This window comes from Callionymus lyra, chromosome 2 (assembly GCF_982586985.1).
Source record: "Callionymus lyra chromosome 2, fCalLyr1.hap1.1, whole genome shotgun sequence".
NCBI classification, from domain to species: domain Eukaryota; kingdom Metazoa; phylum Chordata; class Actinopteri; order Syngnathiformes; family Callionymidae; genus Callionymus; species Callionymus lyra.
In genome coordinates, this window is record NC_141819.1 from 21,567,051 (window position 1) to 21,699,527 (window position 132,477).

The window sequence follows — 132,477 nt, forward strand, 5'->3', positions numbered from 1 at the left end:
TTTAGCAAACACGGCCCAACATGACGCACACCCACGCATGCTGACCCTTCACCGTCGCCACCCACCGCTTTCTCCAGCGCAGGGACATGCAATGGATCAGCACTGTGTTTTCTCTTTATACCGCAAGAGAAAGCTGTTAATCCCCGGCCCAGTCTGAACAAATATCCACACCAGGCACGCTCTCGGCACAGTCAACACAGTCCACCCAGTCACACTTTCAATCTCAGGTTCGCTTTATCTGTCATCTCAAAGTCACAACTTCAAAGTAACAGGTCCTGTGTGGCCACGCTGAAGGAGGAGAGCTTTGTTTTTTTGACGTCCAGCCACTCGAGAGCCCAAATCAAATATTTACCAATGTTTTTTTTCTCAACTCAAAAATTCTTTATTGTGATACTGTTTATAGTGTAGATTTATTTAGACACATTAATTGATTTAGTATTGTTGATAGCTTTCTGTTCATTTTGAATTAGATTTATAATATTATAGTTTTTATGTATCTTAAAGCCAACTTTAAAGCCTAATTTTGGCAAATAAACAGTTTATTTTTGGGTGTTTCAAATATTTAATGAGACAAAAGAACAAAAGGTTTTATCTGTGCACTAGTGTTTTTAACACTATACATGACATGGTTCAGTACAGTTACTCTGTGCTAAACAAAACAATAACAACAAATGACAAAGAATGACTAAGCTCTATTCTCATGCCATTTTTTCTTTGTTTCTCTTCTTCCTTTCTTTCCATTTTTAACAGCTACTAAACACTGCAAACTGGAAGAGCCTCTTCATTAGCTGCATCTTTTTACCCTGTCAGAGATCTAACTGGTATAAGGCAGTCGTACAGATTCGTCGTCTCATTCGTGTGATTCTCGGACTCATAATTCTGACTAGACAGAAAGTTTGCAACTTATCCCATTACAAATGAACTCAGGCCTGGGAATTGAAAAAAGGAACAAACGCTTTCATATTCCACAGTTAAATCAGCTTTAAAAATCTTTTTAAGGAAACAACAGTAATGTTTTAATGTATGATGTGGTTCTAAAAAGCTCCAGACTCTTTGATCCGTCCCTTCTTTATCCGTCCACCCGTAAATAAGTTATAAAGATCGTCTGCGGTAGTTTGTTTCCGGGCGTGTGTTAGGACTTTTCTGGGTTTCACAGGTTTTTCTTTTAAAACGTGCAGACACGACTTTTAATGAGCTGACGCTGTTCAAAGCGTGATAATGGAAGCTGACACCTGATTAAAAATCAGACTTTGCTCAACTTTTCCTCATCTGTGAAAGAAAAATGTTAAACGTGGTCAGTCCTGGACATTGTAACACTTTGACCAGACCTAGTCGTGAAACCTCATCAGGTCCGACCAAAAAAACACCACAACCTGAACATACATTTGTTTGTTTTGAGTCAGAAATCTCAAGTCAATGTGTTTTGTATTTGAGTCTTTATTGGCTTGAATATAAAGATAAGTTGTTTAGATTTCTGTGGGTTAAAAAAAAACGAAATACGTGAATTCAAACATTTGTTACGAAGAGGAAGGAGTGCGGTCCCAGACGAGGAGTTGATAGAGTTGTTTGAAGTTGTTCAGATAAATTAGCAGCGCCGCGACGAACAAATGGCCTTGAATAAATCATCACACACTTATTTCCATTCAGTGAACAGCCGCTGTTTGCCTTATGAATAAATGAGCGGCCGTGTTTACTCGCCACTCGTTACAAACGCGAACAAACACACAGAGTCGGTGTTGCGATCTCAACTTCTACTCAACAACTGTCACTCTCACAAACAGAAAAAAACCCCCACTAATAATCTATCAAAGCACAGTCTATGTCGGTGTTCTGAGACGCCTTAAACACACACAAAGTACTCGGAAACAACACAAACACACAATCAAAAAAAAAAGCCCTGGTTAATATTTGATAGTGACGGAGTGGCCTGGTGAAGCAACGACACACAAACACCACGGAGGAGGAGAGTAATTATTTATCACCCGAGGTCACTTCTGAGAAATGTGACTGCAGGGAGAGAAGAACTCCTGAGCAAGTCAACATGGCCTCGGGTTTCAAACCCATGACTGAAAATATGAGATGCCGGAAGAAGATAATCATCATTTACGCCTGCTGTGGGTTAAATTGGTCGTAAACACACAATGATGGAGACTTTGTGAGGTCATTAAGCATCACCTCTTCACGCTTCACTCCAGAGTTCAGAAGCTACTTTTAGCAAAAAGTTTATCTTGCTCTGACACAATGAACGTGTCTTTGTATCGTCCGCTCTCCCCTTCTGAAAGAAAAACAACGAGGCTCTTGAGTTGATGAATATGACAGAGGTTGTTCTGGGGTGTAATCGTGTGATGGATTCCTTTCAGGGGAATGAGGGAGGTGATATCCAGGATCATTTACATGTGCTGTCAGATCCAAACAGCCACGAGGTAGGAGGCGTGTGAGGTATGGCCGACAATATGTCGTAGGTATTGAAGTTCTCATCTGGTATTTAAAGAGTTTAAATTATTTTTAATGATGATTATTAGTATTATTTTGTCGTCTCTAAACATCCAATAAAAATATTTGAACGTCTTAGAATCACTGGTAGTCTTTTTAAATTCACTTCATGTTCAGCTTTTTTAATAAATGTAATTGTTTTAAAACAGCAAAGCTTCCTCAAGATTCAACATCACTGTTGGCTTCATACTTTGCTCCACTCACTTTTTTTCTCGTCAGTTTCACACTGTAATTTAAATATTCTTAATTTGCTCTGACCTGTTTTTACTCCTTTATAGTCTTACTTAAACTGTAAAGGGTCTTGAGATTACATTGTTATCATTTGACCCTTTAAATACAATTCTAATTCATCAAAAATCCGTCAAAGCCTTTATAATAATTTTCCCAACATGTAATAGTTTAAACTTCATAATGATAATAATAACTATAATAATAGTTAATTATCTTGTGTTTTTCTATTATTGAGATTAGAGAGGATTAAACTCATCCCAGCTTCCTACAGCATAAACATCACGGTCCAAAACAGGTCCTCAGATAAACAACCAGCTTAGCCTCAAGGCCAGTTACAGACCATTGAGAGTCGATTCATCTCCGTACGTTTGTGGACTGTGGTAGGAAACCAGAGTGGCCGAAGGAAACCACAGGAGCACGGGGAGAACATTCAAACTCCACGCCGGGCTGCAACACCAGGTATTAGAAAGTCAAGTCAACGAGGAAGCGAAAAAAAGCCCCAGTGTCCACTTGAGGCCGGCAGTAGGAAGACCGGAAGTCACGTACACAAGACTTTAACGTCATTTACAGCCTGATTCAAAACGTGCTTCGGATCTTAAACATCACACACCGTATGGGTGGTGAATTACTTTCATATTATTTTTCTTGAATTAGGATAATAAGGGTGCAAGAGCATTAGCTACCGTAGCTTTAACTAATTGGGCGAAGTTTCATTAGCCAATCAGAAGACTACATTTCCAAGATGGTTGCAACTGCGATTTGGCCTTAAAACCGATGTCTACTAACGCAGTTAAAGTCATAAATACTATACATCCATATTGTATACAGCCTATGCTCGAGACACATTTTTATATGACCCAACATATGTTTAAAATATCAGCAGAAAAAAATCATATTGAATCTCAAAAACAACATCATACTCATCAACAATCTCACTTCCAACTTATATTGGTTCAACATGTGGAAGATCTCTTCTTCGTTGTCCAGGTGACGTATTAGTTTCTATCGATTCTCCTGACACCTGACAAATGCTCGTGACCACTGGCAGCTACAAGCGAGCACCTGCAGCCCTGCGCTGGTATTTCAGTGAGTGTCAGGTAAGTGATCCAGGTGGATGGTCACATAGTAGCTCCAGTGTCTCGTTTCAGGCGGCAGCTGGCGAGCGAACCCTGGCCGAGGTGACCCTCTGGGTCCCAACCCCCTTGTCACCAGCGCCCGGGCTCCGAGCCACGTCGGCCATGTCGCCGAGATCCGATCCGAGCACGGTAACAGCAGCTCGGTCACATTACAATGGCGCTCCTTTAATTATCAGGGTCAGCGGTCTCGCTCGAGCGACGACGGCTAAAATGTATTTGTCATGTGACAGGCGGGCCAAGTATCCAGGCGTGGAGGCCGAGGCGCGCTGATAATTGATCACCCTGTACAAAGTACAAAGGCCACGGAGGTAAGTGGTGATACTTTCAGCTCGGATTAACACGCGATGGACGCATCATGTAGCCTGAGTATTTATCCAACATCAAATATTAAAACTATGTTGACAGGCGAGCTCTAGTGAAGACATCTCTGTCTATTCTAATCCTCTCCTGCGTCCATGATGGGAGTTTGGAAATAGAAAACTGACGTATTAAGTCATATCATGATTAAATAGAAATAGATCTAAAGACGTGTGGAAATGATTAGATCATATGTTTTTTTTTGTCAGTTCAATGTTGTAGCTTTTATGTAAGCACTATATTCTTAATAAAACATAGGAAATGTCTAGGTATCAGTTCTTAAATTAAACTATTATGAACTCGTTTTCTTCTTATCATCCCATTTGTACAAAAACAACACAGCTTTAGTTGGACCCAACATCTAAATTAATAATTTTAAACTCGACTATATACTCGTTTTTGGTCTTCGAAAAGATCTATGTCTCAGAAAAGGAAAAGCTTTCATTGTCTTATTGAGTATTTAATTCAACTAAAATATAGATGGTGGTTAAAACGAGGATGATAAATCTGCATTTGTCGAATAGTCATTAAGAGAACAAGTGTTTGCTGTTACAACTACAAAAATGTCATCCTCAGGAACTTGAAGGAATTAGAATAGTAAATGAAATAAGATACAAAAGCACAATATAGAAAACAAATATAGTTAATATAGTGCAAAGAAGAACCAGTGAAAAAACAGAATGAAAGTGGAGATAGTGGCAGGTGACAAATTTATAATAGTACTCAATAAAATACCCAGCATTGCCCGTGTAAGTTAAATATGTAGGTTTGCTTCAGCAAATGTCTGAAGAAGAGGAGAAGAAAAATAATGTAATTGACAAGGGGTTAAAAAAAATATGCATTTGAGATCCGAATAACCCAAAGGAGTAAATTACAGAGTAGATTAAGACTATGAATCTTACTGCTGGTGAAAGGAGCAGAAATTATTGATCCTTATTGACACTCCCCCCTGCTACATGCTAATGTTCAATGATGTCGAGTGGTTTACGAGTCTACACACACATACACAACATTCTTGTCAAGATGAACTACAGGATAACTGCATAAACTTATTTCATATTGATCCCACTGTTATGATGAATGTTCTAAATTCAAAATTATTAAGTTGGAGATTCAAAGAATTGAAACAATTTCCCGAAGGAGACCTCCTGAGGGATCGATAAAGTTTTACCTTACCTTACCTTACCTTAATAGATCGTATTTCTAATCTATTATTCTATCTCTATTATTTCTGTTAACTAGCTTACTAAACCAGTGAGTGCAAATCTCCACAGGAATAAACACCTGTAATGTAATAAAAAACTTCACTGCCAAGAAGAGAAAATACATTTATATTAAAACGTACAGGAACTGGCTTGAATTTGACGTTGCCTTCAGTAAGGGTTTGAGTCATTCCATCAGTTGTCTATGATGCGACCTAAAGAAACAACGTCTTTGTAATAGCCAAGCATTTGTTACAGCGTTATATGTCTAAATCGACGTTTTAATTTCTGTAAAATGATGACACATGAATGTTTATAACAATTGTAAGCACAGTCTAGTATCAATTATAATTAATTAGAATAAGAATAAATACATTTGTGTTAAAATTAATTCTGAATGAAGATGTGTGTTCTTAGTAAAAATGACTAAAGAGTGTAGTGACAGCTTATCATTAATAACAAGAGTGAAGCTAACATTATGTTAAACACAACATTTTTGTACAATGACCCCTGAGGGGCCGACATGTCGCGACAGTAGTGAGTCGTCCACAAAGAAGAGGAAGATTCATTTGTTAGCCTTCGCTTTCTGAAGCCGCTTACACATCTGACTAACAAAGCAAGATGAAGAGTGTTGTTTTCGAAGCTACGAGGGGTCAACGTTTGGTGAAAAAAAACATTTCCTAGTGTCTGAGTCTCAGCACACGCCGTCAAGTCTGCCCAGAGTCCACGACTCTATTACAGTAAGAGGCACAAATTAAAGCCTCTTTATGCTCCGGCTTTTTAAAGTGCGGCCTCTTCAGCTCACCAGGGAAATTGAGTTTGGGACCGAAAAAATGCACTTTTCCTCTCTCTTAACCCCCCCGACCGGCCGTCACAGACACACAAACTTTCTCTTTGAAGGCTAAACAGGCAGAAACCAGGGAGGATTGGCTGTTCTGGGGAGTTATGGAAGCCTGATCCTATTACGTGCCCCCCTGAATAATGTGTCTGCAGTCCCTGGGAGCTTTTAACCTTTCGCTGCTCTGCGCTGTGATTCATGGCAGTGCTGGTGGTTGTGTGAGCGCTGGTTTTACTACTCTCCGTTATTTGTGCTGGACAATAAAAAATATGGAGCAGGTAAAGTTTTTACATTCGGAGATGAGGAATATTTTGACTTCATGATGCCAATTTTATCGTCCAGGATTTGTCACAAGATTCAAACGGCTTTGGGTGCAAATAACATAATAACATCAATGATGTGCGACCATGTGTCTTGACTGTGTGTGTGTGTGTGTGTGTGTGTGTGTGTGTGTGTGTGTGTGTGTGTGTGTGTGTGTGTGTGTGTGTGTGTGTGTGTGTGTGTGTGTGTGTGTGTGTGTGTGTGTGTGTGTGTGTGTGTGTGTGTGTGTGTGTGTGTGTGTGTGTGTGTGTGTGTGCTAAAGCCATTGTGTACCAGCTGGGACGTGTGGCGTGAGTGAGCACTCAGGTATTTTACAGTTTGGAAAGTGTTACACTAATAAAAGTCGAAGTCTGTACAGGAAGAATAAATTCATCAATCCTAGCAGCGGTTTTTATGTGACGAGTGCTTCTGAACAAACACGTTTTTTTTAAGAAAAAAAAAATCGTGGGGTTTAAACTCTCAGACGCGCCGGGTAAACGAGTTCGGCGGAGAAGCAGACAGAAACAACGTGAGGTCTCAGGACAGAGGACGCTCCGAGACTCCCGTCACACGGAGAGACGCAGACAGATGCATGTTTTTTTGATAAGTTTCTAAAAGGTTAATTTAGTTCCTGCAGTCTCAGGACGAAGGGAGGATGAAACGTTTCCAAACAAGAGACACGCAAGAGCGGACATCAAATCTTTTGTTTGTTTATTCAGGCGACAACCGCTTCAGAAGATGCACAGCAATGTAAAGGGGATACATTTAATTGTATTTAATTGATATTTGTCTTGTTTACGAACAAAATATGTGACTTAGGTTGAAGGACAAACTCTTGTTGCCGTTGATATCTACTTGTGTGGTGATTCTTAACTTGCGCCGACCTCGGCTAACGTGTGGGCTCGAATACCACAGATCAGCTCTGAAAACAGGCGTCTAATTCCCTGGAGTGGCTGTATGCTTAGCGTGCTCTCAAAGGTATCCGAGCGGTTCGTGAGGCCGAAGTAGCTTCTGATCAAAGACTCCAGGCGAGCCGAAAACAAGGGACCTCCAGGCCGAGTCCTCTTTCAGGCACAAGGGACTTGTACGTTCGGCGTCCCTAAAGACGGGAATCTTTCATAAACAAATTTGAAACTAAGATCAAGAGCAAGAAAAAGTGAACTATAGAAACAGATTCAACTCACAAAACCCGGCACTTGTAACAACACTTGTTACACAAATTAAAACAGTTCCTTCCTAAAATAATCTAGAAAAAATGCAATATAATAGTGAGTAGTTCTTAGTCCTGAGTTCACACAAAAATAAGGGGATTAATGGGTGAGTTGCTGGTTCTGCCATCTTGGACCAGAGGTCAGACTTTATGAAGGACACCCTCATCTTCCTGCACATCCCTTGAAAAGCTTTCAGTCATTGAAGTGGAGGACCTTCTATCTGAGGTGGTTTTGAGTCTTCTGAGCTCCCCATTACCAACACCATTACACTCATCTTTGCTTTTTAGGAGAGATACTTCGGATTTCACGCTCCACTGCAAAACAAGGCATCTTTAGGGGTCTGTTGTCCCAAACACCAGAGTCCAGAAAAAGGGGTCACTGACATCGAGATAATGAAGCAGTAGCCCTTGAACGTATTTGAGGAATAAATTGTATCATCTATAATTGTTTACAAGTTATTTCAAAAGTGTGTAACAAACTGATGGTATCCCTTCATGTCACACGGTGCTCCTGGAGTAGCTGACTGAAGCAGATGCAAAAGAAGAAGAGGCTCAAGAGATTTCTCAAGAAAGCCGACTGTGTACAGCAGAATCCCGAAGACAAAGTGGAGTGTTAAGTAGAGTGATTTAATAGGAAGGAAACAGGACTCAGTGGAGGAGTTTAGAAAGTGATAAAAATGATAGCGTTGTCTTTAGCAGATGGAGAGAACCTTTAGCCTTTAGTCTCATGACTCCCATGATCAGGCCTGAACATCTGACACTTCTTTGCGCCAACAGCGCTGTTTTTCAACTCTGTATTATGTTCATGTCATGGATTCTGTCATTTCTTGTGATTAATTCTGACGCACTTCCTGTTTGTTCTACTTGTTTGAGTTGTGTTAAGAACCTCAGCGCCTGTTGCTGCAGATTTTAATCCACGCTACATGTCTTCCTTAGTTTGTTCTCCGCCCTGTTTGTGGTGCACTTTACGTTATCTTGGACTGTGATATGGACACGATTCTAGACAATTCTCTGTGGATCCGTCATTTATTTTGGTAAAGTTGTTCTCTGAATAAACATGTGTTTAAACTCCAATTATGCCTGTTGATTGGTGATTCCAATCCTCATTTGAGTCCCCCTCATTCCCGGACACAACAGAATTGTCCTCATTCTATGTCATGAAGATGCTTCTACTGCACCATCAACTCATTGTATATATAATAATTCAAATGCTAAAAGAGGCTTAATAAAATAAATGTTGAGTTAAAAAAAAGTTACTGTGTGGGTATAAACAAGTGGCTTAGTTTACACACTAGCATTTGTATTATTATTCATTTAAAATACTACTGCCACTCGTACTACAAGTCCCATGATGCACTGCACATCTTGTATCAGCAATAGCAGCTGAAGGTTCAGATTTTGAACAGATTTTTTTCAGCAATGTATTATTTGAAAGAATCAAATGTTCAATATTTCAAACACAGACTGAAAGATTGTTACTGTTGCAAATAAAGCTTGCATCACTTTAACCTGACGGGCGTCGTGCTTAGACCTGACCAACACACACAGTTGAGATTGTGTTCACACTTGACCTCAGTCCGACTCCCGCTGACCCCTGACCCTCCCCACTGACCCATCAACACTTTCTAATTTCTCGACAGTGACCCTCAACACTGCAGACGAGCCGCGCGAAGAGTCACACGAGCGCCAAGGAAGCGCAACTGGTAACTTGACGGAGCTTTGAGCTCCATTGTGCTTCGATCTATTAATCCTCGTGGACTCCTCTCAGTGTGGTTTATGAAACTTTCCCAAAAAGTAGTTAAAAGATGGATTAAGTGCAGATGAGTGAGAGCATGTAGGGATTTCCATAAATCAGGATTAAACCTTGCTGAAGGATTCAGGACACATGAGTCATTAAAGGGGAAGTTATAACATTTATAACCATTTATACGACATGAAACCCTCTGATAGAATGAACAGATTTCAACTATTAAATAATATATCATGAGGCGGCTTCAGACAATTTCTCATACCCGTTCGACTCACAACATATTACGATAAGTAAGAGGGACACACACTGAAAAGTTGCTTTTTTTTCTCTGCAAGTTCCCAGTAGCTAGTAAATGCTAAATGTGTTCTGGATTGTGTAAAAATAGGCAATTTAAATGATCATGAATGTGCATATATATATATTTTTTGTTTGTTTTTTGTTTTTTTTTAGATATCCAGCAAACCGAAAAAAAATCCTCAATGTATTGTCACAAGTTTTTGTTTCTGCTTAGAAATAATAAGATTGGAAGGTTTTCTTCTACTATCAGGGAGCAAATGGAGGAAATTATGATTGAAGTGTATCAATGTTCAACATGTCCCAGTAATAACTATGTCATAGACAGTAGCCGCTGTTAATAAACATTCAGAAAAGTCTTGATGTCCTCGTTTGCCGACACATATTTTCTTTCCTGGGAATGTGACTAACTATACATTTCAATTTCAAACCATCTGTGGAACCTTCTCGTAAATGTGTGAAAACATTTCAGCGGTTTTTGGCAGGTTCTTTTATTTTTGTTTATGCTCTTTGTGATGGCAACCCAGCTGTAGATGTTCTGTGTTGGTCCCCCAACCTTTTTCCCAAGATAAAATAGTTTAATGTCGACATTTTCACGGATTGACATTCCAATAAAAACGGCAAAAACAAAATAGTATGACATAAAAAATACAAATATAATAGAAAATAGAAGAAAAATGCATGGAAAATACTTTATACTATAAAGTGACAGTTCACCCAATATTCCTTCTTCACTCCTTTTCTACTCAGCCGCATGTCGACTAAGGGTTGGGATTCTTTTCAGAGTAATCCGTTCTTTTTGGATTTATAGACAAAAATGTATGTTAATGTATTTTAATGTAGCAAATGGATCTTAGGTATATCTTCACTTAAAAAATCCAAATACCTCCATACTGCTCGTGTGTAACGTCCATCTTGAGCTAAAGCCTTGACGAGAAGAATTGTTCCCAAGAGAAATTAAATAAATCTATAATTTACGCTTGAGTGCACACAGTCTATTGTCGACATTGGAAGCTCTCGCGATATTACTCGGAGAAATTCTGGTTTATGTTAAGTGCTCCTGTCCAAATGTCTGCCACTATGGATAGTAAACTATAGACTTCGGAACAGCTTCAATACAAGATGGAAAGACGAGCTGTTTGGATGTATTTGGATGTTTTTCCAGTCGCTACATTAAAATGAACATACATTTTTGTCTATAACTAGGATATACAGTATATATATATATATATATATATATATATACCTGTATATATATATATACATATTCTGGACTGTGTCTGTGCAACAAGTTAGTCCCACATAAAGTTAAAGTTTCACTTATTTTCACGAGTTTAAAGGCTTTTTGTTGATAACTTGACTGTAAAAACTTACAAATGTGTCTTTTAAGGTATTAATCGATATGACAAATGTAATAAATTGTGTTTTCTATACAGGTATGTGGGGCCCAATAATAAATGTCTCGCATGCCGGTACCAGGCTCAGACCCGGTGGTCGGGTACCACTGCTTTAAGTGTTAAGAGACATGACATGAAAAAGTAAATCAGTTTTACTAAGTAGAAAGTGCGAAACATTAAAGACACACTATTCAACATTTCAACCAAAAACGCATTTTTATTTAAGTGTACCAACTTTTTAGATAAAACAACAACACCGGAAGAAATTACAACGTTATGTAGATAAATCACTTTTAAACTTGGCTGACCAATGGATTAGCGCACTATTAGAAAAATTATTCCAAACATCGTTTCAAATACTGAAACGACTGCAAATTCGATTTATTGATTTGAAGAAACACGGGCTGCTGATGCGACAAACTCTTTAAAGTTGCTATAAACAATCATTCAGTTGCTTTTTCTACCTTCCACAATCTTCTCCGCTCTGCATGTTTGTTTTGTCTTATCGCATTTGTGCACATTTCTCTCTGCAGCTTTGTCAGTTTTGAAACACCGCCTTTGTTAGATGGAGCTTGAAAAGACAGAGCGAGAGGAACTAGGCCTCTGAGAATCAAAGTACCATCAGCGTTAATGCAGGCGCTCTCCATCTGCTGTCAAAACGCTGCCATGCATGCCAAGGAGTGTGTGCTCGTGCGTGAGTGTGTGTGTGTGTGTGTTGTTGGAATTTCAGCCAACACAGACACAAATTAAGTCCACAGAACCTTTCTACTGTTTAATGTGCAATTCTTCTAACATCCTGGCGACCATTTTGATGATTTCAATGTTTAGCAAAAGTTTAATAGTCTATTATAAAGTTTATTAATCTCTTCCCATAAACACACATGCATGACTGCGAAACATTTCTGGGGTGATTTGAGAGTTGTGTTCAGTTGTACACCAACAGTTCAATTCAATTGTCCTCTCCTGGCTGGTCAAAGGATGATAAACGCTATAATTCACATCAATATTTTAGACTAAACATAAACTTTGACTACATTGATGAACTAATTCAACTTGCACTGAGGCATACATTATGTCTGAAACTCAAACATACTCGTACTGATTTTAAACTGAATTGTTGGTGAAATATGATATGTATTGTACAGTCTTTGACAGTGATTGTTGGATGAAGTTGGCACCACAGGCCTCCGTTTGTCAGGCTTCCTTCAAGCATGCATTGAAAATGCATTTTTTAATATCCATTGTAACCAACACATGTATTTACACTCACACCACACATGTTTCTTGATTGACCACTTGGTTATTAAATATGCATATGATCGCCATCTTTGTTGTCAAGAAAACCTGGAACTGACTGTAAATTTCCAACGAGGAACAAAAAGCTTTGCAGACAGGTAGGAAATACACAACACAAAACCGATGAAGAACTTTGATTTAGAAAAGTAAAAAAAAACGTATAGAGAATATTAGGAGAAAAACAAGGTAGGAAACATAAAGCGTGTAGGGGATTAAAATCTCACTCAAGGGAAATACTAGACAAGATTAAAACAAGGGAGAAAATAGAAAAAAAAACAAAAACAAAAGAGACATCAACCTGACTAGTATAGAAATGAGGACGATCTGAAACCAGGAACCAAGAAGCTCAGTTAGCAGCTGCAGGAGAGATGATTGCAGATTTGCTTCAGCTGGTTGTCATTAAAACTTAAACTAAAATAAAAGCACAGATAACATTTAACACACAAAAAAATGACAACTTTTTTTCAAAGATGCAGCCAAGAGATGTTTAAAAATTGCCCAAAAGCTTTGTATTATTTGATAAAAAGTAAAAACACCACTAATGTTCTATGAGTGACAGGTTCAGAGTTTCTACTGCAGAACACCAGGTGCTGTTTCTCTTCCATTGGACGGCAACTATTCTTTCCAACAGCAGTATCTACAATTTGCACAATTGTTCTTGTTTGCAGACTTTCCTTTAAAATCCATAAATAATCCTGTAAACTCGGTTACCAGGTGCGAACCTAATCTCCAGTCTGGGTCCCCAGCAGGTCCAGCATGTGTGAACAAACATGAAACTGTGTTTTTCTTCAGGAGGAAGAGCGCATTCTTGGGAGTGGAGGAGAAGAGTGGATGGCAAGACTTAAATAACAATCACTAATGTTTTCTCTTCTTCTATCTCTCTACAGATATATCATGAGGTAGAGCTTGAGTAAAGAAAAGGTTGAGTAAAGCATTTCTACAGCTAATTCTAGTGGTAGTGACAGAACACTGACGGGTAACAGATTGAAACAAAAGTTTTAAAAGTGCTTCTATGTTTATAATATGTAGGCGGCAACAAAGGTGAAACTAGAACAACTGACGTGGACAACTGTAAACAACTGAAAACAAATGTTTATTGTTTTGTGTGTCACGGTATCAGCACTGGAGAATGTCGAGACCAAGAGAGGCCGATTCATGATAACATTTTTTGCAAATCCAGACCAAGACTGAGAAGAAGACCAGAAAAAGCAAAAGTACATTCATAATTCAAACACTGTATTGCTCAGGTGGACACGTTGCACAATTATAACCACTTTTACAACCAAAGACAGACCAGGACCATTGACAAAACGGAGACAATGATTAAAGGGCAACAAACCCAACTCTCCTTACTCACATGTTTCAAATGTTGAAGTCTTTCTCTCCAAGATGGAACAACACAATGCTCAGTGATAAACATCTGGGGAATTTACATTTTTCACTTTTCCAAATACTATAACAATGTTCCTTAAAGGAAAATATTTTTTTCCCAAACTCATCTGCATATATGAGTTTATAGTACATCTATAACTAAACCATTAATTCATCTATGAAACAACAATAAACTCACCTGTTTGTGTTATAATTCAACATATCTACATTTGCAACTTTTGTTGACATTTGTCATTTACGAATGATGTATTCAAGGTCATAGGATTCTCATTTTTGAATCCACACGTAGGATTTAAAAATAAGAAAACACACTAAAACTTGATGGTTTTCCAATAAACCATAATATACTGTATATATATATATAGGATGTATAACAACTACACATAAAAACACATCAAAAACCCTGTGGCATTTCAAAAATATTAAGGAAAAAATGTAATTGACAAGGGGTTCACCTTAAAAAAGGCATTGTGAAAGCCCACTAAGAGCTTCTTAAGGAGCTTCTTTGGCTTGATCTTAAGGTTCTCCTAAGAAGTCGGTTGAGATCCTGTATAGAAAACACCTGTATCTTAGCTCTCCTTCTTACCGAACCCTTCTTAGCCTTCTGATGTCCTTAAGAACAAGTGCATGTAGGAAACCCGGCCTTTATTGGTCGAGTTCTCGTTGTATTACATCACACGGTAAAGAATGGGTTGGACTGCGGCCAGTGTCAGAGGTTTGTACAATGTGTCTCAATTAGAAGTCTATTAAAGTAGCTCTCGAAACACAAACATTGACAATAGTTTGTCGAAATAATTGGTGCTGTTTGAAGCCAATTCTCGTCTAAAGTCTGTTGTCATGTAGATTAAGTAGTTAGAAGACAAATTGCTATAGTTTATCAAATGCAGCTTCTAGCACATCCCCCCAAAAACAGCACCCGGTAATGAAAATGTTCTCTTCTTTTTTTTTAAATTTAAATCACCAGTAAAAATCGAGACGAAGACTCCACAGGTCCAAATTCTAAGAGCGTTTTTGAAGGAGCAGCCGGCTGCTGGAGAGTTGAAGGGGGCTGGAAATCTCACCTCTGGCAGCGGCTTGTGATCCATTTGTTCACACTGCTGACGTTAATGGCCGAGCAGCTACGAGCCAAAAAACATAAGGAAGCCCTTTAATCAAAACCTGAATGACTTATCTCCGACGAAGAGAGGTGGCCAGGAGGTGAGCAGAAGGAGGCAGGGACTCTGGAAGTGTTGCTCTAGTGTGGCGAAGGAGCCAAACTGCTCGTGACACTCGAGCCAAAACCGTTTCGTTTAAAATCGCTTCCTAAAAGTCGCCTTGTTGTCACAAAGATGATTAAATTAGGAGTCGATTAATTTGGAGGTGGGGTTGTGTGTGGTGGTATTGGGGTTGCTAGAGGTGGAAGGTATTTGTTACTACGGCTCTGTGGGTAAAGATATTCTAGTGTTGTATTTCTTTTTGTTTTTTATGAAAAGTTACTGAATTATTGTAAATTAATACAAAGATTACAACTAGATTACAATTAGGAATATAAAGTCATGAATTAGGTACCACACAGTTAACTGTTTTAATAAGAGTAATTATGTTAATTTAGCTGTAATGATGGCATCATATACAATTTAAAAACATGTCATTATCGACTAAGGCCAACTTTAAGCTTCTATTCTATGACTGTCAATCATGTTTAGAGGGCTGAAAATGTGGCTTTAGTGGCTGTTCCATGACAGGAAAAAAATGAGTGATCAGTCATTGAGCATTTTATAAAAAGATGAATCTTCTCTGATGTCAAAACTCAACTCTCCTGACTCACTCACATGTTTCAAATGTTGGAGTGTTTCTCTCCAAGATGCAGTAAGTCCCTCATCATGACCATGTTTTGAACTAGAATTTCAGCAAACAAGAGGTTACGAGAGGGATGCCCCTTTGCGGTAATAATGGGTAATCTAAATATTTCAATGAAAAGAGAGTTTTGTACAAACAGACACGTAAAGATGAGTACAATAGAGAACCAACATCTATTTAAGACACAATTAAATCAACACATTTGTTGATCTTTCAATGATACTAATATACCAGAGGTGATACACAAAAGGCCAAAATATCAGTCCAAGACAAGGGCTGACCAAATGTATATCTACCAAACCGCCTCCAGTACAAAGATTGATTCTTTTTGCAATACTGTATTGTTTTTGTGTCTCAATCTTTGTTCATTATCTCCAAGTGCTGTAGGAATAAGTCAGAACCGGTACTTGGTCACCTCCGGTGTTCCAACGATGAATTAACACAGAGTCTTTAGCTTGTATCGTTGCTTAACAAAAGTTCAAAAGTGCAGCTTAAACCGGCCGCTGATGCGAAGCGTAATGTTCATTTGATTCATCTCACATTTATTACCGAGCACCATCATAACGGAGGACATTTAATCAAGACTTGCATGAATTACCTCTGCGCTTTAATGTTTGCGGAATGGCCGCCGCGAGGGGAGAGCCAAAGTAGGGCTTGAAGGATGATGGGGTGAGACTCTTGAAATAACTCAAGGAGGCGGGGGGGGGGGGGGGGTCCTAACAACCACATGTGGGGGGTTATAAGCAGCACGTTTGAACACAGAGGTGGGATTAGAACAGTCAATAGACTCAGTGTGGTTGTCAAATGCAGAGCTCACGGGTTAAATAGCAGGAAATCTGCCTCACACACACACACACACGGACTCTGAGCTGTGTGGGCTGCAGCTGAATTCCTCTGATGAGGTGTCTTAGCTGATTAATACCACGCACAACATTGCCGGTCATTTCCAAGACTTTAATTAGACCGAGCACTAACCAAATCACACTCACACAATTCAGTGGAGTGTCTTCAATTAGGCTTAGCCGAGGACCAAGTAACCTGATTACTGTGTTTACGCGGGTAACGGCCCCGGGATTTAGAGGTCAAAGTATAACATCGGAATATCAGTTACCTACTGTAGAACCGGACAAATGGAAAGTTATGCCGGGTCTTCCATTTTTTAACTGCGGCAGTAGTTTTGGACGTAAAGGCCGGTGCCCGCTCAAATCAGGTTAACAAGGCAATTGGAAGTCCTGGACATAGAAGCTGATCCCATTACAGCGGCGACCCCTGAGGAAGTGGGGTTTTATGGACCTTAATTAATTGAAGGTCTTACCTCCCGAACCAGCACATCTGTGACAAGTTTCCTTATTTGTTGATTCAGTACGTTTTCCTGTTTGCAGAGCTTTGTTTCATTAGCGGTGACATCACAGACGAGAGGGGGGACAGGTTCGGGTCGCCTCGAGCCCGGACTGAAGGAGGCGAGGAGAACAGATGGCTGTTGTTGTTTTTCCTTCTTGTAGAACAGGATTTGTAAACAAACAAAAGGAGTTTGGATTGGTTGACCACTGTAAGTCTTGCTTCACTCACAGGTCTGTGAATGACTCGTTTTCTGACAAAATATAAAACGCGATAGGGTGTGTTGTCAAGAGTTCTAAACCAAAATATTTGAACAGTTTTTAGGGATAAAGTTGTGGCTAAGCCAGTCGCCCACTTCCACCTACGTCTACACTCCAGGTACTGAAGTATGTTCTTCTCTTCTAACTGCTAATAGTGCATTTTCTTTCCGTTAAATCTAAAATATGTGTGTGGTTGTGGGTCTACATGTTTGGTGGTGACATTCCTCAAGCGTTTCCCACCCCATGAATTTCCCCTGAATCAGAGAACGACAAAAGAAGATGAAGGAATGAATGTGAGATTTGTTTATTGACATTCGTGCCTTTTCATTCATTGTCTACAAATTAGGACCGACCACGATGGATTGGGTCTATCTAAGCTCCTTAGGGTAAGAGGTCGGGGACACCCTGAACATTTCGCCACAGAGACAAACAACCACTAATACCTACCGAATTTTAAGGTAAGGTAAGGTAAGGTAAAACTTTATTGATCCCTCAGGAGGTCTCCTTTGGGAAATTGTTTAAAGGTTAAAGGTACTATGTAAAAGTCTGTATGGTTTTGGACGGTGGGAGGAAACCAGAATGCACACACATGTAAAGGAAGAACACGTGACCTGGACAAAGAAAGGATGTGGGTTTGCTCAAGCTTGAAGTGAACTTTCCAGCTGTGAGGTGGTAGTGCCAACCAGGACGCCACCATGTGCCTTGCTTAAGAATCTGGTTTGTTCAGAATAATGTTCTTCTGAAGGATCTCTTTATGTTCTTCCATTCAATATTGTCCACGTGTTGTTCCTGTTCTTGAGATGTTCTCCGAACCATCCATTGCTTGATGACACACTCCACAGTAGAACTGCTCTGTGGAATCCACGGCACGGACCTAAACTCCCTGACGACTGCTTCTGTTGATGTCAGCACACGGATGAGCAGCACACGGGTTGGAACCATGCGGGTGATGAACTTGGCCCACGCTCTCCCGGTACCGCCCTCTCTCCTCGTCCCACTCGGCCGAGTTCATCAAGTTCCATGGAAGCCATACGTGGTCAGGACCAGCATGTTTTCCTTCCCGCTTTTATGAGCGACCGCAACAAATTTCCTGCGTCTAATCCCTCCAGTCGTCTCTTAATTTCTCCGCTTCATTCCTGTCTTCGGCGAATCCTCCTCGAGGGTTTCTCAGCAATTATCCCTCTTCTGCTTCAAATCTCCAGATAAACACGGACCCCTCCTCAGGTGAGGACGATGGTGCTGACGGCTGAGAGAGGTGAGCTGCAGCAACACATTCGTCTGCTCACCGGGGACGCTTCATCTCGGTCAGGAGAGAGCATTTCATAACTCTTTAATTCAACTGAGAGAATGTGGAAAAAGGAATGTTTCTCGACCGACGCAGAGGTGGGCGGGCTGTGATGGATAGATCTGAGGAAGAAATAAATGCTTTACAACTTGAAAGAATTTATCCAAAACTGCAGGCAGCCAGAAGCTAATGCATGAGAATGAAGAAGAGATTTCTCTCTGAGGACGATCAGTGACAGCCAGACTTGCAAAGTTTATGTAACTTTGCTGGAGTATGTCATCGGCTGTCACCCCTCTATAAGAGGGCTGTGGCTTTACTCAGTGTCTCTGATTGATGACAGAGCTTCGATCGCCGTTAAAGCTTTTAAACCCAGAAGAAGAAAATTCTGCGTGCATTTCATTCCATTGTCTTTTCATAAGGAGCCCCCAAACAAAAACCCTGAAAGGTAATGAGAGTCTAGTGGACACTATGACCTCAAATTTACTGTGGTTGAGCCTCATCTCAGTCAGTTGCTCAACTATCCAAACAAGATTAGAACAAGATTTAATATCTTCCAGAAAATGTATACAAGTACAAACTTCACTCATTTTCTACTCGCCCTGATGCCGACTAATAGTTTGGATTATTTTCAGAATAATCTGTTCCTTTGTAGAATGACATGCAAAATGTAAATCCATTTAAATAATCCAAAGTCCAAAATGACACAGTTAAAAACAAATATCTCTGTGCTGCTTGTGTGTCTTGTATTAGAGCCTTGACAAGAGGAATTCTAAAGAACAAAACTTAAACAAGTCTATATTTTAAGATTGTTTTTAGCGGATGCTGCTCGGTTAGCTGTTAGGCCAACATTCAACAGGAAGTACTCCAGGTAGAATAATTGTGAGCGCTGTATAGTCATCAGACTGGAAGCACTCGCGATTTTATCCCGGAGTACTTCCTGTTAGTGTAGGCTGATGGCCCAGCAGGGTCTGTTGAAACAAGCTTAAAATACAGAATTGTTTAAGTTTTTACTAAGAAGACTGCTCACACCAAAGTGCCCTGATGAAGGTGAAGGACAAAGTGTCGTTATATTCCCACCCTGCTCACAATTCAGCTTAACAGCCGTGTCCTTGTCCTGCTCTTGTTTTCCAGCCGACTTCTCGGAATTCCCATAAAACTCATCACATTTCTTCTTTCCCGTCTGTGTTTCAGTAACTTGTGGACCAGGAGCCCGCTGAGATCTCCCTCAATAACAGATGGGAACGTGCGGGTCCATTAGCCGGAGTGTTACGCTCGAGCTGGTTCGCCACGGAATCCTATCGATTCTCCGCTGAAAACTAAATTACCATGCCGACATGTAGTTTACAACTCTTAGAAGGAAAATGGAAATCCGGGGTTTATGTCAGAGAGAGTTGCTGAGAAGTTCTTGAGGATTTTCCTGACATATAGAGTTTAAAATGATGGACGAGCATTAGTCAAACGTGCTTCCCCAAAAACAGAATACTAATGGCTGACACATTAACACGCAGACGAGCACATTTCAATGGGAAAGCTCTCTGTGGTTTGAGGATCGTCATTCAATTTTGACATCGCAGACAACCTCAAAAATACTGGTCCGCCCAGTGATTGTCTCTGAGCCTTTATGAGCTCCAACACAAGCATGCATTACAAAACTATTTGGGGAAAAAAGGGCTTTATGTGCACTGTCTGGAATTAATGCACATGGATTTCAGAGAAACAGTTCAAAAAACACTACAATACAAAACAGTCATGTGTTGATGACTCATATCTGAGGATATTCAACCAGAAAAATGTTGTTCGAGAGACCAGGTGTTCCCAAAGGAAAACAGATATTTATGTTCACTTTAAGAGGCATGATTTAAAATATCTCTCGCACATATGACAAACTATCTGCTGAGAATCGTTTCCTGGATTAAAGGGGTTTGGTAAAAAGACCACTGAAGTATCGTCGCTGTCTTCAGGAAAGACAAAGAATATCCCTCTTTTTCAGAGGAAACTGCACTTAAGACGTTTTTATTAGCAGTTATCAATAATCCCTAGCATGAGTTATGCATGTTTGACATCCTGGTGTCAGGAAAACTATCACAGGTAAGGTCAAAGGAAGTGTTTTAACAACTCTATACATTGTTAAGAACCGAGAGAAATGATAACGACAGTGTCACGATGGCAGAGTTACTAACTGATATATTAAGATAATTAAAAGAGCACTGAGACTCATATTTTTACTTCAGCTCATCCTTTAGTCTTTATTTTTGATGAGGTGAGTTATTATTATATTTCAATCTTTTGTTGTTTTCAAACAGAAGTTTTAGGAACCACCTCCAGACACTGAACATTAACTCCCAGAAAGACAATAGAACGTCCTAATCCGGGAGTTGCTCGGTTCGACCTTTCGTCCTGTGGACGCCATTAAGAGCTCAAGACGCTTTGATAATCAACATGTTGTGACAACATTCGAGTAAAAACAGGCTGCAGAGTCAAGGATCCAGAGACTCGGCACGACGGTCCGGTCTCAGGGAAAATGATGGTTATCTGTTCACCCTTGAGACTCTGATATTAGCCTGGAGACTAGCGGATGGACTTGATGATAAGCCTGGGAGCAGCTCAAGGGCTGTAATCATCCAGGGTGTGGGCCGTGGTGAGGAGGTCAGCTCAGGGGAAGTCATCACTGCTGCCATGATACTTGCTTTGGAGTCGGAATTAGAAATATTCTTAAATTAACAGAGCCTGTGTGATGGTTTTCCTCGTTTATTGATTTGTTGTTTAACTTATCTATGCTGAGCCGTCATGTCTTTGTCATACATATGAAAGCAATCTGAGCACAACATAGGTCGAGATATGAAGGTGTAATTACTACTTGTCCACGAGGCCTAAGATTGTTACTGTTTTAAGTTTTAAGGTGAACTTTAAAGTGAAGGAGAATTCAAACAGAATGCTTGAGAATGTTATTTTCCCATCACCCTTTGTGCCTTTTGAAGATTAGAATTTTATATATCAGGAAGAGATTGAATGTTTTTAAAATGAGATGGAAAAGTGGATCTAGTCATTTAGAGGGTAATTAGGATTATTTTTCATACTATAAAAAACAATTACATCTGGTGTCCTGTTATGATCTCCTATGCTTTTAATTTGTAAATCTACTTCCTGTGTTCAAGAATTTCGTTATTGTCATTCGAATTAAAAGAGATGTATCACATTAAATGTGTTGTTCCTTTAAATTGTGTTATCTTCTCCTCCAAGTAGTGATAAGTATTTGTTTGTATTTTATAATTCATTTTTGGATTTTCTTTCTATAATATGTATTTGTTTGTTTTAATAGACTCTTGATCACTTTTGATGATTTGTTCCCAGATTCAGGGATTATTCAGTTCGATTCATGTTAAAGTATGATGAGGAATGTTCATGGTTGGATAGACTTGTTTAGTTTCTGTGTGATATTGTCTACAGAGGATCTCTGTTCATTTCAACAACTAGAGTTTACAGACCAGGAAGTCCACACCTTCTCAAGTGTTTAACAAGATGGCGAAAAACAGCTTTATTAGATCGTTTACGCAGCTCAATGACTTTATTTAAGTAAGTAAGTAAGTAATGGTTATTTGTAAAGCGTCTTTCTAGACCAGGGTCACAAACATATTAACAATCAAAAACAATACACAGTTAAAATATATACTATAAAAGGTCAAGACACATGAGACAAACACAGGAGTCCCATAAAATCAGGGAAAAGCACAAATAAAAATATCTTAAGATGTTTCTTGAAGGAGTCAGTAGATCATCAAACACAGAGGGAGAAGATCTTTCCAAATTTTAGGAGGAACAGCCTGGAATGATTTCTCTCTTCTGGTCCGGCACCATGATCAGGAACCATCAGTAGATTTTGATCCACAGACCTCAGAGCCCGAGCTGGGGTGTAAATCTGGATCAGATCACTGATGTAAGGAGGAGTCTGACCATGAATAGCTCTGAAAGTAAGAACAATAATTTTAAAATTGATCCTGAAAGAAACTGGCAGCCAATGAAGAGTTTTAAGGATCAGGAAAATGTGAGTTCTTCTACTAGAGCGGGTCAGAATTCTCGCAATTAGAGCTAAATATAGATATTATACTTACTAATTATAGTGTTTTCAATAGATTAAATATCTTTAATTTTTTTTTTTTTTTTTAATTTAAGAATATCTGAGCGTTAATTTTAAATTTGTGATTGAAGCAGATCAAGAGATTAATTTATAAGTCATAAAGTAATTTATTGTTTTGAACAGATACAGTTTTAGTCATTTGAACGCTATTGTATTTTAGTACCAATTGCAGTAACGTTTAGCTTTCACCTGCAGGGCTAAATATTGCTGTGTTCTGTTGTCTATTATTAGAAAAATAAAATCATTCTACCATTAGAAAATAAAAATAAAACATCTGGTCAATAAAAGGTGCTATGAGATAAAACATCTAAAACAATTGTGATATGATTCATAACATCTTCAAACATCTTGTTCTGTTTTCTACATTTTTCTATGACAGATTAAACGGCGCTGTGAACATGACCAAGACTTTCTGGCTTCCTTCTCTCTCTGTTTTAACTGTGAGAACCGGTCGTGGCCAAGAAGCGCTCACACACGCTGTAACTACAGGACCATCACTGGGACCCAGCGTAAGAGTTTGAACCTCGGCTCTGGACTCGGGCCTGCTGGACCACAGGTATGCTGAAGTACCACCCTTCAGAAACATGCACCAGGACTCACACATGGAGGAGAGACCGCCGGGAGATGAACACGGATGAGAAAGGATTCGGGGAATTTGTTTTCTTAAAGAGTCAAAAGAATTTCTGTGACTTGGACCTTCAATTCTAAGTCACAAAAATGATTGGTTATTAACTGTCGTTAAAATAAATGAGATTCAATTGAACTTGATGGTAGTTTTTACTGAGAGATGCTGGATAAGTCGTTTCATTTAATTTTATGAGAAAATCATTCGGACTTTGATCGTGACGTCCTTGAGATTTCCCTGAAGAAGATAAGACTTCATCTCTGGTGAAGAGAAGATAAGGAAACACCTGGAGGCACTTCCTCGTGTGTACTTGTGTGTCCGTAAGTGTGTGTTACTGTAGGGGTCAGTTGTGTTAGCATGGAAGCATTCTGGTTAATTTTCCAAGGCCGTGTGTTTCCTCGTCAGCGCCCCCTACTGTCACATAGTACAAATAACTCACCTTTGAGAGCTGCAGTCCAGGACAGCAGATGTTGACGCCCGATCCAGAATGATTGGCTGAATAATTACGAGCTGTAAACTGATACTGGGTGAATAGTGGAGCCATTGAGACGAGGGCGCTGCCAGGGCTCATGAACGCCGGGACAGTGTGAGGGCTCGGACAGGAACACCTGGTGAAGTGGACCCGACCGAACAAAGACTTGTTGTGTGGCGCAAGAAAAACCAACAGCTGTCAGTGTTTATGACAAAGATGCAAGTTTAACAACAAACAACACTAAATCCCCCCAAAAAATAAAGAACAATATGTAACAATAGATAAAGCATGATGGTATGTAAATGGTTATATTGAAGTATTTAAACTACAAATATTTTGAGTAATGTTAATTGGGGGGGGGGAGGTTTCAAACGTATAGGAGCATAAAATAAATAGAAAGGAAACTAACAATACAACATTAGGCAAAATGAAAGTTTGTAGCTAAAATTAAATATTTTTGGAAGCAAAACCAATTATGAAGAATTATAAAGAATCTATATTGCAGCACGGTGAATGAATGGATGTTTTGTTATTATTTATTTATAAATATATATATAGAGAGAGAGAGATAGATATAGATATATAAAGGTATAGAACAAATAAATATATAATATATAGGTGTGGATGTGTGTAGGTTTGTGTGTGTGTGTATGTTTAGGTAGTTTTTTCTTAATAACACATTAATAATCTATTCAAAATAGTATATCATTAAGAACGTTAATTCCAAACTGGAAAAATAATTATTAAAAGACAAAATATGGATGACAATATGTGTTGTATATTTATAGATACTGTATTTACTGCCATTGTGTAATCCATCATCACCGCGTGGTTCTCTGCTGCAACAGCTACGGACAGAAAAACAGATTATCCGCGGATTATCCGTTCCACTGCCCTCTTCAATCTCTGCGGTTAAACTGCTCGACATGTAGGTGTGCAGCCAGGATCGTAACTGACCCCTCTTACTTTCTCCAACTGCTCCCGTCAGGCAGGAGCCTGAGCTCGATACAGAACATCACGATTGAACAACTCTTTCTACCCGTCCAGATTATTTGACTACATTTTATGTATTATTGTATTTCTTAAATAGATTATTTAAATGTAATTGTATGATCATTTATCTTATTTTAATTGAATGAATTGTATTTTATTTACTTGATATTATTTCATTATTGAGTTGTGCCATTTCAAAATTATTGTGTTGTGTTTACCGCAAATAAAAGTTTCTCATTTTGATTCTAAAACGTATTCTTTTATTTTCGCTTCACTTTTATTTGCGTTGTTGTTGGTACAATAATAAAAAAAAAAGTCGGTCATAAGCGACATGAGTTACCAAAGTTAAATTCAAAACGTTTTAAACGTCAAAAGAAGTCAAACATCATCTGACGCTGGTGACATTTATCCTGGAGAACACTGCCCCCTATCTTTCCTACCTGAGCACAACATGTTGCACAAAGCTTCCTGTCAACAGAAAAGAAGTGAAAATATTGTAAAATAAAAAATATTGCTGCTTGTTTCGGAACATTTGAACCAGAGAAGAGAAGGAAAAGAGTGTGAGGATGAACCGAGAGTAAGAGAAGAGGATCAGGAAGTATGAGCGAGAGAAAGAGACGGGATTTGACTTCATTTTTTCCTAATAACTCCACTGGATGAAATTTTCTTTGAGAGGAGATGATTACGTCTTTATCAGTGTTCTCCCCCAACACACACCCATGCTTCCCTCCCCCTCCTCCCCGTGCAGCCTCCCACCTCCTCTCATCCGCTCTCCATTCCCAGGGAACTAAGTCTCAGAGATGCTGCTTCACTAAAGTCCCGAGGAGATTAGCTCGCTCAACTCCTGTGGCTTCAGCCTAAACTTCCCAAACTTTTGACACTAAAGCGCATCAGCCGACATCAAAGTTGGAGTCAAAGAGCAGGGAACTTGCAGCTAAGCCACAGATCTAGACCTGCCATCGTTTGAACAGTCCCTTGAACCACATGTATCCAGCTGAAGATTCCCAATAACTCCACAGCTACATACAGGAACACCAGGGCCGTCCATGTCCGACACTGATGGAACCAACAGCTATTCCTGATAGGATTCATAGAGAATTATGAGAATATTGTTCCTGCTGATGCGTGACATCTAGAAGAACAAGAAGTCAGAGAAGAGTTAAGTGTAAAAATATAGAATTATAGTGGTGGCATCAGAATATGAATTATTGAGTCTATTATAGTTATATAATAATAACAAAAAGTATAGTTCCACCATTACTCTTTTACTATTATACCAACATTTTTACATTGAATTAGAACGAGTACGTGAGAAAAGAAAAAATAAGTTTTGAAATTTATTTTTGAATTATTGGAATCAGATCGATTTCTAATTGTAAAAAAAATACCTACCCATTTATTTTGAAACTATTTGAATTTTTAAATTCAATAATACAAACTCAACCTGCATAATAGAAATTTCAGAATTACATTATTAATCAACAATAATATGTAATGCTTCAGAAAACATCGAAATACAAGAGTAATTAAAGTGTAAATACATAAAAAGGTTACAACATTTGAAATTAAATGTACTATTTAATATATTTATTGCACTGATATACTTCTATGTGAGGACATTTAGATTGAGGGTTTAAATGTATTTATTTTTATTGTTTGTTAGTTTTAAGATTTTCAATAAAATCCATAGAAATAAACATGGACTCAAAAGAAAAATAGATTTTCATATTTGATATTCTGATGGAAATAATGGAAAACAAAATCCAAATAAAATATGGTTCATAATTTATTTTGATTCTGATTCAGATTAATATATATATATATATATATATATATATATATATATATATATATATATATGTATTTTTTTTAACTTTACTTATTGTTGTGGGGTCTGTCATGTCAGTGTTTAGTTGAACATGGTGTTGAAGTTTATGTTTTTATTGTTTAGAGTTAGATTTCTACGTGAAATGTTGTTTCATTTTTTTTGTTGTTGTTGTTTTCTCTTCACAATTTACAAACTATGGCACAAATGTTCAAATATTAAAACAAATACACAAACACTTACAACATGCAAATATTGAAACAAATGTACAAATATTAATCTGGAACAAATCTAAATTATAATGTTTAAATATTAAAACAAATAGAAATATTTGAAAAGAATATTGAAACAAATTTAATATAATTTTGAATTTGGAACTTTGTTTTGTCACACATTAAACTTCTACATTAGTCCTGATGTTATCTTTAGATCGTTTATTAGTAGATTTTCTTGCCGTTTTATTGTTGACAAAGATGTTCTATGTTCTTGCATTATGAGTGTTTTTGTTGCTTTTGTGTTTGTTGCCATTGTTGTCATTGCCAATTGTTAATGGTTGTTCATTCTATAATTGTATTTTTTAGGCATTTTTAATACTCTAAAGTTTTGCTTCAATGAAAGAGAAAAAGTTACAAACTCATTCTGAAAACTTTGCTTCCTCACGTCTCCTCGAGAGCATCTCCGGAGGCCAGCAGTGCTGCTGGTGGAGTGTTCAGAACCATCAGGTCCAGACTGTTTCTCCAGCTGTCTTTGGCACGACAACTATGAGAGAAGGACCAGGGAGTGAGGGATCTGAATCCCAGAGGATTAGCATGCGGGAGACATCCTGGTGTGGATTTAAAAAGCACTTGGCTGATAATAAAGCATCTGTGAAGTGGTCGGAGCAGGAAAAACGAGCATCCTTCAGAAGAAAGAGACACAGGAAAAGAAAACACGACCTCGTCCCGACGCTCTTTGAACCTCCAGCCACCTGCTCGCTCTGACATGACTCGTCCGGATTTCTGCCGGGTTTTTTTTTTTCTTTCTGTGGACACATGTGTGAACATCGGGAGTGTTAATGAGTTGCTCAAAGGAACTCAAGTTGCTGCACTGATCTGGAGAGTCGCTTGTGTCGAGACACATGGAGGAGCGCAAACAAATAATCAGGTTTTAAGAAAACAAAGCTACGTTTGTTTTCAATTTTTAACACTTTATTTTCTGTTTTGATCATATTAAGCTGGTAACTTTAACTTTATCCAGACTTTGCTTCTAGACACCATTGTTCTTTCTATCAAGTAGTAACTCATGTGTGTATCATGTGACTAACAGACAGAGAAGAAAACATGGAATGTCTAAAAGCACTGTTTTTATCAGTACAATGTCTATTGATGTAAGAACTTGAGACGTTGAAGAAAACCTGGTGCTATTATTACTTTTTCTTTTTCTTAAATGACTGTATTTTCAGTTTTTTCATTTGTTAAGTTGTTCTTAATTAGTGCTTAATTCTATTTAGTTAAACTCATTTTTTATCTACCACTTTAATGTTTCTGTTTGCAAGTTGCCTTTGTTAAAAAAAATGTGCTTCAGTTATCAGGTTAAAACATTTTCAGTCGCTCTAAAGTGGACGTTGACTCGTCTGGTGTATCATAAAATGTTTGTATTTTTATGTGTTAACTTCATATCTGCTGTTTTATTTGTATTTTTAGGTTCCATCACTTCAATAGATAAATAAGTCAAAACTTTAAACTACTTTATTTTAACCCTTTTCCGCCATGATAATTAATAATAATACTCCTGTTGTGTTATCAGTTTTGTCTTGCCCTTTAGAGTATATACTTTATTGAATATTGTTTTGATTGTTTAAGCGCTTTGTGACCCTGGACTGGAATAGCGCTATACAAATAAAAATTACTTACTTACTTACTTACATTTATTTAAATTATAAGAAATATCAAGTTTTCTTACCTTTATTCAGCTCAGATTAAAACTTGATCCATTACTTTTCATAACTAATGAATCTTCTTTCAATTTACAGTTCTGATCATATCAAGGGTTGAGTCACATTCCCATCACAGGTGAGCTTCAATCACCCCCCACACACACACACACACAACACACACCCACACACCTCTCTCTCTCTCCAGCTACTTGTTGTCACCTTGTGATGAACCCGGCGCTGATTTAAAGTCACATTAGCGTCACAAAGCAGAGGCACCGCAGGAGTGATGAGCACAGATGGAGTTTTCTCACACGAGCCGAACGCTCCATTGTAAACAACCTGCGAATGTTTTCGACAACAGGAACTATCGCTGCAATATCCTGCATCGTTGAAGTGGAAAATGAATAAAAGGTTCATGAATGTGGACGGGCTGTGAAACAATGATTTAATGGACAGTAAATGTTCTGTGAAGTTAACTACACTCACCTCCAAAAGTAAACGTAAGTTTCGCTAACATTTCTTGTATAGTTTTGATGCATCGACATATTTATGCCAATACGTTTAGGAACTTTAGCAAAGTTTATGACCCAATAGTTTCCATTATGATATATTTTTTACATGTGTATATATATATATATATATATATATATATATATATATATATATATATATTCATGCTTCATGAAGAAGAGATTTCGCATCTCCTTTCTGTCGGCAGTTTTCAGGATGATTAATAAAAAGAAACAATGTTTTTAGTGCGTACTAGTGAGTAGTATATGTGTGCCTTTATCCCCCCTTTTCTGTGTACTAATGTTTATTGTTTTTTATATATTTATCATAAAGTTATTTATTATTTATATTATTTGTATTTTATTTGTGTGTTTTCAAACTGATTTTCATTATTATTATGTATCATTATTTGTTTGTTTTATTGTGTTTATTATTATTATTTTTATATATTATTGTCTTTGTTATTACTTTTAAAATATGTACTGGTATGTGTATTGTGTACTAATGTTCATTTTTTTTATAATATTTATCATTACTTTATTTATTATTTAGCTTGTTTTGTTTATTTATACTGTTTGTTTCATAATTGACATTATTATTATTTATCATTGTTTTTATTATTATTGTTTCTGTTATCATTTTTTATTTTAGTACTGGTATGTCAACATTATGGGTTTGATTAGTTAATCATTGTTTTGTTAATTTAAAAAGAATTTGAAAACGAGTTTCCCCAATTGGGGGGAATAAAAGCATATCATATATATATATATGTATATAAATATTACGAAAATTACACTTAAATGAAGATAGAAAATTGAAATTACAAAAAACTATTTTGATTTAAATCCAGAACTGTAGATTTTGTTGTTTTGAATAGATCATGTAAATATATTAAGCAGTCGTTCGTCCCCTCAATGCTCTGTTCTCCCGTCATGTCCATCTTCGACAGACTCTCCTCCGGCCTCTACACTCTCTCCTGCTCCGTGGCGATGGCTCTCTGCGTGCGATGTTGCTGTTTGCGGCGGCGAGCAGCGTGAAGCTTCACATGCTGCTTTTCATCTCTCCGTGCCGCCATTAGAGCAGGTCACAGGGTGAAGGGCGCCACGGTGGCAAAGCACGCTGGGAAACATGGGCTGTGAGTCACTCTCCCGCCGGCGCTCGTGGCCCCTGGGGGTCGCCGGGGCCCGGGTTGCTAGGGGACGCTGGCAGCTGCTTCAGGCCTGCGTGGTAACCAGCATTAGTTCTGGTCCGACCCAGCGGGACTCTGTTCAGCACCTGCATCTTAATTCTTCATCTGTATTCAAATGCAGAACTTTGGTGGACCCACAGGTTTCATCATTATGTGGCGTCGTCACCATAGCGCCCCCTAACTTTCAGCTAACTACAGATTTGTTTTAAGTTTCAAAGTTATAGGACAACTCTGTTGATTTAAGTGTGTCTTAAATAGATGTTGGACTCTATTGTATCATCAGGATGTGTCTGTTTGTACAAAACTATCTTTTCATTGAAATATTTACATAAAAAAAAATTCTTAAGTCCCGCCCACTAAAAACACTTTTGTTTTTTCTGGAGATGAAATCTCATTAACCAGAACCACACCCACTCTGCGGTGATCTCTCAAGCATCAAGGTTTGTCACGCAGCGTCATCAATCCCAGAAGTCTCCACTTCCAACGGATTTGTTGTATAAACAAAGCAGGGTGTGATTAAAGCTGGCTGGAGGAGGAGAGCAGACATAATTATGTCATATTGGACTTCGCTCTCGTAACCTCTTGTTTGCCAAGATTTCAGACGGGGGAGAACTTTATAAAGTAATAAGTTAATAACATGGTCATGATGAGGGACTTACTGCATGTTGTAGATGACTTCAACATTTGAAACATGAGAGTCAGGAGAGTTGGAGTTTGACATTATTTGCTCTTAAAAGAAAGGACAATATAGTTAATTCCCATATTATCAGCAGAAAAACAGAGTCGGCAGTGGCCAGTACCTCTCCATTTGAGCCTTTGTCCGTCTGATTTGGAGTTTCCTCGTATCTTTCTCATCAATTCCCGGCGTAATGTATCAGTCAGCAGCTTTTACCTTTACGGACATGAGCTGGATCCCTCGACACCAATACGCACCAACCTAATGAAGCCATAAACAAGAACTCTGCATCCCCTATGTGTTGCAGGGAGGCAATCTGAAACCCATAAACCCGTCTACTATTAATGACTCTGTGGGGCTGAAAGCCTGTTCAGAGATGGCTCCTCCACATCCCCGGCACCGAGGAGACAACATTAGAGACGTTCATGTAAATGTCCTCCAGTTCCCATGAACATAATGAGCCCGGGGCCTCTGGTAACGCGACACGCAGGTATCGCTCCGTGGTGGCGGCGCCGAGAGATGAAATGAAATCAGAAAGAGGCGATGACAATGATGCCACTTGTGGGCGAGTCTGTGACGTGAGGATTCGTTGCGATCGAGTTTCAAACCCTCTCCCATCTTCAACATCTGAGGAGTGGAAGGAGGGACAAGAATCCGCCGCATAAATACGTTGATGGCGTTCGTTGTGAAATCCTGTTGGACAAACACTATCACACTCTGGCACACAGAGACCAACAACCATTGACACACACTCACACACAATTTAGAAGAGTGGTCGTCAACCAATGGACCAAACATCTATAATTATACATGTTTATGTAATTTCTGTAATTATCATAGCTGTCTTTTTTTGGAGACCGGATTTCATCCCTAGCATCACCTTCAATGAATGACCTATTTTAGAACTGTTTTCATAAATAGGGCGCACCAGATTATAAGGCACAAAGAATAAAAGATACAGTCAAACGTTTGACTGGGGTTGCGTTATGCATCCACTAGATAAAGCTGTGCTAAAGGGAATGTCAACAAAACAGTCAGATAAAGTCAAACTTTATCAAGCGTTCTGACAACTCCCTTCACTCTCATGGTAACGATGTTCAAATGATGTTTAAAAGGCTTCAAGCAGCAGCTTGTGAGACTGGTGTTGTGAGAAGACAAATGTTAAGCGAGCAGCAGAGAAGTTGAGCGCGTGTATGACGGCTAGAACGCACGTATATGACATGTTGAATGCACGTGTGTGACTGGTTGAGCACAGCACAGCAGAGTGATTTTGCGCAAAAATGTTTTTGATTGTACAACAACCAAGACACACTCGCCCAAAGCGGTGGCAGTAATATAACGCCATAGACGTCCGCCATCATGTGAGGTGCGTCGTTAATCCCACCTTGTATTGACGCAACTACATAATCCTGCCCACGGCATTTCAGCTCAGTCGGCACAGAGTCATGAAAGTGTTTGTAAACAAGTCACCCACCAGGTAATGTTAATATAAAACTGTTGTTTTTTGAGAAAATTAAAGGCTGATATAGAGTCACCCGCTGTGGACTAAAGAAAACCCATTGAATTTGATAAATCTTTTTGGACTACATTCCTGTTGGCATCAATAGTACCAAAAGCAACATGTGAGAAAATCCTTATAAACTCTGTGGAATAGCTTTAAGTTGGCAACAGCAGTTCTAGTTCTAAGGAACTAGAAGATGCATTTGAAAGTGGAAAGTTATTCAATGAAGAAACCAATACAATATATACACAACAGACTTTAGTTTGCTTCTCAGTACCTGCTGCTGTGATCATGTACAGCATCAACAAACTAGCTCGAAAGCTTGTTCCATGCAATAAAACACAAAGAAGCAAGTTTTAGATTCAATATAATTTTGAATTCAGAAATAGTTTTCTGTTAACTTCTCTAACTCCTTGAGTAATTCATATTTTAAGTTGTTAAAACATATCCGGTCACAATGAATGAATTTGCAAATGATTTTGGAGATTGTTGTGATTGCCCAGTATCTTCCATTTTCGCTTCGCTTCGTAATTTCAAGTTTCCTGCAGTGAATTTTGCTTGAATAAAAACCTGACAAAACAGATTTTTGTTTAGTCATGAAGCATATAAATGGATGTGACGGAACAAAATAAAATACACCTTTTGTCCCCGTCAACATTTGTGTGCATCATCCTTCATGCCTGACAAACACCTTCAGGTGTGTCAGTATTTCAAAGGTTGTGTTTCCATCTCCCCGTGACAGTCCATCCGTCTGTTGCACTGAGCGTATGACATGAGAACTGGCTCGGCCGAGTCACATTAGCAGCCACGCCGAAGAAAGAAACCGCAGCCGACTGTAAACCAGGATCTCCTGGTCGGGCACTAACCACCACTACAACTGCTGCCCTAACTGAACTACGCACTGGCACTGATTAGATTATATGTCAGACACAATTTGTCCAAATGAGGTCAGCTTTTGGTAGAGACTCGAGGGTATCATTATCACCTCTCTCTGCCCGGGAATGTGGTGCCACAGTCAATCATCTGCACTTCACTCTGCCAGTTCAGCTCGTTAGACACCAAACACAACATTCCACTTCACGTCGAAGCCCACAGCTGTGGGGAGGTATTTAAGTCCTCTTCCTAAATATCCCTCTTGGACAAGTTTCCTCGGCGAAAATAAAGGAGACGAGTGGGAGTGTGGAATTATACTTTAGGTGGAGCGGGATCCTCACACCAGACTCCTCTAAGAGCTACATTAGCGTTGACAGATGTAAACAAAAGTCAGACAAATCTCTCAGATGTGGAAAGTGTTCCTCATGAGACATGGTTTTACTGGTAAAAGCAGAACATATCTGGGCCCCGGAGGAGGGACGAGGTGCCCCCTCGAGGAGATCGACTTTTTCCAAGAACTGATGGGTGACTCGGGACTCCACCCCAACACTTTTTTTTCCCCTCACAGTTCCTCATCTGTGGGAATGGAATCCTGCCAGGGTAAGAGCTCTGGCCTCCATCATTTGAAACAAGGCATTGTTGATTGGACTGTTACTGCTCTGTATTCCAGTTGTGACATCAATGAGTCAAAGAGGTGTGCCCCCAACACTTTTGGGCTCTGCCTTTAAAAAAAATAACGTCAGTACAGATTAACTCTCGATGTCTTTCATTGCGGTTTGTGCCAATAAGGTTGTAATTGGACAGAAGGCGAAAAGTACCTTCAACAACGTAAGGGTTTTCCTTGGTTGTGTCTTGTATAGTGTTGGGTACCGACCAAAATGCTTCGATAGTAATGGATATTGATAACATGCTTGGTCTTTCAGTGCCAAATTCCGGTGACCCAAAGGTTCAATATGTGGCCAAGCCCTTAAAATGCTGCCATTGATAAACTCTTATGATAACAGATGGGATTCATACATCTCTGGGATGGCCCAAATTTAGCACTTTGAGTTAACCAGATATTCCTGTTTTCCTTCACACCATGAAGTGATGTATACAGTAGATCAACGCAATGTTCGCATGTATCTGTGGTATTTATTAGATGAGTTATTAAACAGCTAACCTTGCTTTACTTTTGTAATTCACAGCAGCCCCTGTTGTGAGGAATTCAGTTCCTGTAGATCTATTGTGATGCTATCAAACTTAGCAACCAGGTATCTCTGTGCCCAAACATCCACACCCTCAGAGCGACTTTTCTACCGCTGACACCATGAACCTGGAGCGGGCTCGTATGTGTCCTAAGAAAACCGCAATGTTGAGTTCAAGTAAAGTAAGTAAAAAGGCAGTAAATATTGTTTATATCAGTCATGTTATATTTCTTCATGATAGAATTGATTTCGAATAAATTGGTGTTGAAAAAAGGTATTGAAGTGAAGGTATTGGTACCTTTATTGTAAATGTTCAGTCGTTTCCCAGTCCTAGTCTTGCATCACGATATGGTGAGAACTTGTAGCGTGAGCGGCTGCAGCTATGGGTAGTAAATGGGTGATAAAATAAAACTCTTTCAACCAGTAGAACTTCTTCCATTGTTGTGTTTTCCAGTTACCATCCCAGTGTACCCATTGTGGGAGCTATAGGAGTCAACAGGGGTCAAGCTGGCAATGAACTGACCACACACGTTGGTCTTCCTTGGCCATGGCTTTTGTTGAACCTTGACCCTCCTCTGTGACTCTACGTAATCTGTTCCTGACTAGGATTCAAGTTTGGAAAAACGTCTGAGATCACAGCTGCACGGTTATTAAATAAGAACTAACATGATCCCTCATTTCTGGACGTCTACATATTTATACTCATGACCACATTGTTGGGAAATTCCCACACAGGTTCTGAGTGAGACATTATGACTACAAAGTTGAACTCATGACAGGCTCTTAATAAGTCTGTGCATCTATGAGGTCCAGCGCTACTCGTCCCTGGAGGTCTCGACAGGAGGCTAAACTGCCCGTCCATCCATCCTCACGGTTCAGAGGGTAAACCAGCAGGGAAACCAGACACTTGTACACAGTCTGAGCAGGACTCTGGGGAAGAGGACGGGCGAGGGGTTAAATGCGGGCCTCCCTGCTGGTGAAGACTGGCCTTTGATTGCCCCTTGTTCGAGGGAAGGGAAACCTGACACTGGTGTATTTATTGAGGTGCAGAAGCAGGAGTTGATAACTGGACTCATCAGCGCTGACCCAAAAGGGGGCTCAGCCTCCCTGCCTGGTTAAGAGACAGTGGCAGGTGTGTGTCCTATCCCGGGGGTTGAACCTGCTTAGACCCCCTCAAGAGATAGCAGTCCCTCGGACCAACTGATGACGAGTCTGAGAGCCAGATCATGTTTAAATTCATTATCCTCAAGAGAAGTCTCTGATCCTGGCGAGTCGATTTTCAACAAACTATGAGCAATGCAATGTTCTTCTTCCCCTAAGAAAACATTAAAGTTCTCGCTCAATTCAGCCACTAAGTCACAGTTTAGGAATGTTAAAACATACCAATAGAAGTGTCATCAACTCATTAGCAGACCTTCTTAGACGATCTAAGTAGATCATGATAGCCTCACAGGAACCAACGTGGTCCCTCGATTCAAATGGTTGTTATCATTCGTTTTTAATCAGCCTTCACTTAGCAAATGATCCTGTGAAGAAAAGCTTAACCCTAGTGAGGCCTCTGGGTCAAGGTGAAAACAAACAAATGTCAAGGTGAATAACCTCTACCACTGCATATATATTTCTGAGAGCCAGAAATCCTTTTTGGGCCCTCCAGGGTCACTGGGACCCTGAGATAAGACTAGGCATACCACATACACATTTGTTTTACGGGAATCCGGGTCACCTTGACCCAGAGGCCGTTCAAGGCTCATGGGAAAATCAATCTAGAATGTTGTTTTAAAACAGCAGCTTTGACCATTGTGTTGTCTCTGGGTCAATGTGAACGACCTCCCTGGCTTCCAGTAATACATATGCAGTGGTGGAGGTCGTTCACATTGACCCAGAGACAACACAAGGGATAACACAAGAACGTTTGTTTTCAGGCTTCCGGGTAAACCTTGACCCAAAGATAAGACGAGGGTTAAAGGTGTTACCTGTAACAGGTTTGTCTTCTGTGGCTAGCATCAAATTCAGCTTACCTAAGACTATCAAGACAACCGGTGTCATTGCTGAGGGTTGATACACCTGTTATACTTGTTGGACTGTAATTACAGAGTCCGGGGATATGCGATTGCGTGCAAGGAAGGAGCGCTACCTCATCGCTCACTCGTCATATTAAACCCAATCCTCCTCACTCCATGAGATAATGATGCGAGCCCAAATAAAACAAACAAAGTGAAGGCTCTCAAATGCCCCACGCGGATGCTGATTCTGCATGGCAGCTTTAGCAAATCCAGCTGTCCCGGGGTGTGTCAAATCCCTGGACGCGGAGACTGCGAGAGCGAAGAGCACAAGTCCTGGTACTTTGATTTGCACTTGGTACGACACGGTTCTCGCATGACCAGATACCTCGAAGCCTCTGCCCCGGCAGCTGTCCCGGGACTGGATCATCTTGAGGAGGGAAAAACAGGTGGGACACTGACACCTCATTGGGAGAGATTTTCTGACCAGACGTTATCAGCAGGGCGCACAATTAAGGATTCTTCCCGAGAGGTTGTTCACATATTGGCAGCCGGGAGATAACTCGAGAGGTCGTTGACCCCAGAGCTGCAAGACCAATTATTATGTTTGCACTTATGTTTGGAAGGGAATTTTCCCGAAAGCATTTGTTCCGCGTTGTTAAGTCGCTGAAGCTGAAGAGAACAGAGTAAGTTACATTTCACTTATTGGCTTTTAACTCGAACACAGTAATTGAAACACACCACGACGCACTCACTTGTCAATAACTGAGTCTTTAAAGAGCGGCTGTTCATCATCAATGTCACACAGGTTTTAAGTTTTCATCCGACTTTTACTGGTCTTGAAAACAGAAATGAGAATTTCTGCTTCAGGGTTTACCGGTCTATGATTCAACCAGGTTTAAGTAGCTATTAGCAACAAGCCAAATGTGCCAAAACAAAGTAGATGCACTTGAGTAGACCTGGTGTTCGTCATTGACGCTAATGAAGTCGGGCAGGACTTGCTCACGGCTAACAAGACATCACCACAGGCTGTGGTTTTGGCAACAAGTTCTCACTGTCAGTTGATGGACAGTTTGGGTGGGAGACAACCTTTTGGACCTCGTGGTTCATGCAACTTTGTTCATGGAAAACGCACAAACGTGGCACGACGACACTTCGCATGAGTCATTTTTTTTAGCAGTTAATCACAAAAGTAGGCTTTTTTTCTGCTATTTTTAAACCGATGATTCCACAGCGAACAAGACACGCCTACTGTAAGGCAAACGAGGTCATTACAATGTAACATAAACAATGAACTAGAGCAGACGTCCAACACTATTTCTGCTCCACGGACCGGCGTTAGGTCGGCATTATATTCACGAACGACCTTCAGATAAAAAAAGGAAAAATAAATTGTGTAATTTTTTGTTTTTGTTTCTCGTTTTCACTTGTTAACAGGTTACATTTTTAAACTTGACTTGAACTAGCGTCGTGACGTTTCAAGAGCCAAAATCTCGTTTGACTTCTGAGAAAATATCATTTTTTTCCCAAAACAAAACACATTTCAGACAGTAACAGTCAATAATAAAAAAAGTGTTTTCTTTCTTTTCCTTAGTAGTTGGGGAACCACTGAGCTAGAAAACGATATGATGTACATCAGGGAAACATCTTTTGAGAAATATAGTAAAAGAAATGTAAACAGGGGCCTTGTATCAAAGAAACTGGACATGCCATGATTCCTCTAATGTTAATTTTTGAAGGTATTTTGATAAGATTGTATTTTGGATGCATTAAAACTGACTTAAAATAAATAGTTTTCATGTATTCATATATGTTTTTATATCCACTCGTCAACACAAAGAGAAAACTCAATGTCTACTCTTTAAAAATTAAATGAATATTAAACAAATACAATATTTTGAAAACACAAAGAGAAAAGTGTTGAATTTTCCCTCCTGAGCACAGAAGCTAATAGTTCTTGGTGGAAAAAGAGCTCCATCATTTCCTTACACTCAATCTCCAGATCTCCACCATCCAGATCCACCCAAAATAAATGGTGAACCTGTGGACACAGGACAAATGGTTCACGCAGAATCATTGGTTCACCATATCGCGGAGCTCACACAGCCATGATGAATAACACAGGGAAGTAAAATGGTGCAGCCGAAAACAGATAATGTGTCAACGACAAATAATGAAGACCAAGCAGCAAGTTCACCTTTATATCATGGAAGTCTGCGATCTGAGTATTAAGTGTTATGAAATAACATTAGGATTGTCATAGTGCTTTTTCAAAAGGTATTGTGAGCCATTCCCATAAATATTCAGAAAGCCAACCTCAAGTCACTGAACGATTTAGAGGGAGATTCAATACTGAGAGGAAGTAATGAAGGGTTGTAACCAAATTTAAAAAAAGAGAGCATTCTACAGTGTTGTGAACGTAGATTATCTAAAACACAAACAATCCAGATGGACTACAACGTGTTTTAATTGGGTCATTTGACATGCAAAAGTGAAATATCGCTGTGTCTTATCAGCCAACGTTTACTCTGTGGGGACAGAAGACGTTTAATTTTAGACAAAATGTATTATTCATCACTACCTTACGAAGTGGTGTCAGCTATGAAGCTAAAAATAAAGTCTGGTTCTTTTATGTCTTCAACATTTTTACTTTTTCTCACAAAAGAAATGCCTCCGAATGTCTTCTGCTTCATATTGTTGTAGCAACATGAATTATTAGGCTTCATTCTTTTTTTAAATGAAAAGTATCTGTTTTTTTTCTCTCATCCCTATGACTATTTGACACTCTTGATGTTGTAGTTCGCAATAAAATATTCAAATGTTACTATTTAAACATTAAATTATGATTAATGTATTTTATTTATCTATTATGAATTTGTATGGATCCCTGAACGTTAAATGGTTCCACAAAAAAAATGTAATTTGTGTACACAAAAAATGAATTTTTTGGCCAAATACTTACAATTATTTAATTAATTTATTAAAATCTACCTCCATTTGGTCAATTGTCTGGATAGCTATATTGTTAAAGCACATCACTCTGGGTCTGAAGGATGCAGTTTCACACCCTTAACCTAGGGATGTCATTTTTATGTGGTTGTTTTAGAGAACTTATTGTGTTGTGCGGTAGCAGAACAGTATTATTAGTGATCTGAGCTCCTCATTTTATTCAGTGAAGACATTTACTCTGGTTACACGACTTATGTTCCTACGATGTAATGACTTTTTATACTGCATTATGAATCTTAAGATTGATTTAGGAGCCACTGCAGGACTATATTGTAACTTCAAAGCACCTGGAAGATGTTCAAGAAGTCATCTACTAAAATAAGCCATTATATTGAGAAGTTAACAATGAAAACTAGGCTAAATCTAGATTTTTTTTCTCTTTGTTCATGCTACAAATAAGGATTCTGTGGCCACTAATTAAATTTCTCAGTAAATTTGTTCAAATATGATCAGGAAAATTCAACCTAGAAGCTGAAAGAAATCTTTCTTTTGAGCAAAACTGTGACTACAAGACAGTGTCCAGATCTGTTCATTTCTGTCACCGTGGCAACCGTCCACACCAGTGTAACTTTGCTAAAGAGCCAGATAACCTCCACTTCTCAGGGCGAGCAGAAGGCTCGGCGAAGAAATGAAGTCATTTTCTGGTTGCGTATTGTAGACAAATTGAGTTCAGGTCGTTTTGTATTAAGCACAGGGATTGTGCAGAAGGTCGACTGCACATCTGTCCACTTTTGAAGTTTCAATTTGCTTCTGCAATCTGTTGTTTTTAGCTTGAGTCAGTAGAATCTTAATGTTCATTTAAAACATGCCGACAAAAGAGTTTATCATTGATCTTTGCCTACTTGTAGATTAATGGTCTGTAACTATTTGATGGAGATAATCCCACAGATGCCACAAGTTGGTTTTGATCCCAGGACCTTCTTGATTGAGTCACTGATTGAGACCTCTGCTGAGGATTGTATCACATTTTCTTCCAGGTTTCCTCGTCCTGGACTGGACTGTGACGACTGGATCTGAGTCAGCCTGCAGGTATGTGGTTCTGGACCGGCCCTGCGGACGGAAAAAACCTCCCGACATCGACGGCGAGTCGTGAGGATGACCAGACCTCTCTGTCACAGCACGACTCTCGGTGACACGGCGAGATGGATGGACATTGTTCGCTCTCCCAGCGACGGCTGTCAATGACAAATGAGGGCGCAACCCACCAATCAGGGCGTAGACGCCCCCGCCGTCCACTAGGCGGTGAAGGCGGCGTGAGTGATCTGTCCGAGGCGAGGATTAATCATCAGGTGTGACAACATCCGGAAGACAGAGCTCTGAGATTGAACTCAACCATTAGAAGGTAATGAACCTGGCAGGTGTGCTTGTCGCACTGAGGTAAATAGACACGACACAACTGGTTTCTTGGCTTCGTGGCATCATGCTTAAGAAATGTGGACCCTTGGCGACATCGTACATGTTAAGATAAATATTTGTTTGGTTATTGTTATTCTATTTAATTGAATTAATTAAAAGTATTATCAAGTCTTCTTCCTTCTCCGTCCACAACTCTTTGAATGTGACTTTCAGAATTGTCACAATTCTCCAAAAAATATAGAAACCTGCATAACTGCAAGAAGTTATACTTCATCAGGGGCCACTTTATAAAAGGTGACTTTTATAAGGGGCTGTAAGCCTAAAGAAAAAAACAACAAAAGCTTTTTTTAATCAATACATAAAACGAAATTCTTAAATCATTTAAAATCTGATTGTTTATCAGTTGGAATCCAGGTCAGTTTGACAGTTTATTTATCTTGGCAGCAATGGATTCAAAGTTATGTTTTAATACTTAAAGAAGGACCAGTTCAACCCTCACACTTGACAAACTTTCCTTTTTTTTTTACCAAATACTATTTTTTCTTTTTTTTTCTTTTTTTTATGTAATTTACATTTTTTTTTAAATCGAAAGAAGAAAAAAATAAAAAGGATAAATAAAATAAATAAAAGATGAGCTCAAAGGAGTTGAAGAAGTTATATAATTGTAAGTTATCCATCAGAAACATTTCTCAGTCATTTTTATATTATTATGCGGGCCGTATAGAAGAGTCAGAAGGCTGCCTTTTCTGTACTATATAGATGTATAAAATGTACCTATTTTGACATAAAGGGACATTAACAACCCAAGAGACGAGAAGCTACATTTGTTTTTAACTGTGAGGGTCACGAGTTTGTCCTGACATTTACTGTTCCGACGATTTGAGATCTGACTTTACGTAAAAATGACAAACTAATACAAAGTCCTTGTAAAAAGCCACATAAACGAGGACACAGTGACTTCGGTCACGTCCCACTCTGCTCTTATGTGGATATTCCACTAGACTTTTATGACTCGCAGTAATGGACTCAGGCCTGTTAAAGATTCTCTTACTGTTCGTCTTTACTGCTGAGAGGATTTTGCTTTTGCCAACAGACTTTTTCTCCTCCAGAGCTTTAAGCCGGGAGAGTTGGAGCAACTACAAATATTTGACTTCCTTTAAATAGCATCACGTTTCTTCACTTCAGAAAATTAACTCGACTTCAACAGTTTGAAACTGTCTCAAGTATAACATGTCCAATGGTAAACATCTTATATCTTTATACATTTACATGTAATACTTCATAATTTTATCTTAAATTTAAAAAAGTATTGTTTTATGATTCCCTATTTATTGTGGCTTTAATTTTTTACGTTTGCTTCTTGTTGTCGCCCTTATCCCAACATGAACCTCAAGACTGGAGCTGATCAATGATCACCTGCAGTTTATCCACCTTGTCTTAGTGTTTCAGACCAAATAATTCCATGTGTATGATAATAGTCCGTGCAATGTTTTCCTAGGATTATGTATTTTGCCTTCCTGACACAGTGCCTGAGTATTTTAGTTGTTTTTTGGTCCTAGCTATTGTTTTGACCCCTGGGTTTTCTTTCCTCTTTTTTCCAGTTTTATTCCACGTTCAGTTTTGAAGTTTTGTGAGATATTGGACTCCTTGTTTTCTGTGTTCGACTTGTTTGTATTAATTGTTTATGTGAATTATTTTCTTTTTTTGTTTGTATATTGTGTGGCTGCTGTGTCTGTTTGAGGTTCCACTGTATGCAAACCATTACAATTTTTTCTATTTCTATCCTATTTCTTGTGTTGTAAAATTCCAAATTTACACATTCACAGATAGAAATAGTTTTATTTCATTAGTATTCTATATTTGTATTCTTATATTTTATTATTATATGAAAATATATATTATTCTTATTCCTTGTTTTCATTGTTGCACAGAAAAAAACGATGTTTGACATTTTCTAAAATTGTATTTTTCTTCAACTCAACACTGCTCCCTTAACTCTTTGCGAGCTTCCAGACCATCTTAATTCCTGCGATCCATTCAACTGGCAGTAATTGAGTAACCTGGTGAACCCAATAATGAAATGACCTGAAGCCCCTCCCACAATTGTTTATCCTAATTATAGGCAACACACAATTCTAGCTTGTCTTGCAAACCTTTCTTTCTCCATCTGTCACTTCCTGTCTACTTCTCTCACCCATTGTCTTAAGAGTTACTAATCCTCTGCTCGTCTTATGCGGGAAACTCACCTCCAACTGGTTTCTACTGAACGTGAATCGCACGTAACTGAATCTCCTCATGGACAACAGAAGCATCGCTTTGCAGTTGTTGCTTGATGAAACAGGAAACAACTCTAGTTAAAGGGCGACAATAAACTGTGACATGTTTATTCGACTCGTCTGTCTCACCTGGTTGTCTTGCTCACTTATCTTTGTTTCCTGTGCAACAATCATCTTGTCTGTGATGTCACGTATCAACTGGTGTGATGAAAAACATGTCTTGATTCAGCTTCAAATGTGAAGTGAAGTTGTTTTAATTTGAAAATTTAACAGATGCAATTTGTCTCACTTCCTTTCGAATAATCCTCGGATCCACGGAATAGATGTGGTCCAAAGCACTGAGGTAAAGATAGTAGACTGGTGCAAGTAGAAACCTATCTTTAATATCTGTCCATTAAAATCCCAATCACTGCTTTTATGTTTCTCTCAAATTTTAACACCTAAGAAAGTATCATCTTTACTCTAGATCTTCTACTTACAAAGGAAATAAGAAATACACATGAAGGTTGGTAAATATGTGACTCAACGTTATTAACAAAATAATTGAAGAATAAATAATAGATTAACCAGCTGATGAACATGAGATGAGGAGGAGATCGATGATCACAACAGATTTGGCTTTGATTCCACCTAAAGTCTGAAGAACTGAGGAATGTTGAAATATGGGTTTGTCTGCCTCAAAAAAAGGAAAAAATAAAAAATCTGCTTTTCACTGTAATTTAAACATATTCAAAGTCTAGTATTATTTAAAACAACTGTAAAGTGTCTTGAGACAACTTTCTTATGATATGTCACTTTAAATCCGACTGAATGGAATTGAAATGAAAACAAATTTAAAACCTGACTTTATAGCAAAATAAATGAAAAAAACATGCTCAATCCATCAACACTTGACCCCGAAAACTCTCACATCCATCAGACAGTTCGTACATAAACTACATTTATCATCTTGTTTATGCCAAAATTCTACCTTAATACAGAGTTATGGTCACAGGGTTCTCGGAGTCATGGACTGAAAACATACTCTCTGCTCTCAGCGACATTTCTCTCTGCATGACAAGGCTGGTGTGGGGGGGGTTGGTTGGTTGGTCTATGAAAAATTGAGGGTTCCGGATAAATGACTCTCACCGTTGGCCTAACAAGGAAAAGATTCATTCTCGCTGCCCGAACAGAAATGCTTTTCTTTCCATAATTAATCTCACATCTATAATTTAGTAATTGCGACGCAGCAGTTGAGACCATAATAATTTATTTTTTGTTAAAGGGAAGTTAATCATGACTCACTTGAGTCGTTGACATCAATTTCTAATCAATCAACTTGATTTCTTTATCAGAGGAAGATGAACACGGTGTTCCTACTTCCAACACCACTTGTCACAGAGTGGAAGTTCTGATCGCAGAGACCGAGAGCTAATGTGATCCTAAGTGACTTAGTGATCGGGTTTAATTCAGTTCAGAGTTTCTTAAAGAAGATACGGATCATTGAAAGAATCTGCAGATGGTTTCATGCAAGACATTCCGCATGTCACCCATACATCTAAATCAAGAGCGAGCAATTGAGCGCCCCCTTTCTTGGCAGATGCTTCTGGGCCAAGTTGACACGATGTTTTTATTTTCATGCTCCGGCACGCAGGGAAGCGATGAGACCAGCGTTTAGAGTCAAAGCTGTGACTCTCGATGATTTAGAGAGCGTCCCGAGAAAAAAAAGCTTGTCTCTTCAGATTCTTGCCCCGAACGATTGGTCTTTCTTCTGCTGCCTGAAACGCTGCCCACTGGTTCCGTCCAATCTGGATCTCATTCTCTGCTCCGTCTCTCAGTCTGAATAATGTCTTTGTAGTCGCTGATGTCCGACCACAGGACCTTCAAGTCCAATATTTAGCACGCATAGAGGAGCGAGACAACCGAGCACGACTTCACAGCAGTCGCTGGACTCGTGGACCAGGAACCCTGAAGCCCGAAACGTTGGTGGAACAAAATACCGTGTTTTTTGCAAAAACCTTTTTAAATATTGTTAAACACTGCAATGAACTGTGAAGCTGAATCGTCAGCTCATTGAAGAGGAGTCGCAGAAAGGCGGTGCCACACATCTGGTTCAGATAATCCTACAGGATGTTAATTCAGGCGTTTCTGAAAAATTTGGAGGGCGATGCCCTGATAACTTCACAGCACTTGACGAACCGAAGAAGCTTTAATCAAAATGAAGAGTCAAACCACTAATGGTTTATTGAGTGAACAGTATGTCATGCCGGTAGTCATCCTTCCACCCAAAACCAGATCCCATCGGGGTCTCAATTATTTTAAACACAATTCTTTGTATTGTACAGTCTAGGACATCCTGATCCTTGCCAAGTCTACACAGCCAAGTTGACTTGCCTTTGAAACCACTTGGTTAACGGAGGAGCTGTTTCACTGCTTATTATACAAACTCATCTCAATGATATTTAAATTCTAAAACAAGTTTGTTAGTTTTTTTTGTTTTTTTGGAGTAAACAGAAGGAGGGATATTCATGGGCATTAGTACTTCTTTAAAAACCTTTTTAAATTATTCCTTTTTTTTATTATTGAATTTAATAAAATTGGAAAAATCATAGTAAGCTTGATAAAATATTAACTATAACTAACAAAAAAAACTATACCTTGACTTACACTTCATTCACTCTTGTTTGTGTTCTGAATGCTGTTAAAGGCCTTAAGAAAATGTCCTGATCATGGATTTTCTTCATGCTGCAACACACTCTGGTTAGGTTAAAGAGATAGTTCACAAAAATCCAAACTTTACCTACTTTCTACTCACAATCACGTCATCTAAGGGTTGGGAGTATTTTCAGAGTAATATGTTCCTTATTAGAGTACTGCTGTTGCAAGTCCTTCAGTGTAGACAGTAGATTGAAGTTTTTTCCAAACAATTCCTCATGTCAAGGCTTCAATACTAGATAGACGTTACAGACAAGCAGTACAGAAGGATTTGGATGTTTTTAAGTGCCTTATTTTGGATGAAGATGAAGACAAAGAAGGATCTGTCTCGCCTGCAGTTTATACAAAATTCTGCAGCAAGAATTCTGACCCGCTCTAGTAGAAGAAATTACATTTTCCCCAAACATTAAAACTCTTCACTGGCTGCCAGTTTCTTTCAGGATCAATTTTAAAATTCTAGTTCTTACTTTCAGATCTATTCATGGTCAGGCTCCTCCTTACATCACTGATCTGATCCAGCCTTACACCCCAGCTCGGGCTCTGAGGTCTGTGGATCAGAATCTGCTGATGGTTCCTGAACACGCTTGTTGCTCCTAAGCTTTGGAACGATCTTCCTCTTCCTCCTTGTTTCAGTAGATCCTACTGACTCCTTCAAGAAACATCTTAAGACGTTTTTATTTTTGTACTTTTCCCTGATTTTCTGGGACTCGTGTGTTTGTCATATGTGTCTTGACCTTTTAAAGTATGTATTTTAACTGTGTACTGTTTTTGATTGTTAAAGCGCTTTGTGACCCTGGTCTAGAAAGGCGCTTTACAAACTATTACTTACTTATTCACTTACTTACAAAGACCACAAAGCTCCAGTCAATACATTAAAATGGACGTACATTACTCTGAAAATTATGACATTAGGGTGTGTAGAATGTGAGTGTAGTTTAAATTTACGATGACGACAAAAAAAAAAACAACCTCAGAGCAGGAGAGCTAACTCAGCTTTTATTTCGAGACATTCCTTTAATATGGCAGCAAATGTTTAAGGCAGTGTTTGTGTGCAGGCTGGTCTGTAACTGCTTTCACAGGAGCCTCAATATGATGTCAAATAGCCAGGAAACTTAATCATGGCTTACATTTGTAAACACATCTGGACCGGTCCGCATGAGAGAAAATCCCACATTTAGCGAAGCTGTAGACTTCTGGTCGGGAGCAGCAGTGGTTTTAGGGGAAATAGACACTTGTGAAGAGCACATTTCTCCGGGAGTGAGACACATCATTAGCCTACATGGAGATGCTACGCACCACTGAAGGACTTGTTGAGACGTCAAGGAATGATGGACCACACATGTTGACCTGCAGTCATTTCCAAAACGTCCTTCCACGACGCCCTCGACAGAGGACAAAGATGAGATCCAGAGGACGGCAGCCGTGATGGACAGATTAATACCAAAGGAGAGAGAGTGATGGAATTCTCTCGCAGCACCCACATCTGTCCGGTTCTACTTGGCGGCGTTTCTGAGCGATTCAGCTGCAGGAGAGATATGCAGGTGGTTCTTTGTTTTTTTGTCTCGACAAACAGATGCATCAACCTGAGCCAAGCCAGGCGGCAGACGGAGGGAGACTGAGGAGAAAGACGTTTTGTTTAGGCCAAAAAAAAGAAAACGCTTCAGGCAAACGCTCTGCAATGACACTTTTTTTTTACAGGGGGTAAAACAAAGTCGTATTTGCAGAGAAGAAGTATTGAATGTGAAAGGAAAAGTAAGATTGTGGGCGGAAGTTGCTGAAAAGTGGTTGATCAGTTTGGATGAAGAGTTCGAGAAGTAGATTTTGGCCATTATACGCATTAATAATATTGTTTTAATACTATTTTAATGTCAATAGCAGGGTATCACAACCCTAGTGCGAATCTCTTAAGCAAAAAAAAGATCATATTAATACAGTGGACGTCGAGGCTGGAAACATTTTTATGGTTAAAGACAAGAAAAAAGTTGACGGTAAAAATGTGTCGACCAGCAGGCAAGGCTTTATAGGGTCTTAAATACACACCAGTGACAAAAATATAAATGAAATATGACCTTGAAACTGTCATCTGGGGAACTCACTCTTTCACTCATTCTCCATTTAATGTCTTAGCTTTGTGTCTTTTGGCCTCCATCTTTGTCTATTGCTAATGGTTAAGAGGAAGGATCATCGTGTCGCTCCTTCACACCTTTCATGCAAAAGATTAGAGAGGACATTTTGGAGAAAAATAATTTAATAATGTGAACAATAATTTGGTTTTGTTTTAGAATTAGTAGTTGTATGTTCATGAGTAAAGTTATCCACTGACATTTAAATTTAACTTTCGTAAGCTCATTGTTTTGTTTTTTTATTTAACAGGTAATCTCTCTGTAGAAACAATATCACTTTAAAGATTTGATAAGATCTACATTGTGTTCTAGCTTAATAAAAAAACATTGCCTTTTCAATGTTATGTTGTGGGGTTTCTTAGATTTTGTTACAATACATTTTATGTCACTAATAACTATCAGTTTCAGTTTATCTGTCAAACAAATTGTGTGGCTCTGAGTGAGTTTTGTGTCGACGGGAAACAGTCCTTAATATCTCTCATCATGATTCATTTTGCCGACCTCTGCCCGATCCAAACTTCATACCAGGTGCTAATTTATTTCCTGTCTAGCCCTGTTGAACATCCCACAATAGCTTTTGCACAACACTGGTTCTTTCTGACCACTTAATCAGCGATTCCTGCCCCCAGAACAAACCCCCTTCTTCCCCCCCGCTGTGTCTCAGCAGAAAGTAACGCTGGTGACTCTTGCTAGCACCTGGCGGGAGAGGAAGCGGGAAATGCCCACCAAAGCAGAGCTGCCCTGAACATGATTGGAGATAATAGGCACCGTGTGGTGAGGAGATGTGCCCGGGGCGAAGCTGCACGTCGCTATTCTTCTACACTGTCTGGAGAGGAAGCAGCTTTTTTTTTCTTGTCGTTGCTCAGTATGGCTGATCTTTTCAGAGCTACTGTCCACTGGAGCATTTACGTGACTCTCAGAGGATGCGGTGTCAGATATAGTCAAACAAAGCATATTTACTTGCTGTTACCATTCAAAGTATGATCTTCATCCGTCCAATCCATGCTTTGATAAAATGAACCAGTTTTTATATTGGAATACCTTCCTTACTTTATAAGACAGTTGAATAAAGCTGGTGAAACTTAAGCTCTACGTTGATACCGACATCGTGGACCATCATCCTTAGGGCAATAAACAAAGCGGGAAATTGCCATGAACATCAGTGGCGTGGCGTTCCTCTTGGGAGAAGTACATTAGAGCCAGCGAACACAACTTGTTACGATGTTACGGGAAACATTACGACGATTGTGTCGCCATCAAAAACCTTGTCTCTGCGCACGATTATCTTCGCCAGCTCATTGCTTCTCTCGCTCTCGATGATTCCATTTTGAAAGTGTTGACGTTTGATGGCAGGATCTAAAACAGATAATTGCTTGTTTATGGTTCCGCTGCTTCTTCATCGCTTTCGTGGCAGGGAAACAGAGACGCTAATGGCGGCTGCTTTTATCGCAAACGGCAGTAAAGATTTAGCCCGGAGGCTTGTAACTGCACACGATACTAAATCAATGCTGCTGTGACAACTATAAACCTGAACACATTCTGCTGATTTGACAGTTCAACATTTTCAAGTGCTATTTGACAACCGTAATACCAACACCAGGATAAACTGTTTGATATCACTAATGATACGGAGAGTGTTCGCTACAACATGGCCACAAACTATCATGATTTAAAATCCCACCAGAATTCTACCGGTGGAATAGATTCTATGGAATGACATAGACTTAAATGTTTGATGCCAGAGCATGAATCTGATAGTATTGTTTGTGATCCAAACATATTCAATAATTTCGCTCATGTAACAAACATACTGCGGCACTATATCTGGGTTAGCTAGTGCTAGCTTAATGCTCGCTATCTTGTCTTCCTGTTGATTTTTTGGCACCTTTTCGTAGCATGAACAATAGGAATAAAAACAAAATGCTGTCAGGCGATTTAATTAAGTTTAATAAAGTGTTGTGACTGCAAGGAAGTAAAACTTTCACCAGGTTGTCATGGATAAAGGCCGCCAAAGACCTCTGGGAAAATCTATCTTCATGCAGTTACACTACCAGGTATTTGAGAATCAGAATCAGAAACGTTGATGTACAGTTTTGTAAACACGACATGGGACTTTTTTGGTGGAAGTACAGCATTAAATATCCCTCAGTACATGTTAATAAAACCTGCTCAGGTTGTTGTGTGCAGTCTAGTGTATATCACACGATTCAAAAAGGTCTATTTTAATAGAGGTTTGTGTTAAAATAGGCAAACAATGTAGAAGTATCTGGTCAATAGCTGGTAGATATTTGTTTAGTTTAAAGATGCCCTCATGAATATACTGTGAAATTATCTTATGAAAGAAATAAAAACAGGTATTGCAAGGTCGTCCTGCACTGAAAGGAACTTGATCCACGTAAGTAACATTTCGACTGAGACATGCGGATGTGTTGAGAAGAGAAGAGAGAAGTATTGTTAAAGCAATCCAGATGTAGTTACACTTTAATAGTCTAGTTTCTTGATGGTTCTTGTTGACATGGGGAGACCATTGGAGGGTCGTGTCGGTGCATCCCGATGATGGCACTGTTGAAATACACGGCAGGACACGTTGAACCGTCCTTTCCTCAGAGCCAACCATGATGTATGACCAGAGTGAGGCATTGAAATTCTTCAGTGGAGGTTCAGGAGTCTCAGGCTGAGCAGGAACGTGATGAATGTGCCGTCAAGTCGGGGACCTAAGTGCTCCCATAGATTACAGCAGCACCATGGACAGAGTCCGACACGAACGTGCTGTCGATGTCTCATCTCTTCTTCTTTTTTCCTCTTTCTCTTCCTGTAGATATGCTTCGGTACCTTTGGGTTTAACAATACCACACTACCATTGGGGTGTCAGGAGCGAGACAAGATGATGTAGTTTGGAAATATCTTCAAATGATCCTGTTTAAACAAAGGGTGTTTGTTCCACCCCGAGTCTACCCCTGATGAAAGAGCTCTTCTTGCTGTGTAAGCTACTGAATAAATGTTCACTCCACTAATGTTAATGTGGACCACCCAGTATTATAAGCAACACAGAACCAGAGCCACGTGACCCGGAGTGAGTTAGTGAACGCTTCCTATCACGGTTAATTACAGAAGAGAGGAGGTTTTAATTAGACGGGGGGGCTGACGAGGCTAAAAGAGAGAAAAGTGTGTGGAGAGAGGTCGGTGGGGGTCTCATCCTCCTCCTCTGTCTGGTGGTTTGACTTTAATAAAGACCCGCTAACCTGCTGCTGGTGCTACTGTGTTCCAGTAAGGCAGGAAAAAGGCAGCTCATTACGGACCTCCATATTAAGCTGCTGAGTCAGCGGTGGGGTCTCGACGAGGGCTGATCGTAAACTGTTTTATTGCCGAGGCTTCTTCTGGTAGCGTGGACAATATCGTTGAGAGAAAAAAAATACATTTATTATTTATACAACCTGTACAAACATTTAATTGACCCCTGTCAAACAAGACAAGTCAAGTAGTTGTACACGGCCTAGTATGTGATTTTATAAAGTCATTTGTATACATTTATTTTCACATTATCTTAAATGTCAGTATATTGTCTAGCCGGTTATTGTGATCACCTGCATTATTGTGTGGCATATAGTTATTAAGAGCAGACACTCCATTCTATTTTGTACCGCAGATCAATTGGCAATAATTTTATGGACCACCAGCCTTTGACGTATGGTCTTTTTTTTTTTTCATTGAGATTCAGCAGACATTTCAAATAATCACTTGAATAACTAACTAATTATTAAAGTAAAATTCAACACTCTATGACTCAAATGATCTCATAAGAGTCAAGCATAAGGTCCAAGTGAATGTTAAGCGTGAGAAAATTCTTTGTTCTTTCGTTGCAGATTCTTGGTTAATGCGAGAACCTCTTCTCAAGGCACCATTACACACCCAATTCCATTTAGCTATGACCCTCAAAGTTGCCCTAAAGAGATACTCGGCCATAAGTTTGGGGTATTTTTCAATGGGATCTGATCCCTTCCCTAGTGCCTTGTACTAGCTTAAATACGTGTGATGTTTGAAAGACGCATGGGGTGGACGTACCTAGCGGTAAAGCAAAGGGATCTGTCGAATTTTTCTATTTTATGAGCTAATAGGGAAGCAACAAAAGAATCTCAGCTCCCTCAGACAAGGGAATTCGAGACATGTCATGTGATCTGAGCAATAAAACAACAAAGTCCTAATGAACCCATACATCTTCAGCCTCAACCATATACTGCGGTTATTCTTTCCTTATTTTTTCTTGCGTCCTAAAATATTATTTTAAAGCCCTTTCAGGGCGTTTGAGACAATTATATACACTACAAGTTCATGACCCGCAGCTCCGTCAACACCTTCTCCATCATTCAAGTGGTGTTTGTGTAATAAGAGTGTAACTTTGTGTAATAAGAGTGTAAGTGCTGCTGTCGCCTGAACGTCAGCGTCGTCATCACTGACCTCATTTGTTTCACCACGTTATTGGACATTGATTCTTACATATTATCTGTTTAACAAGAAAAATGATGAAGGGAGGAACAGTCATAATTAGAAACAGAAATTGGAAAAGCATTTTCTGGTTGAATGTTTTTCAGAATATCCCTATTTCACAACATTTGTTAAGATCAATGAAAGGATCTCAGTACATAGTTATTCCCCCAAATAAGCATGGCGTTGTTATTGTAAGTTCTGTTGAACCAACTCACGACATCTTCAAATTCAAAGGGTAAGTTCTAATATCTTTTATAGCAGCAATGTTCAGATCAACACCCATCGTTGGTCATGTGTGTATTATTGGACGGACTTATGAACGTAGTATAATGCAAATGACAATTATTTAGTGTTGTCTTTGGGTCAAGGTGACCCGTAGGCCTCAAACCAAAAGTTTCAAGAATATCTTGAATTTAAACTATCTTTATATTGAATTATGTTTTCCAAAAACAATTGATGTTTCTGTCAAAGCCATTTTTGTTATTAAAATTGTAAAATATTAAATATTAACTATCTTTGTTACAGTAAGTCCATTAAGTCTTTCTTCCCATTTCTAGTAAATTACCCAGATTTATATTCTTTGTCTTGTTTCATCATACTAGAGCTTATTTTCTTTTGTCTTTTTTAATGTTAAAATCAACAAACAACAACAAAAAAACTGATTAGTTCACTGCTATAATGATTTCCTCTTCTGATGATGTCAGAGTCAGTAAATCATCTCAATTATTTTAACAATTTATTCTAAACTGAGGCAACAAAGGTGTTTTACATGATCAAGAATGTAAGTGTTTTACAGCAAAAAGTGAGCTGAGTCAGACGTAAACCTTTTTTCTCCAAAAGAAGACTATAGTTCTGTTTGAAGAATTGAAGAAGAAGTTCAGTAGCAGGACGACCACCATGGCGAGAGGAGTATAAGAAGTTCCACTGTTGTTAATAGAAAGTTCTACCTAACCTAACCTAATGAACTTTTTTTGAACGTTTTTGTTCTGGAATTATTTGGAAAATAATTAAAATCCTGGCACAAATACCAAATATCAGTCCACTCATGTGGGTAGAACTTCAGAGCCTCAGATCAGATTTCTGCAACTGTCATGGCCACAGTCAGGGCGTTCGAATCGGATCAGTCACGTCTTCATGCCGCTCAACTTTTCCAAACATCCACTGAAAAAAGTCCAGTATGGAATCAGAATAAAAACATTCTTATGCGTGGATTTATCTCCATATCTCCCGGTGATCCCAGATGTGGCCTTCGCTCTGACTTCCAACACGGCACTCAGTGGAACCCAGGATGTTACGTTTGCCACAGAATACGTTTCTTCAGCCAGCGTGCTGTTTATACAGGCGATGCCAACTGGATCTGCCGCGGGTTCTTGTTAATTTATGGCAGATCACTGCGTTGAGATAGATTCTGGAATGACTCATTGACTCTTTTATAGAGTTTAAATGTTGCTCTTTGCGGTTTTAGCCCTTAAGATCACAGTTCATGGCAACAGTGTATGCTGTCATGTCTTTTAAAAACAGTTGAGACACTGATGTATGTATTTGATCTAAAGTCAAGTCAGTATTTGAGTTTGTGTATTTGTTGGTGTGACTGGTTGTGTATATGTGCCATGAATAGTGACCTATCAAGGGTGCTACCTGCCTTAAGCCCTCCTTTCCCTTTACCACCCTGTTAAAGCAGCAATACATAAGATGTAACATATTGTTTTTGGCTCCCCCTTGTGTAAGAATAGTGTAACTGCCAACATGGCAAATGCTTTTGTTGTGTAAGTTTCTCGACTTCAAAAACTTCATATGAAAACACTGTCTTTGACCCACTGATGTAAAACAGTTTGTTGGTCACATGACACTCGCAGACTCTGCCGGCGGGTCGTCCAGACAGATTTGTGTGATGTAGAGGACGTTGAAATAACAGCAGATGAATTCTACTGAGAGTCAGGAATGTTCAAAATGAAACAATTACATCAAATACGAATAGAAGAACTCACGGCTTCGTGAATGAAAAAAGGACAACGACAATGATTTGAAACACATTTTTAGTTTATTCCACATCTGTTACTCCTAACAGTAACAAAATAAGTATAATCTTGTAAAATATGCAAGTTGTAAAGAAAAGCATTTCCATATAAAGAGGCATAACTTCTTGAATGTGCTTTAAAATCTACGAATGTCCTCCTTTAAACAAATCATTATCTCGTCTCAGTATTGTTTTCACTACTGTGTATGTGTCTAAATGTCAAAATACTCTGTCGTCCGGATTGAACCGTAACGTTTGACGAGGATGTATTTAGGCCGCAGGATAAATGTAGAAGCAAACGATAGCAACAAGTGGTTTCATGGTGGTTTTGTTGTTTAACGTCAGTTGTCATGTTTGGGAAGCTAAACTTTAGCATTACAGCTAAATTTGTGATTGAAACGTTTCCTATGAAATGTTCAAAATTCACCGTTTTAATACAATTCTTCTGAGTTCGAGTGGATATTTTTAACAATTAATATTTTTTTAATGAGGATTTTATTCTACTGTTAGCTTGAGCCACTTGTTCAATTATTGTAAAAACCTTTAAAATGCAATTGTTTACTTACCTACAGAGTACTTTGTTGTTACTAATATATACTTTTAAATGTTTTTCATCGTGAACTGTTGCCAATAGTTTACGTTTAAAGGGGGGTTGAAGGCATAAAGAGTAGCTAATAGGATTCATTACATCATAAAATGGAGGATTTCAACTCAGATATTTCCACGGGAGCGTTTCTCCACAGTTACGCTAAATGAAAGTTCATTTAGATTTGTTCGCAGCTGTGCACTTTCACTAAATTGGGATGATTTAAAACATGTGTGCTTCCTTCATACGCCTGCGATCGGCAGGAGAGATGTGTTTGTGATGTGGCCACGAGTGTGCTGCTCGTACACTCTGGAAGGATAAAACCTGCCGACTGCCAATCCTGACTTCTTGTGTAGTATCATGTGTGTGTGTGTGTGTGTGTGTGTGTGTAGAGCAGTTGTTGTAGTCATGGAATCTGCTCTTATTCCATTAGATGGGTGATCGACTATTTATAAGGCAATGTGAACTTATTTTTTTTTAACAATATCAATCATTTTATTACATGAATAAACTAAACATGTGGTCACAAATCCCACATCCTTCTTCCACATTTAAAGTAATATGCAGATAGTCTGGCTGAAATTCTAGAATTAAATTCTATAATTTTTAAAAACACATGTTTTTTGTTTGTCACATCAAGAAGATTTTAGAATGGATGGAAAAATACAACTTTGACTATTGGTTTGTGTGTCTTGCACAGTCGACCTTTATCCTGAGAATATTTATGTTAAAGGGAAGAGAAACGATGATCCCTGATGTTGACGTTTTGTCAATTTTTATTATACAATCCAGTTTATTTTGAACATAAGTAAGGTGAAGAGTAGCTTAATGTTGTTTCTGACCTCATTTTTGTTTATTATCATTTAGGTTTAATCTAAACTAATGAGAAATAAAAGACTATAATCATCTTAATGTATCAAAATTTACACTTTATTGGAACTCATTAAATAATCATATGCCACTATTAACAAATTGTATGTATACCCTTGAAAAAAGGAGGTAATATATTTCCATAAATATTCTCGTCGTATTATTGTTTTTTTTGTAATATAAAGACAAATTATGCAAGACTGTCTAAGCGATTTAACTTTTTTTTTTTTTTCAATCACAAAGAAAATCGAATTCGTCTAAGTCACTAATAGATATAACACAGTAATAGCCCGCCCTCTAGTGGTTCATGTGTACACTGCAGTATAAAATGACGATATCGCAACAACTTTGGTCCCTTCCCCTGATGGCCACTGACCACTGCAGAAGCAAGTGCTGTTGTTCTGGTTAACAAACGTTGGACCCTAACATAGTCAGTGAACTGTAACTGCATTTAAATGTTTATGTTTTTTATGTCGAATATTATTTATTTATGGGTTTTTGTTTTTGCTAAACGTATCCCCTGTTCATAAGGTTAACAATGAGGACATGAATGATCTCTGGAATGATTTCATTTGCATTTGAGAAAGTCAACCCTTCTAAAACATGAAAGCTCCACTCTTTTCTTTTAATGCAAACCTTGTTTCAATAGTATATCACATTTTTATTTTTATTTTAAATTGACACATTATAATTCTGCATACTGATTAAACAAGTAATGAACCCTAAGTGTTAAAATACATGATTAAGGTGTGTTTAAATATATAAAAACCTTCCTAAAAGAAAAGTCCTAAGTAGCTCCCGGGCAAGTCTACCCGTCTGACTCTCATGCAAATCTGTGAGTGGATCATGATTTGGAGGATCACATTTACAAGCCTGGCGTGTGTGTCCCAGCTCCAGCGTTCTACCTCATGTTGACAAGGCATGACCAAGGCTGCAAAAATTAATTTGACAAATGATGCAAATACTTACCTCTGGAGACCGGGGGTGGGGGGGGGGTCGCTAGGGAGGTCATTCAGGTCAGTCTAAGACGTCTTTTGTCAGTCACCTCAACTCCCCGGTATGAGGGTCAACTGTCATTTCTGAAGGGGGTTTGCTTATGCATAATTAAACCTGCATGCCCGGTCTCTGAGGGTCCACTGAAAGGAGCAGAAGGTCCAAGAGAATTTGAGAGGACTTTCTCTTTTCCTACTTTTACGCCTGTTATCCCCCCTGGAGCTCAGGACAAGGGCCTCTATATCTGATCAAAGGGAAAGGGGGCGGCAGTTCTGCTGCCTGTTGAAGCTCAATGGTGCTTCCACCAGCATCTCTTGACGTCACGTGACCCTCTGAAGACCAAATCAAATTTCAACGGAGCAGAATCTCCAGAGTGGGACGTCTTATCATTGGGGTTTCCTTTAGAGGCCTTTTGTTATTCACAAGTTCCCAGCTGTCGTCAGAGCAAAGGGAGCTCCCCTTTCCTGATTCTCCACCTCGACGCCCCCTAATGATGCCCTGAAGGCACCAGGACCTGAGGGCAGGTGGCGGGGTGAGAGGTCCCGTCCAAGCACGACACTTGTGATCTGGATCAAAGAGCCTGCGTGGTTTGAAGCTACGACGCAGGGTTAGCTTTGTGATGGAAGAAGAAACATGGTTGTTGACCAACATAGAAACCAAAACCACACAAACAGACTTAAACTTGTTTTAATTCTCTTACTTTCCAGAAGCTTTGGGCTTAATTTCAAGGTTGGCTAATTTAAATCCTCTTGTGGTTTGAGAACCTACTAACCAGCCTTGAAGATCACTAATGCCCTCTAGTGGCCAACTAGGACAAGTACAACTTAACACAGAAGCTGATTTAATTCAACAATAAAGAAGTAAAAGGAAAGAGAGCCTGTGCGAAGGAACTTTGTCACTTAGATCCCTTAAACTGCTTTCTGATCTTCTTCCACTTTACTTTTGGTCTTATCTTTGCCTTCTTTGTTACCTTTGGACTCACTTTTCCTGGAGCCTGAGTGTGGACTCGAAGCAGTCTTCTGCTGCTTCTTACTGGATTTATCCTTGTGGTGAGCTTTGGTTGGTTCCTGGGGAGATTTGGTGACCAGGGGTTCTTGAAATTTGGCTTTGGTGTTAGAATGATGAGCGGCTCCCTTCTTGGTCGAGGTCTTGGTGGATCCATGGCCTTCGATGACAGGAAGAACACACTCAAATGTTATTGACCACTCAATAATAAAGACCACATCTTGGATTTAAACTGGGGTTACCAAGTCAAATCTTCTCAAAAATGTTTCTGCAAAATAGATGAATGATTGTAAAGTATTTTAGTGGTTTACTTCCGATTAACAATTTATATTTCTTCATCAACACAACTTCACTGTATCCCTCCAGCAGTGAAGAAAGAAACTGCATCTAATTCAGGATGATGATGAACGAGTCGTGGAAGAAAATTTGAACTTGACAGTTTCATAAACATTTTGAGTCACTACATGAGCTTTTAAACTGTTGCCTTAACAGGTATGAATGTGATGAACTGCAGCTGATTTTTTTTTTGAAGTTATTAAGAATTATATCCCCCGCCTCTCACCCAAAGACTGGGATAGGCTCCAGCTCGCCCGTCAGCCCCATAAAGGAATAAGTGGCAGAAAATGAATGAATGAATGAATGAATGATGCTGACGTTTGTGCACTTTGTGTTTTACTTTCTTTCTCTCTTTTAGTTTGACGATCCCACATGTTCCATTTCCAGCCTTACCCTAGTCTCCTGCTTCCCTTGTATTTTTGCTCCGTTTTATCCAGCTTGTGCCTTCTTTGTAGATTAGTTTGTTTTTTATTAAAGACTGTGACTGCTAACTACCATCCTGGCTGTCTGCTAAAAACTTTCGGACAGGGCAAAGTGTGGACTAAGTAATCCACCTAATAACTCCACTCACCTTGTGTTGAGCGTGAAGTCTCGGAAGACGAATCCGAGCCGGTATTAGAATCAAACGACTCGTCCATGGTCTGATTGTCCTTCTTGACTTTTTCTCCAAGCTTGGCATGATCCCAGAACACTTTTCCGAACAAGATCAGCCGTACCCGAGATGCAGTGTTGACCAATATGCTAGATATGACGAAAACACAGGTTAAAATTAAGACTTTTGTTAAGATTTGTCAGTTTTATGCTTAGCAATTGGCATCAAGTGCATTTGATCCCGGGTCTATAGAGCTCAATGATGGTTCTGTCATTATACTGGTACTCAGGGAGCATTTTGGACCTTGTTGACTTGAATAATATGTACCTGCTTTCGTTGAAATGAACGGACAGAATACGGCTGGACTCCACTTCAGCAGTGATTATCTTGAGACATTCACCGTTGAGAAAGTTGAAAACTCGAATCTTTCCATCCACACAACCGGTGATGACTCTGAGGTATATCAGAGTGACAGCCTTCACCTCCCTGCAGGAACAAAAACAACTCAGTATACCTTGATACCATCAGTATTTATTCTGCCCTCAGAGTTCCGCCTTATCGTTAAACTTTAAACCTTCACTGCTCATGCTTACTTTGGATGGTTGAAGGTCATGAGACAGTCTTTGACGTCACAGTTGACGCTCCACACCATCAGCTGACCGTTGAAGTCTCCAGACAGAAGGTGCCAGTCGTCGTAGAACAGGCATCTCACCGAGCTCTTGTGGGCATTAATCACCTGGTCCCGTTTTCTTAGCATTAATTCAGGACTTCATGGTTGATTTGTGGACACGTGTCGAATATTCTTACCCTGATCGCTGTTGCCGAGTCGAAATCCCACACTTTCACAAGTCCACGGTCGCATGCGCTGAAAATTGTTGACGCATGGATCTTCACACAACGGACGGATCCAGGATGTTTGAATTTTAAATCCTGAAAAAGCTTGCCTGTTTGTAGATTCCATACTGCAAAAACAGGGGTGTGTCAGAAAATTCAACATCAACACCCGATCTAGTTTACCTTTGACTTGACAATCTTTGGCTCCTGACACAAGTCTGTTTTCATAGAGGTCCAAACAGTTAACGCTCCCAGTGTGACTGTAGAACGTCTTCACAATCTGATCTGTCCTCAAATTCCAGGACCTGCGGACAACATGTTATCAGACTGAAAGATGTCATAACAGTGCATGACTCTGAGTTAGGGTTAGGGTTAGGGTTAGGGTTAGGGGAAGAGTAACGGTTAGGGGAAGAGTTAGGGGAAGGGTTAAAGTTGGGGTAAGAGGGGAAGAGGAAGGGTTAGGGTTAGGGTAAGAGTTAGGGTAAGGGTTAGGGTTAGGGTAAGGGTAAGGGTAAGGGTTAGGCTTAGGGTTAGGTTAAAAGTTAGGGTTAGGGTAAGAGTTAGGGTAAGTGTTAGGGTAAGGGTTAGAGTTATGGTAATAGTTAGGGTTAGGGTTAGGGTAAGGGTTAGAGTTAGGTTTATTGTGTGCATCCTAATTAAAGCTGCAATAAGTGAGTAAGTAAGTAAGTAATTAGTATTTATAGAGCACTTTTCAAGACCAGGAGATTGAAAATATTTCCATTGTGGAACCTCCGTTGCCACACCCAGCATGGCCATTTGTTTAGAATAGAGAAAGGTTCTTGTTGTGTCAGTTTCTGTTTTTATCTTCCTGGTAACTTGAGAAAGTCTTTCGGTACATATTATTAAAACACTGTTGGAAAGTGGTTTTGTTGGTCAAATGGCACTCAAAGACTCTCTTAGCGGGGCGTCCATAGTAGTTTTGTAGTTGTGTAGAGTTGAGTAGTAAACAATTGTGGAGTAAACAGTGTTGTAGAAATGTAACCATCATTCCTGATAATTAAAAAAAAAAAAAATTCTACATTTTATAATGTGCCCCTTTAAGTTATGTGTCTGCTGGAAGGGCAAATATTTCATCATCCATCGCTCCACTTACTGTATCTAGAGAGATAGCCAAACAACTTAACATTTTCCAAGAGCTCTACTCCTATTCCCTGGGATGCTACTACTGCGCTACATATCTGTTCGCCAACTTCAAGAAATACCTGAGACTCAATATACCGTAAAATCATGTCATTATCACTTAAACAATATTCTTTACTAATCATCAATTTCAGCCTTTTTTCCCCTCAGAAACGAAAGGATGTTGAGTGCTCTGACGCTTTACGTTCAGAACAAATACAAATCTTTACATTTCATATGTTGTAGGAATGTATCGCAATCCCCTCGCCCAATTAAACTCAGACGAGCTCCATCCCCATAGTAGAATAAGTGACAAAAAATGAATGAATGAATGTTTAGGAAAACTCACCTGATGGAGGTATCGCAGCTCCCAGAAATCATCAGACCCTTCTCCTCACATATCAGAACTGCCCGAATGCTTCCAACATGTGCCTTTAAAGCTGCCACAAACTTGGTCTTGGTGCCGACGTAGAGCAGATGTACTGAACAGTCTTTGGAGCCCAAAGCCATGTAGGTCTGACCCCTGTAGTCCACCACCCGGTGGGTGTCTTCCCTAGAAACACACACTTACAATAAAAACAACACACTCCTTCACAACTTTAAATCAAGAGACACGGACTTGTCCAGCACGACCGTGGTGTAGTAGCCGCCGCAGTAAATGTTGCGCTCCTCCCTTTGCACAATTTTAGTTTTCATGTTGGCGTAAGCATTTTCAAAACAGCGGATCTGAACAGCAGAAATACATTTTTTTAAACAACATTTAACACGAGTGGTAATGTACTTTGGATATATATGTGACCTTGTAAGCACCACGTGAAGTGACGCCTTCTTCCTGTTCAGTGGCAGGTACAAGAAGTTCCACCATCTTTGCATAGGTAGGACTGACCCAGTGGATGCCTTTGTATCTCTGAAAGAGGCCGTTTTTACTACCTGGACTCAAAATACGAATCACCATTACTCATCTGACTGACCTCCATCACTGCTCTCACTTGTTCCTGGAATCCTCGACGGAAACTTTTTTCTTCAAAGACTTCACTGGCCAACTGCTTCCACAGTCGAGAGACCTTCTGGCAAGTTCTCAAGTTATGATCGTCCAGAAGACCTGTTAGATAGTATAGTATTAGCTCGTTTCATTGGATTCTCTGGTGTGTAGGCGTACCCAAGATCCGTTTTGAGATATCCACCGGCAGGTAGGTGATCATGTCCTTGTACAGGCTAACTCCAGACATGGACTCCGAGGATCCAGGGATGACCAACAGTGCAGGGTCGTCAATATCGCCGTCCAGTGGAACATGATCTATGGAGGAATGACAAAACAAAAGGGATATTTGTTCTGAGCATTTCTGGGTTGATTCTTTGTGTCTCACCGTCCGCCTGAAAGCCGTGTTGAAGTCTGGTCAGATGGATGTCGAGTAGATTTGCAAACATCCGCAGTCGTTCCGCGTCGCAAAATGACAAAAGACAACAGATGTAGTGGGACTGGACCCAGCTCTCGCTGCTGCTGAACCACTCCCAAATCGCACCTTTGTCCATGACAGTGCCTGCTTCTTTTTCTGGGGTGGGTTGCGGTTGCTCGAGGGGTTCGGGCGGCGGTGGTGGTACCGGGTCCGATCTCACGTAGTTAAACATCGACCACGACATCACCGACAACAGAGTTTGGACCCGCTCCAGTGCGGTTATGTCTTCGCATTTCAGTAGCAGCTCCACCAAGAACATGGTCTTGTACTTGTCCGTGGGCTTCCACAGAACCTCGGGGGCTTCGGGGTCTTTGGGCAGGAAGACACAGGACGGACAAATCCCACACCAGTTGGCACATGGTTCGCTCGTAGTGACTTTCAGGTGCTCGACAAAGTTTAAGGAGGACATGATGATGATGATGATGAGTCCAAGATTTTTTTTGTATTTGTTGAAATGATTTGATCCTTAGTGACTTTTGTTAAACAATCATTGATACATGGGTCCATCCATCCAGGGCCGGGGGGACGACCCTGATTTAGTTATTTTCTTTTTCAACGTGTTTTTGTCGTTGGGTTCATTCTTCGGTTGCCTCGGTGCAATAGTTTTCCAGGTGGTCGTTGTTTACTTGTTGATATTATTTACCTTTCTTCTCTTATTCCTTCTTCACTATGTTGGATTAGAGCATCTCTTTTGATTTTAGCAATCCTGATTAAAAGTGTGAAACTTCGCAAACAGCATTTCAATCAATGCATTTACATCAAAGGCTTGTCACTAACCTTTATAGATGGATTCCTTACACCCTTTATCAATCACTGCTTTTCTTTCTTTAATCCTCCCTTTGATTAGTCATAAAAACTTTCATGACATCATCTCCATGAATTGTCTTGTTGTTCAGTGTCTCTGTTTAAACCGACGCTTGTGTGTTCAGCAGAGAACAACTTCCAGAGATTGAGACCCCTGGAAAGTTTGGTGAGGGCGGGCTTTGTTGCCCTGGTAACGACCAAAGCAGTGAAAAGAGAAAGTGAGTCGAGTTCGAAACTCCGCTCACAACAAACTGCTCTCCCGCTCTCTGCCCGGTTCAATAACTCTTTCTACCCGTCTGTTGTCTGGAGCTTTAATATTGTTTAATTAGATTTAAACATGTATTTATTTTTTATTAATTATTTATAAAAATGTTATTTTATGGATATGTCTCTTTTTTATTTTCATTTATTGTATTTTATTTTAAAAATCTATATTTCAATGATATCATTTTACTTCTTATATTCTGTAATACCACAACACTGTTGTGTTTAAAAGGATTGGAAATAAAAGTGTTCTGATTCTGATTCTTTTAGCCACTTATCAGAATTCAAAATATTGTGTTTCTTATGTATGAACTCATTTGATTAAATAGTCAAAATATTGTCCCATAATAATGTATATTTGTTGTAACAAAACAACAAAAACATTTTTTTTTTAAGTTGTAAAACAGAAGATATGAACAAGATGAGTAAAAAAGTAGGACACCCTACCAGCTAATAGTAAACCCTTAAGATAAAATGACTTGAGTGATACGACAAGCTACCGAACTATGACATCAAGTATAGAAAAACGTCCCACACCTCAACTCATGGACCCTGTATGACCTGTGTTTGGTTGAGTCTTAAATCTAGAAAAAAACAGTAACTTCATTAAGCAGTGGGGAGAGAACGTATACACAAAATGCAGAAGAAAGAAATTAAATCAAAAGATTTAAAAACAAATTTGTGTAGTTAGTTTATTTTGAATCAAAATATTAATTAATTAATAATAATAGATACATATTTAAAGGATTTGCTTCTGTCAAAGCTGTAAGAGGAGGCTTTTTACATCCAGGTAGTTGGATGTTGCTTTTAATCACAAAAAGATAAACAACAAAAAATGTATGGATCGTAAGGCAAATTAATGTTTTTTATTTAAAAAAAATCTATGAAAGTATTTAATTGTCAAATCATGTACACAAGAAGTATTTAATTTAATAAAGACATAATTGTTGTTTATGACGTGTGATGTATGAAATATTACATTATATGATATTAAACAGACCAAAAATCCAAATAATCTAAAAGAAAATTTGTTTTCATATTTTTCATATAATATATTGTTTTATATATCACACGTCATAAAGAACATTGTGTCTTTATTAAATGAAATACTTGATTAATGACAATCAATTACTTTCGTTTAACAGGAAAATAAAAGCATGCGCTGCCCGGGAATCGAACCCGGAGCGCAAGAATGGGAATCTTGCATGTTACCACTACACCAGCAGCGCCAGACGATTCCTTGGTGGTCCCACGACACAATATAAACTAAAACAGACTTTTCACTATTGGTGATATATTTATTTGCAGCTGTTAATTCAACCATAATTCGTTTATAAACATTATCATACACCGTTAAATAAATAAAAGTAATTCAAACCAACATCTATTTAATCCATTTTTTTTTCTTACCCTTCCAAGGAAGTGACGTTAGGGATACTATTTCCGGTTGAGCGTCCGGGCTCCCCTGTTTGTTTGCGTTTTCCTTACATATATTTGAAGGTACATGAAGCAAGAAAAAGCTTCTCAATGGTCAGCGTGTGCATCTAATATTCTGACGTGTATAATGTGTTTTAATACGTGTTGGCGTTTTTCTATTGGTAAAGAAATGAAAGCAGCTAGCGCCACCGTTAGCTCCCCGGCTATATAAAAAGTATTTAGCAAACATCAGAAAAGTTCCTTCTCATGTCGTCTCACACCGTGGACTGGGTCGAATCCACCGAGGAGGTTGTGTTGATAGAGGAATGTTTGTCCACGGATGGCATCCAGGCGACAGGTATGTTGTGACTGCAGCTGAAGTCATGATTTAAGACATGTTTCAATGTGTTTTACTGTCCAGACATCCCAGAGACCACAGAAACACCGATCCAGAAACTGCTGAGAGACGACACAGAGTCTGGACATGGATTCTGTAAGTTATTCTATACATTCAAGCAAAATTAAACCATGATTGTTCCTTTAATGTATCAATTCTTATTGATAAGTATAAATCTCAATACATGTTGAAGTAGTTATAGATCAACACAGCTATCTATGTAGGAAGAATGAGAGCCTATACTGTGAATGTATTTCAATTGAACCATTAACTTTGTTTTCTTATCCACCTACCCTTATCTTTCTCTAGGGTGTGAAGAGTGTCTGGTTGTGTTCCAGGACCCAATCAACCCTTCCAAAGTCTCTGGCCCTTCTTTTATTCTGGACTACCCTACAACCATGGGCACCCCTGAAAGGTCGCTCCACACGCTTCCTAATGGTCTAATGGTGGGCAGGTCTAGCCTTCCCAATGCAGGGGTGGGTGTCATCAATCATGGCCCGGCCATTTCGCCGGGTATGCACTTCGGACCTTACGAAGGAGAACCAACCACAGTGGAGGCCGCGTTGATCAGCAACTTCTCCTGGGAGGTGAAACTGTTTATTCATGTTGTGTGATGTTGTCTTAATGTCGTGATGTCTTAAATAGTATTGTTCTGTGACAGATCTGCGGCAGGGGGGAGGATTATTCCTATATTGATGCAACTGCAGAATCATTCTCCAACTGGATGAGGTACATTTATTTTCTATATACGCATTTATTAGAACTTCAGACCAGCATAGGCCATTTTATTTGTACAGTTTTCATCCTCAGCATTTGTTTAAATGTTAGTTAATCTGACGTGTTCTTACTTGTCAATAGTTTCTTCTTGCTTTTAAAAACATTCCTTCAATACTCAGGTATGTGAACCGAGCTCGCATCAGGGATGAGACGAATCTGCTGGCGATCCAGTACAAGGGCAGCATCCTCTTCCACTGCTGTAGTACTATCGAGCCTGGAGATGAGCTGCTGGTTTGGCCCAGCAGAAATCTAGAGGACGGGTTCAGCAAATCCTGGACCCAGAGCTGGATCATGAAGCAGAGTGTGGCATGTAAGTTTTTTGATTTATGTTTGTTTGTCACTGTTGGAGACGAGCATAAACATGTATGTTGTGTTGAACCCTTACACTTAATAGAAGATCATTAGCTGAAGATTCAAAGCCAATGGAAAGTTTTGTTATTTATAAATAAATGTTAGGTAATTACCAGTGTGATTTAAGTGTGCGTGATTTTAGCAAAGTGGGGTCCAGACACCCTAAATCGGCCCATTTGACCTTATCAATGTGGCCTCATGAGGGCACTGTAAAACAAAAAAAATGATCAGAGAAATTTTACACTGAAAAAAAAATACACTGTTTGTATTCACTACCTTTTGATTCTAAATGTAACTTGCTAACGTTCTTTGGTTTAAGACTTTATTATCTCCCTTTTGTTCCATCCATTTTTTCTTTTCTTTTTTGTTTAATCCCTTTAACTAAATTATAAGAAAAAAAGTTGTTTAGATGCAGTATGTTTATTTGTTGTTATATAAATAATGACAATTTTACTTGTGTATTTTAAAGGGTTCCCCATCATATTTACACCCTTCTTTTTATTTGAGGATTAAAGGGATTATTTAAGGAAACTTTTCTTATAGTATTTACGAGTAAAACAAAAGTTGATCTCAAGCACACCATCATATCTGAGCTTCCAGTGAAGCTACTCTCTGAATAATGTTTATACTGACGTTTAAAACTCGAACAAAGGGAGCCGTTGATTTAAACGTTCTTGCCCTCTGTCTCGATTTCAGTGTCGCAACCCCCTGCGGAGTCTCAGGTCTTCCTGTGCGCCCTCTGTCAACTGACCTTCACCGCAGAGTCCTTCCTCCACAGACACAGTGAACGTCTCCACACACAGCCTGGAGAAGATTGTGCAACACCCAACTTTGAAACTCCAGAGCGAACAAATTCCTCTCCTTCCCTGGAGATGGACGACCATACGGCTCCTCTTCTTGTACCGTCCGTGGACCCCGCCTCGTCCAAAACCTGCTCCGATTGCGGGAAGGTGTTTAAACAAATACCTCATCTGAACAGGCACAAGCTGTGTGTTCACTCCAACAAACGTCCCTATTGCTGCCCGCAGTGTCGGCGTAGTTTCAGTCAGGCGTCGGGTCTGATCCGACATCAGCATATCCATGAGAAGAACGTGTCAACCAAAGAGACCGTGAGGGAGGAGGAAAGCTTGATCGCGAGTTTGGAACTCTCAACAATGGACGACACAATAGTATCGACTGGGGATGGTGTGAGTGAGAGTCGAGAAGATGAGGCTCAAGTTCAGCTTGATGAGCTGTCCATGGATTGTTCAGAATGTGGGAAGAACTTCACGAACAATGCGTCGCTTCGAAAACATAAGAGAAGCGTACACGGGGGTCTTCGCCCGTACGTTTGCACCGAGTGCCAACGGTGTTTCAGCCAGTACCACGACTTGGCTCGGCACCTGCACCATCACCAAAGAGAACATTTGTCCTCCGATGAACCGGATGTTGCGTTGAGTCCTGATGAAAGTTTTCAAGAGCAAGATCATGAAAACCACTCGCCTGAAGGTCAAACTGAAGATCCAGCGGATCAGTCGCCCGACAGGAACGATCCTGACTTTCGTCCGGAGTCTTTCAAGACGCCCAACTCTGTTCAAGATCTTCCACTCCAGAGGCCTCGACGACAAAAGGCCTGGTTGAAAATGTCAGCCATCACGAAGCTTATTGCTTCAAAAGGAAAAGAAACGCCCGTCAAAAATATATGTTTCATCCAGGACCAAGCGGAGAACGTTGATCTGGTTGAAGGGAACGTTAAAGAAAATGGCTGCAAGTACTGTGAGCAATCATTCGAGAACCCGGACGACCTCAAAGCTCACCGCTGCGCTCTGGAGAAACATAAATGCGAACAGTGTGAGGCGACTTTCACCAAGTCTGGCTTTCTTAAGAGACACAAACAGTTGAAGCACGCTGGTTCCAAATCCTTCAAGTGTGAGCTTTGTGGCAAGTTCTTCTCATCGCCCGTCAACCTGAAGCAGCATCAGAAGATGAACAAGTGCAAACAGTATTACCATTTCACCGAACTCTTCTCCTGCTCCTTCTGTCAGTTCTCCTTCACCATGAAGAACTACCTGGACAAGCACATCCGGAGACACCACTCCCAGAGGGTTCAGTCCACGGCGGAGCCGGACAGTCTGGCGGAGGAAGTCGGCTTCGCATGTTCCACCTGCGGAAAGAAGTGTGCGTCGGCCGAGGAGGTGAACTTTCACACCTGCGTCCCTCACGGGAAGCTCTTGTTCTTGTGCTCGGACTGCGGGAAGAGCTTCCCGAACCACTACAGTCTGAAGCAGCACCAGCGCGTCCACACGGGCGAGAAGCCTCACTGCTGCCCTCACTGCGCCAAGACCTTCTCGCTGGCGGGCCAGCTCCGGGTCCACCTGCGAACACACACGGGTGAGAAGCCGTACCTGTGCACACACTGTGGAGAGAGCTTCCGGCAGTCGGGGGATCTGAAGCGGCACGAGCGCAAACACACCGGCGTACGACCGTGGAGCTGCCCCGAGTGCGGGAAGTGCTTCAGTCGCCATCAGAGCCTCAAAGCTCACCAGATGCTTCACACGGGACAACGGATGTTTAAATGCCAACTGTGTGGGAAGAGCTTTTCTCGAAACTATCACCTCAGAAGACATCATCAGAAGACACACGTGTCATAGCCACACATCCAGAGGCTCAGACCTCAGATCCAAGTCTAAAACTTTATCGGACATGTTCTTCCTCCTCCCTAGAAACCTAAAGAATCAGTATCAGAAACTATTTTGGTTGATCTGCTGGGGGTTTCTTTGATGCCAACATTCCATTTCAATGAAGAAGTTTGGGATATGAATGGATAAAGACTTTTGTTCTGTACTTTGCACGGCTTGGATTATTTATTTAAAAGTTCAAATGAAAGATTGATTTGCAATAAATACACGCTTAAATATTTCTTGTTTGTTTTTGAGGGTGTATAAAGAAGTACATCATTTAGATCAGGCATGTCTAAAGTCCAGCACTTAAGTTTTTTTTAAACTGTCAAAACAAACATGTCATTTTTATTATGGAGAGAATACCTGATCACAACAGTGCTAGGAGACTAATTCTCAATTTTGTGTTGAACTGGTCTTAGATAAAGCTTTTAATTTGACCTTCTGGACGAGATAACTTTTGGCATGATGTCATTCTTCAGTTATAAAGGGTTTAAGTTTGTAGTCGGTGACCTCGGGCTGCCGGTCAAATGAAAGTTCTTAATGAGACTGTTTAAGTTAACGGTTCGGTCAAAGTGACAATTTAAGTCTACTGGCCTATCAAAAATATTGTATCCCAAAAAGTACTCCACTCTAAAGGTATGTGAGATAAATGAGAAGCGGTATTATTTTGGGAGCCCATTAGCTAGCACTGTTTTACATCGAACATATATAACATGTACACGTAACATAAAGACAAATCCCTCTTATCCCTTGTGTTGTCTCTGGGTCCAGGTGAGCGATCTCCATCACTGCATATGTATTGATTGAAGCCAGGGAGGTTGTTTACCTTGAACCCAAGGCCACACAAGGGATCCCTCTGGGTCACCTCGACCCAGACAGTGTTAAAGCTTCATTAGCCCAACATCAGAATGTGATGACTCTACAAGGACACTTGTGGAAAGAGAAAGGGGGGAAAAATGTGATTGTGACACTTTTGGTTAATTAATGGATGATAGAAATGCTTCTCAGTTCCTATTTAAATAACAATTGTTGCTGAATGGCCAAGTTGGCCTGAGACAGTTGTCAAATGTGGACAATTGATTTACTTGTCTGGATCAGTAAGAAAATTATCTAGTTAGAGGAAATTCGGGTGTGATTGAGAGCTGCAGGGAGGGCTGGGTATCGAACTTCAGATCTTTTGTGGCACCAACCAAAAAGTATCGAAACATGTCAAGTTTTATAAGCAAAAAAAACATAAATTTACCCAAAGATAAACTAATTTGTGTGTAATGTCATTTTCTTTTTGTTAACTGATTTTATAGAATTGGTAGAGGGTAAAGTATCGTTCAGGAACCTTTATCAAAGTGAAGGTATCAGTACTGGTATTGAGTATATGATACCCAGCCCCACCTGCTGATCAAGAGGACAGGAGAGACTGTTCTGACACCATACAAGACTCTATGAAAGGATCTCACAAACACCAGAACCACGGTTGACCATTTATTCCACTAAACATACAATGCAAAGCATGTGCACTGTACAAGCCTTAATATAGGAAAATACTCGTAACCATGCCTTTATTCACTAATGATGGATTCATTAATCGTAATTTCGTCAGTGTAGTCATCCAGATATATATTTTTGTACATTACATTAAATATTAAACATCACTTAATCCCTCTTGTTCCATTTCGGACTACAAGATAAATATGAAGTGAAAATGCACCAGTCTCAGCGGAACTATACAAACAATACTGGTATGACAGTTTTTTGACACGTTGAGTTTCCACCTGGCAGTGTTTGATCGTGTGCTACACGCAGCGGTGTCAAAATGCAGCTGCTGGTCAGAGTTACAAGCATTTGAAAATTAAAACTGCTGCTGGTTTTTCTTCTTCACACACAGACGCTTCTTTTATCAGTAGTTCTAACTAGTATCAGTTACACAACATCCATTTTGAGGAGCAAAAAAAGAATAATGCCTTGCTTTGTGGCACAGCAGTTGCGAGAGGCTTGTTCGTAGTGGTCCATGTTTTGATGAAAGAATGGTTCAAACTGGAAGATTGGTCGTCGGGGGAAGGGGGGCGGCGGGGGGTTCAGGCGTTGAAAAAATAAAAATAAAGAAATACACAGAGATGTCTGAAAGGTAGGCAGCAGGTGGTTCCCAAGGTTAAGTCACAAGACCCCTACAAAAGTTGGGTTACAATTCCAAAGACACCTTCTTTATAATTCTCCAGTGCAAAAGAACGGTCCTTTTCCCATGTCGACGGATGCTCCGTCGTTTCTGTTAATGTTGCACAAAATCTTCTTCTTACATGTTTTCTGAAACCACACAATTTCACATCTGTACAAAAAAGCTCACAAAACTCTGCGGAAATTAAGAGGGTTTTTTTGGCAATAAAAAAGAAACAGTGGTAGTTCATTAAAACCACAAATAAAGGACTTAAGATACAGGAAATGGTAGCAACAGTACCGGTGCCGCTCTTCCTGAATCGGAAAGGGCAAAGAAAAGGTTAAATGTGGCTGACACGAAGCCTGAGGACACAGACTCGACAAAAAAAAAAAAATCTTCGGAAATACCCTGCACTTCATTGCAAGAATAATACCATAACACATCCTCCTTATGTTGAAGTTCGTAGAGATGAAACAGGATAAAAGGCTTTTATAAAGGTTCAGATTTCAGCTCTTCCACTCGGCACTCGAGGTCAGCAACCTGCAGAAGAAACAATCATCAGTTGTGGAATCATCAAGAGACTTAAGTGGACTTTATGTAAGAACAAGGAGGATGATGGTGAAGGACAGAAGGTGATGTATATGCAATGTTCTCTGAGCTAGAGAGGAGGATGTTGAAGCTGACAGTCTGACTTGGAAAATGTACTGATGTTTCTGTTTAAAGATCCAATGTGTGATCAATTGAAATCCATTTCCAATGTTTGTCCTCATCATTGATCTTTTTCTTGGATGGGACTTTAAACCAAACTCTGCTGATCTGTCAAATGTTACTGTATCTTGGAGAGGAAGACTTTAAGTCCCTCATCATGACCATGTTTTCAACTTATTACTTTATAAAGTTCTCCCCCCTTCTTAAATCTCAGCGAACAAGAGGTTACGAGAGCAGAGTATTATGACGTAATGGTCTTCACTTCTCCTCCCGCCAGCTGTAATCACGCCCCACTTTGTTTATACAACGAGTCCCTTGGAGGTGGAGACTTCAGGGATTGATAATGCGTGGTGACAAACCCAAATGCTTGACCAATCACAGCAGAGTGGGTGTGGTTATGGCAAAGATGATTTAATCTCCAAAAAAAGGGGAGGTCCAAAATCTATTTAAGAGATCTATTAAGTTTGTTTCTGGCTCCTACCTGTGTCAGAGCAGTGTAACTGCAATGTCAGCTGCCATGTAAACCTAAATTTGTATAGTTTCTATTATGATTGTCTTTCTGTTTATTCAATCAATGGCACCAAACCTTAGTGTCCCAAAGATGGCGCTATAGAAAACTACTGTTCACTTTGTCGTTCGCACTAGTCAGTGTGAAACCAAATGCTCTCACCTGCTCCTGCAGTTGACCCGACTCCTCCTTCAGCAGCGAAGCCTCCTCTCCCACTTGTGCACAGCGCTGCGTCTCCTTCTTCAGGTACTCGATTTCTCTGTTGGATTAACAAAACAAAAGTGTGATTTAACTTGTTTTCATGGCTAACCTTCAAGACGCCGCCGGGAAGCCTGACTTACTTTTGCTGATACTCTTTGATAAGACGTTTGGCTTTGCTGTACTTGCGCTCCAGCGCTTGGTACTGAGCCTGCGTCTCCTTCAGGTGCTCGTCCACGGCCTGACACAGACTCTGAGCCTCCATCCAGTAACCCTCCAGCTTGTCCATGCGCTCCTTGTTCTCCTGGAGGGTCTGCTCCAGCTGGGCTTTGTCCAGACGCCAGCGTTGCTTGTCCTGCTCCGCGTGCTGCAGCTGAGGAGTTTCAGTTTCATTACAAAAAAGAAAAGAAACTGCAACTTGTTTTGCTCTTGACTTTTCAAACGGACCTTCCTCTTCAGCTGCTGGATCTCCGCCTGCGTGACTGCATGTTTGATCTGGAGCTGGAAGAGACGTAAGTTTGAATCTCCACGTGATCAATGGAGCGTTAACTGCTCTCCGGCTTCACCTCTTTGTATTTGTGCGCCAGTTTCTCCGGGTCGGTCTCCAGAGGTGACATGTCCTCGTTCTCCGCCAGGTCAAACACCTCGATGGCGCTCGGATACTGAGGACTAACCTCCTCATCGTCATCTTCTTCCTCATCTGTGCCGTACTCGCCGCCCTGCCAGAGAACAAATGGCACGTTTAATGACTATTAGAAAAAGGGTTCCATAAGTTATCAAAAGATTTATTGTGAAGTTCTCCTTCAAGAATGCATGAAAAACCCCTTTGACTTTATCCCGATCCGCCAAATAAATGACAAATATAAGCCGATTAATATATTTTATAAGATGCTGCTTATTTGAGTTAATACTTCTTTAAAATAATTGAATGTTGAAAGTTAGTTAAACAATGTCTGTTAACTTTTTCTGCGCCGTTTCTCACACGTCAATGATGCATTCAATGACCTCAGGATTTCTATGGTGCGTACAAGACCGAAATATATATTGTAACTAAGCGCAAAATAAGTATAACTGAAGGGTAATCACTTAAACTAATTATCGCACTCAGAAAACACGCTTTTTAAAAAATGAAATTTGCAAAAGCTGTAAAGAAAAACATGCCGTTAAGTGATTAGTTTACATTGTGGGTTTCATTAGTTAGTCTAATTATTTTAGTATTCAAGTTATTTATTGACACAGTTTAGTTCAGTTTTATTTATTTATTATTTAATTTGTGTGATCATTAAACTGGCCTTTTTGTGTGTATAAGTTGTTAGAGAAGAAAGAAACTTTTTAACGATTAAATACATCATGAACAAAATAGAATTTTCATATTTAGCTTGGTGCATTGCTGTAGTGCAAAATATGGTCACTAGAGAGCGCCAGTGCAATTCAAATCCGTTGTTCATAAGCCTCTCATGTAAAAGTAAAAAGTAAAGGTATAACTGAGTATTGACCTCTTGTTCGTCCATGTACTGGTTGTATCGCTGCTCCATCATCTCACGCTGCCAGCGCTCCTGCTCCAGAGTCTGTTGGATCAGCTGGGCCACCTCACTCTGCTCGCCCGGTTTCTCTCGCCCGATGATGAACCTTTTTTTTTTTTAGACACAGTCAGAGGTTTTGCTTTGAGAAAATCAGTCTGAAAAGTCTTTTTTAGATTGAATCAAAGCTACAACTTTGTCGACTTAAAGAGACGCCCAAGAAGATACTTGGTCTGGATGTTTAAGATGGTTTCAGTCTGAACACCAGAAGCCACAAGATGTTGACTGATGGTTGTGTTGGGTCAGAATATCAGCTAAAATAAAGTATAGCTGCTATAATGTTTTATTAATAGCCTATAGCTGGTAGCATCAGCGTTGTATAATTCATAACTATCTACTGAGATGTTCTGACCTCCAGTGCTTACAACAACACTGAAATATAAATGAACAGCATCAGCAGAACAGGTTATGAGAGTTTAAATATTTCTAGACACAAGTGATCGACTAGAATATTGACTACAAGTGTCTTTCGTGGGCTACAAGGATTCTTACTTCACGGTTCCTGAGGTGTTCCTGAGAACGGAGGCGGCGAACGTCTGCGTGACGCCGACCAGGCTGGTCCCGTCCACCTCCACGATCAAGTCGTTCACCAGGATCCTGAGGAGACAGGAACAGGAAGTAGGTTCGTGCCATCCAAGCTCCCAGCCACAGTTCATTCCACCACCGACCTGCCGTCCCGATGTGCCGCTCCGCCGTCCGTCACCGTCTTCACGAAGATCCCGAGCTTCTCCAGACCCATGTCGGCTCCGGCTCCCATTCCGATGATGCTGATGCCGAGACCATCGTTGTCTGCGCCAAAGAAGAAGATACGCATGTTAAGTAGGGCTGCACCATATTGGAAATATGTGCGATATTTGATATTGGTGTCTAGAATTGTGTGAGTAGTGTGATTTTTCCTGAACCTGAAAATGTAGCCACGTGCACGCGCAGCCAAGCGCAGCAGCGAGTACTTAAGGGGAGGTCCAGGTGTTTAAAAAAGGAAAATGATGCAATATTTCCCTTTGGTTTATTTCGTTTATTTGTTTAAAAACATCACTTATGTCGCTCAGTTTCGCTGGACTTGCATCGGTTTCCGGCGAAACTGAGCGACATAAGAGAGGAGCCGCCGGCGCGTCGCGATATCACCAAATCAATAATAAATCCCACCTCGTTGTACATGAAACAATTTGTAAATGACCTGACGCTAACAACTTAGCTCATTAGCATACGGCAAAGACGGACAGGTTTACACCTGGTTGGAAGTTCCGCGATCTTATAAGAACGTTGAAAACAACTGAGGACGAGATGAAAAGTACTACTAAGTCAGCGCGCCGGCAAGACGCGTCGCCATAGCAACCGAGCCTAGCAAGCTGCGCCGAATAGCATAAACGACAAAGTAAGTACAAATTTACAGAACGTTTTACTGATTGATTGATCAATAAAAAAACAATAAATTATCGCACATGTTTTAAATATGCATATCGCATGGGCTAATATCGCGATATCAATATTTTTTCCGATATATCGTGCAGCCCTAATGTGGCTTCTTTTCGTTTACATCGTAACAGGTGCTATGCTAGCATGTCCCAGTACTAGCGCGTCAGTAACTCCTAGTATTAAGGCTAACAATGTAAGGACTTTTATTAAAGGTTCATTTCTAAGAGAGTGTTTCATTTGTCCTAAGACCACCAGTCATTTCATCTAAATGCCCGTTTTATGTGCTGTTGGCCATTTTTGTTCAAATTCCTCAGAAACGAAAGTGATGCCTACCTTTCTCCAGCTCCGCGGGGAACAGGTCCAGCCGTTCCACCCTCTTCTCCAGCTCGTACTCCGCCGACGCCGCCATCGGATCCACGTCCTCGTTGCGGCGGTCGTAGTCCTCATTAGGGTAAGTAGCAAACACCTGTCGGAGAAGGAAATACTTGTTTATACGGAAACTAATGAGTACAAGAGTTGAGTATATGTCAGGAATCTTGAGTATTGTTACTGTCAAATACACCATTTATTCTCCATGTTTGTTTAATAATGCTGTGAGAAAGTAAGACCCCATGAAAGGTAGATGATGCTCTGAGAGTAGATTTTCATCAAACATTGGTTTGGGTACCAAATCCTGCTGCTTTTTAAATGAATGATGGAAGATTTATGAAGTAAACATGTCCTGAAAACGATTTGTTTAAATATTTTAATGTGATGTTAATGAGGTCATGATTTGTTCAAATGGGTTTAATGTACTATAGGGTTCACTTAAAGTACTTTAATTTTCTCAAAAACAGATGGTGCACCTTATGTATTCATTTTGGATGAACTTAATGACCTCGAACCAATTTTATGTGGTACACGGCGCTACAAAATCGGTCAAAATGTTTAAGTATGACTATGGGAAGCTAGGAGGCCTCACTGCAAGGCTCTGTGGTATTATGACTAGGTAAGGTTCTGCGGCACCGCTAGGCTTTGTCGACAAAAGTTTATATGCATGTATTTTCGGATTGTAACTGTCGTTCAACCGTTGACATGCAGTTGAGCTATATAACCACTTCTCAACACCTCCTAATCCCATTACAGCAAAGCCCTTCCATTAGTTATCAGAAAAATAAAATGTATTCTTGTACTGCCACTTCAATTAAGTGCATTTTTCAGAACAGAAGAAACCCTTAAATCCTTAAAACTCAAAAGCGCACCTTATAAGCCTAATGTTTTATTTTTTGTATTAACTTACTGAGCTCGGACTGATTTTATGTGGTGCATGGCGCTAAAAACTTTGTCAAAATGTTGGTGAACTAAAAAGCTGAACCACGAGTGTATTACTAGGCGATTTACCGTAGTACTACTCCATTGTAATAATAGGAAGTCGCACTTTATTTATTTTGTTATTTAAGAACATTTTGAACCCTTTACATTTACAATAAAGACTTGCATATGAATACAGGTTTTGGTATCTTTTAACAAATGTTTATAAAAGCTTGTGATTCGTCGCTATCAATCAAGTCTCAAAATTGATTCACATCACATGATCAAAACACTAAGTCTCATCCGTCAACATCATTCCCTGCAGGCATGTTTATATTGGTGAGAATATGTAGGAGGAGAGAAAAAAAGGATGTGAATCATTATAGATTTTTAACAGTAATGATTTTTTTTATCCATGTAATATTTACTCATGTAGATGTCGACACACCTATTAGGAAGAGCCTTCTCTTAAGATGTATTATTATCAGTGTTACAGTAGCAGCCGAATACCACACAGATTGTAGATTCGACAAACTGTGATCCAACCACTCAGGAATAAATCCACGAAAACTCAACATTTGTTTCCATCGTGATCCACGACTGTAGCCGCCAGACGAACCGTCTGATCTCACGGGAGACGCTTCAGTCTGATGAGCCGGACTCGTGATTTAATAGCGACACACCATAATGTGGTTTGATTAGTATTGATCGCCTCGACGGCGACACAACCGCAGGCCATCTTTCACGGTGTGGAATTAAGCGCGAGGTGAATCTCCGGTGAAGACCGAGGATTGTGTTCCAGAGTTCAGCAGCTCGCCACTTTGCATAAACACCCACTGAATGCTAATGGCAGGTCTTGTGCAGCTGACACACACACACACACACACACACACAGACACAGACACACACAGACACACAAAACCTGAGTCTCTAAGAGCTCAATGCGTCGCCTGGAATACAAAAAAACCAAAGCAGTTTTGTTGGTTCTTAGCGTCGCTAAAATGACATCTTAGTGTTTCCTTGTTCAATTTCTGTGTGAAAATTCTGTTAAAGTGATAGCTTCTTAAATTTTGTGATGTAATTTATTACCTCATATTGTACTTTCTAAATATATAAGGATGAGGATAAGGATAAGGTCAGAAAGAAGCGCAACACATTTCCCTGCAAATATATCCGTATTTCCCACATTATCCAATTTTTCTTAAGAAATGTTTACTATCTTTTTTTTGGTCAACTAAATGTTGCCCCATGTTTTTGTTATATTGAGATGAAGATGCCTTTGTAAGAAGCTAACACGCTAATAAGCTAAAAGCTAGCTTGTTGATGCTAACTGTTGCCTGGCCATGACGTTTGATAATAAAAGTTAAGGTTTAATTTCCATCATGTCAACAAGCTAGAGAACACGGTGTCTCTACAACTAGCAATCAGTAATAACATTATATTTATTATTTATTATAAAAAATTACAACATTTCAACGCAGTTACCAACACTATACTTAAACATCACTTGTTAAGAACAATTTCGTTTAATATTTCTAACAGTTTCATTCGCTTTTGACCTTTTTTTTTATTTATATTTGTGTGACAAAGCACAAGTGAAGTGTGTTAACTATGAGTTAAGGTGCGACAGGACTGCTCTGCTGTTAACTGCATCTGTAATCTGTCTCAAATGGATTCTATTATCGTGTCACTATTCATCTTCAATCACCACCTCATCATTCAAATTCCTGGTCGCCACGGCAGCACTTTCAATCATCGGCGTCACCATGGCAACCGGTCGACTACATTGAGTCGGTCAGTTTAGACAAGGATGTAATCGGCCCTCGTTCAATCCATTTTTTTTTTCCCCTGCGTTATTGTGGTTTTTTCGTGCATCACTCGGCTCCGTGCAGCTTATTTTTAAGCCCCCTCTCTCGGGACAACAGGCTTTGAAACACAGCAGCTTCCACTTTTAGTCAAAGTGTGGATTTTAGCTCGAGGTGAACCTGTTTTCATAACGCTTTAGAAAAAATAGACTGCACACATGATTGGGCCATTTAAAAAAAAAGAAAAGAGCAGCTGTGGTTCTAGTTTGCAACACAACATTAATTATACATTCAAACCATTATTGGAATTACACAATAAAAGCATTTTACGACCGAGTCCTTCACATTAATGTCTTTTATATCAAAGCTTGTCAATTCGCAGATCGTCGTGTACGAATAGAGTCAAAGGACATTTACTTTTTTAGAATTACAGAAGTTTTCTTTTGCTTTTTAAACATTCAAAAAATGTTAAAGGCACTTTACTTACAAACGTATTCTACTATACTTATACTATACTTTGTTTTCATACTTGCGCAGAGAAATAGCCTGCTATAATGTAGACCTTCAAATGCTTACGTTTTCAAATACAAAGCAACAAAAGTTGTTAAACAGTCTGCAATATATGCAAAGCTACTAGCTAACCATAACTTACGAGCTCATGTAATACATAGTAATAAGCGCAGGAAAGTGTTCATTGAATCCATAAGATAAAGTGTGCTAACCTCAAAAAACTAATGTTTAAATGATAAAAGGAAGTTTTATTATTGAAGTTATTTTAATATTAAATATATTTTAATAGTCATTTTAGCATTGAAGGAGACCTCCTGAGGGATCAATAAAGTATCTATCTATCTATCTATCTATTAATGTGAAGTATAAAGTGGATGTCAGACAACGTTGGCCAAAAGTAGCTGACGTAGATGAGGACAACAAATGTTTAAAGTTCTAAAGCAAATGTTGCGTAAATAGAAATGACGGCTGACCATGAACAACCTGAGATGCCCACATATGAACACTTATGTTCATTCAAGGTTAAACATCTACGTATTCAAATGGCGATGAGGCGACTGTAAGTGACAGACTCTCACTCACGAGGTTTATACGCGTCTAATTTGTTTCCTTTGTCTTCGGCTGGATTAGCACGATGTGGATTAAAGTCAAACAAAACAACTCCTGGATAACAGCAGTGACTCCGAAACGCTGGCGTGCACGGCCGCCTTCGCCCGGCACGTGCCCATGACCGACTCACATGTCGTCCTACTTTTTTTTTCACGCCCACGACCGCCAGAGCGCTCTCTCTGGTGGCACCGTACCACTTTCACTCCCCCCCCAGACCCCCCTCGTTCTGCGAGATGATCCCGCTCTAATGACGTGACCCCCGCAAACCTCCCAGCTACCGAAGGCGAGGTGGCCGTCTCCGGAAGACAAACAGTGGGATTAAAGTCAGGAGGGTGGCAGTCGGGAGGCGGGGGCTCTGCTCCAGTTGTGACTGATAGTAGGTCAGAGGAGGGAACAGATGGTCAGGAAACTCCCCTCCCTCCCTCCGCCGACAGGGATGTCCTACAAAATCCAAGCAAGCTGGACAACAAACAGCCACTTTACTGTCAAATGGTTTTTTTCAGAGACACATTAGGGCAGAAGCTAGTCTGGTTTGATCTCCACTGAATAATCTGAAATAAGTAGCTGCTACTGAATCCTCTTCATCTCTTCACTGGTCCCAGCAGGGTCCAGGTGGGTGTATGGGGGTCCAGTTCACACAGTTTCTCGGTCCGGGAGTGGATGTTGGATCTAGAACTCAAGAGCGACCTCTAGAGTTTAGACACATGACCTTTCGCCGGCTCAAGGTTGAAGACTTTCAGTGTGAGATGGACAGAACTCTGAGTGTGTGGATTCTCTGGTTTATTTGGACTAACCAACATTAACCAGCCCACACACACACACACACACACACACTGAACACACAAACATGACAGCTCCTCTCCGACAGCGTCTTTGCTCCAAGATAGATCTTATTTTAGATCTGATGTGATGAAGAGATGTTGTTGTTTTTTTTCCTCACTCTCCCCTCCTTGACTAGTGATCAAGCTCCTTTTGTCTCCCTCAACACTTCACAGTGTAGTCGAGTGCGATACAGCGTTACAAAACAGACTATTGACGTTATCTTGAGTTGTGAGTCACTGCTAAAATACACAACATGTGCCTCACACCAACCGACAGTGCCGTCTAAAATAGAGCCGAAAGATTTATCTACAATCACACAAACGCAAATGATTTAACTTTGATATAATCTTTACATTTCGTCACCACACAGAGGTGAAATTGACATGTTATTGACGGATGCGAAAGGTTAAAATGACAACGTGTGTAACCGTCCTCCAATTATTAAGCGTTTTAAGAGAGTTGAATTATTATTAGTATTAGTTATACAAGTTGTTTAAAAAACTAATATTCATTCAATCCTGTCTCGGAAAAAAAATATATCCTCTTTATCTTACTATAATTATAATTATTACTGTCTTGTAATATCTTTCATAAATATTTGAATGCAATAGTTTATCAATACTTTTTGTTACAGTAGATCCACAACAATAATGGGCACCAAATGTCCATGATTTTACAACAATTAAAGGTTGTTGTTTTTTTATCAAAGCGGTGCATATTTTAGATATATTTCCATGTATACATCTACATAAATACTTTCAAAAATGTATAGGGAAGTCATGAATATGATTTAACCCTTACACACTTGTCTGACTGAAGGTCCTCAAGATCATGTGTATGAAGCTAGAAAGAGATTAAGATTATTTTTAGTTGGGTGAAGTAAAATGAAATTGCATAAAAAACAAGTTATCGTTGTAAGATTTAATTAGAAAACGATGACAAACTGAGAAAGATGATGCATAAGGAATGTAATTTAATGATGACGGAACAGATTTATTTTGAATTGGGAAAAAAAAGTATTTTGTGTTACGTAGTAGTGTCAAAGAAAGTACATTTAGTTGTTTTTTGTCCTAAAATAACATTCAAGTGTTCAATGTGCAACTGATAACAAATGTCTGTTTGGAACTTCATGCTAAAAAAGGGCCATTTAATGAATACAAATAAAGATCATTCTGCGACTTGGACCGTGTCTACGTGTTGTCCTCTAGAATGAGTTCGACACCCTCTTTTTTTGGGTCTCTAGTTTGGAATCGCAGATAGGGAAATTTAACTTTCTATCAACTGGAAGATTAGCTCTAGATTAACTGGGGCTGGAACTCCAGGTACAGGGCTGTACGTTTAGAGGGCAAGTCCAGATGTCAAAGCACAACTAGCTTAATTTAATAGATTGCTTTGTTGTGGAACCTCTGTTGCACAGTTTTTCACATAACACATGAACATTTGCTAACAAAAAAAGAGAAACATTTCCAGTTTTATCTTCACGTTACTTTTCATATACGTCTGTGCTGTAAAGTAAGTTGGTGGTCATTGTTTAAATATTAGCCAGAGAGTCTGGAATATCTTCTCAAATCTGAACTAGATTGTTGTATAGTTATAGTAAGTAAGTAAGTCATTTTTATTTGTATAGCGCTTTTCCAGACCAGGGTCACAAAGCGCTTAAACAATCAAAACAATATTCAATAAAGTATATAGTTATAGCATTAACTGTTAATATAAATGTTGTTGTTTTTTACAGTTGGTGCAAAGGCATTTATTACACAAAGCTTGTACTTTGGCTCAAAAGGTCTCATGTCCGCAGAACACCTCTGAGATTTTGGATTTTTGATGCAGGTAGTTTCTATCTTCACATTGTTTTAAATATTGATAAGTGATGAATTAATAAGCAGCAGGTTATTTCCAGAGACTCTGAATGTGATGTTGCAGGCCACAAATATCAGATATTGTGTGCTCCATGTTGCATAACCATGCTGCCCCACAGATAATAAAAAAAAGGGAACGTGGCGACCTTGCTGATAATCCGTCTGATCTAGCTCCCAACATGAGACAGTGATGCATGTCATCATCCCTCGCTACCCCCGTCATAATCCACCGCAACTCACCCGCGATCAATAATTTGGAAGGGAAATAATCTGAGGATGACACACGGAAAAATAATACCAGAGGTGTCAGCGGTCGCTATGGCAACGGGATCCCACGTCGATGTGTGAGTGGAAGTGTGAGAGTAGGTGCATGTTCAAACAAATCTGATTATTATTATGAATCACAGGCGGAGGGATTATTTTTACAGGCTGATGCTTCATACATTTAAATGAAGAAACTGGCTTCATGTTTTTCTCTTGGAGTGGTTTACTGTTTTCTTGAAGCAGGGAATTTACTACAACAAACTCGTGAATGTAAACGGATTAAATTACAACAAACAGATTTAACATATATTAATGTCTGTTTAATAAAAATCTGCTCTAAGCTCTTCTTATCCGAACAAAAAGTGAAATGGAAAATGAATGAAAACCATTCAAATCCAAAATACTATAGACTTGATGATTATTAATGTATTTTTATTTCATGGCTGTAGAATTTTAAAAAAAATGGGATTAGATGTTTTTTTCAAAAATAAATACAATTTTTTATGTTTTTTGTATGTGAGAGATGGTTTGAAAGGGGGGTTTTCTGTGTATTTTAATGTTTTTAAGATGGTGTGGTGGACTATCAATCCTGCTACATTCTGCTTTTAACAATCAACGCTCAATAAAAGATAAATACAATAAAAAATACTTCTTTTGGAGTGTTTTAACTAAAGTAGAAAATGCTTTTGGACCTCATGTTCTCTACCCGTTTTAAAGTGCAACTTCCGTCTCTATAGTAGTTTACACTTCATCGTGTAATAATATAATGTGAAAAGTCCACTTGGTTCTTCAGCCATGATGGCAATGAATGCAAATACCATCTCCCACCAACTGTCATGAAGCAATTTGGTGTGACCATCATGCAAATTTGTATTAGCACTTAATGAATAGAATTCTATTGAACTGAATGCACCAAAGTAGTTCCTACACAATTGAATGCACTTGTATGTCATAATGTGAATAATACTTAAATAATAAAAAAAAACTAAATAATGTCTTCTCTTTATAATTATTGTATCTTTATCATTTTTGTCACTGGATAAAGGCTTAGTGGCGACAATAATTACTTGTTGTCATCACTGACGTAAGGAACACTATTACATACCGCAGACACTCACTTAAGTAGTTGCCGAAAACCAGAATTCACCATTTCTGCATTTGCAATCACATGTTACCCAACAGCCAATCACAGGCGACCATTATCAGATCTCGACTACATGATTATTCCTTGGGTGCCGGAACCTTGCACTGAAATACAAAGTATATTTTGATTATGGGGCGTGTATTGGCGAGAATCTGGCAACATGATACGCATCATGATTCAAGGGGCAACAAAACAACTATATATTTGAGTTCTGTAGGAACCAGGATATAATTGTAGTATTGTTCGAATACTTGCATGACTCTTGACTTAGTTGTAACTGCCTTTCTTTGTTTTGTAACCCAAATATGTCTAAACGTCCGCTTTAAAATCTGCTGGAGTTAAGTGTATCCTCTCGTCCTCAGTCATTGCAGGGTTTCAGTCATTCTTTGGCTGCAGAGGATGTTATTCACAAATTTAAGGCTGTTGTATGGAATTTGACGTCAGACTCTATAGGCAAGTGTGAATGTTTTCATTCAGTTATCTTGTATCTTTTTCCAACGCACTTAATACTGTATTAAACTGTTCTCTATGTGTAAATGTGTTTTGCTGTCTTCTGGACAGGTCTCTCTTGTAAAAGAGATTTTAATCTCAGTGAGACTATCCTGGATAAATAAAAGATAATTAATTAAATATGAATATTATTATTTATATGAAGGCTGCCATCCAGTGGCTGGGGTTTAATTGCAACGCAATTGTGATTCTTAAAATGTAATTACTTGATTTTAGACACACTTTTTGAAATATCAACCGTAAAAGAACTATGATAAAAAATAAAACATGGTTTAAAAGCAAAAAAATATAATGATAACAAATATCATCTTTTCTTACACCCACCCCTCTGTTAACCTGTGTATATTGTTTGTATCTGCAGGAGTATTTCTGCTCCCTCACATGACTTCTGCAGCAGCCATTTGAATACCGACACACATCCCAACGTGTCAGACATGAGAAGCAGCTTCCGGTCTTCTACGGGGAGGCGACGCGTGCGAGACGATAACAAAGCTTCTATTTTTAATTCCGGCGTGAAGCCGCTGACAAAAGAGGCTGGAAAAAAAAAAAATAATGGAGAGAGAGAGAGATAGAGACGCTAACAAAAGACTCTGCTGCAGATTCTTGGAGGACTCTGTGTAAACAAAAGGACGTCCGGCCACCACGAGGCGAAGACACCACGCCGCAGTTCTGCAGAGAAACCAGAACTAAAAATGGACACTTCCTGTTGAGGAAGGGAAGCGTGCAAACGAGCCCGGGTGTTTTTTTGTTTTTTTTTTTACAGTCGCGTGACATTTCAACAGCCGAGGCGACTCCCCGACAGTTTGACCCCACTTTAACTCTGCTCCACCCCGACACGTCTACATGACAAAGGCCTCTCTCTGGTGGAACCGTCGTGGGCCTCAGCAGGAGGTCATTCTGCGATGACGCCGGCGTCGCTGAATCATACTTTCATGAACTGCCCACCGCATATTATGACACGTCACCCTCCGTCTCTGACGTCCTGCGGTGCACAATGAACCGAGATCTTTAAAAGGTCAATAAGAGATCCACAAGGTTTTCGCCTTCATAGGAGTTCAAATGTACTGTGAATTAACATTATGACCACCTGGAAAGCAGCACAGTGGTGTCTGTTGTGGTCACGAAATGGACTAACTTTGTCTGCAGATATAAAAAGTATCATCCTCCAACTGCAGGAACCCTTTTTAAAATCTGATCTTTTATTCCGAAGATGCCTCGCCGAAGATGTGTCGACGCCGGAGCTTGAGACAAAAGGAGTCAGTCAAGCGGGAACAGTAGCCGAGATGGGAGCCGGTTTTTCGCGGTTGTGACGTCGCACATGAGCCTCTCAAGACTCACTCAAGAAGAGTTTTTTGCTTTTCTCCAGCCGAGAACGACCCCCTAAGGCAGAGCTGGAGAGGAGCTCATGCTCTCGTACGCATCGCTTCACAAACACCGGGGGAAGGAGACGCTGAAAGTCAAACTCTATCTACTGGAGTGCCGGGACACAACTGCTCTACAACACAAACAGTACATACATTGTGTCTGCTGAGAGTGGAGACGCTGCTCTGTTGTGAGCCATACGCTCAACATTTTTAAAAAGCTACCTTATTTTTTATATTTATTACTAATTTAACTACTTCCTTCAAAAGAAAATATAAACGATTTTGGTTGTCTCTGACGCAGGGTATTATTCTTCAAAAGTTAAAACATATATACTGTGTTTTCCAAGGTTCATTTGTGTGTATTTTGGTTGCAAAAGAACTGCTGGGGATTGGAAACAAAGCAGCATTGGTAAGACGAGATGTTTCCTGCTATTGTGAGGGGTCAACCAGGACAATATCGACCACAGTCCTTCTGAATAACTGGACGACTTTGGCCAGGACGACTGTCAATAGTTAAGATGCAAAGACTGTCAACAAGTGTGCGTCTTTACTGATTTAATAGTTGTGAGTTTTGGCGATAGTTTGGATGAAGAGGATTTCAGGAGGTTTGTGGGAAATGACTCAAGAGTGTGATGGACATGTTCTCCTTAGTTACTCTTTTATGCGTCTCCTGAGTCCCTTTACAATTGTGGCAGAGTTGTTAAAAGAAGACAAAGTGGATCAATGTTCTTAGTTAGCATCAGTTATGGGTCATTACATCATGTTCACTGTGTGATGATGCGGCGGAATGTTTAGTGTCAACAAAGCTATCTGAAGATAAACTGTTTCTGTTAAACCTACAGTGTGTATCTGTGTTTATATTGTTACTGACGGATCTGTTTTTTTGTGTGTATTTTTTTGTATTTGTGCGTCGGTTGAAGAGGTCCTTCTGTACCGAGCATCTTCATTTTCGTTGACTTGGAAACAGTGGTTCCTTCGCTCACCTTGATGGGATCCACGCTGAAGCGGATCTTCCGGGAAGGGGGCGGTTCCTCCTCCGCCGGTAGTCCGGTGATCTCCACGCAACTGGACTCCGGTTCATAGCTATCGTCCTCTTCCTCCTCCTCTTCTTCCTCCTCTTCCTCCTCGTCCTCGTCCTCTAGGCTTCTACCGTCCTCCAAGTGTTCGGTGTCCCCAAGGTTCCCGTCCTGGCTCTCCCTCATGTCCCGGACTTCCACCGAAGGACTGAGTTTGGCCGTGGTGGTCTGCCCGTTCTCCGTTGTGCTGCCGGTCTGGTGGTCGCATTTGGCTTCGACCCCGGCGTCCGAAACGCTCTTCTCCCCCACCACCGTGCCGCCATGGCTGCCGTTAAAGCCCTCGGCGGGAGGGGTGGTCCTTCTAGAAGGTCCCTCTTGGTCCTTCCTGGCGCTCTCCTCGTCCTTGTTGCCGCCCGTGCACGCCAAGGCACTGCTGGCTCTCTTGGTGATGATCTTGGAGTTCAGCACCCCGACCTTGGTGCACACCCCTCTGGAGGGCAGCGGCGGCGTGGAGGAGAGGCGGTGGAGGTTGTTCCTCAGCTCGGCCGCCCGCTCGAAGACGGCGCTCAGCTGGCTGACGGTGGGCGACACCGCCTCGCTGGTGTCCAGGCTGTCCAGGGACTCGGTGCTGCCGTTGAAGCGGGCCACGTCCAGCCGGCCCTCCTGGTACCCGGAGGAGCTCTTCTCCGCCTTGAGGAGCACCCGGGTGGTCACCAGCTTCTCCTGCTGCTGCTGATGCTGTTTCTCCTGCTGCTGTCTCTCCTGCTGCTGCTGCTCGAAGATGCGCCGGGTCTCCTGCAGCTTGGAGTAACTGGGCGACCGGTGCCCGTTCTCCGGCTTGGTGTCGAACTTGTTCACCCGGTCGGACACGGAGGAGCCCAGCTTCAGCAGGGCGCTGTGGTCCACGTTCTCGTTCAGGCTCCCGGCCCTGGGCAGCGACAGACGCACCGCCTTGTCGCCCTCCTTCTTCTCCTCCTCCTGCTGCTCCTGCTCCTCCTGCTGCTGCTCCTCCTGCTCGCCCTCCGCCGGGGAGGTGGTCTGCATCTGCTGGAACATGTTCTTGATGCGGTGCACGTTGGAGCCGTACCTGCGGCCCCGGGGCCCCTCCTGCACGTCCCCGTTGGCGGCGGCGGCGGCGCTGTTGTCTCTGACGGGCTTCAGGGCCTGCATCCCCGCCTCGTACGCGCTCCTGTGCGGGGACGCGCTCCGGAGCGAGGAGGTCTTGGATGTGGGCTCGCTCTTCATCATGGTCAGTCAGTGGCGCGACGGCATGACACCCCTCATGGACTCAGAATCGCTCTAAAAAAAAACGCACCGACACCACCGAGCAGGGGCGGATCCAGACGAACCCGGGGCCAGAGAAAAAAAAAAGAGGGTCTCAGAGGCCTGGCTGCTGCGATCCTGGTCCAGAGCACCGGAGAGACCAGGAACACGATGCATCTGTCATTTAGCTTCCTTTAGCTCCTAGACCGCTGATAACGAACGATTATTTCAGACTCATTTTTTTTTTGTTACCCGAGAAGTGGAGCAGCGGTGAGGATTTAGCGACAGATTGGTGGCGTTTAATCCCGTTTTAGCGGCAGCAGCATCATTTGGAATCTGGTCTCTGCCGCCGCTGCTGCTGCAGACTTCTGCTGCTCTGACGCCGCGGCTGCAGGGAGGCTGCCCGGGTCCTAGCGCCGACTCTGTTGCTTACGCCGCTCAGACGGACTGTATGGAAAACATGTTTTTATTCATTCATTAATTTTATTAAAGATTAAAACAATACAAATATACTTCGGTTCCGTATAAAATGAGATTAGTGCACTCACACTTATGTTATTAGTGCACTCACACTTATGTTATTAGTGCACTCACACTTATGTTCTTTATCTTTAGACTTAGATTGTGTCATCTTGTTCTTTCTCTTTATTTCTATTTGTTCTTGTTCTTATTTTTTTATGAATAATTGCTGTATTGCTGTGGCTAATTGGAAAAAAAACATTTCTACCTAGTCAACAAAGTTCTACCTAACTACCTACCTACACCTGATTCAATATAAATGACCTCATGATGAAAGACAACCACATAAATTAAATAATAATTATAAAAGACACATTTAAATTCTCTTGAAAATCACATTCATCATTTTCTTTCTTACTTTCAATAAGCTTGACATTTTAAAGATTATATATTATATTTTAAATTCACAAATGAAATTTGTATATTTGGAGTGCCTTTTTTATATTTATTTCTGTGTATTTGATATTTGCTGAGAATTGTGAAAATATTTATAATATTTATCTTAATTTTGATTATACAACACAATTATATTCTAATTTTGGAGTAACATTAATATTTTTCTTAATAAAACCCTTCTAAGTCCTCCCAATATTTGTTTTTGTTTTAGGACAATTAAAAAATAAGCGTTGAATATGTTCCTGATCACCTTGACCATTGATATTTAGTAAGTAAGTAAGTAAGTAATTTGTATTTATATAGCACTTTTCCAGACCAGGGTCACAAAGCGCTTAAACAATCAAAACAATACTCAATAAAATATATACTTAAAAGGTTCCAGAAAAGTCTTCACAAATAAAAATGTCTCCAGATGTTTCTTGAAGGAGTCAATAGATCATCAGACACAGAGGGAGAGGGTAATCGTTCCAAGGCTTCAGTAGATTCTGATCCAAAGACCTCAGAGCCCGAGCTTGGGTGTAAGGCTGGATCAGATCAGTGATGTAATGAGGAGTCTGACAATAAATAGCTCTGAAAGTAAGAACCAGAATTTTAAAGTTGATCCTGAAAGAAACTGGCAGCCAGTGAAGAGTTCTAAGGATCTGGGAAATGTGAGTTCTTCTACTAGAGCGGGTCAGAATTCTCGCTGCAGAGTTTTGTATTAACTGCATATTTATTTCTGTGTATATGATATTGGCTGAGAATTATGAAAATATTTCTAATATTTATCTTAATTTTAATTATACAAAACATGTCTTTTTATTTGAATTTCGGAGTAACATTAATATTTTTCTTAATAAAACACTTCTAAGTCCTCCCAATATTTGTTTTTGTTTTAGGACAATCAAAGTGTTGAATATGTTCCTGATCACCTTGACAATTGATATTTAGTGTTAAATTGAATTAATATAGATATGTAAGTATAAATGTTTTGAATAATTTAAAATTGCATGTCCTTAATTCTATTCAAAATGACAGATAGTATGTGTAAAAATACTTTTTTCAATGTATATCTTTTATTATTGTATTTGAATAGTATTAACACCTGGGTCTACTTTTATTTTATTATAAGTAAGTAAGTAAGTAAGTAATATTTATTTATATAGCGCTTTTCGAGACCAGGGTCACAAAGCGCTTAAACAATCAAAACAATACTCAAAAAAGTACATACTTTAAAGATCAAGATAATACTGAGAACACAACAGGAGTTCGAGAAATTCAAGGAAAAGCCTGAACAAATAGAAACGTCTTAAGATGTTTCTTAAAGGAGTCAGTAGAATGTTTTCTGATATGTTTATTTGTTCCTTTTTTAAATCTCTTATATCTATTCAATTTAAATAAAGGGGACCCATATATCTGGTTATGTTAGGTGCAACATTATAAGAAGTTGTAATATTTCCGCCTGTATGTCAAAACACGTAGTTACATCATAAATATTTCAATTTAAAGAAACGATTTGTAATTTTGAATAAAACAATTTTCCCACTTTAGTGATACATTTCTATTTATATCCATCTATTTATTGCGACCCAGTTATTAAATTTCATAGAGTAAGTAAGTAAGTAATCTGTATTTATATAGTGCTTTTCCAGACCAGGGTCACAAAGCACTTAAACAATCAAAACAATACTCAATAATATATACTTTAAAGGTCATGATAATACTAAGCACAACACAGGAGTTCCAGACAATCAAGGAAAAGCCTGAACAAATAAAAATATTTTAAGCTGATTAATTTATCTTTACAACACTAAAGGGCAGGCATTGACTGTATTTATGCGTCTCTCATGATATCAGAGTCGATAAATATACATTTAGGAAATGTTTTCCTTGCGACAGCCAATAACTATATTGTGTATTTATTGTATCAACTCTAAATACATTTTTGTTAAGGATTTATTCCCCCTATAAAACTGATAAAACAACAGGAGTTCCACAAAATCCAGGGAAAATTGTTTCTTTGTCATCATAATATGAAAAAGTTATTTTTGTATCTGTTCATCACACATTTAAAATTAAAGTTTTATACCAATTGTATTGCCATAGTTTGGTTTATTCTATTTTTTGTTATACTTTTCTCCACTTCTTATTTTGTAGCCGTTTTTTAAAGTTGTTCCATCTTATTTTGGCTTCTTCCTGTTGGCTAGATGGCCCTTCACAGTAAAGAATTTGGTCTCTGAGGAAATGTAAATCCCCGCCCCTGCTATGACTGAAGATATGCTCAGTTTGAGATATAAAGCATACATTTCAAACATCCAATATTTCCTGTCATAAAAGTCATTGGTTTTGCGCCACTGCTAAGCTAGCAAGTTTACCACTGCGTTGAAATACCTATGGTCCATGAGACAAAATAAAGTATAACATGTCAAAACAAAAGTCAAAACAACAGCTCTGGGCGAGACCCCCCAGTGGCGTCAAGCTGCTGAAGTGAATGAGACTAAAATAGCCCTTAGCATCCAAAACTGTGTCCACTTGTGTCTGTCAGTCACAGGGCAAGATGGCGGGAGGCAGCAGCAGAGCGCTCTTCTTCCTCACAGGCATGTAAACTTTACAAAATACTTCAACACACTCCACATATCCGCCTAACTGCTACGTCTTCTCCCGACAGTCTTCGCTGCGAGTGTGTTTGGGACCAAAGCGGAGATTAAATTCACAATTCCTGTGGGAAGATTCTTCAGCTATGAGCTAATGAGAGAAACCTTTCAAAATGACTTTGAGCCACTGTCCAAACTTTACGGTAAGATCAGAGGATGATCCAACGATCTTCTTGAAAATGTTTATTATTTATTTTGTTTATCTTTTCAAGCCAACCGTTTGTATGACGACCCCATGGTGTTCAAGTGCAGCAGGCAGAGCTTCCCGGACCTTCCCGAGTGGCTGCGCTTCACTCAGAGACACTCGTACGACAACGGCTTTTTATATGGAACGCCAACCGCCCCTGGGAAGAGCATCATCGAGGTATGGGGTCGAAAAGCAGGTTCAGATTAAAGTAATACAATATTTAGATTAGATTATTCATCAGATTAATGTCATGTTGTTTAAACTTTTAATGAGACACTCATTTTTTAAATGTTTGTTTTGAAGCATGTGGGCGTCTTTTGTATGATTTTAATCGTTTCGATAATTGACAATTTTCTTCTTTTTTTGAATTTTATTAATAATTATTCGCATCACTATTATTATTATTATTATATACAATGTTTGCATTTTTTTCATTTATTTTTATTTCATGTTTATCAAACTTAATTTGTATAAATTCGTGTGTGTGTTCCATCTTCTTCCTCGTTTGAATTTGTTGCATTTATTTAACATATTTTTCGCCTTTATATTCATTTGTCATAGAGAATTCTATTGAACATCTTTGGGTCGGCTTATAGTATAAAAAAAACATTAGAAAAAACAACATTAGGCTTTTACTTAAATATATTTATTTGACGAGTTGGCTATTGAAAAATATAATGATGTTGTTTGCAGATTCAAATGGATCTAAATTAAGTCACATAACTTTTCCTCCTTAATTTAAGATTCATTAGGTTTCATTGTATGTTTAAAGCCTTTTCAGAAATGACAGCTCAATTATACATTTACCCTGTAAATAACAGACTTGCATTGTGTTAAGCAAACATGATTATTTTAGTGTTTCTGTGAACAACTCCATATCAATGATTTCAATCTCTAGCATGCAGTTGTTTCAATTTTTGTTTAACTGTTTAAATATGTTCACTAAATTTAAATATATATAGAAACAACCTGTCGTATTTTTCTTTAATAATGTTCTTTATTCTTCATGAAATGTGGTTTATTGCTGCTACCATTAGGCTTTTACTTAAATAAATGTATTTGACGAGTTGGCTTCTCATTTCCTATGTCAAATTGTAAGTAAGTAAGTAATTAGTATTTACTGAGTGCTTTTCAAGACCAGGGTCACAAAGCGCTTAAACAAACAAAAAATACCCAATAAAATAAATACTTAAAAGGTCAAGTCAACACAGAGACAAACAAAAGATTCTCAGAAAATCAAGGAAAATCCTACACAAATAAAAGTGTCTTCTGTTTCTTGAAGGAGTCAGTAGACTCCAAATTGCATTAATATTATTATTTATTTAAACCAATATTTTCTATGTTTAATACCACTATAGTTTTTTCAGCCAGTTTTCTAAATGTCAATGTAAGCTGTCACTATTCTAAGCCTATAAATATGTCTTGGTTGTCATCTAAGTACACAAATGTTCTGCCAACAGATTTACGCCGTAAACAAACGCAGCTATGACACAGCGAAACAGATTCTGGTGATCAAGGCAGTCCCAGGTTGGTCTTAAAAAGAGCGACATTGTGTTAGAATATATTTATTATTCATTATTGATGTGTATTTGTTTCAGAAAAGCTTCTGCCTTACCAGGCGGAATTCTTCATCAAACTGCGAGAGATCGAGAAAGTGCTGCCCTCTAGTGTCCAGGATGAGATCAAGCAGGACCTCCAGAACCTGTGGGCGACAGATGACCTGCAGATCGTCAACGTCACGAGCGCTCTGGACCGGGGGGGCAGAGTTCCGCTTCCGCTCGCGGGACACTTCGAGGGGTGACAAAACTTTTATTGATCTTCTTCTTTTTTTTTAAATCGTTAACCAATCAGCGAGCACGCTAACGCCAGGTTTCTACGTCAGCGTCTACGTCAAGGTGGCGTCACAGGAGTATTTCTCCAACTGCCTGCAGAAGGTCCAGACGGCAGAGCACCAGAGGTCGTGCGCGTCAGGGTCAAAGGTCAAGGTGCCCAGCGGTTGTAACTTCTGCAGCTTCGCCAGCAACTGCATCACGTGGTGCAGCACCGAGCTGGTGAGCTGGTCACATGACACATGATCTTAACTCTTAAGAGTGAAACAGTATAACGAATAATTTATTTTCCAATAATCGATTAATAATTTGAATAGACATTTTATTATTATTGATTTATTTGCATTTTTTTATTTTCATTTATTCTTAGACTATAAATCGTGTCAATGTACAGTAATTTACATTCAGTTTTACATGTCAGATGATTTTTTGTGTTAAAATGTGTAACATTATAATTATTATACGTTCATTTTATTATTACTATTTATTTTACTCAGATGTTGGGATGGTTATTATTTTAATATTGAAAATAGTGTTTTGGAATACGAGGAATATCTTCAGTCATTTCAAATAAAATGATTTGAAATAACGGTCAAATGAGGTCAAGTTAAAGTAATAAAATATTTAGATTAGATTATTCATCATTTATGGTCATTTAAAACATTTGTTTCATAAATACCTGAGATTATTATTTCCATTATTTTAATACTTTATGTTTCTAAATAAATACACTTTCAAAAGCCTTCGCTCTTTCTAAAATATTCTATAAAATGTAAAATATATTAAAAAACAACAACAATAAGACATTTTGTTTTATCATTAAAATATATTTGAAAATATACAGATAGGGATTCAACCATTTATTGACCAACAAAGACTTAATCCTCCCTGCAGTTCGACCTGACCAAACAAGTTCCGTCTCCTCCTCCTCCCACTGTGGGCTCTGGGGTTCTGGAAGGAGGAGAAGTTTACCAGCCGCCAGAGTCTCCCGAGAGTCGAGATTATTTCCCGGATTACATGGTGACGGTGATTGTGCCTCTGATTCTGGCCCTGGTTCTGTGTCTGCTGCTGACCTACATCATGTGTGGACGACGAGAAGGACTGTGAGGATCAGGCTTCATTACAATAATATTACAATTGTCTCAATTTTCACACTTAACATAATTCATTTTTTCCATTTCTGCTTTCAGAGCCAAGAGGAACGCTCAGACCAACCAGTGAGTCAACACTTATCATGCACCTTTAAACACACATTCATGAATAAATAAAAACTTATATTTAAATATTTAAACCCTGACAAAAAAGGAAAAAAGCGATGGTAATATATCTCAAATGTGTTGGTGCTGTGATACATATTATTTGACCAAAGTGACAAGTTTGTTTTGTTTTATCAATAGTTATTTTGAATTAAAAAAATACAAGAAAATGTAATAATCTTTTCAATCCCTACAGAATCCAGATGCATCACCACCACACGATTCACGGAAACACGGATGAACTTCGAAACATGGCGAACCGTCGTTCCAATTTCCCGCCGCCACTGTCGACTCAGCCCATGTTCAACTTCCGGACCGGGGAGAGAGCGGCGCCGCTGAGGTCCGACAACGTGCCGCTCATCATGGCGCAGCAGTAAGACAGTCCAGGCCTGAACGTCGCTGCTGTTGGCGAATCCTGATTCATGATTATTCTTTTTGTTGCTACAGCGACCCCTACAGTGAAACACTGCCCAGGTAAAACCACTGACACGCTCCTTTTAATTTACAAAACTTCTTTAATGTTTGTTTTGTCGTTTTAAAGCCGAAAGTGACGACTATCCAGGGATTCGTTTTGAAGAAGGAGACGTTGCATCTTAATGTCAAACTTTAAGAATTGAAAAATATAATGTTGTTGTTTGCAGATTACGCATGGATCTGAATTAAGTCGCATAACTTTTCCTCCTTAATTTAAGATTCATTAGGTTTCATTGTATGTTTAAAGCCTTTTCAGAAATGACAGCTCAATTATATATTTACCCTGTAAATAACAGACTTGGATTGTTTTAAGAAAACATGATTATTTTATTGTTGCTGTGAAGAACTACATATAAATGATTTCAATCTTTAGCATGAGGTTGTTTCAATTGTTGTGTATCTGTTTAAATATGTTCACTAAATATAAATATATATAGAAACAACCTTTTTCTCTAATAATGTTGTTTGTTCTTCATGGAAAGTGGTTTATTGCTTCTACCACACACTATTCTAAACATAATATTCCTTCGTGCGTTTTTTGGAACATGCTGAAGTTACAATATTCGTCCATAGGAGGTCGCCAGTGAACAATACCCCCCAAAAAACGACATATTTTGAGGCGATACATTTTACAAATTATAAGGATTCAATGTGTTTCTCTTACGTGCATGTTCTATCCCAAATATTGTTGCCACTTTGGTGTGGAAAATAAGTAGTTCTATGTCTTTGTGTTCCCTGTGGCAGACAAACCTCTTGCCCTGTGTAGCTGGGAATAGAAAACAATAAATGATTGCACAATCTTAACTTGCTCTGGTTGGCTAACTGGTTGGCGACATTTCGGAATATAAAAAGAGCTTCTCTGAATCCACGTTACTTATCAGTTCCCTTACGAAGTGGAATCATTTTTTTTTCTGTTGTTGTCGTGAGGCTGTTAATGTAATGTATAATAATAATTGTCGCCTTCCACAAACACAGCCTTGTTGGTGTCATTACGGGGCCGCGTGAAGCTAACAACCGAAGCATCACCACATCATGTCCGTTATCTCTATGTTTCCAAACAACCGGGCATTTGCCATGGTTTTCTTTGTGGCTTCCATCTCGGTATTCTGAGGCCCACGGGTCAGAGGATGTTGTTTGTGTATTTCTAGTCTTGAAAAATAAACTCTCTCGTCAACTGTTAACTGCTGTATAAGGGATTTTCCTGGACAGAGGACAGTGAGAACGTCAGGTGAATAGACCACTTCACATGCTTTATTTCAGCACCCAAAATAATTAAAAACATCTTCAATTTATTATACATGTACAAAATAAGTACAGATTCTCTCTTTGCAACCAGGAAAGTGGCTCTGCTTCAGTTTTCACGAAAACCCTTTTTTTTTTGCGAAAATATAACACAAACAAAAACATTAGAACGGTGGGGGGGGCGGGGGGGGGGGGCTGTGTGGTGATTTAATCGTACAACAAGTCATTGAGCGGCTACATTAGCACCAGAATTCTTAAGTGGTGATGTTACAAGTTATAGCACCGTCGGAGAAATTGTAGTGAGGTAGCCATCTTGGATGTCCAAATGAAGGCGAGCTGCTTGTTATTTGCTGGTTTGTCTTAGTTTTTTTTATTCAAAAAACTTTATCACAAGGAGACATTTGACACTTTTTACAATTTATTTAACACCAGGGGAAACGGTACAATCATGTGTTGTTGTTCTCAATGTCCTTCCGGGTTTTTTCCTTCTCCTCACTCTCCGGGCGGGAATTTTGTTGTCATTTTTTTTTTTTTAACGCAAGAATGTATCGGTGGGAGTTTTTCTTAAGTGTCCTTTATCGGTGGAAATCCCATGTCTTCAGTCGAGTGGTTTTGATTTGGGGGTGAAGCAGCCAAATGAACGCAAAGATAGAGGGTTTAGAGATGACCGCTAGAAAAAACAACAACAATGTCCATGTTTTTCTGTTTTTTACAAGAAGCAGACGGGACCGATTTCCACGCCAAACTCTTGATCTGGTGCACCAACATCCATAGGAGCAATGTCAATGATAGGCAGGCGGGATGTTTTCGTTGTCTTGTAGTCGATGACTGTCTTGCCCCATGCGCCGGTATGTGACTGCAGAGAGAGAAGAAGAAGGTGAGAAAGAGAAGGATAGACGGCGGCTGAAGGCTGAAGAAGGGGGAAGTCGACGTACCGTGCATCCATCTTCGCTGACACTGTATGTGAAGCGGCTGTTGCCCTCAGCTTTGATTTCTACGTCGTTGGATCCACCGAGGGTCATGGCCTTCTTCAGGTTGCCAGTGGCGGCATCCATGTAGGCAATGCTGTTCTTGCAGTGATAGGTGATGTTCTGGGAGGCCTGGTTGGACATCAAGCGCATGAAGGACATCTGGATGCTGACATCCTCAGGATCAGACTCAACCATGCCATACTGGAACTACGGAGGAGAAAAGTTAGGGGGTTAATATACCGCCTGGTCTTCCTTGGTGGGTCAGCACTGATGTTTCTCTCACCTGGAATCCACCATCCATGGACTCGCTGAACCAGATGGGCTTCTTCTCTTTGATGGCCTTGCTGAGGTACCAGTTCTTCATGGGGATGGTGCTCTGGGTAGGGAAGAGGCAGGTCTCTCCGGTCTCCATGTTGCAGTGGACCTTGATTGCGTCCAGAGCAGAACCCTGGTTGGGGTCAACCCAGTAGGATCCTGAAACAGACAACACTGAGTTAGGACTCATTCAGGATTCAGAAAGGATTGAACTGTTTCACAGGTTCTTTGACCCACCGCTCTTCCACTCAGGCTGGGACATTTTCAGGTCACGGCACATACGGACTGGGCTCTTCTGGGAACCATCAGGGGTGCGGATGCTCTCAACCTTCTGGGTCAGGGTCTTCAGAGTGGTGTCAACCTCATTGTCACGGTCAGCCATGGCTTTGGGGTCATCAGCACGGTAGTGGCCTCCACCACCACGGAAGGGATCAGACTTCTCATGGACGGGCTGGCTGATGAAGTCAAATCCGCCACCAGCAGGTCCGGGAGGTCCAGGAGGTCCGGCGGGTCCACTAGGGCCCTTAAATAGACAAGTAGAGGCTTTAAAATGTGCTACCTTAGTAGAAGTCCAACAGTCCTAAACGGCGCAACTTACAGAAGGTCCCATCTCTCCATTGCGACCACGAGGTCCAGGGGGTCCCATTGGTCCGGGGTGTCCGTTCATGCCATCCTTACCAGGAGAGCCGTTTGATCCAGAAGGTCCCTTTAATGCAGCATAGGTTAGTTAGCTATGTACACTATTTATTTTGAAGAACCAAATTGTCAAGCACTCACTCTTGGTCCAGCAGGTCCAGAGACTCCAGCAGGTCCTCTCTCTCCGGAAGATCCCTGAAGATAGGTTGTAATAAACATTTGTGTTCTTACCAATGAATAACAGAAAATAACAAGCAAATAAAAAAGGCCCAAGAAACTGAATCATTTTACTGTAGACCTTGATAGATATATAGGATATGAAGGTGAAGTTACGATTGACAGTTGGTTAAAATGTTATTGTCAGTAGATCTATGGATGAATTTGGGACACATTGCATTGGTTTATGGGTTCAAGAAGGCGCAAAGATGGGTACTTACACCAGGTCCAGGCAGACCCGACATTCCAGTGAATCCTCTGTGTCCCTTGTGGCCTCTATCTCCAGCCTCACCAGACTCTCCTCTGTCTCCCTTAGCGCCAGAAGGTCCCTAAACCAAAACAATTTTTTCATGTACCATCCAGACATCTCACTGTGGCATGGACAAGATTTTGTAACTGGGGTGTTTTGGTAGTACATACAGCAGGACCACGAACACCAGCAGGACCGGCGGGGCCAGCAGCACCAGCAGAACCCTACATTGAGAAAGCATAAGTGGATCACATCACAACAATAGGTACGTTCTTGTTAAAAGAAAGTCTTACAGCCTCTCCACGTTCACCACTCTTGCCAGATGGGCCAACAGATCCAGGGGCTCCAGGAGCACCAGGGGGTCCAGGTGGTCCAGACATGCCACTCTCTCCACGGTCTCCCTATGGAAGCGAATCAAGTGCAAAGATGTTAACCAGACAAACATACTGATTATCTTTTCACACCAGTTAACAAAAAATAGTCACCTTGGGGCCTGAAGCACCATCGCGACCGGGGGCACCATCGTGTCCCTGAGATCCCTGTGGAAGACAACGAAAATGGCTACTCAGATTTTCTCTACTTTTTTTCCTAAAATGATTTCAACAAGCCTTTGGCTTACTTCACGACCAGCCTCTCCAGGGGCACCAGACAGTCCAGGGGGTCCAGAAGGTCCTGGGGGTCCACGCTCACCAACGGGTCCACCAGCTCCCTGCTTTCCAGGCTCACCCTGAAAACAAACAGCATTGCTTAGATGGCATGAACGTTTTTTTTAACATCTTCTGCATTAAATTTGCATTTTACGCTAATTGATCGCTACATACGTGCATCGCTTAAACTAAAAACAAAAGCTTCAACATCCCTTCATTTTGTTTGTCAGTGTCAGTTTGACTTTTTTCCTGGAAAGAACACACTTGTGCCCTCCATGAGCTTTTACTTTGCAGCCTGGAGATTTGCCACACATAAAATGACAAGTTTCTGGGAAGATGTGCAATTCTTGCTATGGTGTTGAAGTTAGAATCACAACATTTCAAATAGTCAGTGGTTCATGATTTTACATCAAATGTTCTTCAACATCCCGATCTGGCATCACTTATGCGCTCGGGGTGTTCGTCCATAAAGGTGGTGTTTTTCAGGCCAAATATGACCGTTAATGCCTCAAAGTACCATGCTATATAAGGAAATGACTTAACTTATGGATCACAGTAAAAGCTTATGGAACCAATATACCATATAGCAGTATACTTGACTGTGTACAGACAAGAGTCCTTTTGACTTCGGACATCTATACGCTGCTCATTCAGGTAGAGTCGGCGACATGGTGCTGACACTGGTTCGCAAACGGTTTAGCTAAGCATTTTGAAGAGCCATTGACACTTGTTGGTTACCCTTAATGGTGACTAGGAGCTCGACATCAAAGATGGCCGACCAATAATATCTGGTTATTTTAATCTACAACACTTTGATTGTCCGTATGCAAGGTTCCTTCCACGTGGTACTTACACCGGATCCAGCCATGCCAGGCATACCACGCTCTCCACGCTGTCCAGGAAGACCGACAATACCACGCTGACCACCAATACCTTGAGGTCCAGGGGTACCAGAGGAACCCTAAATGAAATAAGAGGTGGTCAGTTATGGATCATATCAAAACAAAACATTGCACTGGGTAACTCACAGGGGCTCCATCAGGACCAGGAGATCCCTTCTCTCCAGTCAGACCAGGGGGACCAGCGGTGCCAACCTCACCGGGGCGGCCAGCGGCACCAGTCTCACCACGAGCACCTCTGGGTCCATCTTTGCCAACAGATCCGAGAGGTCCAGGAGGTCCAGCAGCTCCCTGGAGATACATATACGGATCATATTAACACAAGTCAGGACTCAGGAGAGTTTGAACCATTTTTTCTATCATGACACATATAACTAACTAATGAATGTTCAAAACGAAAGCCAAAATATATCATATTTTAATGCAAAAAGACACTTGGATAACTTCTTCAAAAGATGGCATTAGATCTTCACCGGTATATGTCATTAGAAATTAGACATGTAACTGTAGAAAAGATAATTTTGAGAAAACACCAAACAACATTTTTTAATTTTAGCTGAGAAAAGTCCCCCGATTGGAAAATATTTTCCAGACAAATGTATTAAACATTTCTTGTTGTTCTGGAAAAACAAAATATTCAACTTTTGATTTCAATTTTTTCAACCTTTTTTCGATGCGTTTTCCCGAGTTGCCATCACTACAGAACACAAGGAAAATAAAACATTATCAACAGGAAAGAACTTACAGATGGGCCGGAAGGTCCAACTCTTCCAGCAGGTCCGGGGAAACCAGTAGCACCCTAAAATGAACCACAGATGGATTAATGTGTGTTTCATGAATTTGTCACAATAGAGGCTTCTGCATCTCAAAAATACTCACAGGAGGTCCAACAACACCACTTGTTCCCTTGGGTCCGGGTGGGCCAGCTGGTCCCTTTGGGAAAGAATATCTCATATTAGTTCATATGTTAATTAACCAATAACCTTAACTGATTATCCTTTCAAATGTCACCTCTTACAAGTATTAAACTCAAATGACTAACAGTTATTGTTGCTCACCTATACATTAGATTTTACTCAAATGTACTACTCTGATTTACCTGAGGTCCAGATGATCCGACAGGTCCAGCAGCTCCAGGAGCACCAGCGTCTCCCTTAGGTCCAGAATCACCAGACTCTCCCTTTGCTCCAGGCTGACCATCAGCACCCTGTGATCGGAGGACAAAGATGTTTACGACCAGGAGAAAATAATGAGTTGCTAAAAAAAAACGTTCAAATCTTACAGGAGGTCCGGCAAATCCAGCAGGTCCAGATGGGCCAGACTCTCCACGCTCACCCTGAAGGAGTCAGAATAAAACAATGAAACTTTGGTATAAGTTGGTAGTTAAGAGCTAGCTTACAATTATTTAAAAGATGGATTCATAAAAATAAAGCGCTATTCTATTCAGGAAACTGATGCGATCACTTCCTGAATAGAAGTCATTTGGCCTGTACGCAAATATCAACCTCTCAGATTTAAGATAAGATAGGAAATTAATCTATTTTATTACATCATCATTTAAACCTGTATTAGGATTACTTACAGGGGAACCACGTGGTCCACTGGGTCCAGCAACACCACCAGAACCACCCTCTCCCTAAAACCAGAACCGGAAGAACACACTTGTTTATAAAATATGTGGGGCAAAACGGACGGAGCAGCTGCTTTTCTGAGGCGTAAGCTTACCTTCTCTCCCTGAGAACCCTGAGGTCCTGGGACTCCAATAGCACCAGTCATACCACGACCACCATCTTTTCCTGCGCCACCATCAGCTCCCTTGACTCCACCATCACCCTGCGAAAAAACAAGTTAGTCCACCATGCCAACGGTGTTAGCTCGCTCGCTAGCTATCATGCTAATGTAAGATGATCTTAACTCACAGCTCGAGGTTTAACGTATTGTGTCGTCAAACAAAATCGATTGATAACTTGTTGCTTACCCTCTCTCCCTTGGCTCCGGACAGACCAGAGGCTCCACGCTCGCCGGGCATTCCCTGCATACCAGGGGCTCCAACACCACCGGGGGCACCAGGGGTACCAGGCTCTCCCTGTGAATGAACAAATTCACATCATAAGTGATGATGACCTTCATTGTCGTCTGGTTTTCTCCCTTCAGCATCAAGTTAGTTCAGAAATAGATGATTAAATATGTGACAAACATTGGTCCTTCTAGACTACATCACAACGTCTCCTACATTTGTATAAGCAATTGTACTACTCTTAGAAGAGGAAGTTTCAAGTAGCACATGTACTGACTAGTGCTAAAACTGCAACCACTACCACAAATAAAACTGCAGTTCATTACTGATGTTCTAATCTAAGTCTTCGATAAAGACCATCCAAGAGGTTCAAAAGCGAGTCCCTATCCCTATTCCTGAAGGAATGAGAACCTTTACAGACAGGTTCGATAAAGGCCCTTAACCAAGAAGCTTACTAGTTATACCTTAAATCTGTGGGTTTTTGGGTGACATCACAACCACTCATTTAAGGTAGTTGTGATGTCACCTGAATGAGTGCTACCTACATCTTGCAGACAAGTCATCAAAAGATCATCTTGCTAAGTTAGATCTGAAGGTAATGTCATATTGATATGCTTTTAGGACGGTGGATGTTATTAAAACCATCATTATGATTCTTCAATTATCTTTAAGATCCATGTTTGACTGAAGAGACTGTTACTACTGTTACTACTATTGTAGTCCTGTTTACAAAAAGACGTCAATTAACTATGTACTGCATTGATTTAACCTCTCTATCAACGACTTAGTACCTTGGCTCCATCGTTTCCAGAGGGTCCGTTAGCACCACGAGGTCCACTAGGACCATTGACACCAGGAGCACCACGCTCACCAGGGAAACCTCTGTCGCCCTGAAGGTGAAAAGAAACAGTATTAACCTTAAAATCAAAGTGTCTCCCTGTTGTAGTTTTTATCGGGGGCGAGTGGGGGTAACTTACTCTTGATCCAGCTGGGCCGAAAGGTCCAACCTCACCAGGGGCACCCTGCGCACAGAAGAGAACGTCAGGTTGAAATCATTAATGACAAATGATTATAAATGTGTTTCTTACCTGCTCGCCGGGCTTGCCAGTCTCACCAGTAGCACCTTGGGGTCCAGGCAGACCCTAAAGAAAAAGATGAGGTTAAAAAAAGAGTTGGGTTACGATTTATGGAAAGAACATAGTTCTGGACATACCTGGAATCCATTAGATCCAGCAGATCCTTGCTCGCCCTTCTCTCCAGCTGGTCCCTAAAAAGAGGGGAAAGAGTCAGAGATTTTGTTGGCAACTCAGAGAGGCCTGTTGTGGAACATGAAGAACGTCACGTACAGCAGGGCCAGAGGGTCCAGGAGCGCCAACGTCACCGTCTTTACCGGCGGAACCCTGAGAAACACAACGTTTTCAAGACTGTGTTGCAGTGTTTCGTCTATCTGTTATGATTCAAGGAACACTTACAACAGAGCCGACAACTCCAGAGGGTCCTCGCTCTCCGGGCTTTCCATTCTCACCCTGGTGGGACAAGACGATGCAGGTGAGTGTCGATATTGACGTCACATCGGGTAAATATTGAATTCCAAAAAATTGTTTAGACTGTATCGTGAAATATAAATAATAATAATAATGATAATGAAATAAGCTACATGGTATTAAACACATTCATGTCTGTAATTCATTAATATCAAATTAGCAGAATATGACAACACAGTCGAATTTAAATTTAAATTTGATCAAAAAAGCTACATAAATGATGCTTTAAATCTAAAAGCTATGAAACAGTGAATAATACACATTTATTACAGGGAATTCAGGAACACAAAATATAAAATAAAGCATGTTTTTGTAGCGTCAGTGTATGTCAGTCTAAAATTCCATAAACAACAAAAGCAGAATAACTCATCATCAAAGATTTGAAAGGCAACTAGCCAAACAAGAAAAGAGCAGAACTTACACCGGTTCCCTTGGGTCCTGGGAATCCCATAACTCCGGGCTGTCCTCTTGGTCCAGCAGGTCCATTGGGTCCGGGGCGACCGTCTTGTCCAGAAACACCCTAGTGAAGAACACCATGCTGTGAGCTTGAACTGAACTGAGAGATGGAAGGAATAAGTCAGTCAGAACTTACAGCAGGTCCAACTTTGCCATCAGAACCGGGGCTTCCGGGGCTACCAGTCACACCCTGGAACATAATGAGAATGTGTCAACAGGACCCACTTTTGGATTATTACCAAAATGTCATCGAGCAGGACCCACCTTAGATCCAGGGGCGCCAGGAGCACCAGAATTGCCAGACTCACCAGTGGCTCCCTGGCTTCCCATGGGGCCAGGAGCACCACGCTCGCCGGGGGCTCCCTGTCAAGATCCATGGTGGTCAGTACAAGTCACTGCAGCGATACTACGAACCCATAATGGCAGATCAGGACTCACCTTTCCACCAGCACCTCCATCAGCACCAGGGAAACCGCGAGCACCAGGAGAACCCTACAACACAAACAAGTGCCACAGACCGTCAAGGCTAATCTCGTGAAGAAGTTGTTGGATGAGAGATAAAAAAAAATTCATTCCTCTGATTTTGTGATAAAAGGTTGAAATAGGGAAACCACTAAACTTCAAATCAGCAGCTCTAATGTTTTTGAAAAAATTACAAGTTTAAAAAATTGATTTTTTTTTCTGCCTGATTATTCAAGATTAATCTTTTCTGTGGACAATTCATGACTAAATTAATATTAACATTAATATTGGATCATTCTTATTTAATCTACCTCCTTCCTTTTACTCTACTCAATTTATTATTTTTTTATTTCACTTTTATATGAATGTAGTGTTTATAAAAGTTTTTATGAAATTGGTCCAAAATATATTATTCGCTCTAGTTCTATGCTTCTATTATATTCAATGCATTTATTTGGATGGTTATAAAAGTCCTGTTGCATATTGTTTAGCTCTTTATTTTAGTATGTATTCATTCCTTATTTAGATGATAAATATAAACAGGGTCCACTAATGAACGATCAAAATGATAATTTATCGTATATATAATACATTTGTTATAATATTACAAAACTGACTTTCATCCACTTTCACGAGTGGAAGTTGATGGTTCATTATTTAGTTTTATTAAAACCAATGGAAAACGTGATTAATACTGTTCTAAAAATACAATAACATAATTTGTCCAGAAGCTATTAGCCAATACCAGGAAGGTTATTGAAATTATTTGTTCTTCTTTCCCAACACACATCATCCAGGCTTTTTAAAGGAATAAAGAACGTACGCGCTCCCCAGAGGGTCCACGAGGTCCACCACCACCAAGCTCTCCGCGGGGTCCTCTCTTACCCTCCTCACCAGAGGGGCCGGGAGGTCCTTGCACTCCAACTGGGCCCTTAAAATGGAAATATATATATCTATAAAGTCTGCTTTCAAAATGGTCTTATATAAACTTAAAAAACATGTGGTGTGGTGGTACTCACATTTTCTCCTTTAGCACCGGGCTCTCCCTTAGAGCCTGAAGGACCGGGGTCACCCTGTAAGCAGATAGACACATTCAAGCATCCTGTTTTGACAAGATTTGTCAAGTTGTGTCATTTTCCTTACATTGTTGCCCTTGGGACCAGGAGCACCAACGCCGCCTTGGCCTCCAGCAGGACCACGAGCACCAGGGAAACCAGAAGCGCCAGCAATACCAGAGGCACCCTGTTGGGGGAGCCAACGAGTAAGTTAACGAGTCACGTTTGTGAGTTCAGATGGTGATGTCATGGGCGATACCTACAGGAGAACCTTTAGCACCGGCGGAACCATCAGATCCAGGGGCACCCTAGAGAGGAGATCAAAGTTGGTTTAGATGTCGATCCAGAAATGGTAGGATTGGATTCGAAAGACTATTATGTCAACGCACAGCAGGTCCAGCGGGTCCAGCAGGTCCGGGGTTACCAGGCTCACCACGGGCTCCCAGGGGTCCAGTGTTTCCACGGCCTCCCTGAGGACCAGTCTCACCCTAGAGAAAAATAAAAAAATAGAAATGCTCTAAGTATTGTAGAAAAATATAAAATACTTCCTCAACATCTTGGGTGTATGAGCTTTACAATTGTATCTAATTTGTTTGCATAATACTTTCATAACAATAGTTTTATTAAACAATCATCAATTGCTATATCTAATATGTAGTTAATATACAGCTGACTGTTATATATATTTCAAAGAAGTATGGGGTTTTTCAAAACCTAAAAATTACAATGAATTAATAGAGACCACAGTAATTGAATGATTAAATAAAAAGTGTCAAATTATTTAATAGTGAAGATATACAACAATTGTTTTATTTGCACAACAACTCAATATTTCTGAATATTTCCACTAAATAATTGATAATCAGATGTATGAATCAATTAATGAAGGCGATATGAACGTGTGTGGAAAGTAATGTTTAAAATAGCATTGCAATATAAGTGTACATTTCATAGTTATAATTGTCGATAATGATTTTCTAATGGAGAATAAATGTAGAAATAAATATGAATATCTTAAATTCTCGTTTTAAATAAAGCATATTTACATCTGACAAGATAATATCATTATTTAGATAAAGATGTAGATATAGACACATTTTTTATCTTATCATATTCTATAATTATATCTTATTTTTAAGAATTATGAAAAACTATTAAAAAACGTGTTGTGAGATGTTTTCAACCTAAATAAATACAGTAATTGATTCAACATTAATCTATAGTTTTTTACCGTGCACGGTAAAAATTGAACGATACGTCAACACTTTTCTAAGATGTAACCCACCTTAGCTCCAGCACCACCGGGGAATCCAGGGGGGCCAGCAGATCCAGTAGGTCCCTGTCAATCAACCACATATGATATAAATGGACAAATTCACACAGAGCTGTCTGGGTGTTGACAAAAACAGGAACTCACAGGGGGTCCAGCGGGGCCACCGTTACCGTCGTTACCACGAGCACCCTGCGGCGCAGGAGAAAAAAAAATTGAATATATTAGTTTACTTAATGAGAATTTTTCAAATACACTAAGATCTTTGGGACTTACAGAAACACCGGAAGGTCCGGGGCGTCCTCTCTCACCAGGAAGACCACGAGCACCCTGTATGAAGTGGGATGTATTAGTACTCGCACTGATGTTTTCCATCAACTATGACGATCGTAACCCACCATTGCTCCGGGGAAACCGTTTCCACCAGCGACACCACTCTCTCCCTGTCAACATACAACTGTCATGTTAATGCTCTGTGAAGAGACAGTGATATCACGTCCAGTCTCGCACCTTGGGTCCAGCAGGTCCAGCGTCTCCCTTAGCTCCATCCAGACCACTGAAACCCTGAAGAAGTACAATTGTTCATATTTGTAGATCAAAATGGGTTGTGCTCATTCATGCTCTGACTTACTCTGTGTCCCTTGATGCCGGGAAGTCCAGCGGTTCCGGGGAATCCACGGGCTCCCTGGTGCACAAAGAGGATTGTATTGAGTGGGGTATAGATGGCATGTTTGATACATGTATAGATTATCTGCTGACATGTTCAAATGGTTTGAACAAATCTTAAATATGTAGATTCTTGAAATTCTAATATAGTTAAGTCATGCTAACGTAGCTAGAGTTTGAGTTGAATTTTCACGTGTGGTCTTGTGTGAACAGACTTAAGTATTGACATGACTCAGGTACAACAGTAATTCATTTATAATCGAAGACCTGTATAAACAAAAAGCTCACTGAACTAACAAACATATTTTTGACAGGTATATAAAAGAGGCGAATATGTCGCTTCAATTATCAAATAATGTACGCATAATGAAAAGTTCACTAATATAGAATAGAATTGCATAATCATTTAAGAAAACAACACAGTAATTTAGATGTCTTCATTAAATTAGGAATTAAAATAATGGACTAACCAGAGTCTGTTAAGCTACAGTGTTTCCTACACACAACTGAACCGGTTGTACATAAAATTCAACGTGTTAGCATACGTAGCTAAGGTTTCAATGTTAGTGATCAAACAACAAAAAAAATACAAATAAATCTGAGGTTTATTATTAAAAAACAAATTCTACATGAAGTGATAATGGAGGTAATGTGCTAACAATACTGACGTCCCAAGCGTTAGCAGTATTTATATAGAGAGTCGCCGAAAAAGCAAAATCAAATCAAGTGACAAACAAACGAATAAACTTTTATGGTATATTCAACTATCTGTGTTTTGAAAAGCCAGTACAACCGTAACTAGTTGACTAAACTGGGTGAACAATTTACTGATGTTCATTGTCGTTGAGCCTTTACAGAATAGTCATTTTTGGCGTAACTTATAATGTAACAAAGTTTCAAACTTAAGTGCATTTCTGAATAAATGAAAGACAGCTAATGTATAAATGTAAGTCAGGTGTCAAAACTCAACCACATTTTCAATGAAGACATAAAACAGATGCCAAATGTTGTGAAACAAACATGAGCTGAGGTAAGATAAACAGCTTAAATATTGATTTTTAAAAATACAATAAAAAGCCATTTGAAGGCCTCACAAAAATAAGAGTTAGAATGGAAACTGTAGTAACAGTCGAGTGCAGCTCTAACTGAGATGCAACAAAGGTGGGAACAAGTTGCTAATGTGGCTAGCATGCTAGCTCCAATGAAGTAATAATAAAAAACAACTTCAAGAGCAGAGTCTGATCTGATTGACAAGCTATCTTCATTTTGAACTGACTGTGCTAAACCAGTCAGAAGTGCTTCAGGATCTAAACATCTTCATTGATCACATTGTGATTGTACGACGAGGCACTTTGAGATGGTGTTCTCCACTCACCTGAGGGCCAGCGGCTCCACGCTCACCAGGGCGTCCAGCTTTTCCGGGCTCGCCCTGAAATGATGAGGCGTATGATGAAAATGGAATCACACAATTAAAGAAAAATACATATTTTAAATATCATTCACTTACATCATCTCCATTCTTGCCAGGGGGGCCAGCAGGACCACGGGAACCCATGGAGCCCTGGAAAGAAATAAAACAATTAATTAGTTTAATGAAAATTGTGAATTTTTATTAAATACTTTATTTTTCTTGTACTTACACTTGCACCAGGCTCACCAGGCTCACCCTGAGGACCGGTAAATCCCTGAGGGCCCTACAGGATTAAAAAAAACAGGTTAGAAAATTGCTTTTCTAATATCAATTATTCTGATCAAATTATTTTTATTTATTTTGAACTATCTTCAACTTACAGAGTTGCCAGCTGGTCCAGGTGCACCACGGGAACCCATGGGACCCTACAGCAGATAAATAACACATTGTTAGACTCTATTTAAAGCAACAAAAAATAGCTTTTTTAAGACAAAGGTTCCAGTAAATGGTGGATAAAAGCGAGTTTCATACCATTGGGCCTGGGACTGGGGGGCCGCTGGATTTGGAGTGGTCTCCATAGCTCATTTGAGGAGAGAAGTTCTGTAAGATGAAGACACCAATTAATTCATGACCTTTAACCTCTCATGACACAGGTTGACCTCTCACAACCAACACTAGTTAATGTGATGTTTTATAATATCAGTAATTTAAGAAAAATGTCAAAGTTGGATCTTGGACTTCATGGTTCATGGTTGAATACTTACTCCGCCAAGGCCAGGGGGGCCAGGGGGGCCGGGTGGCCCTTGGAAGCCGGGCTGTCCGGGAAGACCATCATTGCCTGGGGGACCAGCTGGACCCTGAAACATTTTGGATAAAGTTCATATTTAAATTTTTCATACTAAAAAAAGAATATGTATCAAGAATAAATGTCCATGCTGTTTTTAAGTTAACAACCAACTATGAAGAGGTACAAACAAAAATTCCAACTATATTCTTACATATATTTATCCTCTTTACTGTAATAGATGCCTGCTTTGCACTACATCAACGTTCTCTAAAGGACTAAATGTAGTTCATATATTCATCACGTTTGTTTGTCTTATGTGTTTATCATTCATATAAAAATAATAAAAGCAACCTACCGGTTCTCCTTTGGGACCAAGAGCTCCGTCCGTATTCTACAAAAAGACAAAACATTTATTATAAGGATGTTTTTTTTTTATCTCTTTGAAAATATATCTAGAATGTAAAATGAAAAGTACCTCATAGGGATCGGGGGTCTGGAGGCCCTCTGAAGATAGAATGAAAAAAAGTATGTTAAATCATGAACAATTATTTTATTGTGTTTTAAAGTTTAATTTAGTGATTTGTATTCATTTTAAGCTCTTTTTCTGTGGTAATACGTTGTAGAATTATGGTTTAGTGTAAAAACTTCAACACAAAAAAATATACTCCATCTTTAAGAGGTAAAAGAAAGGGGGTAAATCCAGATATTCTGAATGATAATCCTTTCAAATGAAGCTCCCACTGGCTCGTTGTGTTCGATCACAAGATGTCGCCAGAGATCTACGTGCAGCACAGAACGGTCAAGTACCCTCGGTGTCGGGGCAGATGGGGCAGCATTCTCCTTCGGGGATGATGGGGTCGGCGCAGTCGGTGGTGTCCTCGCAGATCACCTCGTCGCACATGACGGTCCCGCTGTCGCAGACGCAGATCTGGCAGGGCTCTGGTTTCCACACGTCCTTGTCATTGTACAACTGTCCATCTAATGTGCAGCTGCCAAATGGGCCTGAGAAGAAGACGATTAAAATACACGTTAAAACTAAGCATTTAGCAAAAATAATATAGATGAACATTCATAACACATGATATTACAAAAGTATATCATTTTCACATACGTTAAGCACAGGTGAGCCCATCTTTTTAGCTAGCTCAGCTAAAAGTTAGCATCCGGACTTTAGCTCAGTAAAAACTGTTTTAATTATACGCTACAACACAGAATGGATCTAGAAATTAACAAAATATAACATATTGAAGCATTTCATTTTTAAAAGACGTGTGTTTCCAATTTCTATTCTTCTATAAACCATTAACGATGACACGATAGAAAAACAACCATTTTTCTTATTATTTAAAGAGTAATTCACGTGATTTGTAAATGGTTTAAAACTAGTAGAAACAGCTGGTCAAGTCAGGTCCACGGTTGCTTAGTAACGGGATGTGGAGGAAACAGTGGCAGTCCCTGCATTCGCCGCTGAGAGGCGCTGTTTCCCCATAAAAAGGATGCGCCGTCACTAGTGATTAATTGGGGTCTAGACTTTTTTTTACCGTCGACGTCAGACCTCAGCGATTTTTCCATTGTCTCCCCTTTACTGGTGTAAGCTCACATTCACGGAAACTATTTTTCTCATCCTTACTAGCTACTTTTGTTTTATTGAGCTGATATAACGTGTAAAAATAGTTGTTACTGGTGCGCAAAAGTTTGATAGTGATGATCATAAAGCAACAAAAATGAAGTTTTTAGAATGTGTCTTTTCCCCTAAAGTGTGTGTCCGCACAGCATTTTAAAAACCAAGCGTCTAGGCGCATGCATGTAGCAGCATCACCTCAACAACTACACCTCCATAAAGCATCTTTCTCTGCTGGAGTCAGGTAAACTCTCACAGCATCCTTTGCCCCCAAAAAACAGAAAACATTGAATACTCACTATCATCCTCGCCTTGACCTCTCGCCAAAAGCACTGTTGCGCTGAGCAAGAGCGCTAACCGAATATCCACAAAGCTGAACATGTCTAAATATTAGACATGTAGATTCTTTGCGACAAAAGGGGGGGAATCCTCGTTGCTCCTCAGACGCTCATACAAGGTAGGGTCCGGTCTGTGTGCGTTACTCCAATCCAGACCCCAGCAGAAACTCCCTACTGCTTCAACAAATGACTTAGCTTGGCTTTTATATGCCAAGAAAAAAGTTTTGGGGAGGTCCTGGAGGCTCAGGATCAACGCTACATGTTCGAGTCCCTCCTTCATCACAGGGAGAAGGGAGGAGGGGGGGTTGTCTTAAAACATGTGAAACAAGTTCACATTTCAGCTCAAACGTGGAGGATGAAGATCATCACCAGACTCTCCGCACTACTTCTCCTACTTTACGGAACTTTTTAGCAAGTTTCTCTTCTATTTCACTGATACTGTTATTTTCTTTCTCCTTTTTTCATAAAAACGATAAAAGGTTTTGGATTTTTTTTTTTTTTTTTGCATAAAATTCTGCGCTTATTACACACACCCGACTTCTCTGGTTTTAGATTAAAGAAATAATAAAGTGATGATTCATTTCAAAATGCAAGTCGTGGACTAAACTCTGAAACGTTGTCTTTTATTGTGACATAACTATTTTATTTCATTTTCATTTTCATTTCAAAGTCAATAAAAACGCATTTTTGCCCCTCATATATCTCTAAAAATACATAAAGTAGCGAGTTAGGAATGATGAGTCGAAAAGAAGCATCGTGGCCCATCCCATAATAATAGAGACCAGAAGAGAGAGTGGGAGAAGAAAAGCTGGCAGATCCACACAGAGTAGTCTGGTTCCACGTTGCAGCTTCTACAAAGTAAGCTTCAATCCTGACCCTTCAATTATTCTCTGAGTGTTGCTCACTGACTCGCAGGAAGTTTCCACGTGCACTAAACTTCTGTCAGCGACAATTGAACAAAGAAACGTGAAAATCAACTACTTCTTATTAGTCATAATGATTTGCAATATATTGTTGGAGTTTTGAGCCTTAAACACCAATAAGTTTACTAGTGACTTTAACACTTTAAATACCTCTATGACTCCTAAGCTCTGACTTAAGGACCACAAGACATTCCTCCGGCCAGAGTGCACCTAATGGATGTCAGCTGATATCATATTAAGTTACATTAGCAGCCGTACAAGCCTCATCAACTACTGCTTTATAATTCTCTTTACAGGTATTTTAGATATGTGACTGTTATTGACACTTTTAAACACCAAATCGCAAGATAAACACATTTTGATCATGTCATCCCCAATGATCCACTGCTTATTTTCCACCTTTTAATTTTGTATATATTTATATTTATGGCACCATTATTGGTAAGAGTTAATCAGCTTGAGAATGTTCAAAGTCTGTAGGCCAGATTTAATGTGACCTATTGTCTCAACACAGCATCATTCAAGCAGAAAATTGTAAAATACAGAATATATTTTGACAATGAAGAGATTCTGAATGTTTTCTGGCTGGAGATGTACGTTTTTTTTTTTTTGCACTTGGAAATTGGAATGATGTCAATTTTCACATTTCACACGTCGAAAGAAAGATTGAATAATTATTCTTTAAAGTGTCAATTATTTTAATTAAACGTAGAATTTTAATATTTGGAATACTTCCTAATAAAACTAAACTTAGTCAAAAAGCTGTTTAAAAGGTAAAGTCAGCTGCTAAATAGTTATGACCTGGTTATTTTCAGCACCTGTTCCTCCTTTAAAGAAAGCAGGACGACTGCTCAACCGTCTGACCAGATAGCTGTCAATCTTCCTGTCAATGACTCATTAAAATTCTTGACATTGTTAGAGAAGTCGTGTCTCAAGTGTGGCATCGTTCAGATGACATTCAATGAGACGTTGCACGTGCAACACTGGTCCTGTTCATCTATTCAAATTAGGATAATCAAGCAAGAATATTCAATCTACAGGTTATAAAATCAAAAGCTACTACACTCTGCTTTCAGTTATAGAAAGTGTTGCAGTGCTAACATGTCTTTACTTTTAGCTACTTGCTACAATAGCTGAAAAGGATTAGCACTCTCTAGCACACAAGCCAAATCAGGACGCTGACCAATCATCGGAAAGACCGTGGTTGGCACCTACAAAGTTGTTTTTACTATTAAATCTAATTTTTTTTACAAAGCTGTTGCTTGCTGATGTAAAGGTGTCACCCCGAATATAGAGTCACTTAACAACTCAACAAGGCCAACCAATATCTAAAGAGTAAGTAAGTAAGTAAGTAATTTATATTTATATAGCGCTTTTCCAGACCAGGGTCACAAAGCGCTTAAACAATCGAAACAATACTCAATAAAATATATACTTAAAAGATCAAGATAACACAGAGAACAACACAGGATTCTCAGGGAATCAGGGAAAAGCCAGCGCAAATAAAAACGTCTTAAGATGTTTCTTAAAGGAGTCAGTTGATCATCAAACACAGAGAGAGAAGAAGATCGTTCCAAAGCTTAGGAGCAACAGCCTGGAAGGATTTCTCTCCTCTGGTTCTGAACCGTGTTCAGGAACCATCAGTAGATTCTGATCAATAGACTTCAGAGCCCGAGCTGGGGTGTAAGGCTGAATCAGATGAAAGGGGGAGCCTGACCATGAATAGATCTGAAAGTAAGAACCAGAATTTTTAAAGTTGATCCTGAAAGAAACTGGCAGCCAGTGAAGAGTTTTAAGGATCGTAGAAATGTGAGTTCTTCTACTAGAGCAGGACAGAATTCTCGCTGCAGAGTTTTGTATCAACTGCAGACGAGACAGCTCTTGTTTCTTGTTTAGACACGAAAATAAACTGTTACAATAGTCCACAAACACATGGATTACAAGCTCTAAGTATCTAAGTATGTAAGTAATATCTGTAGAGTGATTCTAATGTTTGCTAATATAGTCCAATATAGCCAGGTTTACTACATAGGACGACAGATACAGCTCCGTCTTTGATATACTTCATAGTTTAATAAACTTTGCCTCAACCAGAAAGACCTAAAAAAAAATAAGTAGCACTTGACAGGATAGTAGACTTTTAGTCTAGACCAAGACTTATCCAGATTGAGCCAGAGTCCAGGAAACAATAAATAATTGTAAACATAATATAGACGATGATTTGATGGAGCTGAAGGACAGTGAAGGCATCATGAGGTTGAGGTTGATCTGACGACACTATGGTCTGTCGGTTGATTTCCGGGGAGTAGACCATGAAAAGTTGTGTAATCGTTTGTGCCTTGTGTGTCATTAGAGTAGCAAGAAAATAGTCACTGTCCATTTTTTCCAGACCAAGACAATACCAATGGTACTGGACACTGACTCAGTTCATAAAGTGAGTTGTGGTTTTCGTTTCAGAGTTTCTCTCAAACCTTAAACTTATGTTCCACCTTCATAACTTCCTCAGTTTCTTTTGTTTCTGTCTCCTAAGGTTCACATGAGAATTCAAGGTGTTTTGGTCACCAGTCCGCCACCAGAGACCAGAGGCAGGCGTTTTAAATAGAACTGGTAATTTCTGGGCGTTTAACTCGGACTGCAGTTGCTGGAAGATGTAACATATTATTTCATGGCCAGTCCCTCAGAGTTCAAGAAAGAGAGAAAATCCTCTTGTGAGCTTCGTTGGATGCGAACAAAATCAAGGAAAAACATTTTCTTTAGAAAGAACTTTACCAAACAATGTTCATTATTTATTTTCTTTTCTTAGTGTTTGAAACTACAGACGTTGAAATATGCAGCTGAATGTGAAACATTTCTGGCTCCGACATGGCATTTGTAGCGGACATAATAGCATCTGTATATAGACTTTACATTATATGGCTGTCCTGTATCTCCGTCCCAGTGTCTTCTGCACTGGACTCTGACCAGAACCTCTCACTTTGGCAGCAAAACACCAGATCAACTGGTTCAAATCATGACCTAATAAAGGTCCAGTGACATAGCTTGTAGTGGAGTCATATTGGGAAGTTAAACTAGAGAGTAAAGAATCAAAGAAGGGCCTGAACTACATTCCCTCGCTGGACTCTGAGCAGCAGCGAGCAACACGTCGCATCTGCTCCGTCCACGTGTTTCTACTTGTAGGACTCCTCCGAACCTGAAACCCTCTCCGCCTGCTCCTCGCTGCTCTTCTTCACACTTAATATCTGCTGCCACTGGATCTGACGCCTCCATTATTTACATCACATCCTTCAATCCTTTTCCCAATGAGTGGTTTCTGTGCTGGCGCTGAACCGGGGACCCACCGTAGACCCACCTGCTGCAGACAAATTACAGGCTTCCACCTGGAAAATTGCACCCAAATGAATTGAGTCTGTGTATCTTTCTATTCTAAATGGCTGTTAGCGGCACTGGCTGGACTGTAATACAGTTTTATCTCCAAAGATTCCACTGGAATTACTCTTGAGTGGGTTTTCAGTAAATAATAATAAAAGATCTGAACTAGGGCTCTTGAAATAAATTTTAATAAAACAATGTTTCAAATAGAAGATGTTGATTCAGGGAGCTATATGCATTTAATAAAACATGACATTGTTTAAACAACATGTACAAAAGCAACTATCTTTGTCTTAAGCACTTTAAAAGTATTTTTTTTATATTGGATAAAAAGGATTCAAGGCGGTTTCAAAAACATGTATTAGTCTCACATCTTAGTAAAGAAAGTCCAAAGGACATTTGAAAAGTGAGAGTTTAAGAGGATGGACGGAGAAAATATGTCAGTGAATAACAAAGAAATTCTCCTCCTTTTCCCATTATTAACATTTACTGGAGGTTGAAATAGATTTAGAACTGTTTGACGTAGATAAACAGATCAACTTAATCATATTATTTTATTTAGAAAGTAGCACCTTCTTATTTGCATTTGACACGAGACCATAGATGTCAAACCAGGGACCCAAATATATATATTAAATTGTATCACTGTCGTCAAAATAAGAAGGGGCTTTGAATTATTATTTCTTAATAATTGAATTTCTTTTATATTTGAATATTCTATTTTCATTTTATTTTTTTGATTCTTTATTAATTACATTAAAAAAATCCAATATGTTCAAAATGAATGACTTTTTTTTACACAGAAAGAGTTTGATACTCATATTCCAATTATTAAAATGTAAATTCTAAATTCTATATATTTTATATGAAGCCTTTTAAACCCAATATAAAAAATATTGGTATAATGGTGTCCACCTTACAATAGATTTTCTTTTGATTCCACCAAGATGAATTGACGCACCACTGCTTCTAGGTCGTCACGTGATCGTCTGCATTTTGTATCATTGGCTGAAAGTTTGATCAAGTAGCTCTTCTGGTTTTGTCTAGTGACACTTTTATACCGACATTAAAAGATAACTCTCCTGACTCACTCTCATGTTTCAAATATTGAAGTCTTCCTCTCCAAGTTGCAGTAAGTCTCTCATCAGGACCACGTTTTGAAGTTATTACTTTATAAAGTTCTCCCCCATCTGAAATCTCAGCGAAAGAGAGGTTACGAGAGTGAAGGCCATTATGACGTAATAATGGCTGCATTTCTCCTCCAGCCAGCTCTAATAACACTGCGCTTTGTTGAAACAACAAGTCCCCTGGAGGTCCAACTTGGCGTGACAAACCTCAATGTTTGACCAATCATAGCAGAGTGGGTGTGGTTATGGTAAAGAAGATTTAATCTCCAGAAAAACTGTATTGTTTTCAGTGCACATTTTCTAATGTAAATATTTAAATGAAAAGAGACGTTTGTACAAACAGACACATACTGATGAGTGCAATAGAGTCCAATATTTATTTATGACACAGATCAACACATTGATCCACAAAAATGTGTATGTTTTTAAATGTACATTTTCAGGTGCCTTCTTTAGATTTTGGCCCTTTGTGTGATTGAGTTTGACACAGCTTCTCTATATCATATGACATTTCATTTAGTTCGATTTGAACAATCTGTCGTGCACTGCCAACAAATCACATAAATGACATGAGCAGTCGTCACTCCGGAAATAAACTTTTGAGGACTTTTCTACTTCAGTCTGAAAATTAAGAACAGAGAGACTTCCATGCAGGCTCATGGTTAAAGGCTCGATTACAGGGTGAAGGTTTGAGTCTTCTAACATATTGTTAGCGGGCTCACCGTGAACTTGCAATCTTCTCAGGAAGAACTTGTGGGACAGCAGAGGAGCTCACGAAGACATGGAGGTTTGAGTAGAGTTGTGACCAGCTCCTGAATATCTGGAACATGTTGCGTTGGAAGCTGAATTAGTGAAAGAAAAATTTTGGACTCCGAGAGATTTTTAGGTTTTACTAACTCAAATTTGATGTGTGCGTTGGTGCGTGATTCGCCCTCTAGCACTAACAAATGCTTATTTCTGAGACTTCGTCAAATATGAAGTATTATAAGTAGTAAGTATTAAATGTTGAGGGGAACAAAGGAAAATAAACCACTGTGTCAGTTCTCTGTCACAGTGGTTTCAGAATATCCCTTAAATTTGAATGCTTGAAATCTTTACTCGTTAGCTATGAACGCTAGCTTTTAAAAAAATACACCTGAACAAAAAATACACAATACCTTTTTTATTGTTGATTTAGCATTGAGGGCCGTCAATGTGGCTGTTAAGGTTCAACTAATGTGTTGATTAAAGTGTGTCTTAAATTTATCTTGGACCTTTATTGTATCATCAGTAATATAAAGATTAGAAAACGTGCTTAAGCCCCGCCCACTGAAGATAATATTCTTGGGATGAACTATTTTACCATAACCACGCCCACTCTGCCGTGATTGGTCAAGCATCAAGGTTTTTCATTGCTTATCATCAATCCCGGAACTCTCTCCACTTTCTTGGGACTCATTGTATAAACAAAGTGGGTGTGATTACAGCTGGCTGGAGGAGGAGTGAAGACCATTATTACATCATAACGGACTCTGCTCTCGTAACCGCTTGTTTGCTATGATTTCAGACGGGGTAGAACTTTATAAAGTAATAAGTTCAAAACATGGTCATGATGAGGGACTTACTGCATCTCGGAGAGGAAGACTTCAACATTAGAAACATGTGAGTGACCTGGAAAGTTGGGTTTTCTTATTGGATGACTAAGATAAAATGGATGACTCAGGTAATAGTAATTCCAAGTTTCAGGAATCTTGTGTTAATCAAACTAGCTGAACGATGCAACTACAATTTCCATAGCTTACAAAACGTACATATACCTAACGTTGCGCTTTTTTGCTTATACAATTGAAGTTTTTTCTTTTTTATATAACTTTTTTTATTTGGGTACTTGCTGTGCTAGCTAGCTAACTTTACTGCATTGTTGTTAATTCCACGTCTACAATAAGTTAGCATCAACCTCTTTGTCGTGTTCATTAAGCTTCGCCTATTTTATCGTAGCCACTTTTCTCAGGTCTTTAGCCCTTAAAACTCTGAGTCCCTGCATATGGACCCTCCGCCCTCCCAGCCCCCACCGATCCTCCCTCCCTCCCAACCAGACATCCAGTCAGACGCAGTGAGAGTAGATGGAAACTATGACTGGATCCTTCCCTGACTTCAGATAATGTGTTGGCGAGTGCGGCACCTCTGTAAAAACAGAAAAGAAGGAGAAAATGTAGTTTTTCAGTTTAACCCTCGTCCACAAGTATCTTTTGAAAAAATACTTCTTTTGAAAAGAGCTGATCTTCGATCCTCAGTGAACATGGAGTTTAAAACATTGCAGATTCTTAAACTGCAGACGTCACGAGACAAAAGGAGTTTTCTGGAGGTGTCATATTTCTCAGCAAGAGAAGTTTCACACTTAAAAAAACATCAGCTGTTCAATGAAAACAGTCACAACTCAAAATCTTTCAACAGAAACACGTACAGGTTCTTAACGTTGCTTGAAGATTGTTTTTTCTTATCGATCTACACATGTTATGTGAACAGTCATCTCTTCATTTACACCTTAAATCGTCACTTCCTTCACGAGGACTTGAGCAGTTTCAGGATCAACCCATGATTAGGAGTTCTTAATGCGAGTCCTGCAGTCGTAAACACTCAAGGAGAACCCTGATGTTCAGCCTCTGACACCGCAAGCCAGGGGAGGCTGTGGGGGAGAAGCTCAGAGCAGGAGTCTGGAAATGTCGTTATGCAGCAGCAGATCTCATGGAGACGAGGAGGAGGAGGAGGTGCAGAAGTAGCGTCACCAGGAGGACAGACGCTCTGAATCTAAGCTCAAAAGTTATCAAGTGATGTTGGTCAGAAGGTACCAGGTGGGAGCGTGATGGCGTCCAGGGATGAGTTCCATTTGGAATGACTCACTCTCTCTGTTCAGTCCAGCAGCTGAATTGTTTGATGGAAAAAATGAATTTATTTACAAATATTAAGATTATTTTACGTGTCGTTATTATTTGTTCTCGATAGAAATAAAAGACGTTCGGGTCCAGTTCGTCCAACAGTGACGACCAAACAAAGTTTTTGTCGTCATCCGAGTGTCTCTGTCATCACGAGGTCGTTCCTCGTTGTTGTTACAACGTCTTGGTCTGCAGGAGCTTCGACCCGCACACCCGTGCATCTGTCTGCCATCTGTTCTCACCGGGAAGTTCTTCTATAACACACTTCAGGTCGCATGATGCCAGACTTAAAAAATAAAACGTGCAAAAATTCAAAAGAAAAGATTGATCTTAAATAGTTGAACTGTGCCTCCGATATATTGCATTTTAAGAATTGCATCTTCAGAAATCCCCGGACGTTTTGCACATCATTCTGGTTTAATGTAGACATTGGTTGCATTTAAGGTGTGGCAGGTAAAAACGGCGGAAATAAAAATGATGAAAATAACAATGTGCAGAAATATAACATTGAATCTTGACGGAAACAAGAGTTTCGACGTGTCACGTGTCACAGGATGATGTTACCGTAGAAAAGAATCCAATCTTTTTGAAAATAAACGAGACATTAGTAGTCGATACAACAGAAATACATCAATTGTTAGCATTTCTTCCTGTATGGCCTGTTTTAAATACCTCACACACCGAACCGACCACCGTTTTAAGACACAAACATATGCTGAAAGCTGGAGCTCCCTCAGGGACTAGAAAGGAAACGGCAAAGTGAGGTAATGAGGTGATCAAGGCACCAGTTGTTTGTGTGAGAATGACTGTATTTTTAACAAATTCAAATTTGAACATCACATTGTTACAGATGCAAAATCTCTCTGGTTTAAAACCTAGCTTAGACGCTAACTTAGCTCAAACTAAGATGGTGTCGTTCCTTGAACCATATACAAAGTGTTGCTTTGTCGCATCTTTTCAACTTCACGTAGAAAGACTGTTCCTTGTTATTATGGCAAATGATGTATGTGTGATATTAAATAATCACACCAACCGTACTCCCATAGCATCTGCAGTCTGTTAGTCATGCATTTGCAGGTTAAGACGGGAGGCAAGAGTAGACCCCCGACTTCACCACCACCACCCTCTCCTTCAGAAACGTCTTTACCATGTGGCAAACACCAGCTCACACATGAAGTTCTCTTCACTATCCACGGCTGGATTGTAGAAACGTAGTCATTGCTAGTAGTTTGCTGACTCACTCCACAGTCTGCTCCTACAACATAACGGAGATGTCTGCTTGGTTCATTTTAATATAAATGTTTTTGGTCAGGTGCCTCATTGTGTTTGTCTTAAAGGAATGAACAGGGTAAAAGGTACAATTTATGATATAAGGATAGAAAAAAACTTGTTCTGAATATATGTTCTTATAATTGTGTTATGTTCTGTAACTGATTATAACTAATCAGTATATTAAATATAGTGTAAGATAAAATATAATAAAGGGAATTCAAAATAATTATTAAAATCTCAATAATGAATTGATTTATAGTTTAATTTAATTTTAGTTCTGACATAATTCAAGGGTTCTGGTGGCAAAGTTCTATAAAATAGAAAATAAAAAAGATGAAATTTGCCTTTAACATGCTCATTTCTACAGGGTCAGTTTAAGTTTGTGAGCGTCTTGGGTGTAGGAGTAGCAGTAGATGTTTTGTATGAATCTGTTCCTTGGAGAAGAAATCGTAGAAAATGATTTAGACATAATTTAAACAACGCTAAGAAATGACAAAAACGTGTCTCAATGCTGTTGTTTTTTTGTATAGTAAAAATAGGTCAAGAAAATAAGATCAGAATCTCAACAAGACGCAGTTAAACATGAGGATGTAGCTGTTTGTGGAAAGGGAAACTATTATCAGAGAGTCTGATCCTTGTGTGTTTACTCCAGAGATTCTGAGGCCTAATGACTCCAGCGACTACCTTCACCATTGGAGCTGGTTACGTTGGAAGAAAAAGTTCCAGAAGAAAGAGAGAGAAAGAAAGAGAGAGAGATCTAACGTGGCAGTTTTATTTTCATCCTCCTCGCAGTGGGCGGAGTCTGAACAGCCAATGTGGCCGTTTGATGGGATCGAACACTCCCTCGACCGAGAGAAGTCGCTTCAGCCTGGGCTGGATGTTTCTGGGAGGGAGAACAGACCACATCGCATTCTTTACTATTGAGCTCACTTTTTTTTTCTCCTCAACCATTCTGAAGAACTCAGCTCACTCCAGGCAGGACTTTAACGGGGGGCACTCTGGGTTCTTCTGCACATGCTCAGATGCTTCTTCTTCTCTGGTATAAACAAGTGTTGCTGGAGCAGTGGGTCTGGAAGCTTGGTCTGCTGTGGGAAAGGATGACACCAGGATTTTAAATGATTAGTTCAGGATTTATGAGCTTCTCTGAAAGTACAGTCTCAAATAATAATTAAACCAGTATTGAGAAATGAGTGGAACGATAAACATGGAAGCACAGTGGCAAAAATACAAAAATGGGAGATTTAAAAGATTTAATAAGAATATATTTACGGTTACACAGTTCAAATACAGATGATGGACACCCTGGAAAAGTCACCAGTCCATTGCCTGTGACAACATACGACTACAAAGAAGATGTAATTTTTAAAAAAAATACTAAAATACACCTACTGCCTTCTCAATATTCTACTTCCTTTCTTACTGAGAGACTTTTACAACACTTTGGTAATTTCCTCTTAAGACCCGCCCTGTCATTTACAGTCATGATGATAAATTCTTCAGGGCACACGAGCACACCTGGAGCTCACAGGAACCAGTCGACGTAACTGAGGAGGACCTTTAACTTCTCCAGCTTTGAATTTATTTTCCTCCTCAGGATGCAATGGAAACTCTGGGATCCTAGATTTTGAAAACAAATTGTGAAAACATAATTAAAAACTAAGGCATTTTAGGCAGCGGCCATCTTTCTTTCCACTCCAGATACAACCATGACTTTTCCTGTCTTCACTAGCAACTGCACTTTTTTGTTGTTGGCCCTCCAGACGCCTTGAGTTCCTGTTCAGATCAGTCTCGAACTTCCTGTTGCCCAAAAAGACTTTAGTTGCTCTTCTCTCGACGTCGCTATTGCATGCTCCTCTTCTCACAAGATCTTAAAATAGCATCGACACTCAATTTCAATAAAAAACATTTATTTCTTGCTATTTTCTATTGTGCCATTTAATCAGGTAAATAATAATGGGTCCAAAGATTGACCCTAGAGGAACACCACCATAAAAAAACACTTTAATGGTTTTTCATTCTACATGTAAACTGCCTGTGACAGTTAAAAATTACATTGAAGGTTAAAGAATATTTCAGCAAAGATTTTTTTTTATTGTCTACGTGTGAAATTCCTCAACAAACTTCAAATAATCTAGTTAAAGACAATGAAGAACAAAAGTAGTTGAATGAGTTTTGACTTCAATAAACTCTCCTCCCGAAATAAAAGCATGATTACAGGCTATGGTTGCGTTGGGAAAAAAAAAGAAGGGTTTGGTTCTTGGCTGGAAACACAGTCGCTGTCGGGTTCTTTTTTCTGTCTCTTAGTCTGGATGGAGGGAGAGAGAAAGTGGAGAGAAGAGAAGTGAGGAGCGACGAGAGAATAGAAAAGAAAGATGGAGTTCAGTTTTCAAATATAAGCAATAACTATGAACCATCTTCCAGGTTTAATGAATTCACCAATAAGAAGTTTAATTTTATGACACGTCCTAGCATATATATATATATATATATATATATATATATGTATATATATATATATATATATATATATATATATGTATATATATATATATATATAGTTTAACTTTGACATTAACTTTCATTCATTGCATCATTTAAAATTAGATTTATTTTAAAATGTAATGATTTCACATTTATATTTCTTCATATCTTTCCCTCTATTGTAATTTTAACCGTCAATTTCACTACATTGACCCCCTATTTGTACTTCTCTTATCATCTATTGATTTATCATTTCAACTTAAAATAATGAGGACTTTTTGGCTCACGGTCCTGCCTTTAATATGCTCAATAACATAACCTTATACATTTTGACTGAACATTTGAACATCAGGTTTTATTATGTTAAGAATATACACGTGTTGTGTTCACAATGCTGTTGCTAAACAAAGTTTCTAAATCTGATATGCCACATAAGATGTCATTTTTTCAATGCTTCTTGTTTTTAATGTTTTCTACGATTTGTTTTCTTCTTCCATTTGGAATAAGCACTTTAACATTACCGTCATAACACATTACTATGTTGGTTCACTTTGCGTTGCATCTTCACAAGGTTCTTGTTCCAGTCACAGACGTGGAGACTTTGTCTCCTCACTCATTGGTTTTCCAGGCTCATCACAACCATTTAGATTCAATTATTTAGAACCAAGTTAACCATCAAGCTTTAATCAAACCACCAGCCAGGCTCAAGATACAATTTTAATTCTATTGTTACTTAAGATTCATATCAGAGGGTCCTTACATTTCTGGATCTCCTAAAGAACCCCCTTCTTTTATAAGCATTTTTACAACGCCTCTAACTGTTTTATAACGTTTTTAAGAGCTTCTGCTGTTAAAGCAGTAGTTAGTACCTATGTTGGAATCTTGTATAGTGTACAGTAGAAGGTTCAGACCATCTAGATGTAGACAGTTTCCAAAGGATGCCTTTCTTCAACATAATAATAATGAGTGTACATGAAATCCTTCTTGAAAAGGTTTTTCAGAAGCATTAACCATGTACTTTAGTGAGGACCAGGTGGAAAAGGTGGAAAACATCAAGTAACCCATCTTCAAATGTGGAAACGAAAATACACTTAATCCTAACTTAGATGGAATACAGTGAACTGGAACCTCCTTTATCATGACACATTCTTGTCTACTCATTTCCAACCAGATCTTTTCCTCTGCTCTCCTTAAAACAGTTGCTATGGGGAAATGTATGGGTGTATAAGTCCCTGGAAATGACTAAATTGGTGCAGTTAACATGCCAGGCCTGTAGTTATGCTCTCACAACGCACAAAGAAGTCGACACAGCAGATAAAGGAGCTTGATAAGAGTACACAGCACAACAACGTGAACATTCAAAGAGAGACGTTGCTGTCGGCCTGCGATGAGTTTGAGCTGTCGTGCACTTGAGTGCAAATAAATAAACAAATCAGATAGTGGACGGTGATGCATGTTTCTTGATATGGTTTGAGGTTTGTGATCAGGTCAAAAGTCAAAAAAAAAAGTCGGAGGTCTCCTTCGGGAAAACAATTTCCAGAAGGAGACCTCCTGAGGGATCAATAAAGTTTTACCTTACCTTACCTTATAGTGTATTCATCAATTTAGGTTAGGTAGAACTTTATTATCCATTTAAAAAAATATTAATAAAAACAGAAAGTTACACACGTTTATTTGAATAAATCTGGGGATTGGTCGCTGGATAAACTTCACAAAACAAAAAGATTTCTTTGAAAGTTTGACCTGATCGGTGTCATCTAACTTCCTGCCCGGACGATCCACTCTGGACTAGTAGTGGATACAAGGTTACAGTGGAGAAAATAGTTCATTAATGAATTTTCTAGTTTAAGGCAACTCTATGCGATTTGAAGTCGACCGACGCCAGTTTGAAGCAGTTGGACGAATTTTCTGTTTATAGACCTCCATTGATGGATGAAGGATGACACCGATGAGGTAATGAATCAGATTGTGGATAATGAAATATGATATGACGGCTTTGTAAATAACATAACTTTAACTTTTTTTTTGTACCGTAATTTGCTCCTCCCCCACCACAACCAGCACGATATGTAGCATGTTCACACCATCCCCAAGAACTTTTACAGTGAACATAAAAATCACAGAAAATGCCTCAAGTCATGGTTTATGAGTCATTTAACTAGTTTTATGAAAATATTTTAGTACAAAAATGTTAAAGGTACCCAAACTACCCAGAGCTGCTTTAACCAGGCACTGTTTTTTATTCTTTCTATACTATGATTAAGAAATAGTTTTATTTGGACTACTTCCAATATTGAATGGAAAGTATTTCAATCAGACCCAACTTTCGAAACCTAATCCTAAGGTTGTCCCATTAAATAAGTGCTTTTAAGATCTCCATTAATGCAGTACAAATGGACAAATTTTGTGACTTTATCGCCGCATTATTTGTGAAAATGTCAAGAATCGGCGAGGCTGACGTTAGCATGACTTCACTAGCTCGGTTGCTAAAGCTTCGCTGGTCGTTTCATCTCCGACTTTATAGCTTCACTTGAGAGGAAACACTGAGACAGATGTTGAGAGAAAAAAAAAGAAAAGCTTCCAGAGCTTTTGGATCGTCTCTCTCGGTGCGTCCACGTCACATTCTCCACCATAAATATGGTTTAAGGGTTGAGGGCGAGTTGAGGGTGGGCGGGTCGACCGCCGCCATTGGCCCGGTTCTGTCGCCCCTCCCCCTCTCAGCTGAGCAGCGGAATGAAGCTTCTCTCTCCACATCACGGAAATCTGAGGAAGAAAGAAAGAAAGAAAGAAAGAAAGAAAGGAGGAGGGACAGGGTTCTGTTTTCCATTATCTTGCAGATGGAGTGTTTAAACCAGACCAATGCCTAAATCTTCTCTAGCGCCTTCTAGTGGAGACATTCTTTTATTGGTAACGTGACAAACCAAGTACGATGGAAGTAGATGTTGACCATGACAACCTTTACTGGAATATTTCGGATCAAAAAAAGAAGTGTTTAACGCGATCTCTGGTCGTTTATTGAAATCAGTTAAAATCGTAAGCGAAACCTAAACTTTTTTTTATTTCATATTGACCAGGACTTAAACCCACTCATCTAACCATTAGCAAATCATTTCATCAAGTCATTCATATTTGACATTTTTTATTTAAATATTTGAATACACAAAACTACAAAGACTTTGTCAGCAATATTTAATTTGAAAGAAAATTCAACATGTATTTTACTATATAAGGACAACGATCCCATTTTTTTGTAAGTTACCAATAATAAATAAACACAACCACCAACTATGGTGGCCTCAGAAAGACAAATCTTACAACACATCATTTTGGAATTGCTCATATGGCACAAGCACGTAAATGGATATCCCTTTTTGTCAGTACGATGTCAATACTATTAATGTAAGAGCTGAAGTGGTTACTTTCCAGAAAACATGGAAAATATCAAGCTATCAGTTCTTCGATCAAAGCTACATTACTTTTCTCTTATTATTATTTTATTTTGTACAAAAAAACAACATTTTCCGTTTCGAATTCTGAGTTTAACGATGACAATGAGACTGAGAAGTTGCTTAAGCTACTTATTTTATCTGTTTTAAAAGTATTACTGTGTAAAATGATGTTTTATAAGCTTTGCTGCAAAGTCATTTTCTCAAAACTTTGAGAACAGTAACAATTATGTCTTTTAACTGTCAGATAGTTTAATATATAAATTCATACATACATGAACCAATGTTTTTATACATTTGTTTTTTTATGTACACATTAGATTTTTGTGTATTCATTTTTATGTACCCTTAATCTAGGTAGTCGATCCAGATATTTGGTTTCCTGATAATTATGATCTGTCCTATATTTATCAATGTATTTATTGATCATTTCATCAGTATATGTTCAATATTTGTTTATCGTTATTGTCCATTCAATATTAAATACATTTATTTTTCCCTACACTAATCCCTGCATCCATCCATTTGACCATTTATTTCACTTGACTTAACTTGCATTCATCTCTGTCAATTTGAGGTTCACCAACTCTATCATAAAGTCAATATAATCGATGTGCTTCGTGTGTAAAACACACACAGCTGATCGATAAGCGAAGCTTCAGTGAAGTGAGATTGTATCATCAACGTCATCACACAGATCCTTTTTTCTTCTTCTTTTGTCTTTTTTTTCTTTCCTGTCCACGTTTGCAAGCAAAAAAAAAAAGAAGAAGAGGAGGATCTTCTCCGTCCTACATGAACTTTTCATTTCCCAGTGCTGCCACATCAACAAAGGGAGTTTACTTGGCCGAGCAGCGAGGAGGAGGAACCCAAAGAAAACGAGAGTCGACCGCGGAAGAAGACGCGAGGAGGAGCAGAGTCTATGTGGAGAAGTTGGGCCATCAGTGTGGATTGAAAAACTAAACCATAAAAATCTACTTTTCTCTCTGATATCAGCTCTTCCCTGTGACGCTTCAGAGCAGGAGGATTCATGTTTGCAGCTTCTCACATTTCTGAACTCATCTAAAACAGATGGTTCATGGTTCAAGTGAGAAGAGGTTTTAGTCCAGAGAAGTCAGAGGTGGCCGTCGTCTTAACCCCATGTTAGCGAAACAAAGAGCTAAAGAAGTCCATGACCACTTTATAATTCTATACAGAGCAAAAAACAGCTTTTATTTTAACTTCACGTTAAATGCTCTTGTTGATCTGCCCTAGAAGGATGTAGTTGGAAAGATAATGTGAAGAAGTTGGTTTATACCCAACAACCTCTCCCAGCTCTCTTCTCACATTTCTGTCAATTATGTGTACTTTTGTTTATCATCAAGTACATCTCCTTATACACTAAGAAATCAAGCTGCGTTCTCCATGGGGATCGATGGCACCTTACTGTATTGGCTTTTCATTAAATTTAATAGTCACACTTCACCTGGTAATTACGGTAACTGCCCACTTTTAGCACCAGATCCGGCTCTGCCTGCTCCTTTTAACTCGTCTCAGACTTAACGGCTGCACTTAAGCTGAGCCCAGCACCTGGATTATCGTGGAAGAGGAGATGCTAGAGTCTTTTCGGTGTGACTGTTCCAGAGCAACCATGTTGAAATTGCCAATTTTTATAAATCATAATCTCATCTCCAACCAACAGGGTTTGTGTTAAGTCATTTATTTCAATTCTGTTGTATTGATTATTACTGTCTGAAAGGTGTTTTATTCTGAAGAAACACCAGCTTTTCTAATTGTCTGAATGACTGTTGACATGCTTGTTCGGTCACATTTACTAAAGAATATAATCCAGTAAAACAAGTGAAAATGAAACTCAAACTCTATTTGAGTTGTTCTTGTAGAGAAGGGGCTCCTGCTGATTCAGGGTTATGGAAAGATTTGATTTTCATGGCAGATATCTTTTTTTATTTTAATTTATGTTCTTTTATTTTTGCTGTTTTTATCCAAAGGTTGGTCTCATTGGCTTGGTCCTGAGGCCCCTCCCATTCTCTTAGTAGAGGAGGCGCAAATACTTTTATTTTACCAAGAAGCTGCATCCCTTAATGGTAAACATCTACACGTATCACTCACCAAAACACAGACTCTTGAGTCCAACATGTACGATCACACTCTTCTACACACCTACAGATGTTGCTACTCATCCAACACAAGCACTAATAATACAAACACAAGCACAGCAAGTTATGCATTCATGCATAAGAGAGAAAACACCAAAACACAACCTAAAATCAATCACACAAGTCAAGTTCTAGACGCTTTTCTAGTGAAAAATGTGTTCATATATATGTGTTTAAAGAGGAACAGTGCAACAAACAGTACACAACTTGTATAATAAAACATGTAAATATAAATATTGTAAATAATCATTAGATTTTTAACTCTCTAAAATCAGTGTCCCCCTGTCCCTCTGTGTTCACCTCCATCCTGTCTCTACCTGTCTCACACATTTCTGGAGTTCCTCTCCCCCCCACGAGTCTCCTTCTCCCTCGGTGGGAGGGTGAGTCACCCTGGGGCGTCCCTCGTCCCCCGACTCCTCCTCCTGGGCCCTCCACGTCGCTCCTCCCTGCCTCTCAGCACCGTTTATTTTTCAAGATGAACTGACTCTCCACGGGTTTGTCTGGAGGCTTTTATTTTGAAGTTGTAACGGGCCTTAAGAAAGAAGTCTAAATGTTAAAAGTATGACCTCGGGAGTGAGTGAGAGTTTCTTCATTTTATCTGACAAAGAAACCACGAAGGTGTCTCTGAGAGTTTGAGCAGATTTAGAAGATCATCTTTTCCCTTCTCTCTCCGCATGGGTTCAGTTCTGCACAACATCTGGAATCACTCACTCGGGCTCTGACTTCAGCTCGGAAACTAGGTCTGAGGATGGAAAAATGAAAACGAGGTCTGAGGCTCTCAGACGAGAGAACAAAAAGACACATAAAATACCTATTTTGACCAGTTGGTGACGACATACATCATAAGTCTAATGCATCAAAATAAATACTTTTCTTTTCTGAATGTAAATAAACTCCTCCCACGTCGGTAAGTGGTCTTAAAGTCTGGATCCTGTGAGGATTGACGGTGAAAAATGATTTGAGTGGAGAGGAATAAACTCTTCTAAGTGGTGTCTGTGATTATTTTGACCTGAACACAGTCAGTTCAAGGTAAATAAGACTTAAAATGAACATTCTTTCAATCCCTGAGTCAGTCTCAGGTAGAGTTAATAGCCGGACCTCACGCTGGAGAAGTTCGTAGCTGCAGGTGAAGAGAAGGAGACAGACATGTTGAAGCTTGTGTCGCCCCAGAGGGGCAGGACTCCACACTTTCACTTCACACACTCACACACACACACACACACGTTTATGCATTGACATAAAGACACTTGCTGATATATTGACCTGCAAACCTACAGAGCAACACACTTCCACTCCAGCTTCTAAGAGTGTACGAGCCTCTCGTTTGTTAGAACGTTTCATCGACACGAGACGTTCACTGATCACAAATAACAAAAAAAAGTAAATGTTAAGACTCTGGTCTGACTCAGTGCTGGAGTGAAAACACGAGGGTTCGACCCCTCAGGGATCATGGAGCTGGTGGAGGTCTTGTCCTCAGACAGAGAGCTGCGCTTGAGAAAACAAGCCCGGGTCACGTTGCAACTACAGAGTTCGGTCGTGTTTGTAAACCTCAATATGTTTGAAGAGAAATGCATTTTGATCTTCACCCTATGATGTCTGTTGGGTTGTAAAGGCAGGGATGGGGATCAGCACCTCTCAGTCCAAAGACATGATACACAGAAGGGAAAATTTTTGAAAAAAATGAATTAAATAAAAGTTAGTACAGACATTTTTTTTTTCTTTCATTGATGTCGAGAGGGTTAGGGTTAGGGTTAGGGTAAGAGTTAGGGTTAGGTCTGATGTGCTGTGAGATGTTTAAGCTTCTTCAACTCTCACAGTACGCAGCAGCTCTAGAGTGAAAACATGTTTGATGTAATGTGAAAATAAAGTACAGTGTAGAGTTTAATATCTGAATAGGGAACAACAAATTCAAAAGATGTTTTGCTTAAGAAACAAAGGTAGCAGTGAAGAAAATTTACAAGAAAAAAATCTATAGTAAATAAAAAGCTTGGACATTTAAAAGAAATTACTAAAAAGTTTAACCATAAAATAAAAGGTTTTAGTTGTTTTTTAATGACAAAAAAGCTAAGCTGAGCTAAGCTAGAAGGAGGGTTTGAGTAGCAAACATTTAGGCTTGAAGTAGAAGTTGCTCCGCCTTAATATGGTACTTCAATCGTCTCAACTTGATGACATCATCTTCAGTTCAATAAGCTGCAAGAGCTTCGTCAGATCACCTATCTTGTTCCGACTAACTACTCTAAGAGGTAGAAAGAATACTTGTGGGATCTTCAGGTTTCTTCCTCAGACCCAACTTTGTCCGAGGTCTGGCAGAGTCTCAGCGGAGCGACCTCTAGTGTTGGAGAGCACGGAGCGGGCGTGATGAAGGCGGAAGCAGCAGCGCTGTGTGGAAGTAGAAGTGGTGAAATCGGAGCTCGTGGCTGAAGCATCTGTGGGAGGAGGGAGGAGCTGCAGATGTGAGCACTAAACCATCAACCTCCACCAGCGGGTCATGTGACTTGGGATTTAGGTTGTGAGGAGTGTGATGGGGAAGACATTTAGGTTTTTCTCATGATAAACTTTAAGAAGCTTCATAACTGTTTGTGTTGGATAGAAATGAATTTAAACAGATTGAAGAGATGGATTAAAGGAACAGCATTTGTGGGTCTGGTCACATTTCCTCCTACAGTATGTGCAAACCTCCTCCTGGGCCCAGCTGTGGGAGGAGGAGCCTCCACATCTGGA

At 39.6% G+C, this 132,477-nt stretch overlaps 5 protein-coding genes and 1 non-coding gene across 8 annotated transcripts; 2 read left to right on the forward strand and 4 right to left on the reverse strand.

The window, feature by feature from the left end:
• Positions 1-57,753: 57,753 nt before the first annotated feature.
• fbxw10 (F-box and WD repeat domain containing 10) lies at positions 57,754-62,713 on the reverse strand. The gene is made up of 12 exons (XM_087782808.1): positions 62,203-62,713; positions 61,995-62,132; positions 61,807-61,937; positions 61,617-61,742; positions 61,455-61,561; positions 61,185-61,388; positions 59,879-60,000; positions 59,669-59,823; positions 59,455-59,597; positions 59,189-59,347; positions 58,841-59,010; positions 57,754-58,093 (listed from the first exon to the last, which is right to left on the reverse strand). Exons 1-12 carry the CDS (start codon positions 62,699-62,701, stop codon positions 57,837-57,839), a joined length of 2,211 nt encoding a protein of 736 aa, XP_087638934.1. The 5' UTR covers positions 62,702-62,713; the 3' UTR covers positions 57,754-57,836.
• A 1,805-nt stretch (positions 62,714-64,518) lies between these two features.
• Positions 64,519-64,589, reverse strand: trnag-ccc (transfer RNA glycine (anticodon CCC)). The gene has a single exon. It is a non-coding gene; the product is annotated as a tRNA-Gly (tRNA).
• Positions 64,590-64,817: 228 nt separating this feature from the next.
• LOC148085929 (histone-lysine N-methyltransferase PRDM9-like) lies at positions 64,818-69,199 on the forward strand. Its single transcript, XM_087784069.1, has 6 exons — positions 64,818-65,134; positions 65,198-65,269; positions 65,483-65,760; positions 65,835-65,902; positions 66,070-66,260; positions 66,998-69,199. Exons 1-6 carry the CDS (start codon positions 65,044-65,046, stop codon positions 68,929-68,931), a joined length of 2,634 nt encoding a protein of 877 aa, XP_087640195.1. The 5' UTR covers positions 64,818-65,043; the 3' UTR covers positions 68,932-69,199.
• Positions 69,200-70,427: 1,228 nt separating this feature from the next.
• ppp1r9bb (protein phosphatase 1, regulatory subunit 9Bb) lies at positions 70,428-88,322 on the reverse strand. 2 transcript variants are annotated; one of them, XM_087784083.1, is made up of 10 exons: positions 86,681-88,322; positions 75,854-75,986; positions 74,773-74,893; positions 74,597-74,701; positions 74,021-74,153; positions 73,091-73,243; positions 72,972-73,025; positions 72,668-72,891; positions 72,489-72,585; positions 70,428-71,650 (listed from the first exon to the last, which is right to left on the reverse strand). In XM_087784083.1, exons 1-10 carry the CDS (start codon positions 87,959-87,961, stop codon positions 71,600-71,602), a joined length of 2,352 nt encoding a protein of 783 aa, XP_087640209.1. In that variant the 5' UTR covers positions 87,962-88,322; the 3' UTR covers positions 70,428-71,599. The 2 variants fall into 2 exon arrangements, with proteins under 2 accessions (XP_087640209.1, XP_087640208.1); XM_087784082.1 differs by having other exon boundaries at positions 72,668-72,897; positions 86,681-88,320.
• Positions 88,323-91,402: 3,080 nt separating this feature from the next.
• Positions 91,403-96,013, forward strand: sgca (sarcoglycan, alpha). 2 transcript variants are annotated; one of them, XM_087784085.1, is made up of 11 exons: positions 91,403-91,467; positions 91,539-91,667; positions 91,737-91,888; positions 93,172-93,238; positions 93,310-93,508; positions 93,594-93,762; positions 94,435-94,643; positions 94,731-94,757; positions 94,993-95,169; positions 95,244-95,270; positions 95,338-96,013. In XM_087784085.1, the coding sequence occupies exons 1-11, from the start codon at positions 91,428-91,430 to the stop codon at positions 95,345-95,347; spliced, it is 1,206 nt and encodes a 401-aa protein (XP_087640211.1). In that variant the 5' UTR covers positions 91,403-91,427; the 3' UTR covers positions 95,348-96,013. The 2 variants fall into 2 exon arrangements, with proteins under 2 accessions (XP_087640211.1, XP_087640212.1); XM_087784086.1 differs by lacking the exon at positions 95,338-96,013 and having other exon boundaries at positions 95,244-95,274.
• Positions 96,014-96,912: 899 nt separating this feature from the next.
• col1a1b (collagen, type I, alpha 1b) lies at positions 96,913-112,252 on the reverse strand. Its single transcript, XM_087784087.1, has 51 exons — positions 112,035-112,252; positions 110,922-111,116; positions 110,590-110,618; positions 110,470-110,505; positions 110,092-110,184; positions 109,859-109,927; positions 109,708-109,752; positions 109,557-109,610; positions 109,424-109,477; positions 109,292-109,345; positions 107,882-107,935; positions 107,761-107,814; positions 107,649-107,693; positions 107,527-107,580; positions 107,398-107,442; positions 107,266-107,319; positions 106,370-106,468; positions 106,244-106,288; positions 106,069-106,167; positions 105,945-105,998; positions 105,749-105,856; positions 104,902-104,955; positions 104,728-104,826; positions 104,600-104,653; positions 104,429-104,527; positions 103,936-103,989; positions 103,810-103,863; positions 103,677-103,730; positions 103,552-103,605; positions 103,441-103,485; positions 103,255-103,353; positions 102,425-102,532; positions 102,172-102,279; positions 102,029-102,082; positions 101,729-101,782; positions 101,546-101,653; positions 101,326-101,379; positions 101,192-101,245; positions 100,576-100,737; positions 100,401-100,508; positions 99,520-99,627; positions 99,386-99,439; positions 99,194-99,301; positions 99,071-99,124; positions 98,872-98,979; positions 98,576-98,629; positions 98,397-98,504; positions 98,036-98,321; positions 97,767-97,957; positions 97,448-97,690; positions 96,913-97,368 (listed from the first exon to the last, which is right to left on the reverse strand). Exons 1-51 carry the CDS (start codon positions 112,114-112,116, stop codon positions 97,222-97,224), a joined length of 4,359 nt encoding a protein of 1,452 aa, XP_087640213.1. The 5' UTR covers positions 112,117-112,252; the 3' UTR covers positions 96,913-97,221.
• Between the last annotated feature and the right edge of the window lie 20,225 nt (positions 112,253-132,477).

Bases quoted from the DNA above. Each gene is read 5' to 3' on its own strand.
- fbxw10 (XM_087782808.1), bottom strand. From the start codon at position 62,701: ATGTCCTCCTTAAACTTTGTCGAGCACCTGAAAGTCACTACGAGCGAA. The intron at 59,824-59,878 runs GTAAACTAGATC...CTGTTTTTGCAG, and splicing joins CAAAGATTGTCAAGTCAAAG to TATGGAATCTACAAACAGGC. The intron at 59,011-59,188 runs GTACATATTATT...CGTCATATCTAG, and splicing joins GTTCATTTCAACGAAAGCAG to CATATTGGTCAACACTGCAT.
- LOC148085929 (XM_087784069.1), top strand. From the start codon at position 65,044: ATGTCGTCTCACACCGTGGACTGGGTCGAATCCACCGAGGAGGTTGTG. The intron at 65,135-65,197 runs GTATGTTGTGAC...TTTACTGTCCAG, and splicing joins GGATGGCATCCAGGCGACAG to ACATCCCAGAGACCACAGAA. The intron at 65,761-65,834 runs GTGAAACTGTTT...GTTCTGTGACAG, and splicing joins TCAGCAACTTCTCCTGGGAG to ATCTGCGGCAGGGGGGAGGA.
- ppp1r9bb (XM_087784082.1), bottom strand. From the start codon at position 87,961: ATGATGAAGAGCGAGCCCACATCCAAGACCTCCTCGCTCCGGAGCGCG. The intron at 73,026-73,090 runs GTGAAGCCGGAG...CGTCTCTTCCAG, and splicing joins TGGCGCACAAATACAAAGAG to CTCCAGATCAAACATGCAGT. The intron at 72,586-72,667 runs GTAAGTCAGGCT...TTAATCCAACAG, and splicing joins ATCAAAGAGTATCAGCAAAA to AGAAATCGAGTACCTGAAGA.
- sgca (XM_087784085.1), top strand. From the start codon at position 91,428: ATGGCGGGAGGCAGCAGCAGAGCGCTCTTCTTCCTCACAG. The intron at 91,468-91,538 runs GCATGTAAACTT...TTCTCCCGACAG, and splicing joins AGCGCTCTTCTTCCTCACAG to TCTTCGCTGCGAGTGTGTTT. The intron at 93,239-93,309 runs GTTGGTCTTAAA...TATTTGTTTCAG, and splicing joins GGTGATCAAGGCAGTCCCAG to AAAAGCTTCTGCCTTACCAG.
- col1a1b (XM_087784087.1), bottom strand. From the start codon at position 112,116: ATGTTCAGCTTTGTGGATATTCGGTTAGCGCTCTTGCTCAGCGCAACA. The intron at 110,619-110,921 runs GTACTTGACCGT...TTCTATCTTCAG, and splicing joins CATCTGCCCCGACACCGAGG to AGGGCCTCCAGACCCCCGAT. The intron at 107,581-107,648 runs GTGGGTTACGAT...CACTTCATACAG, and splicing joins ACGGTTTCCCCGGAGCAATG to GGTGCTCGTGGTCTTCCTGG.